This window comes from Salmo salar, chromosome ssa09, assembly GCF_905237065.1.
Source record: "Salmo salar chromosome ssa09, Ssal_v3.1, whole genome shotgun sequence".
Taxonomy (NCBI): Eukaryota; Metazoa; Chordata; class Actinopteri; order Salmoniformes; family Salmonidae; genus Salmo; species Salmo salar.
The window spans coordinates 136646015-136790193 of NC_059450.1; the positions used below are offsets into that span (position 1 = coordinate 136646015).

Sequence of the window (144179 nt, forward strand, 5' to 3'; positions counted from 1 at the left end):
CATTCCAGACTCTACTGGAAATAGCTCTACTGCCATAGAACAATTAGACAAGCTAAGCATTAATGGAAGGAAAAGCTGGACAAGGCAGATTACCTTTTGCATGGCTGACTTCCCTGTTTGGGCCTTGAGGAGCAACATTTTTCCATGGCCTCATCTATGGCCTAGTAATCCTTTTTGCTGTACCACTTATCATTGCTCGTGTTAAGAAACTATGTAGCAAAGCGGTTGACACTGTCCTCATTATGCCATTACTTATCATTGAAGATGAGGCATCAGAGCCTTACCCCCCAGACTTGTTTCCCATGCCTGATTACATGTCTGATGAAGATGATGCTAATCAAGAGCATCGGGATGACAACGTCGAGCTGATGGTGCACCAGGTCTGTAGGACATGCCTACAGTGAGGCTTTTGTAAGTGGTGCTCTAAGGAGCTTCATGCGGGTTATTTTCACCATGCTGAGCCTTACCAGTGTGGACAGTGTCAATGTGATAATTGTCCTCTTCATACAGACGAAGAGTGTACTCCTTGTAACTGTTTAAATAATTTGTAACTGTTTAAATGATTTGCAACTGTTTACATTATTCCCTTAAGAATGTTTTGCACTATGAGAAGGTTGAAAGCTCAGTGGCTCTATGGAAGCCATTTACAAAGATAATGTACAGGTGTAAGAAAGCCCTCTCCTACAATGCTTTATATTTTGCTTGGTTGAAGTTTTGCTTAGATTACATCATAATTGTCTTACATTATGAATTATTACTTACATGTTTACTCGTAATTTTGTATTAGGTTGAGATTAGTCTCAAAGGGGAGGAATATGGTGGAATATGGTGGAAAATTACAAACTCTTTTATGTACATGCACATGAGCCTTAAACCTGTACATTTACACTGCCTGTTTGAAGGTCTTGTAAAAAGAAGCTGGCATTTTACCACTCTGCCTATGTTCATTCAACTTAGTCACACGGCCAAAGACAAAGGGCCATCTGAGAGTGACCAGTTTTTGGTCCATCCTGTTATTTTCGTATCTTTCAAGGGCACTGCTGTGTGGAGATATGAAGAGAACAGAGGATGGCTTGCAGTAGGGATGACCATGGATGTTCTCTTGACAAATGTGTGAATGGATCATTTTCCTGTCATGCTAAGCATTCAAAATGTAACGAGTACTTTTGGGCCTCAGGGAAAATGTATGGAGAAACAAATACATTATTGTCTTTAGGAATGTAGTGAAGTAAAAGTTGTCAAAAATATAAATAGTAAAGTAAAGTACAGATACCCCAAAAAACTAAAGTACAGATAAACCAAAGAAATGCTCTACTGTAAGACAGAGTAAGACTGGGGTTACTTCAGGATGTCATGCTGTGTTTTTGATGAGGTAAACCTATTTGTATTATCTCTGTTGACACAGAATATGAACAAAGTCCCACCACCATACAGTGTCATTACAGCAGGGCTAAGAGGAGGTTAAAAAAGTGGGTCATCCATCAACACATGGGCTAAAGCGGAACAAAGAAGGCACTTCATGTGTGATTATTAATAGGCCAGCTCCTTGGATTTGATCTACCCCTGGGTTTAACAATATCACATTTCCTACTCACATGACATTAGAGACAGAAGAGGACGCGAGATCTCATTCGCTCCTTTTTTATCTGGTTCATATACAGTCAATGAACTAAGCAGACCAGACTCAGCTGCTAATGCATTGGAGCCACCCCTTAAGCAGACTGGATCAGTGACAAAAAAAAAATCAATGGTAAATGGCCTGAGTGGGACATCTTCATTTATCCACAATCTTTGGAAATGCTTCTCTGTCTCTCTTGCTGAGATACTCTAAAAACACACCACTTGGATACAGCTACCAATGGAAGTTACTTTTTCGTAACAGGTTAGGAGAATTAGGTTAAGGTTAGGAAAAGAGTTATGGTTAGCGAAAACTCACTTCCAGTTGTAGCTGAATCGAAGTGGCATGTTTTTAGGGAGCCCCTCTATGCTGGCATTAGAGGTATAACTTCCTCCTCTCAGGGAACTGGCCAATCAAAATCCTCATCAAGCCAGATCCAAAGGCAAAGGGATTCTGTGGATAACAGGGCTATTGATAAGGGTGCTGCTGAGGTCTTTAAAATATTTTTGACAAAAAATGACACTAGTTCAATGCAATACAAATGGCGCTAGGATATACTGTATGTCTGCAGATAGCTACTGTACATTAGCAACCACTCTTAGACATCCAGGTTACAGTATGACAATTTTCTGTGAATTCCACGATGTGTTAATCTTTTTGTCAGATGAAGACATGTTGTCATAAAAAGTGTAATGAAAATCTTTACATTTACTGGGAAGCATTGATTTTTCTCAGCTAGTGAATTCATAATGCATGGAGCCCATGGCCAGCTGTGTGTGTGTGTGTGTGTGTGTGTGTGTGTGTGTGTGTGTGTGTGTGTGTGTGTGTGTGTGTGTGTGTGTGTGTGTGTGTGTGTGTGTGTGTGTGTGTGTGTGTGTGTGTGTGTGTGTGTGTGTGTGTAATGAACACTATAATGAACACTATCTTATAATCCATTATGAAGTGGCCTGGGGATGTTGAACATGTCTCCAGAAGGTTCAGTAAGTAAACCACTGCTGCATTAAAACACCTCAGGAGAGTTGAGCCTTTGGCTCACTGCTATGTGTTCTCATGGGCTACCTTGATACAGTACCTCTGAGAGTGTCATGACCCCTCATATACCTGAACCTTTTATATTTCCCTGGAGAGATGTGTGGATATCAGTCTAAAACCACAGATAAAGTAACAACCATAGTGCACAGCAGATTGAGTCACAAACAGGTAAATAAATAGTAAAGAAAAGTTAAAATCCTTGCGACTCTCTTATGATTCTCATTTATGTTATTATTCTGATTAGTTGTATTTGGATTGCAAATGTTTTTTTGTTGTTGTAATTTAACACCGTTCAGGTTGATCCTGTCAGGCTGACCTGAAGGAGGTAGTTGTGATTGACAGCCCTCCAACCTCCCCGCCTCCAAATTCCTGCTCTCCAGAAGATAGACAAATGGCCCAAACATCTGGAACTGGTTTACTAATGGGGCCATCTGCAGAGGGCCAAACTCTCAGAAAATCAAGTTTGCTCTTCTCTCTCTTTATCACTCTCTCTCACACACAACCTCTTTTGCTGCTTGGTTGGCTAAAATATATCTAAAAGAGTATTAACTGAAGCAAAATCACTAAGGAAATATACTGTTTAGTTGATCCTAGCAAGCCATACTTTTCCTGAGCAGGATGTTGTAATATAGATGTAATCTGGAGGAAACCTTTTGTGGAGTCAGACTTTTCTTGGTACATGGGTCTCTTAGAATTTCAAAGAACTGTGCTTTGGCAACCACTGCAAGGGCTGAAGGGACACCTGAATGCTCTCTGTGTCTCTGAGGAGGAGCACACAATGGAACACTCTCAGAGCACAGAGATCTGTGGAGTTACAGCCAGCCGTCATTACACATTCAGGCCGCTCTCCTCCTTCTTCTTCTCCCCTTCTCTTTCCCTCTCATCGGCTTCAGACATCAGTCCACAGTTGCATGGCTCCCTGCCTGGAACTAGTGTATCTGACCGCTTGTGTTTATTAAGGACCTCTCGAGTGTGTGTTTGTGTGCGTTTACAGGCAGAGTTCAAAGTAAATAAAGGAAGGAAGTTAGGCAGCATGTGAAAGTAAATAAAGTGATGCACTAGGCACTGAGGAAGACATAAGTGCTATTGTTACAGGACACATCCTTTGAGTCAGTACAGCAAACAAAATGAAATCACATAAATCCAGCTCTATGAAATACAGGGAATTCTGTGAAATTGTGAAACCCTGTTGGAGTGACGACAGTGGGCTTTAAGTGTGGTGTGTGTTGAAACCCAGACAATGTACACTACCATTCAAAAGTTTGGGGTCGCTTAGCAATGTCCTTGTTTTTGAAAGAAAAGCACATTTTTTGTCTATTAAAATAACATGAAATTGATCAGAAATACAGTGTAGACATTGTTAATGTTGTAAATGACTATTGTAGCTGGAAATGGCAGATTCTTACATTTTTTTAATATATAGATTTTTTTACCTCCTTTTTTTCTCCCCAATTTCGTGGTATCCAATTGGTAGTAGTTACAGTCTTGTCTCATCGCTGCAACTCCCACACGGACTCGGGAGAGGCGAAGGTCGAGAGCCATGCGTCCTCCGAAACACAACCCAACCTAGCCGCACTGCTTCTTGACACAATGCACATTCAACCCGGAAGCCAGCCGCACCAATGTGTTGGAGGAAACACCGTACACCTGGCGACCTGGTCAGCGTGCACTGCGCCCGGCCCGTCACAGGAGTCACTAGTGTGCGATGAGACAAGGATATCCCTGCCGGCCAAACCCTCCCTAACCCGGACGACGCTGGGCCAATTGTGCGTCACCCCATGGACATCCCAGTCGCGGAGAATGGCTGATTTTTTATGGAATATCTACATGGGCATACAGAGGCCCATTATCAGCAACCATCACTCCTGTGTTCCAATGGCATGTTGTGTTAGCTAATCCAAGTTTATGATTTTAAGGCTAATTGCTCATTAGAAAGCACTTTTGCAATTATGTTAGCACAGTTGAAAACCTGTTCTGATTAATGAAGCAATAAAACTGGCCTTCTTTAGACTAGTTGAATATCTGGAGCATCAGCATTTGTGGGTTCGATTACAGTCTCAAAATGGCCAGAAACAAAGCACTTTCTTCTGAAACTCGTCAGTCTATTCTTGCTCTGACAAATGCAGGCTATTCCATGCAAGAAATTGCCAAGAAACTGAAGATCTCGTACAACGCTGTGTACTACTGCCTTCACAGAACAGCGCAAACTGGCTCTAACCAGAATAGAAAGAGTGAGAGGCCCCGGTGCACAACTGAGCAGGAGGACAAGTACATTAGAGTGTCTAGTTTGAGAAACAGACGCCTCACAAGTCATCAACTGGCAGCTTCATTAAATAGTAGAGGTCGACCGATTATGATTTTTCAATGCCAATGCCGATTATTGGAGGACCAAAAAAGGCCGATACCGATTAATCTGACGATTTAAAAAAAATAAGTATTTATTTGTAATAATGACAATTACAACAATACTGAATGAACACTTACTTTAACTTAATATAATACATCAATAAAATCAATTTAGCCTCAAATAAATAATGAAACATGTTCAATTTGGTTTAAATAATGCAAAACAAAGTGTTGCAAAAGAAAGTAAAAGTGCAATATGTGCCATGTAAGAAGGCTAACGTTTAAGTGCCTTGCTCAGAACATGGGAACATATGAAAGCTGGTGATTCCTTTTAAAATGAGTCTTCAATATTCCCAGGTAAGAAGTTTTAGGTTGTAGTTATTATAGGAATTATAGGACTATTTCTCTCTATACGATTTGTATTTCATATACCTTTGACTATTGGATGTTCTTATAGGCACTTTAGTATTGCCAGTGTAACAGTATAGCTTCCGTCCCTCTCCTCGCTCCTACCTGGGCTCAAACCAGGAACACATCGACAACAGCCACCCTCGAAGCAGCGTTACCCATGCAGAGCAAGGGGAATAACTACTCCAAGTCTCAGAGCGAGTGACGTTTGAAACGCTATTAGCGTGCACCCGCTAACTAGCAAGCCATTTCACATCGGTTACACCAGCCTAATCTTGGGAGTTGATAGGTTTGAAGGGGTGGGTATAATTTAAGGAACGTTCCAACAGGAATCTGTTCCAAAAATCAGATTCCTGTGGCTCAGTTGGTAGAGCATGGTGTTTGCAACGCCAGGGTTGTGGGTTCGATTCCCACGGGGGGCAAGTACAAAAAAAAGAAAAAGAAAAGCATGATATGTATGCATTTGCTACTGTAAGTCGCTCTGGATAAAAGCGTCTGCTAAATGACTTAAATGTAAAGTAGAAGGTTGCCAACCAACAATGCATACAAACCTAGGTAACTAGCTGCCGAATAGGCATCAACTCACCATGTAGATTATTCTTAATGTTTGTCCATAGGCAACCAGAGTGAGGACAGACATTTTTCGGAATAAACGTGATGAGTGAAAAATGCAATGAAATAGACCACTCCCTACTCGGTATATTTTTCTGCCGCTATACAACTTTGTATGCGTTGTTTTTTGGCAACCTTGTTATTTACGAAGTTTTTGGAATAGATTCCTGTTGGAACGTTCCACAAATTATACCCACCCGGCTTGAAGTCATAAACAGCTTGAAGCACAGCGAAGTGCTGCAGGCAAAACGCACGAAAGTGCTGTCTGAATGAATGCTTACGAGCCTGCTGGTGCCTACCACCGCTCAGTCAGACTGCTCTATCAAATCATAGACTTAATTATAACATAATAACACACAGAAATACGAGCCTTAGGTCATTAATATGGTCGAATCCGGAAACTATAATCTCGAAAACAAACGTTTTTTCTTTCAGTGAAATACGGAACCATTCTGTATTTTATCTAACGGGTGGCATCCCTAAGTCTAAATATTCCTGTTACATTGCACAACCTTCAATGTTAAGTCATAATTACGTAAAATTCTGGCAAATTAGTTCGCAACGAGCCAGGCGGCACAAACTGTTGCATATACCCTGACTGCGTGCAATGAACGCAAGATAAGTGACACAATTTCATGTTAGCAGGCAATATTAACTAAATATGCAGGTTTAAAAATATATACTTGTGTATTGGTTTTCAAGAAAGGCATTGATGTTTATGGTTAGGTACATTGGTGCAACGACAGTGCTTTTTTCGCAAATGCGCTTGTTAAATCAACACCCGTTTGTCGAAGTAGGCTCTGATTCAATGAGAAATTAACAGGCACCACATCTATTATATGCAACACAGGACACGTTAGATAAACTAGTAATATCATCAACCATGTGTAGTTGACTAGTGATTATGTTATATTGATCGTTTTTTATAAGATAAGTTTAATGCTAGCTAGCAACTTACCTTGGCTTCTTGCTGCCCTCGCGTAACAGGTAGTCAGCCTGCCATGCAGGCTCCTCGTGGAGTGCAATGTAAGGCAGGTGGTTAGAGCGTTGGACTAGTAACCGGAAGGTTGCAAAAACAAATCCCCGAATCCCCCCTGAACAAGGCATTTAACCCCTGTTCCTAGGCCGTCATTGAAAATAAGAATAGGTTCTTAATCTGACTTGCCTAGTTACAAAGAGGTGTAAAAAAAATAATAATAATAATTTTTAAAAAAAACTTTAAAAAAAAGGTATAACATATTTTTTTTTAATAAACAATTTTCTTTAAAAATAAATAAATAATTTTTTTTTAAATTGGCAAATCGGTGGCCAAAAATACCAATTACCGATTGTTATGAAAACTTGAAATCGGTCGACCTCTATTAAATAGTACCCGCAAAACACCAGTCTCAACGTCAACAGTGAAGAGGCGACTCCGGGATGCTGGCCTTCTAGGCAGAGTTCCTCTGTCCAATGTCTGTGTTCTGTTGCCCATCTTAATCTTCTATTTTTATTGGCCATTCTGAGATATGGCTTTTTCTTTGCAACTCTGCCTAGAAGGCCAGCATCCCGGAGTCGCCTCTTCACTGTTGACGTTGAGACTGGTGTTTTGCGGGTACTAACTGGCGGCTTCATTACACAGACATTACAAAACTATTTGGACAGCTGTCAGTGTGAGAATAATCCATTTATTTTACATTTATAAAGTTATAACTGAGTGTACAAAACATTAAGAACACCTGCTCTTTCCACGACAGACTGACCAGGTGAATCCAGGTGAAAGCTATGATCCCTTATTGATGTCACTTGTTAAATCTACTTCAATCAGTGTAGATGAAGGGGAGGACACAGGTTAAAGAAGGATCTTAAAGCCTTGAGACATTAATTGTGTACATGTGCCATTTAGAGGGTGAATGGGCAAGACAAAATATTTAAGTGCCTGTGAACGGTGTATGGTAGTACGTGCCAGGCGCACCCGCTTGTGTCAAGAACTGGAACGCTGCTGAGTTTTTCACCCTCAACAGTTTCCTGTGTGTATCAAGAATTTTCAACCACCCAAAGGACATCCAGCCAACTTTACACAACTGTAGGAAGCACTGGAGTCATCATGAGCCAGAATCCCTGTGGAACGTTTGACACCTTGTAGAGTTCATGCCCCGACAAACTGAGGCTGTTCTGAGGCAAGGAGGGGGGGGGGGGGGTCAGGGGTGCAACTCAATATTAGGAAGATGTTCTTAATGTTTTGTACACTATCGATAAAGAAATATACAATCTTTACGCAGATGTTTAACATCCAAACCAGCTCATGTGAAGTTATGAGGCTGATTGTCTCTTTCGGTCCATATTATACCACAGGGATAGCAACCAAGGCAGGTGTTCAAACATGTAGTTGTTGTTGCACAGAATATCTGAAGGATTTTGGCCAATGTAGATCCAAAGTTGATGCTGTAGAATAGCTGCGACATTTACAATATTTCAAAGTAGGGTGAATAATACAATGTATCAAATGACATGTGGTATAGTGTTTCAGTTAAAACACACTTCTCTGTCAGAAGAGATATGAAAATACAGGACAAAACATGTCTGTCTAATACAAGTACAAGGAGACAGTTTTATGTTTTGAAATGAATGGTCATGGTCATGAGAAACGGATTCAATAATGGAGCAGCGAAAAAACACCTGGGTGACATTCATAAATGTGTTTATACATTGATTTGTTCAGACCACATTTCAACCTCAGTTGTGTAACTGCTCTTTGAAACAGAACAGGCAATGTTGGCTTCTAGGTCTTAGACCATGTAAACATGACTGAACAAGATAGCAGGAGAATGCGTCCACTTAATAAAACTAGACATCAGAGGAGGCTGGTGGAAGGAACTATAGGAGGATGTGCGCATAGCAACAGCTGGAATGGAATAAATGGAACATAGTCAAATGTGGTTTCCAATCTTCACCCGGCACAGCCAGAAGAGGACTGGCCACCCCTCAGAGCCTGGTTCCTCTCTAGGTTTCTTCCTAGGTTCCTGTCTTTCTAGGGAGTTTTTCCTAGCCACTGTGCTTCTACATCGCTTCCTGTTTGGGGTTTTAGGCTGGGTTTCTGTATAGCACTTTGTGACATCTGCTGATGTAAAAAGGGCTTTATAAATACTTCCTATGATAGCTATATACTCTACATAGGATGTTTACATTTCGTTCTGAAATAAGGGTGGTCCTTGCATAGTAATGTGTATACTTCAATGATCTGATAATTGTTATGGAATATAACAATATTTTTCCTAATGGCTGAGGTCTGTTTCTATTTCCAGATCCTAAAAAACGAAATGGTTTTAATATAATATCCATCAATGCTATTGCTAGCTTGCTACTGTAGTTGAAAGACATGCTTTATGCATAGCAAGCATGACGTGATAGTACAGTGGATTAATATAAATACCTCAGGCCTTTGGAATAAAAGCAAAATACACATTTTTTAATTTAAATTTAAACAAAAACTGTTCAAATAGTAATTATCATGATTGGCAGCAATAACAAAAAGTCTTCTTTGCATATAGTGATATAAGGCACAGTTTTAGCACTAATGTGTTAGCTAGATGTCCATACTGAAGGCAACGATCCGAACACAATCACGAGATGACCCCTTCAACGTCACAGGTTAGCACCTCGTCATGTTTCTGTTCCTGTCCAAGCTGCCTGTGAAACTGGCCCTGCTTTTGAGCCCTCCAACAATGGATATTCTGGCCCAGGGTAATACTCTTGATGCTTGGCAAGTGACTTAGCATGTTATTTGGCAATGACGTTACTCCAGAGTTGGACAGATTGAGCTCCTGTAGAGACACAAGTCCACTGAACACAGCTGGGCTCAGTGTTTTTAACTTGGCGTTGTTGGACAGGTCCAAGACCTGAAGGTTCTGTAGGCCTCTGAAACAGTTGGGCTGGATGTTAAAGAGCTCAGGAAGCCCACTGAGGGACAGGTAAACAAGGTCCTTGAGGTCCTCAAAAGCACCCTCCTCAATGTGGGAGATACTGTTCCCATCCAGGCTTAGGTCCCTCAGCAGGATGCCTTTTAGCTTGGGCACGGCCCTCAGCTGGTTGGCTGCTAGAGTCAGGCTCTGGACATGTAGCAAGGGGCTCCTAGAAGAACTCCAGGAGACCACTGTCAGCCGGTTGTGGGACAGATCCACGCTGATTGCCTCTCCGTGATCTTTAGTGATGAACATGTCCAGATCAAACTCCCGGAAGTGGTTGTGGCTGAGGTCCACCTCGACCAGGGGGAGGCCAGAGAAGCAGCCCTCTTCCAGGCCCTCCAACGAGTTGTGGCTGAGGTCCAGAGACTCCAGGTAGCGCAGCCTGGACAGGGCCTTGGGGCTGACCATGGAGATGAGGTTGTTGCTGAGGTCCAGGCTGACCAAGGTGGTATAGCCAGGCCCAGAGAGCATGGTGTCGGTCAGCAGGGACATGGAGTTGGAGGACAGGTCCAGGTGGGCAGTGTCCAGGGGGATGGAGATGGGGTTGATGCTAGGGCCCACTCCCCTGCAGTCCACCCTGGTCAAGCTGAAGCTGTCGAACAGGCCGAAGCTCTCCACCTCACAGTGGCAACCCGGGTGGCAGTTCTTCACGGCTCCAGCCTGGCCATGGACAGCCAGGAGCATCCACAGGCTAACATACAGGAGAAACGCCATCATGCTCTGAGGGGACACAAAAACAAAACAAAGATGTTACGTCAAATGTATTCAGATACTTTTAATGTATGTGGACACCTCTTCAAATTAGTGGATTCGGCTATTTCAGCCACACCCGTTGCTGACAGGTGTATAAAATCGAGAACACAGCCATGCAATCTCCATAGACAAACATTGGCAGTAGAATGGCCTTACTGGAGAGCTCAGTGACTTTCAACGTGGCACCGTCATAGGATGCCACCCTTCCAGCAAGTCATTTTGTCAAATTTCTGCCCTGCTAGAGCTTCCCCTGGTCAACTGTAAGTTCTGTTTTTGTGAAGTGGAAATGTCTAGGAGCAACAACGGCTCAGCCACGAAGTGGTAGGCGACAGAATGGGACCACTGAGTGCTGAAGCTTGTAAAAATAGTCTGTCCTCAGTTGCAACACTCAATACCGAGTTCCAAACTGCCTAGGGAAGCAACGTCAGCACAATAAATGTTAATCGGGAGCTTCATGAAAAGGGTTTCCATGGCCGAGCAGCCGCACACAAGCCTAAGATCACCATGCGCAATGCCAAGCGTCAGCTCGAGTGGTGTAAAGCGCTCCGCCTTTGGACTCTGGAGCAGTGGAAACTGGAGCAGTGTTTTCTGGAGTAATGAATCCCGCTTCACCATCTGGGAATCCAATGGACGAATCTGGGTTTGGCGGCTGCCAGGAGAACACTACTTGCCCCAATGCTTAGTGCCAACTGTAAAGTTTGGTGGAAGAGGAATATTGGTCTGGGTCTGTTTTACATGGTTCGGGCTAGGCCCCTTAGTTCGAGTGAAGTGAAATCTTAACGCCACAGCATACAATGACATTATAGACAATTCTGTGCTTCCAACTTTGTGGCAACAGTTTGGGGAAGACCCTTTCCTGTTTCAGCATGACAATACCCCCATGCAAAAAGCGAGGTCCATACAGAAATGGTTTGTCGAGATCGGTGTGGAAGAACTTGAGTGGCCTGCACAGAGCCCTGACCTCAACCCCATCGAACACATTTGGGATGAATTGGAATGCAGACTGTGAGCCAGACCTAATTGCCCAACATCAGTGCCTCAACCTCACTAATGCTCTTGTGGCTGCAAGTCCCTGCAGAAATGTTCCCACATCTAGTGGAAAGCCTTCCCAGAAGAGTGGAGGTTGTCATAGCAATAAACAGGGGACCAACTACATATTAATGTCCATGATTTTGGAATGAGATGTTTGATGAGCAGGTGTCCACATACTTTTGGTCATGTAGTACATCTAAGAAAAGGTAAACGGAGAGATACATGGAATACTAATAATCTAATCTCTTCCCTTTTTTCTAATATAAAAAGGTACAGCTAATTGGATATAATTTTCAGTGACCCGAAATAAACACACAGTATATGGGCCATTAACAACACTCTGCATCATCTGGTGAACAGAGCAACACCCTGATAAGTTAAGAGGAGATCGGGGCTCCATAGACACTACAGGCAGTAAATAATCTGCGAGTCACATTGATATGCAATCCATTACGGAGATATAAATACATACAGCTAGCGTTAAACACATAATGCATAAACATAATCTCCACATAACATTAAAAACAAAATAAATATGACAAATGTGTTAACGGCCATAATTTACTTTTTTTATTTTTATAATTTTTATTTAGCAGACGCGTGTTAGTAGTTCATGTTTTCAAACTGTATTCCTTCCCTCAAACCACTTATCTGAACAACATTACATTGAAGATTACACTCGGAACAGACAGTAAATGTAGTTTTAGAATTCAAATAAAGAGTTTTTCCTTTCAAAATGCCACCGTAGCCATATTTGTTACTCTTGTTTATGGATACACTTCAAGCTTTCCTTGCAACACACACCAACAGCCCTAATTTCTCTTTTCTTTGGGCTCCCAATGGATTTGACCTCATTTTCTTTATCAAAATGTATCACAAATGTTTTCTTAGTTTACAACACAAACTATTCATGGTTGTGATGATGCAAGCGGAGACATCATCACTGAAGGTCCTTATAATATCTGTGTCTAATCTGTCTAATGTGTCTTTAGGAAAGTCCTCATCGGTCTCCTCCAAGCCGACAGTTATGTATAAAGATGTCTAATACACCAGTAGCTACTCATTAGAAAGTTCACATTCACATATTAAGTATTGTGTGGCAAAAGGCACGCATTGATGACTACCGTATCACAAATAACAATGGAATGCCATTGGCAAAACAGTTAAATGATTCCTTCAGAAACCTTGAAAACATTTAAATAAGTTGAATAACCAAGCAATAAGTAAAAATGAAAATGCACTTCATACCACTATTTTCTGTTGTTGTTGATAGTTTCTTGTTCACTGCACAGCTCTAGATATCTAACTGAGAAGGCTAGTGGTTCGCAGGACTTTAGTTCCTGAACCCACCTAACCTGCGTCCTTTGTGCAGGAAAAATGATCTGCTTCTAAACCTCTTTGTGCATTTGGCAGCAACACTGCCATAATGAGTAGAGCACAGAGTACCCACACGCAACACATGGAAATTGGACAAAGGTTAAAGGGGCAATCAGCAGTTGCTACATTCATTTAATTTGTACTTGGAAATGAATGATATGTACCCATTGAGTATTTAAAGAATATAACTTATAAATGCCTCATGAGTTTAGTTAAACTGTCATACCCCATCAGAACACAAAATATAAGCTTGTTTTACACCAATGTTTGTAAACAAAGTAAATGAAAACAAACACTGTATTGCCTAAAAACATGGTTAAAACTATAATTTTGATATCATGGATGGTCTGTCCTTGCATCTATAGCTGTCTTTTGAGAGTAGTAACATTTCTCTAACCCCATCCCAACAGCTTTTTACCAAAACAGTGGTGGGGAGGGCTTTAGTGTTGTTTCAATTGCTGATTGCTGCTTTAACAGTTGTAGTTGTATAACAACTGGATAAGTGTTCAGGAGGTGTATAGCCAAGCATGACCCAGCAGAAACGCCATTGAAGGATTGATCATTAATTTGTGCAGTGGGCCAAAGTTAGGTAAAGTCCGTGGAAGGTTATCACATCAAGTTTTCCTGTAGTCAAATGACCAAATTGACCTCTAATGGCCTCATGGGTGGAATGTTATTAATATCTTTCATAATTTCGTAATTAATTTAAAACAAATTAAACAGCAGAAAATCAGGTGTTTCTATGTCAAGGGGTTTTGTTATATTTCAGTCTTCAGTGATGTATATAAAGTGTAATATTGGGATGCAAACTCAAAATGTAATACATACTTTATCTAGCATGGTACAGGTGTCTTTTTTTAACAACTTGACCATGTGTGTGAGGTGTATACTTTCGTTTCAAAGTAGATTTGTTTAAGACTACCAAGAAACACTCTGCGTGGCCCTGATTTAGTCCACTGAATTAAAAGGTTTGAAAAGTTCCAAAGGCTACAGAATGGCCTGCAAAGGCTACAGAATGTTCTTATGTAACAGGGGATGTTGGATAATCAAAAAGGACATCTGGAATACTTGAGATTCAACATGAAGGCTGATTATGTGTTAAGCTTCCCAGAAACTCTGATATACTCAACTGGAGCTTTTCATTTTGTGTGGTGGTTGAGACTGTTTATTTTATTAATCTGAAGGTTAAAAAAATGCCCAGTAATACTGGTTCTGATGTTTAAAATCAGGCAAATGTATACCGAATTTGAGTAATGTCGCAAAATGTTGGTTAAAAAAAATAATTCTGCAAAGATCTATCAGATTTGCACATAAATAAGTCAGTTTCCCTGTATCCAGTGTGAAATACTGCCCCCTATCCCAAACAGATTAAAAACCAAAAACCGATGTCAAAGCTACTGTGCATACCTATATAACGAAGGTACATGACGCAATGACGCCATGTAAAATGTTGCACTACACATGTAACACAGCATTCCTAACCTAGCCCACACAATGTCTGCTGTGTGGATCGAGCAGTCAACAAGTCGAGCAGTCATTTGAAAGAGTAAGAACATTTCAGCGAGACAACTCAAAGGCGAAATCCATTAACCTGTTTGGGATAGGGGGCAGTATTTTCACGGCTGGATAAAAAAACGTACCCGATTTAATCTGGTTACTACTCCTGCCCAGAAACTAGAATATGCATATAATTAGTACATTTGGACAGAAAACACTCTAGTTTCTAAAACTCTTTGAATGGTGTCTGTGAGTATAACAGAACTCATATGGCAGGCCAAAACCTGAGAAGATTCCATACAGGAAGTGCCCTGTCTGACAATTTGTTCTCCTTCTGTGGCATCTCTATCAAAAATACAGCATCTCTGCTGTAACGTGACATTTTCTAAGGCTTCCATTGGCTCTCAGAAGGCGCCAGAAAGTGGAATGACGTCTCTGGGCGAAAAACAGCAGGAGTTTTTGTGAGTGGTCAGGCAGGGAACAATGACACTGGAGATGAGTGTGCACGAGACGACTCCATGTTTTTCTTTCAGTCTTTGAACGAATACAACGTCGCCCGGTTGGAATATTATCGCTATTTTACGAGAAAAATAGCATAAAAATTGATTTTAAACAGCGTTTGACATGCTTCGAAGTACGGTAATGGAATATTTTGAATTTTTTGTCACGAAATGCACTCGCGCGTCACCCTTCGGATAGTGACCTCAACGCAACGAACAAAACGGAGCTATTTCAATATAACTATGGATTATTTCGAACCAAAACAACATTTGTTGTTGAAGTAGAAGTCCTGGGAGTGCATTCTGATGAAGAACAGCAAAGGTAATCCAATTTTTCTTATAGTAATTTTAAGTTTAGTGAGCACCAAACTTGGTGGGTGTCAAATTAGCTAGCCTGTGATGGCCGAGCTATCTACTCAGAATATTGCAAAATGTGCTTTCGCCGAAAAGCTATTTTAAAATCTGACACCGCGATTCCATAAAGGAGTTCTGTATCTATAATTCTTAAAATAATTGTTATGTTTTTTGTGAACGTTTATCGTGAGTAATTTAGTAAATTCACCGGAAGTTTGCAGTGGGTATGCTAGTTCTGAACATCACATGCTAATGTAAAAAGCTGGTTTTTGATATAAATATGAACTTGATTGAACAAAACATGCATGTATTGTATAACATAATGTCCTAGGAGTGTCATCTGATGAAGATCATCAAAGGTTAGTGCCTCATTTAGCTGTGGTTTTGGTTTTTGTGACATATATGCTTGCTTGGAAAATGGCTGTGTGATTACTTTTGGCAGGGTACTCTCCTGACATAATCTAATGTTTTGCTTTCGCTGTAAAGCCTTTTTGAAATCGGACAATGTGGTTAGATTAACGAGAGTCTTGTCTTTAAAATGGTGTAAAATAATCATATGTTTGAGAAATTGAAGTTATAGCATTTTTAAGGCATTTATATTGCGCGCCACGCAATATAACGTCTGTCCCTAACAAAGCCAAAATAATTGAATTCCTTGCCCTTGACAAACAACCGTTCTCTGTCGTGGGTGATGTTGGCTTCGCCGACTGGACGAGAACAGGTACACATTAACAAGTGCGCTATTTTTCAGATGTTGCCCAGATGTTGCCCTTACAGAGTAATAGCGTCACTGCTATTAGCTTCACGACATATATACTATGGAACGCCGTTTGGGTCTTTGCGTGTCAAAAAAGATACAGTAGCACTGTCAAAGCTGTAAAAAAAAATCTGCAAACAAACACTGGCCACGAACGATGTGTTAACAATACCGAGTTGGTAATAAAGCATAATTTGTTCGACTGCAACTTCTGGGGTAACTAGCTTTAGCTTGGTACCTAGCTAGCACTAATACAACCAGCCTGAAAACAATGACCAGTAGAAACTGCAGTCGTTTTCATTATTATTAGCAATGATTTAGGAACATTTGTGAGTTAGTATTAGCTAGGTTGCCACTTCTTGTTCGCCTATTGAAATTGAACTTCAGTTAATGAAAATAAATAGCTAGTATTGGGTTTTTTCCAGAACATATGTGGCAATTATTTATTATTTGCAGCGCTGTCATTCAACAGCCGATGATGCGCTGTAAGCCATTGATTTGTCACTCCCACTCGCCAAATGGTCTCATTCTCGCAACAAGTTCTGACTGAGCTCAATCATCATGAAAAGCCAATACACCGATAAGATTCTCTCTTTCATACAAACTTTGAGAATTAACGAGGAGCTCCGTCAATGTGTTTTGTGCGGGAAAGTGTTTAGTAATGAATCAATCAAAACGAACAAATTCATATAACGACACACCCTGACCAAACATCCACAGCATGATGGTATACCCAGGGAATTCTTTCAGAACAGGACAGAATGCTTCAGGAAACAGTGCTTCGACAGTGGAAAAGTAAGTCAGCTAGCAAGGCATTGTTGTCATTTTATAAAAGGCGATGAAAAGCAGAAATAAGGGAGTACCATCTCATAGTAGTATACAGTTGAAGTCGGAAGTTTTAAAACTTGTTTTTCAACCACTCCACAAATTTCTTGTTAACAAAGTATAGTTTTGGCAAGTCGGTTCAGCCATCTACTTTGTGCATGACACGTAATTTTTCCCAAAATTGTATACAGACAATTTATTTCACTTATAAATCACTATCACAATTGCAGAAGTTTACATACACTAAGTTGACTGTGCCTTTAAACAGCTTGGAAAATTCCAGAAAATTATGTCATGGCTTTAGAAGCTTCTGACATGCTAATTGACATAATTTGAGTCAACTGGAGGTGTACCTGTGGATGTATTTCAAGGCCTACCTTCAAACTCAGTGCCTCTTTGCTTGACATCATAGGAAAATCAAAAGAAATCAGCCAAGACCTCAGAAAAACTATTGTAGACCTCCACAAGCCTGGTTTGTCCTTGGGAGCAATTTCTAAATGCCTGAAGGTACCATGTTCATCTATACAAACAATAGTACGCAAGTATAAACACCATGGGACCTCGCAGCCATCATACTGCTCAGAAAGGAGACGCGTTCTGTCTCCTAGAGATGAATGTACTTTGGTGCAAATCAATCCCAGAACAACAGCAAAGGACCTTGTGAAGATGCTGGAGGAAACAGGTACAAAAGTATCTATATCCACAGTAAAACGAGTCCTATATCGACATAACCTGAAAGGCTGCTCAGCAAGGAAGATGCCACTTCTCCAAACCCGCCATAAAAAAAACAGACTACGGTTTGCAACGGCAAATGGGGACAACGATTGTACTTTTTGGAGAAATGTCCTCTGGTTTGATGAAACAAAAATAGAACTGTTTGGCCATAATGACCATCGTTATGTTTGGAGGAAAAATGGGGAGGCTTGCAAGCCGAAGAACCATCCCAACCGTGAAGCACGAGGGTGGCAGCATCATGTTGTAGGGGTGCTTTGCTGCAGGAGGGACTGGTGCACTTCACAAAATAGATGGCATCATGAGGTAGGAAAATTATGTATATATATTGAAGCAACATCTCAAGACATCAGTCAGGAAGTTAAAGCTTGGTCGCAAATGGGTCTTCCAAATGGACAATGACCCTGTTCTGTTCCAACCTAGACAGATATGTAAGAGTTTTTAAATGGGGGAAATAAACATGACTAGCTATTTATATGGCTATTTCATTTCATTGTTATTTGTTTTTGTCTATACTGCATTTGTTTTAGGCATAAGGGCAATGAAATGTACCAATATTTACATATAGTTCCACATGATCCTAAGCTTGGGTCCCAGGAAAACACAGAATTTCTAATTTGGGTCCCAAGCTGAAAAAGTTGAACAACCCCTGCTCTGCAGTTTCCATGCCCTAATGTGAAACCAAATAAAAATTAGTTCAAGGCAATAAGATAACGGTGGCTAAATGCCAGAAGGGAAGACGTAAGGAGGAAAAATGTATAAGAAGTATGTATCAAGACTGGAAAGGGAGTTGCTTCACGAACCAGCTCGGCTTTTGTCATATTGTAATAAAAGTCTAATTGAACTCACAGGCTTCGGTAGTTGATAAATATGATTGACTGTTTACTTCCACGACACTTGCCAGCTACTTAACCCTGTTGCCCAAAGCTAACGTTATAAGCAGCCAGCTAGCTTCATCCAGCTAGTGAGGCTCGATCGGACCGGGTTATGTGTTGTGAAGCTAGCTACACTAAGGATTAGGCACAATAGTGGAATTTGCGGTTTTCCTTCCAAATAAATGTATGTCATTGACTGTGATGCAAATGAATACAAATAGTAGAATTATGCAAAACTTTTATTTTGAAGGCTAACCGCAAAGTCCACAGTTGTGGCTAATCCTTATTATGGCTAGCTTCACATAGATGGGTCCGACCACCGTTAATCTAATAAAAATATATAAATTAGGGTTATTTTAGATGACACCTAGCTATATAGTTAGCTAGCTAACTATATAGCTAATGAAACAGATGATGTCGTTATGCTATGTTATTGGGGAAGAACATTGTTTGCATCCATGAGCTAGCTAGCTTTTTTTTTTTATGACCAGCACTGTAGGTGCGCGAGACAACTTTACCAGCATAATAGCATACGTATCGATGAATCGTTGTGACATATGAAATACGAGTTATAGTGTAATCAATGTGTAATAACTACGTAAAAAATGTATGAGCGTGTTGAATTATTATGTGACGTGCAGTCATATTCAGGTCCTGATTGGTCAACAAGCTTATTTGACACGTCAAAAAGTTTTTTTTGACACGCATCGACCCAAATGACGTTCCATAGAAATCCTGGTTGAGAATGAAACGACTGATCAAATGAACAACGAAACAGCACAGCAAGTAAGTGAAAGAAATAGGTTTTGATTATGTTTTACTGGTAATGGGGACATATGTAAATGGGAACAAAATAACTTTTTGGTCAGTGTGGTGTGTGTTTGTGTGTGTGTGTGTGTAACCTTTATTTAACTAGGCAAGTCAGCTAAGAACAAATACATATTTACAATGACGGCCCGGACGACGCTAGGCCAATTGTGCGCCACCCTATGGGACTCCCAATCACGGCCGGATGTGATACAACCTGGATTCGAACCAGGGACTGTAGTGACCCCTCTTGCACTGAGATGCAGTGCCTTAAACCGCTGTGTCCATGTGTGTGTGTTAACTATTTAACTGTACTAGAATGCTTAAAAGGTCACAAAAATTGTAAATATCGGTATCGTTTTTTGGGGGGCAAGGAAAATATTGGATATCGGTATCGGCAAAGAATGGCATATCAGTGCATCACTACTGACTTCACACAAATCCAAGATAAGATATATATATATATATATATATATCTTTCATGAGGTTGTGTTTTCACAACACTGGATGAACTTTTACTACCCATGTTTTCCTTTTAATTAAAACTATTATTTTAACAGGAAATCATCCTCCTCCATCCTCCCCAGACACCGACTACACCCTGAGTGAATAGCTTTATTAGAAAACTGATGAGGGGGCAGACTAAAGCCATGCAGTGGGAATCTGTGGCTAAAACTAAGTGCTCATTTAGTTTAGAAGTCTAGTCTACTACATTGGTGCAGCTAGTGTCTTTCCCTCTCTCTTCATTGTCCATGTATGTTATCCATGAATACATCTGCTGCTCTTTTACTGGGGGCCGTGAACATTTCCACACCAGGTGTTTCTCATATCCTTTCACCAATAAATTACAGCAAATGACTGTTAGCCCAGACTTCAAATCAGCTCAACATTTACCACTATAATTACATGACAACTACGGCTGTTCGCGCCTCAACTCTCCTTATGTGAAATTATAGGCCAAACACATCTCACTTTTAGGATCTTATATTTCAACAATCTTATATCCTCGTAATACACCATATACAGTGCATTTGGAAAGTATTCAGACCCCTTACCTTCTTCCACATTTTGTTATGTTACAGCCTTATTCTATAGTTGATTAAATCTATTTTTTTCTCTCCTCATCAATCTACACACAATGCCCCATAATGACAAAGCAAAACTATATATATATATTTTTTTAAATATCACATTTACATAAGTTTTCAGACCCTTTACTCAGTACTTTGTTGAAGCACCTTTTGCAGCGATTACAGCCTGGAGTCTTCTTGTGTATGACGCTACAAGCTTGGCACACCTGTATTTGAGGAGTTTCTCCGATTCTTCTCTCCAGATCCTCTCAAGCTCTGTCAGTGTCACGCCAGCTCCCACTCTTCCCTGCGCCAGGCTCCCCATCATTGTGTACTCCTGCCACCATCATTATGCACACTTGCCTTTCCCCCATCACGCGCATCAGCGATTAATGGACTCACCTGGAATCAATCACCTGTTTATTACCTCCCCTATATTTGTCAGTTCCCCAGCTCTGTTCTCTACTGCTGCATTGATTGTTGTTTGTCATTGTGTATCCATGTGTTGACACTGTTTCTGTCTTGCTCTTTGTCTGTTCCTAATTAAATGTCAACTCCTCATACCTGCTTCTCGTCTCCGGCGTTGGTCCTTACAGTCAGTTTCGATGGGGAGCGTCGCTGCACATCTATTTTCAGGTCTCTCCAGAGATGTTTGATCGGGTTCAAGTCTGGGCTCTGGCTGGGGCACTCAAGGACATTCAGAGACTTGTCCAGAAACCACTCCTACGTTGTCTTGGCTGTGTGCTTACCCATGCCCAAACTGGACTCGTGCGTGCATCCGTGTACGCCATTGTGCGCAAATAGATTTTGTCCCACAACACCAAACGTGATCACGACACGCAGGTTGAAATATCAAAACAAACGCTGAACCAATTATATTAATTTGGGGACAGGTCCAAAAGCATTAAACATTTATGGCAAATTAGCTAGCTAATAAACATTGAGTTGTTATTTTACCTGAAATGCACAAGGTCTTCTACTTCAATAATTAATCCACACAAAACCGGATCATACCTGGAGGAGCAGGAAGAAAGAGAGCAAGCCAGAAGCTCAGTGAGGAGCCAGACCAGCCAGACCCGACAGACCAGAAAGAGGTTAGTGGAGCAGTTGGTTAAATACCCTGAGCCCAGGTGGCTCCAATCACACCAGCTGCAATCACTAACAACCCTCCTCTGCCTGCAGGGGGAACCACCCCTGCACTGCAGAGGAGGAGCGTGACATGAGAGACAGAATAACAACAAAAAAATCCAGAAAAAAGCATGTCAAAAATGTTATAAATTGATTTGCATTTTAATGAGGGAAATAAGTATTTGACCCCCTCTCAATCAGAAAGAATTCTGGCTCCCAAGTGTCTTTTATACAGGTAACAAGCTGAGATTAGGAGCACTCCCTTTATGAGTGTGCTCCTAATCTCAGCTTGTTACTTGTAAAAAAGACACCTGTCCACAGAAGCAATCAAGCAAGCAGATTCCAAACTCTCCACCATGGCCAAGACCAAAGAGCTCTCCAAGGATGTCAGGGACAAGATTGTAGACCTACACAAGGCTGGAATGGGCTACAAGAACGTCACCAAGCAGCTTGGTGAGAAGGTGACAACAGTTGGTGCAATTATTCGCAAAATGGAAGAAACACAAAAGAACTGTCAATCTCCCTCGGCCTGGGGCTCCATGCAAGATCTCACCTCGTGGAGTTGCAATGATCATGAGAACGGTGAGGAATCAGCCCAGAACTACACGGGAGGATCTTGTCAATGATCTCAAGGCAGCTGGGACCATAGTCACCAAGAAAACAATTGGTAACACTACGCCGTGAAGGACTGAAATCCTGCAGCGCCCACAAGGTCCCCCTGTTCAAGAAAGCACATATACATGCCCGTCTGAAGTTTGCCAATGAACATCTGAATGATTCAGAGGACAACTAGTGAAAGTGTTGTGGTCAGATGAGACCAAAATGGAGCTCTTTGGCATCAACTCAACTCGCTGTTTTTTGAGGAGGAATGCTGCCTATGACCCCAAGAACACCATCCCCACCGTCAAACATGGAGGTGGAAACATTATGCTTTGGGGGTGTTTTTCTGCTAAGGGGACAGGACAACTTCACCGCATCAAAGGGACAATGGACGGGGCCATGTACCGTCAAATCTTGGGTGAGAACCTCCTTCCCTCAGCCAGGGCATTGAAAATGGGTCGTGGATGGGTATTCCAGCATGACAATGACCCAAAACACACGGCCAAGGCAACAAATGAGTGGCTCAAGAAGAAGCACATTAAGGTCCTGGAGTGGCCTAGCCAGTCTCCAGACCTTAACCTCTTGGCGTTCCCCTAGGATAGGGGGCGCTAAAGCGATTTTTGAAAAGAATTTGTGCCCATTTTAAACGGCCTCCTACTCAAACTCAGAAGCTAGGATATGCATATAATTAATACTTGTGGATAGAAAACACCCTGAAGTTTCTAAAACTGTTTGAATGGTGTCTGTGAGTATAACAGAACCCGAGACAGATGGAAACTGTAAGTGGAATTCTGAATTGCAAACTCAACTTCATCACGTTGCCTATTAATCACACCGTGAGCTATGGTTCATTGAGCACTTCCTATTGCTTCCACTAGATGTCCCCAGTCTTCACAAATTGGTTTGAGCCTTCTACCTGTTAAAATTTAATGAATGAGACGCTGTGGAACGTGGTCACACGGAGAGGGCCATCACCATTATGACGCCGGCGCCCCTGGTTACCCTCCCCTTTCGAAACGTTTTGAAACAATGCAATCGTCCCCCTCGAATCTTATTGGCTCTCTTGTTGAAAAACGCCCTGAATATTTATGTTATACAACGTTTGACATGTTTGAACGAACCTAAATGGGGAAAAAAATGCATTTTCTCGAAATGGCTGTCCTGTGGCCGACGAAGCATTTGGATCAGCCTTCAGACGCGCTAACAAGAACAAGCTCTTGGAACATAAAGGAGTCATTTTTTCGAACGAAAATACATTTGTTGTGGACCTGGGATTCCTGGAAGTGCTTTCTGATGAAGACAACCAAAGGTAAGGGATTATTGACAATAGTATACAAGACTAGATGTGATATGCGATTGTTCCAAGATAGCTAGCCTATTGCTATTGCTAGCCTATTGTTCTGAGTATCGCATCCCCTTTTATCGCAAAGTGTGATTACCCAGTAAAGTTATTTTTAAATCTGGCATTACAGGTGCTTTCAAGAGATATTCATCTATAAATCTTAGAATGACAATATTACATTTAAAAAATGTTTTCGAATAGTAATTTAGTAAATTGTAGCTCTGTTTCATCGGATGCATTTGAGGGAAAATAGTTAGTCAACGTTACGCACCGATGTAAAATGCTGTTTTTATATATAAATATGAACTTTATCGAACAAAAGAATGCATGTATTGTGTAACATGATGTCCTAGGTGTGTCATCTGATGAAGATTGTCAAAGGTTAGTGCTGCATTTAGCTGTTTTTTGTGATGCATGTGGTTGGTCGGAAAATGGCTATGTGGCTACTTTTACGATATACTCCTAACATAATCTAATGTTTTGCTTTTGCTGTAAAGCCTTTTTGAAATCGGACAACGTAGTTCGATTCAGGAGAGGTGTATCTATAAAACGATATAATTTGAAATGTTTTTTTTAATTTTTTTTATTATAACATTTTGTTAAGCTAATGGCGATATGATTTTTCGCTGGATGTCCGTCCGAGGCCGCACAGGGGTTAATCCCATAGAAAATCTGTGGAGGGAGCTGAAGGTTCGAGTTGTCAAATGTCAGCCTCGAAACCTTAATGACTTGGAGAAGATCTGCAAAGAGGAGTGGGACAAAATCCCTCCTGAGATGTGCAAACCTGGTGGCCAACTACAAGAAACGTTTGACCTCTGATTGCCAACAAGGGTTTTGCCACCAAGTACGAATTCATGTTTTGCAAAGGGGTCAAATACTTTTTTCCCCTCACTGTAGATACTTTTGTACCTGTTTCCTCCAGCATCTTCACAAGGTCCTTTGCTGTTATTCTGGGATTGATTTGTACTTTTCACACCATAGTACGTTAATCTCTAGGAGACAGAACGCGTCTCCTTCCTGAGCGGTATGACGGCTGTGAGGTCCCATGGTGTTTATGCTTGCGTACTATTGTTTGTACAGATGAAAGTGGTACCTTCAGGCGTTTGGAAATTGCTCCCAAGGATGAACCAGACTTGTGGAGGTCTACAATTAGTTTTCTGAGGTCTTGGCTGATTTCTTTTGATTTTCCCATGATGTCAAGCACAGAGGCAGTGAGTTTGAAGGTAGGCCTTGAAATACATCCACAGGTACACCTCCAATTGACTCAAATTATGGCAATTACCCTATCAGAAGCTTCTAAAGCCATGACATCATTTTCTGGAATTTTCCAAGCTGTTTAAAGGCACAGTCAACTTAGTGGATGTAAACTTCTGACCCACTGGAATTGTGATAGTGAATTACAAGTGAAATAATCTGTCTGAAAACAATTGTTGTAAAAATTACTTCTGTCAAGCACAAAGTAGATGTCCTAACCGACTTACCAAAGCTATAGTTTGTTAACAAGAAATGTGTGGAGTGGTTGAAAAACGAGTTTTAATGACTCCAACCTAAGTGTATGTAAACCTCCGACTTCAACTGTATGTGTACATTTATTTTGCAAAGCTCTCGCACTCAACGTGTCCGGTATGGGCAGTGTGTTAAACAGGGTTGTTGTCCAATTGGAAGGTGAACCTTCGCCCCAGATTGAGGTCCTTAGCGCTCTGGAGCAGTTTTTCATCAAGGATCTCTTATTACTTTCCTCCATTCAGCTTTCTCTCGATCCTGACCAGTCTCCTAGTCCCTGCCGCTCAAAAACATCCCTAGAGCATGATGCTGCCACCATCATGCTTCACCGTAGGGGATGTTATTGGCCAGATGATGAGCGGTGCCTGGTTTCCTCCAGACGTGACGCTTGGCATTCAGGCCAAAGCGTTCAATCTTGGTTTCATCAGACCAGAAAATCTTGTTTCGCATGGTCTGAGAGTCCTTTAGTTGGCTTTTGACAAACTCCAACCAGGCTGTCATGTGCCTTTCACTGAGGAGTGACTTCCGTCTGGCCACTCTACAATAAAGGCCTGATTGATGGAGTGCTTCAGAGATGGTTGTCCTTCTGGAAGGTTCTCCCATCCCCACAGAGGAACTCTGGAGCTCTGTCAGAGTGACCATCGGGTTCTTGGTCACCTCCCTGACCAAGGCCCTTTTGACCCGGTTGCTCAGTTTAGCCGGGCGGCCAGCTCTAGGAAGAGTCTTGGTGGTTCCAAACTTCTTTCACTTAAGAATGATGGAAGCCACTGTGTTCTTGGGGACTTTTAATGCAGCACACATTTTTTGGTACTCTTTCCCAGATCTGTGCCTCAAAACAATCCTCACATGCTGACCAGACCAGATAGGTCGCGTGCGCGAGCGTCGCAAAATAAATGTAGAAATCAATGTTATTCAATTATTGCACCCACACAGGTCGCGTGTGCAAGCGTCGCAAAATAAATTTAGAAATCCATGTTATTCAATTATTGCACCCACACTGCTCGCGAGTGCCAACGAGCGTCTGCGATGCCAAGGGCTAAAATATAACTCCTTTCTATTTCTGACGCAGATCGCGCTGAAAGTCCTGCCTCTCCCATCTCCTCATTGGTTTTTAGAAGCAGGTACCCACGTGCCATCTCCTTATTGGTTATACCCACGTGGGTGATTGAAAGACGAAATGTTTTGCCGGTTGTCGTGGTAAAAGTGTAGATGCCAATCACCATATAAGTTCAAAGATGAAAAAGCCTGGAAGGAGGAGAGATGACTAGAAACAATTCAGTTGGCTGTTTTATGTGTGGATTAATTGTCGGAGTAGAAGACCTTGTGCATTTCAGGTAAAATAAGAACTCAATGTTTATATCCCAAGACAAATTAGCTAGCAACAGCAAGCTAGCTAAATAGGACAAATTAGCTAGCAAGTGCAAGCTAACTAGCTAAATTGCCATGCATGTTTAATGCTTTTCGACCTGTCCCCAAATTAATGTCATTGGTTCAGAGTTTGTTTTGATATTTTAACCTGCGTGTCATGATCTCGTTTGGTGTCGGGGGACAAAATAAATCTATACACGATAGCGCACGATGGTGCACGCGCACAGCCGGTTTGGGTTCCGTGTCAGAGCTCTACAGACAATTCCTTTGACCTCATGGCTTGGTTTTTGCTCTGACATGCACTGTCAACTTTGGGACCTTATATAGACAGGTGTGTGCCTTTCCAAACCATGTCCAGTCGATTGAATTTACCACAGGTGGACTCCAATCAAGTTGTAGAAACATCTCAAGGGTGACCAATGGAAACAGGATGCACCTGAGCTCAATTTCGAGTCTCATAGCAAAGGGTCTGAATACTTATGTACTGTACATAAGCTATTTCTACTTTTTATCATATGGCAGAAATGTCTAAAAACCTGTTTCGCTTTGTCATTAGGGGTATTGTGTGTAGATTGATGAGGGAAAAAAATAATTGAATCCATTTTAGAACAAGGCTGTAACGTAACAAAATGTGGAAAAAGTGAAGGGGTCTGAATACTTTCCGAATGCACGGTACATTTCATCTGACTTTCCTTATTCTTTAACTCTCAACATGTGAGTAATAAAAAGTTATGCTGTGTGGGAACTGGGAAGGATGTTTTACTGCATTTTCAGCTATTGTTCAGTTTAATTTGATGTCCCGGCATCTGAGGATGTGTTGAGCCTCATTAGTATAGGCCTACGTAGGCCTTTGCAATGTAACGCATACCTGATCTCTGCTGCTCATACAGCAGGTCTATCAGAGTTCAGAAGCATCCTCCATGTGGTGGAGAGTACACTCTTAGAAAAAAGGGTTCCAAAAGGGTTATTCGGCTGTCCCCATAGGAGAACCCTTTTTGGTTCCAGGTAGAACCCTTTTTGATTTTAGGTAGAACCCTCTATGGAAAGAGTTCGACCTGGAAATAAAAAGGGTTCTAAATTGAACCATTGAAAGGGTTCTCTTATGGGGCCAGCTCTTAGGTTTTAGATAGCATATTTTCTTTCTAAGAGTGTATTTTACCAGCTTAATCCCAAAGTCAAAGCCTACAAACAATGTAATTAGGAGATAGATGGTGCGGGCACGCTAATCCATTTAAGACAAATTAATGCATGACATTAAGAAGAGCCACGTTTAATGTGAACTTGAAGTAGTGCAGAAAACAGTATAGGCTAGGCTCATCAGGACAACAACAAGTAAGTCCTCATTTGCCATGATTAATATGGTTGAACTATTGCACTGATAGCACTGTCTATCTGTCTGTGATGTCAGTGTATGGTTAGAGTTTACATAGCGTGTTAAAACTTCAAAAGTGGTCTTAAGATGAGTTCCACACCATCTGTTTTGAATATCTAGCTACCTGACTCAATCCCAAATTAATGGAAACGATGGGCACTAATGTCATCATTTCAGACACTTAATTTCATAGTTCAGATGGTGTCTATCTTTCACATTCATTTGGAATTAAGGAATACAAGCATGGTGCATGGGTGCGTCCCCCGTGGATGGTAGTTGTGATTTAGCTTTACCCATATTCTATACACATGGCATGACATTATCTCAACATTAGATTTTAGAGTGACGTTTCTCGTGTTTGCCATAATAATCGTAAAGACATGGCAATGTCTTCCTTGCATTCTTTAGATAAAGTCTGACTCAAAGCCCTATGCATGCATATCCACATAGGCTGCCTACATGACACTTTCAAGAAAAAAATTATTTAGTACTTAAGCGCAATATGAAATGGAGGAGTAATACGAGTAATACAAGTAATACAAGGCTAGCAAATTAACTTCGTTTTCCGCTGGAAATCACATTTCCTGTAGCCGTGGCAAACCGAGCCTTACCTTGCAGCCTACCGACTTTTCTGAGACTATCAAACTCATCCGTGAGAAATGAATCAAATCTCATATCTACCAGACGACTACCAAGTCCCGCCACCTTCCTCTGTCAATCATCACTCGATTTGTCACTTTCTCTGAAGCACATCACCCAACCAAGTTTACGCATTTGGCCTGTGAATAAGTAATGGTTTTCTGGGGTTTAAAATATAAAGTAACTATATGATTATAATTGTAATTAAATAATATGATCTGACCTCCGTCGTTCCGAGACTTGAAAACCTTGAAATCCAAAGAAAACTAAAATACCGTTGACAATAAGGGTTATTCTAACTTGCTCACACATTTTCAGACATACCTTGACCATCAAATAGGAATTTAGATAGTTGGCTCGCCTGGACAATCCAGTTTACTTCACAGCGCCAAGGAATCCTGCATGAGACTCAACTTCCGCTCCCATTTTTATTAGTCCCATATCATTGTGTGGTTCAGGCAAACTAGAGAGATGTCTTGCGGTTTTATATTAACTGTCAGTGCTGCGACTAGCTATTCTGATTGGAGGTCGAGACGAGACTCCCCCCAACTTCTTCGCAGAGCACTGAAGTCCGGATAGGTTTCCTTCAGCGCCCCTGTCTTTTTCTAATCACTTTTGATGTTGGTCACGAACGGTGCGCGCTCTAGTGGCGAGACTGGTGCAAGAACCGTCATGAAATTATTCCATTGTTACAGATATACAGAATGTTATGCAATAGAGCCTCACAGTGGAAGTGTCATAATACCCATAGAACCTAGCGTCAAACACGGAAATGGTTCCAATCGTTCACTCACCATTCATTTTTCACATTGGGCATTAAAATAAAGGCTGTGTTTCGTGTAGGCGTTGATAACCATGTAAATCTCTCTCGGACAAGGTGACATATCAATATATTTGGCTCCATTTACTCTGATTCGAAAATGCTAATTCGTATCAAAGTAGACATAATGCAAACTATAAATCCCTGCAAGCTCCTGCACATCATCTCTAGCTGGCACCTTTGCTAACAGGTATTATGTCAATTTTAAATGTGCACAAGACTTCACAGAATTGTCCATTTAAAGAAATGTAGACATTTCTTAATTACTACATTAAGCTAACATTAGATAGTTAATCCAGAGAGACTTATCTTTATCTTGATTCAGCAGTCTCGTCCAGATCATCATGGCATTTGTAATTCTTTGTGATAGCCACATTAGCAGCTAATTAGCGTTTCATTTTTGGTGGGGGAAATACAGGCATATATTTTGATAAGTCACCTTCTTCTAGAGAGATTTACAGTTATCAAAACTTCACGCCAGGGTAAGACTACATGAAACAGCCCTTATTTGAAGTGCTTCTAAAATCCCATATAGGAAAAATGAACGGCGGAAAAACGATTGGAATCATTTCCCTGTTTGACTGCTAGTTTTTATGGGTATTATGACTCATACTGTGGTACTCTATAGGACATCTGTTTTTACTCAACATGATTGGGTTCTACTTTAGGAAACATAGCCCTTTTGGCTAAAGGAAATTTAGAATATTTTTGCGCTTGCACACCTTAGGGAAAATGTGGCTGTTAATGAAATGTGAAACCCCAAATAGCCTACTGTATCTATTATCTATCTAGAAACACTAGAATGCCTAAGGGTATGCCTAACAGAATTTAACAATGTTACGTAGCCTAACTCAAGATTGCATTTAGGAAATCTAAGTATAAAAAGGCAACAAATTTAGTTTGGTTAATGGGAAATGTCCCCAATAATGCAGACTAATGGATTCCATGCTTTTAGTTCTTTACATCTACTGCAGCCTCAATATGGTGATGAAGGCCATTCATAGCAACTAACAAATGGTTGATGTAGACATAAACAGCAACAGGGGCACTGGGTGTTAACAAAGCTTTAAGAGGAAGAAAAGGCCATTGCTGCACAATATTGGGCGTGACGCTGTTCATCTGTGGGTTCTGGGCTACATTAATTGTTTTCACAGTATAATGACAGAGAGTGGGCCACAACACACACACACACACACACACACACACACACACACACACACACACACACACACACACACACACACACACACACACACACACACACACACACACACACACACACACACACACAAATGAAGAGGCAGGTATGAAAAACACTGAAGTGGAGAGAGAAAACAATACAATGACTTTTCAACTGTGGGCTTCCCTCTCCTTTTTTTCACAGAAGTGGTCCTCTTGTCAGAATAATTTTGGAACCTGGCCGCACCTCTCCTCTAACTGGACTTGTTCAGGTCTGTAAAAAGAAAACAGCTGAAGTCGAGATTAAAAGGTTGCCACAAACAGTTTGTGTACTAGATCAATTTGTATGCAGAATTTGTTTCAAGGATAAATAATTTGCTGACTGTGTCCTCAGAAAACATAGGCAGTAACAGTCCTAAAATATCCCTTCCTCCCCATCTGTCACCTTCTATTTGGCAGTAAATGACTGGAAGAGTTAGAATAGTTCCATAGAGAACCGTATGATTTTGGAATCCTGTTAATTTATTAGGTGATATTCAGAGAATGAGCCCCTTGTGTAGCTAATTATGTTATCAGAATCTGTATGGATGGGGATGCTTGTTACAGATGATAAAAAGTTACTCCAGCTGAGGGATGGGGCTGGAGAAATGTAACCACCACCAGAACTATGGACTGGTGGGCAATGTAATTGACATGATGGTTTGAAACATACTTTGAAGCTGTATATTGATGTTGTGCAAAAAAAAAAAAAGGATTCTGGCTCAATCTATTGAATGTTTGAGTCAAAATTACTGCTAATTGGCTCAAATGGGGTCCCTCGAAGACCCACAAATGTTATATTAGTATTTTCCATGAAGTAAGACAGACCATGCATGTAGTTCCAACTTTTCTTTTTAATTAACAAAGGCTGAATTTGTAGAGTTCCATAAAGAAAGATGCCCTTTAACACATATCAAGTAAAACATTAACATTTCTCATTGAAAAAGAGGTGTGTGGAAATTCAGTTGCATTTTCGTGGTCGGTTCGGGGGGGATTGACCATCACAAGAGTTGGTATGCATTCAGCTTCAGGTGCAAATGACAGGGAGGGTAAATACATTCACTCTACGGGATATAACATGTGCTTAGTACCAATGGTTTGTCTCTAAAACAGTCCATCGTTAGTACTCCATTCTTCATAAACTACTGCTAGAGAGGGTGTGTGGCCTAAAACCCCAGCGCTATAAATAGATGCATGTATTAGGTCAATTCAGACAGACTATTGTTTTTAATTTATTCCTCCCTCAACTCAGTGCGCAGAAAAGGCTTTTTGTGGTGCAGTGCTCACCAGCAGGGGAGAGGACACAAGAAGAACAAAACCAAAATAAATCACAGAAACTTGGATATGTCTATAAAAAAAGAACAGTACATCATAAAAAAAACCTAGTGGCCACCAGTTGCAAGTTTATGCATTACACAGTATTCACACTTGTACAATAGGAAATCAAAGGAGTCTGCCCACTTTTCAAACAGGCTTATGAGGCAGCTATTCTTCTGTAATGGACTTTCTATGATCACTGGCCTTTTGCATACCTGACGTGTGCAGACTCACTAACACTATTGTATTGCGAGCACAGCAGATGTTTGGGGAGAGAACAGACTTGAATGGTTGCTAGGCACTGCCTTTCTTTACTTCCAATACACCGTAGATTTGATCTCTCCACATAGAATTTCCATATCCAGTATAGTATATGAACAGTCCTAGTACAAAGAGGAAGTTGTGTGAAGATGTTCTGAGCAGCTGCCGTGTGGTTGGCACCTTCCTCTGTGCCAGGGACCTCTAATGGAGGTAGGTTGACTGAACCCGTGGCAGGCGTGGTTAAAAGGACATATCAAATCTCTATGTACATAAAAATGTTTGTGCTCTTTGAGAGGCAGGGCATCCAATGGCGTTGTCTCGCTCACTGACCCCCTCACTCTCTCACTGTGCTCTCACACACACTTAGGAAAACAAAATAACAAAATCCCATGCACAACATACACATTTTTTACACTCTTGCAAACATCAATTTACAAGGAAATTAGCTACAGTTATTCATGTATGAACATAAAAAAGCTTGTTTCTGTATTATTTAGCGAAAATGAAACTTAAGGTAATTACTCAAGTAATTTGACTGTTTTGTCTTGATTCACCCTGGAGAGGGGGGTGCCCCCTTGGTTAACTGATCAGGAGCCCCTCCTCCCCAAATGCCTATGCTGGTCACCGCTAAAAGTTCCACAGGCAAAGAAAACGTCAATTTTAGTCTGATTCTCTGTCACCCACAGGCTTCTTCTTACCATAGTATTCTAAAAGCCCACCAGTGGTGTGGAGATGTGTAGAGACTGGATGTTTCATATGACCCCTCACCCCATTTCCATGGCAACACTTATTCAGAGAGCATGCGAGCAGGTTGCCCAGCAATGAGGGAGAGCTGTGGCAGGGCGAGTGGTGTTGCAGGCTGAGGAGGGTGTGAGAGACCCCCCCCCCATCCCTTTAACCCACTTGAGCTACAGCTCGCAGCCTTCACACTTCTCTTACCTAAATTGTCATGGCAAAGTGTCCCCCCCACATTTCACAATAAAGTGCTTCAGCTAACAAATGAACAAAAAGATCTAATTACAAATCTACAGATTCCTTTGCTCTTCAGGATTCCTTCCATGTGTGTAACAACAGTGTGTGTGTGTATTCTTGTACTGTAAAGTGTGTGTTTGGGCGTTTAAGTGTGTGTGTATTTGTTTCAGTGTTGGCCAGACTGCCTGCCTTTAAGTTGACTAATCTCATATACTCCTTCCTTCCACTTCAATACTAAAGACGATGTCAGGCGGGGATCACATCATCCTTCTTCTTCTATCCCAAACCAATAAATAATCACAACAGCATTAATAACACAGAGTAAAAACCTTTACATTATTATAATAACAACTGTGAATTGCATTAAAACGTTTTCTTTTTCATCGGTGTATAAGTCTCTGGGTTGTCATTGTCCTCATGTCAATCTCTTTCTTCTGGTACAAAATAATTTTAAAAATCCTGCAAGTCAGAAACAAAAAGCTGGGTAGTTTGTTTGATCTGGTGGTGTGTGTCCTCGTCCCACTCTCTTCCAGGAGTCGGTTGACAGACAGCATGCGAGAAGATGCCTGCGTCTTGTTCATGTCCTGTGAATGTCTCAGTTGCAGGATCATTGGATCATCTTTGGTAGTGAATGTGTGCATCATCTCTTCTGCACTTCAGCGGTCAGTCTGCGATGCCAAAGAAGGTTTAATACTATATGTCGTGTTGCTGTTTGCTTAAACTCAGAAAAAGATAAAGAATCTGAAAGTTACTTGAACTGCTACGTGAGTGAACATTGGGGTTCTGTGCTTGTTCTCAAGTTTCTATGGTTAGGGTAGAGAGTGGTCCCTCTGGGCAGAGAAGGAAGGCAGGGAGGTCACAGCTGCCCCTGATGTGTGTGTGTGTGATCTGCTACTCGTACAGTGTGACAGTGCAGTAGCAGAGGGCAGAGATTCTCCGGTCCACACTGGCCTTGTCTGTTGAGGAGACACAAACACAATCAGAACACAGTCACTGGAGCGGATGTTCCATGTCACAATGCCTTGGCTGCCATGCCACACACTCTGTCAAAGCATCATAATGCACTCTAAACCTACTCTGATTGAAGCCTCATCTGAATGCAGCTCAGAGATAGAGTAAGTGGTTGAAGCAAGCCTGTGAGTGCCGGTTACCATTATGATAAGAGGTCAAAGGGATTGTTCTCAAGAGACTCTAGTTAACACACTTGACTGTCCATACTAATATCCATGTCCACTACACCAGAGTCTCTGATACACTACAATGTGATAAGCTAGTCTGGTCTCTGACAGAGCCTGTTGGGGGAGTCTAGCCTGGTTGTCAGATGGATTTGTGCCTTTGGCCATACATGACATATCAATGGCGTGGCAGAAACAGACTGGTATCCAATCTATAGTTGAGGACGGTGGGTGGATACTTACACTTGGCCACATTTTCAATGTCTGCAGGGTCCTGGAGGATCTTGGAGAGGCCATCTAGCAGCATGGCAGCCTTGTTGTAGCGGTAGGCTATGTCCTCCGTCTGCTGAAACATCTCATCCAGAGCTGCAGACTGCACTGTTTCCACAGCGTGGTTGTAGATGAGTTTCTCTGCGGTCACACTGTTGATCTCGTCTACAAAGCGCTGCTTGTCGGAGAAGAAGTGGTTCAGCTTGTCTGTGAGCCGACGACACAGGGAGATGCAGCTCTTGTAACGCTCGTTCAGACTCTTCACCACTGAGCAAGGGGAGGGAGGGGGAGAGAAAGCTAGTTATGCTCAAAATAAACTAAAATAATGATATCTAAGTATTATACATGCATCTGGATACTAATGATATTTTAAGTTAGTGTGCCGTTTTTAAAAAATGTATTTTTTTCCATAAATACTATAGTGTAATGGTACTGTTACCGGTCTGGGGACTACTGTCTTACCCTGCTTGACTGCACTGGAGGGGTTGAGCTTGGCTGATTTAATCTGGGCCTTGGCCAGGTGGAGGGAGGAGGCTAGGAGCTGGGCAGCCTTCATGTACAGCACCAGCTGCTCCACCTGCCTGTAGAGGGCAGTACAGCACACATTACTAACCTATACATCTTACTTCTTTTCATGGCTTTTCTTTCTAAAAAAATAAAATCATCCTTTTCTTTCACAACATTTATTTAAATTGTGATGAAACAACGTTTTTTGTGCATCACTGACGAAATGCAACAGGTTTGGGTCCGAACTAAAACCAAAATACATTCAGTTAAACTGACCCTCCCCGCATATTTGGTCTCTCCCTTACCCCCACTCCTTGCTGAGCTGGCTGATCTGGTCCACTACCACACTCTCCTGAGGGGGGTAGAGGGAGGCAGCCGATATACCCAAGTCTGCCCCTCCTGCTCGCACCGCTGCGATATCCAGGACACAGTCAGTGAAGGACAGCATCATCCGTAGGTGCATCAGAGTGTCTGTGTGCTCTCGCTGTAGTCACAAACACGTGATACAGGTCAGATATCACATAAAAACGTGTGCAAATAGAAATGACACACACACACACAGAAGGTCCCCTCTCTCACCTCCATGAGTGTCTCCTCAGGTAGCTCTGGGGCCTCGAAGGTGATGAATCCATCCAGGCTGGGGGGAGAGGTACCGTAAGGGACATAGCGTAGGCTGCTGGGACCTGCCTCTGCCCCCCCTTGGGGAGGGGTCCCAATTGCCATGCCTGGAGGAGAGCCCACATAAACTCGCCCACTGGTGGAGCACAGGGAGCCTGCCGAACTGTTGGAGCCCACTGAGATCGAGAGGGATATAACTTTATTGTTCATGTGAGTCATTTTGTAGACCTATCACTTTGGCATAATTTGATTGCTCTTTTCATTGGTTGAATTTGAATTCTAGAGAATTTCAGATTTTAAGATACAATTTTTATTTTATTTTCCAGAACAATGTTCAGTCCACTGAGACAGACTATTATTGATAGTACCCACTAAGATGGACAGCACAAGGAGAGGGAGAGAGATTGCCCACTAAATTGCAGTTATGTACCTCAGGGGACTGGCACTGGAACCACTACCCCTGAGTGAGCGCTTCACTCCAGGTAGGCAACATTGAGTGTCATAGTAATTAGCGTTAGCTAGGAGGGTGTAGCTTTGGGAAGTGGGGTTTAGCAAATGGTTAGCCTAGCAGGTTAGCCGCTGACGCAGTGAGCGGTCTCACCTGAGGTGGTGCGCGGCCGGGTGCCCAGGTGGCTGCAGGTAGGGGGGGTGCTGCTGTTGGGGGGCGAGCCCACGGTGAAGAGAACGGTCCGGGGACTCGCCGCCCCGCCCTGAAGCTGAGCCAGCCCAAACGGTCCTGCCGGGGCTAGGGAGGGAGGGGGCGGTCATTCACACTAAGCCAATCAAGCTCTCACAGGAAGTGCCTGTCAGAGCAGCCAATCCAAGCAGTTCATGCAGGGCGAGAAGCCATGAAGCAGAAAGACTGGTGAGTCTTTGTATTAGTCTTGTTCTTTGGGACAATGACAAGTGTCATCTACTAAACCATTGTTGTCCAGGTCAGTTTACTAGCTAGGTTATTTCTTACTAAACTCTCTAATTTCACAACCCATTTTCTGTCTCCAGCTGTTTTCTAATTAAAGGTACAAACATCTGTTCCATTAATTATACCGGTGAGGACAAACTAGAACAGTGTGTGTGTGTGTCAGTGTGTGTTTATTTACCTGTATCCATGGGCCGCTCTGTGTTGAGGCTGTCCGTGCTTCCCTGGTAGGGCTGTCCCCCTAGAGTGATTCTGATTGGCTGTTCAGACAGACGGCCAGTACTGACAGACCTGGGAAGAGAAATACATGCAGAACACATTGAGATGAGGAAGAGATACACTATATATACAAAAGTGTGTGGACACCGCTTCAAATTAGTGTATTCGGCTATTTCAGCCACACCCGTTGCTGAAAGGTTTATAAAATCGAGCACACGGCCATGCAATCTCCATAGCCAAACATTGGCCGTAGAATGGCCTTACTGAAGAGCTCAGTGACTTCGATGTGGCACCGTCATAGGATGCCACCTTTCCAACAAGTCAGTTTGTCAAATTTCTGCCCTGCTAGCGCTCCCCCGGTCAACTGTAAGTGCTGTTATTGTGAAGTGGAAATGTCTGGGAGCAACAAGGCTCAGCTGCGAAGTGGTAGGCCACACAAGCTCACAGAATGGGACCGCCGAGTGCTGAAGCTCGTAAAAATTGTCTATCCTTGGTTGCAAAACTCACTACAGAGTTCCAAACTGCCTCTGAAAGCAATGTCAGCATAATAACCGTTTGTCGGGATCTTCATGAAATGGGTTTCCATGGCCAAGCAGCTGCACACAAGCCTAAGACCACCATGCACAATGCCAAGAGTTGGCTGTAGTGGTGTAAAGCTTGCTGTCATTGGCCTCTGGAGCAGTGGAAACGCGTTCTCTGGAGTGATGAATCACGCTTCACCATCTGGCAGTCGGACGGACTAATAATGGTCTGGGGCTGTTTTTCATGGTTCGGGCTAGTCACCTTAGTTCCAGTGAAGGGAAATCTTAATGCTACAGCATACAATGACATTCTAGACAATTATGTGCTTCCAACTTTGTGGCAACAGTTTGGGGAAGGCCCTTTCCTGTTTCAGCATGACAATGGCCTCGTGTACAAAGCGAGGTCCATACAGAAATGGTTTGTCAAGATCGGTGTGGAAGAACTTGACTGGCCTGCACAGAGCCCTAACCTCAACCCCATCGAACACCTTTGGGATGAATTGGAATGCCGACTGCGAGCCAGGCCTAATTGCCCAATATCAGTGCCCGACCTCACTAATGCTTGTGGCTGAATGGAAGCAAGTCCCCACAGCAATATTCCAACTAGAGGTCGACCGATAAATTGGTCGATTAACCGATGTCAAGTTTTTCATAACAATCGGTAATCAGCATTTTTGGACGCCGATTAAACTGTGTGGCAGGCTGACCACCTGTTACGCGAGTGCAGCAAGGAGCCAAGGTAAGTTGCTAGCTAGCGTTAAACTTATCTTATAAAAAACAATCAATCTTCACATAATCACTAGTTAACTACACATGGTTGATGATATTACTAGGTTAACTAGCTTGTCCTGCGTTGCATATAATCAATGCGGTGCCTGTTAATTTATCATCGAATCACAGCCTACTTCGCCAAATGGGGGATGATTTAACAAAAAAGCGCATTCGCGAAAAAAACACAATCGTTGCACGAATGTACCTAACCATAAACATCAATGCCTTTCTTAAAATCAATACACAGAAGTATATTTTTTTAAGCCTGCATATTTAGTTAAAAGAAATTCATGTTAGCAGGCAATATTAACTAGGGAAATTGTGTCACTTCGCTTGCGTTCATTGCACGCAGAGTCAGGGTTTATGTAACAGTTTGGGCCGCCTGGCTCGTTGCGAACTAATTTGCCAGAGTTTTACATAATTATGACATAACATTGAAGGTTGTGCAATGTAACAGAAATATTTAGACTAAGCGTTGCCACCCGTTCGATAAAACACGGAACGGTTCCGTATTTCACTGAAAGAATAAACGTTTTGTTTTCGAAATGATAGTTTCCGGATTTGACCATATTAATGACCAAAGGCTCGTATTTCTGTGTTTATTATATTATAATTAAATCTATGATTTGATATTTGATAGAGCAGTCTGACTGAGTGGTGGTAGGCGGCAGCATCGTAAGCATTCATTCAAACGTTACTGTGTTTGCCAGCAGCTCTTAGCAATGCTTGATTCACACGCTGTTTATGATTTCAAACCTATCAACTCCTGAGATTAGGCTGGCAATACTAAAGTGCCTATTAGAACATCCAATAGTCAAAGGTATATGAAATACAAATGGTATAGAGAGAAATAGTTGCCGCGTCATAATTCCTATAATAACTACAACCTAAAACTTCTTAACTGGAAATATTGAAAAACTGGGAATATTGAACCACCAGCTTCATATGTTCTCATGTTCTGAGCAAGAAACTTAAACGTTAGCTTTTTTACATGGTGCATGTTGCACTTTTACTTTCTTCTCCAACACTGTTTTTGCATTATTTAAACCAAATTGAGCATGTTTTATTATTTATTTGAGACTAAATAGATTTTATGTATGTATTATTGTATTATTATTGTATTAAGTATTTTATTTTCATTGTTCATTCAGTATTGTCATCATTACAACGCCAATACCGATTATTGGAGGACCAAAATAAGCCGATACCGATTAATCTGCCGATTTATAAATCGGCATCGGCTTATTTTGGTCCTCCAATAATCGGTATCAGCGTTGAAAAATCATAATCGGTCAACCTTTAATTCCAACATGTAGTGTAAAGCCTTCTCAGAAGAGGGTAGGCTGTTATAGCAGCAAAGGGGGCAGCAACTCCATATTAACGCCCATGATTTTGGAATGAGATATTCAACAAGCAGGTGTCCACATACATTTGGTCATGTAGTGTATATTACCCACACAGAAAGAGAAAGACCATAGTGCTCACATTACCTGCCAAAGTTGGTCCTACTGGCCTCAGGGGCAGACTGGCGCCCACTGGGATAGGGGGTGCAGTGGTGGGCACAGATGTCCCGTGCGTCCGCCAGGGTCTTAGTGGGTGTGGGACTGTCTGCCAGGGCCATCAGGTTACAGGACGCCTGCGTCTTAGGGATCTTGAATGGAGCCGAGATGGGCTGAACAGGGACAGAGGTCAACAGTTATTGGGAATACTCACTCCAAGGTTGTGGCAAGTAGGACCGTAGCAAAACAGATTTGGGCTTATGATTAAAATATGCCAAAATGGTTATCAACTTAACCGACCTTGGTGGGGGAGCCAATGATGGTGGGCAGCGGTGACTTTGTCAGCCAATCAGAGGAGCGGGGAGAGGTGCCCAGGTGTTTGGTGGGGGAGGTGCCTAGATTGCCAGGGCGACCCAGATGAGGGGAGTGGCTGGGGGGGTAGTTGGAGGTGGAGGGCTGGATGGGGTCTGACAGCTGCTTGTGGAGTTTCTGTCTGGTTTGGTAGACCTCGGTAAGGGTGGGGGCACTCTGAAGGCGAGCCCCCAGTAACTGGGACGACGGCACTGGAGAACCTAAAGGAGACACACAGTCATTCATACAAGTCATTTATCACTTAATGTAAAAATTTAAGTTTCATCAGTTACATTAGTGTTAGTATAGTGTCAGTGGAGTTGGCCCATACTGATCTAGAGAAGATGTACAATTCACCACTAGATGGCTCTACAGTTTTGAAATTTGTATTTTTCCACTGTAAACCAAGTCAAAAATAGCAGCAGTGAAGGGCCAACTAGGTTAATGTTTTTATGAGCCTCTTGATCATTCAGAGTATTGCTGCTGAGAAGTTCAAAAAGACCCCGGAAACTGGTTTCTTCTTTAGCAGGTCATCAAGTCTATTGGTTTCTTCTTTAGCAGGTCATCAGGTCTGGGTTGTTTCTTCTTTAGCAGGTCATCAGGTCTGGGTTGGTTTCTTCTTTAGCAGGTCATCAGGTCTGGGTTGGTTTCTTCTTTAGCAGGTCATCAGGTCTGGGTTGTTTCTTCTTTAGCAGGTCATCAGGTCTGGGTTGTTTCTTCTTTAGCAGGTCATCAGGTCTGGGTTGGTTTCTTCTTTAGCAGGTCATCAGGTCTGGGTTGTTTCTTCTTTAGCAGGTCATCAGGTCTGGGTTGTTTCTTCTTTAGCAGGTCATCAGGTCTGGGTTGGTTTCTTCTTTAGCAGGTCATCAGGTCTGGGTTGGTTTCTTCTTTAGCAGGTCATCAAGTCTATTGGTTTCTTCTTTAGCAGGTCATCAGGTCTGGGTTGTTTCTTCTTTAGCAGGTCATCAGGTCTGGGTTGGTTTCTTCTTTAGCAGGTCATCAGGTCTGGGTTGTTTCTTCTTTAGCAGGTCATCAGGTCTGGGTTGTTTCTTCTTTAGCAGGTCATCAGGTCTGGGTTGTTTCTTCTTTAGCAGGTCATCAGGTCTGGGTTGTTTCTTCTTTAGCAGGTCATCAGGTCTGGGTTGTTTCTTCTTTAGCAGGTCATCAGGTCTGGGTTGTTTCTTCTTTAGCAGGTCATCAGGTCTGGGTTGTTTCTTCTTTAGCAGGTCATCAGGTCTGGGTTGGTTTCTTCTTTAGCAGGTCATCAGGTCTGGGTTGTTTCTTCTTTAGCAGGTCATCAGGTCTGGGTTGGTTTCTTCTTTAGCAGGTCATCAGGTCTGGGTTGTTTCTTCTTTAGCAGGTCATCAGGTCTGGGTTGTTTCTTCTTTAGCAGGTCATCAGGTCTGGGTTGTTTCTTCTTTAGCAGGTCATCAGGTCTGGGTTGGTTTCTTCTTTAGCAGGTCATCAGGTCTGGGTTGTTTCTTCTTTAGCAGGTCATCAGGTCTGGGTTGGTTTCTTCTTTAGCAGGTCATCAGGTCTGGGTTGTTTCTTCTTTAGCAGGTCATCAGGTCTGGGTTGGTTTCTTCTTTAGCAGGTCATCAGGTCTGGGTTGTTTCTTCTTTAGCAGGTCATCAGGTCTGGGTTGGTTTCTTCTTTAGCAGGTCATCAGGTCTGGGTTGGTTTCTTCTTTAGCAGGTCATCAGGTCTGGGTTGGTTTCTTCTTTAGCAGGTCATCAGGTCTGGGTTGTTTCTTCTTTAGCAGGTCATCAGGTCTGGGTTGGTTTCTTCTTTAGCAGGTCATCAGGTCTGGGTTGGTTTCTTCTTTAGCAGGTCATCAGGTCTGGGTTGTTTCTTCTTTAGCAGGTCATCAGGTCTGGGTTGGTTTCTTCTTTAGCAGGTCATCAGGTCTGGGTTGTTTTCTTCTTTAGCAGGTCATCAGGTCTGGGTTGTTTCTTCTTTAGCAGGTCATCAGGTCTGGGTTGTTTCTTCTTTAGCAGGTCATCAGGTCTGGGTTGTTTTCTTCTTTAGCAGGTCATCAGGTCTGGGTTGTTTCTTCTTTAGCAGGTCATCAGGTCTGGGTTGGTTTCTTCTTTAGCAGGTCATCAGGTCTGGGTTGTTTCTTCTTTAGCAGGTCATCAGGTCTGGGTTGTTTCTTCTTTAGCAGGTCATCAGGTCTGGGTTGGTTTCTTCTTTAGCAGGTCATCAGGTCTGGGTTGTTTCTTCTTTAGCAGGTCATCAAGTCTGGGTTGTTTCTTCTTTAGCAGGTCATCAGGTCTGGGTTGGTTTCTTCTTTAGCAGGTCATCAGGTCTGGGTTGTTTCTTCTTTAGCAGGTCATCAGGTCTGGGTTGTTTCTTCTTTAGCAGGTCATCAGGTCTGGGTTGTTTCTTCTTTAGCAGGTCATCAGGTCTGGGTTGTTTCTTCTTTAGCAGGTCATCAGGTCTGGGTTGGTTTCTTCTTTAGCAGGTCATCAGGTCTGGGTTGTTTCTTCTTTAGCAGGTCATCAGGTCTGGGTTGTTTCTTCTTTAGCAGGTCATCAGGTCTGGGTTGTTTCTTCTTTAGCAGGTCATCAGGTCTGGGTTGGTTTCTTCTTTAGCAGGTCATCAGGTCTGGGTTGTTTCTTCTTTAGCAGGTCATCAGGTCTGGGTTGTTTCTTCTTTAGCAGGTCATCAGGTCTGGGTTGTTTCTTCTTTAGCAGGTCATCAGGTCTGTGTTGTTTCTTCTTTAGCAGGTCATCAGGTCTGGGTTGGTTTCTTCTTTAGCAGGTCATCAGGTCTGGGTTGTTTCTTCTTTAGCAGGTCATCAGGTCTGGGTTGGTTTCTTCTTTAGCAGGTCATCAGGTCTGGGTTGGTTTCTTCTTTAGCAGGTCATCAGGTCTGGGTTGGTTTCTTCTTTAGCAGGTCATCAGGTCTGGGTTGTTTCTTCTTTAGCAGGTCATCAGGTCTGGGTTGTTTCTTCTTTAGCAGGTCATCAGGTCTGGGTTGTTTCTTCTTTAGCAGGTCATCAGGTCTGGGTTGGTTTCTTCTTTAGCAGGTCATCAGGTCTGGGTTGTTTCTTCTTTAGCAGGTCATCAGGTCTGGGTTGGTTTCTTCTTTAGCAGGTCATCAGGTCTGGGTTGTTTCTTCTTTAGCAGGTCATCAGGTCTGGGTTGGTTTCTTCTTTAGCAGGTCATCAGGTCTGGGTTGTTTCTTCTTTAGCAGGTCATCAGGTCTGGGTTGGTTTCTTCTTTAGCAGGTCATCAGGTCTGGGTTGTTTCTTCTTTAGCAGGTCATCAGGTCTGGGTTGTTAATCTCCAGGTTTTCCAAAGGAGACAAAGTACTAACTGTATCGGCACTGTTTTGCTCAAGGCAAGTCCTTCCTATGACACTGTGGTTGCCATGGATACTGGCACTGTGACACACTTCTGACATCTGCATGGACGGGTGGTTGAAAGGCTCCAACTCCCATACACACAACCTCCCTCCCAGAGTGTTAATGGAATACTTGTTATTTCAAATAAAACCTGACTCATGGCTTTGTCAATCATAAACATCCACCTCAGGGGAGGGGAGAGAGGGAAGAACATGTAAACACTTCTGTAGCTGCCTTTAGTCTGTAGCTCTTTAAAAGTCATCCTAGGCTGGGTTTCCCAAGAGCACTAAGATCATACGTTGTCCATTTAGCTTCAATGGAATGAAGATCTTAGTGCTATGATGTTTTTGGGAAACCCAGCCTTGTTCTATTGGTCTGTCTGTCTACTGAACTCACCTCCTGAGGAGCTGCGGCTGCGGGACTCATGGCCCTTAGTGTGTCCACAGCAACAGTGACCCAGCTGCTCTGGGATTGTGCCCACTTGAAGAGAACCACACACAGACATATTAATGCAGTGTTGCATTAGATGTCAACAGAAGGTTTCAATGTAAAATGATTATGATGCCAGGCATGTTGAATGATATGAGATGGGGACATGTTGGGGCATGTTCTTACCCAGAGGTGAGGGGGAGTATGGGCGGGAGCTGCCTACGGAGAGACGTCTGCCTGTCATCTGAGGGCTGCAGTCTGCAGAGCTGGCGGACCCAGAGCCAACCTTAGGGAAACCCATGGGACTGGTGTTGGACCGCCTCACTGTACCAGACCTGCATAGACCACAAGCACACACAATGGAGGTTTAGATATCACAAATATACAATACATGCATACAAAAATGTTATACACATTCATTGTTAGTCCACCAGAACCAACACCACCTACAGTTCATGAACCCCCTTTTTAGTTACAGCGATGCTCTAGTTTCCAACCACTATCCTTCATGTTATCATCAAATAACACTTGAATAACCTTTCTAAAACATCTGAAAACATGAACTTTTGGCAATGAGCTTAGCTAGATTCTATTCCCTCAGCTCAGTGTCTAACAGTTGCCTTTTTTCACTTGGCTCTAATTTCAACTTCCGGAGTTATTCAGCGACCGTCAGTTTGCTGCCAAGACCACCCTGTCACGCTGCAAGCACTTCCAACATGGCTGTTAGCCTACCCTCGTGAAAAAACAAGCATGTCGGAACATTGGTTTAGCAACTGTTGTGCTGACAGCGAGTACTCTTCCACTCTCTCTCTTTTTGCCTCACTTCCTCTCTTGAGCTTTCTGGAGTTTAAAAAAAAATATGTATGACAGAGAAAGAGTAGGCAGCAGGCGGGCACATATGGAAGCCAGTCTTCCCCTGAGATGTCTGCACAGTGTCTGTCTGCTAGCCTGCTGTGCTAGCTCTCTGCATTCATCTCTTCTTGAACATAAAGAACCGGCGCTAAACGCTAACTCGTTAACTAGTCAGACACGGTCAACGACAGGGTAGTCGGTCTATGACAGAGAGCTTAATCCTCCTTGGAGGACACAGAGTAAGACCCAGGGCCAAAGGAAAAGGGTCAGCAGTCGGGGGAGGCTGGCTACTCAGTACCCACTGTCCAGGCTTTGGGGCCCTGTGGTGAGGGTAGGTAGGGGGCGGAGGGTTCACTGTGGAGCTAGGCTACTCCAGTACCGCATTCCCATTGTGGATTTACCCCAGTGTTTTACCCAAAAGACTCAGACTTTTCTGTTTCCTTCTATGCGGGCCAGCACCCATGTCTCATTGGGCTCCGGTGGACTTGCTCTAACTTGTAGCCAAGGCAAGGCCCTGGGTACTTCTCAGCTTGAATTTACATAACAATGGCTAACTTTGAACATTAACACCTTCTTGCAAAGCAACAGACTTGATGCAGATGTTGTTGATTCTGCTTGCCACAAGTCTTTAGTGTCACAGTCCTGATGGAAACACAATAATAGCAGAGCCTACATTAACAAAAAACGCTGGCTGCTTGGAAAAGCACCACAGGAACACTATACTAATCCCTGTGGCAATGTTCTTATCTCATCTCACAACAGTCAATAGAAGCACAACAATAAAACGAATTTGCCTCTAAAGGAGATTCAAAACCTCCTCCTATTCCCTCCCTTTCTATGTCTTGAAACACTCCCCCCATCACACCACAATATAACAAGCAATATCCACTGACTAAACTGATGAAACTTAGTGAAACTTTACCTGATGCAATAACTGACAATTGAAGGTGAATTTTCCTGTTCCCACCCAAAGGTTAGTCATAAGAAATCCAACAACATGAAAGACTAGTCTCTGATCAGCCAGGTGTGACTGTATGCACACACAAGACAAAAAATTTCTTAACCATGACAGTTGTACTTCGAGAACCACCCAGGACACGGGCACCTCAAAACGCTATACAGCTGCACCATTGAGAGCATCTTGACTGGCTGCATCACCGCTTGGTATGGCAAATACTAGGTATTCGACTGCAAGGCTCTACAGAGTGTAGTGCGTATGGACCAGTACATCACTGAGGCCCAGCTCCTTGCCATCCAGGACCTCTATACCAGGCTGTGTCAAAGGAAGGCCCTAAAGCCACCCAAGCCATTGACTGTTCTCTCTGCTACTGGACGCCCTACTGCTGGACTCCCTACTACTGGACGCCCTACTGCTACTGGATGCCCTTTTCCTCAGACAGTGTCTCTTACCTGGGGGAGCTGTAAAGCGTGGTGGTGGGGCTGTTGGAGAGGTTCTGCTTGATGCGCTGGTAGTTCCGCACCTGGGTGGGCACAGGGATGGGGGTGGTCTCTGCCCGAGGGGACACCATGGGGGTCTGTCCGGTGGTCTGCGGCTGCCTGGAAGGGTGAAGTGGGAAGAGCAGGCCCGTTAGCCAGTCTGTCTGCTAGTTCTGCCAAAACTGCACCATCTGTTCAGGAATGTCAACACCCACAGAACTCTATGTTAAAAAATACTTCAGTCCTACCGAGACAACATTTGTATAAATAGAACGTGGAGAGCGCAACAGTTGGACTAAATAAAACTCTAGGCTGACTCAAAGTTTCTAACTAGGCTATGTCTCTGAGTTCTTTGTTTACTTCTACACATATGGCATTTTCAACTGAGGCTGGGTGAGGAACTAAACGTCAGTCCTGCTGTAAGGGGGCTGGCCCAACCCAGAGGGGGCAGGGCTGTTGTGTAAACCCACGCGTATCTGCCCAATCAGTCGGGAGCAGTCTGTGCCAAGAGGAGGAGTTATGGGCGGGCCTGAAGAAACTGTGGTTTGTGGGCTCAGCCAATAGCACGTGCTGAGCCCTCCTCCTTTCTATCAGACACAGAGGGACAGGAGGGAAAAAAGCCAGGCTAATTTGCATTCCTTTGTTATTCGATTGGTACAAAATGTTCCCTGAGCAAAAGTCATACACGAGTCAACCATAGGGGGTTCACTTGGGTTTAGAATGAAAAAGGGAAAGAGAGGAAGGGGGGAGGAATATAAATGTTATAGAACAGGACAGATTCAGCCTAGCAGCATTATGTAATAAGATGATTAGCGGGGGAGGGTGTAGACCAGAGACATGGGAATAGACTGAGAGATACACGTGAGGCACGCGACCACCCGTCTATTCTGTACAGCAGCAACACACAGACAAAGACACAGAGGGGTTCCTTTGTTTGCTTTCCACTCCGAGAAGCAAATAAACACATTTTACAACAAGACACACATTGACATAGCTTTCGATTAGACACAATCGCCCTTCAAGTTCCAACGATGAGTCAGCATATAGGGAGGAGGTCAGAGACCTGGCAGTGGTGTCCAGACAACAACCTCTCCCTCACCAACAAACTTTCATGGTCCAAACACACCAAGACAGTTGTGAAGAGGGCACGACAACGCCTATTCCCCCGCAGGAGACTGAAAAGATTTGACATTGTCCCCAGATTCTCAAAAAGTTCCACAGCTGCACCATTGAGAGCATCTTGACCAGTTGCATCACTGCCTGGTATGGCAATTGTTCTGCATCCGAGCGCAAGGCACTACAGAGGGTAGTGCGTATGGCCCAGTACATCACTGGGGCCAAGCTTCCTGCCATCCGTACCTCTATACCAGGCGGTGTCAGAGGAAGGCCCAAAAAATTGTCAAAGACTCCAGTCACCCAAGTCATAGACTGTTCTCTCTGCTACCGCACAGCAAATGATACCAGAGCACCAAGTCTAGGTCTAAAAGACTTCTTAACAGCTTCTACCCCCAAGCCATAAGAATCCTGAACAATTAATCAAATGGCTACCCAGACTATTTACATTGACCCCACGCCCTTTTATTTTTTTACACTGCTTCTACTCTGTTATTATCTATGCATAGTCACTTTACCTGTGCATAGTCACTCTATCCTGTACCGCCGCACATTCACTGTGTACCGGTACCCCCTGTACATAACCTCATTATTATTATTCTATTGTGTTACTTTTTATTACTTTAGTTTATTTAGTAAATATTTTTTCTTAGAACTGCATTGTTGGTTAAGGGCTTGTAAGTACGCATTTCACTGTAAGGTTGTATTCAGTGCATGTGACAAATAACAATTGATTTCAACCAAAAGTAAAAGGGCCATAAAAGGTTAATCAAAGTGGCATTTAAAAATGGAAAACAAACCAACTATTCCTGTGGTTTATTCTCTAACCTCAGTACACTGTATTACCCCATGCAGTCATTAAGTTTAACACATTCATTTATCCCCAGAGCAGGTCGTTAAAATCTGTTGTGTTCGAACAGAAGCTAATTGGGACATTGGAGCTACACAGGGTGCTCTCCCTAACAAAAGGCAGTTTTTTAGGTCAGTGTTGCTTTACTGTTGACCTGTTTGTCTTTACTGCATCTACCCAGAGGGGAATGGAAACACAGCACTGTCTTTTCCTTCTCCTCCTCTGTGTGCACGCTCTCTCTCTAAATACTCTCCCCTTTTTCTATTTGCTTTGTGTCTGCTCGTTGCCCTCTCCTCATTCATCTAGGCAGCTGTTCTCTCTTTCTACTTACCGTCTTTCTACTCCTTTCTTTTCTCCATATTCATCCTTAGTAGTGGCTCTGTCTCTCTGCACTCCCATCTCCCTCCCTCCCTCCCCCTCTCATTCCCTGGCTCAGGAATCGATTAAGGACAGACAGAGCACAGGGGAAAAACAATTGACTGTGGGAGGTGAGCTGACTGAGGGGTGGGATCCTCCAGGAATAGAAAAGGACTCTCTGGCACTCAGACTAGCTCCTCACCTCACCTCATCCACAATAGAGAGTGGTCACAGAGGGGCAGGCTGAGTATTAACCACCTTGCAGTACAACCAGGAACCAAGGGAAAGAGAACAAAGAGGGGAGGAATGAGGGAAAGGGACAGACAGAGAGAGTTAAAGATGCAGCCCAGGATCTTAAGTACTTAAAAAGTATTAACATATTTTACGATTTGCAATTCGTAACCTTTGGAGCATCACTTTAAGAGACAGGGTAAAGAGGGGGAGAGAAAAACCATCACCCCAAAGATGAATATGGAGAGATGGTGAGAAAGGAGGAAAGCAGCTATTTGTTTGAGGAGAGCACGAGGGGAAACAAACTAAGGAATAGATGAGGGTGACTACAAAACTGTGAGAGAGAATGGAAACTGAGTGATAGAAAACAGTATTACTGGAGGCTGTTTACAAAGAGAGAAACCGAGTGATAGAAAACAGTATTACTGGAGGCTGTTTACAAAGAGAGAAACCGAGTGATAGAAAACAGTATTACTGGAGGCTGTTTACAAAGAGAGAAACCGAGTGATAGAAAACAGTATTACTGGAGGCTGTTTACAAAGAGAGAAACCGAGTGATAGAAAACAGTATTACTGGAGGCTGTTTACAAAGAGAGAAACCGAGTGATAGAAAACAGTATTACTGGAGGCTGTTTACAAAGAGAGAAACAGGGAGAGGAACATGGGGAGTGAAAATAAAAATAAAATTATAGATGACAGTGGAGAGCATTGTCTTGCTGCAGGCTATTTACAAACACAGAGTGTGGGGGTCACACGAGACAAGGAAGTGGTGTTTGTGCCTCTGCTCTCAGTGTGTGTGTGTGTGTGTGTGTGTGTGTATGTATATATATATGTGTGTGTGTGTGTGTGTGTCAGTCATTTAAGATGCCGCGACAACAACAGTCACATTTGCCCAAAGCGATTTCCTGTGTGTGTGTAAGAGATCTATTCTTATACCACAGGCCTGCCTCGTCTGGGTGGTTCAGGATATAACTGACCTATACACAGTAGCCGTTTATCTGAGACATCTACACAATTTTGACATGAACAAAATGCCTTATTTAGGCTTTGACATAGCTTCATAGAGATGGAAGACTGATATATTGCTTTCAGAGACAAATAGCATGTCGTTTATGACTAAAGAGTATAAAACACAGCTGCTGTGCACACTGACAGACACACTGAGATGTAGCGTGTTTTATGTAGCGTTCTACATAGACATGTCCATGTGGAGTAGACAGAATGACTTACTCATGCAGAGCTCATTCACAGCACACAGACACACACACAATATCTGGGGCTAAAATAGCAGCATGCACATCAGACTGGTTAATTTTTCCATCAGCTATTCAGTCGGTTTTTAACGTTGATCATTTCACCACACATATGTATTGTGTTATGTTTTGTGTCAACCATTATTAGATCTGTCCAATGTGCTATAAATCAAATTGATCTAATACCTAAAAAATAGTCGGACAGTGGAAATATCCTGAAATATCCCAGCTTAGGGACACAAACAGACTGTTTGTTAATCCTCTCTGAGTTTAGGTTACATTTCTATGATGCAAGAAGTCAACAGTGAAAAAATGATAGATTTCCATGGAGCAACACAGTCAAGCCCAGGGGAGTCAACAGAGGAACCAGGTCAGGTCATCTAGATATTGTGGTCCTGGGAGTTCTTTTGTGTTCTGGTATTCTCTAGTATGTAGAGGAAGTGCAGGGACGGGGTTTATGTTCCTTTCTGATGGTGGCCGGCCCAAATCAGACAACAACAATATGTTAAGAGCTGAAGTTGATGACGTTACACTCACCCTCCACACCACTCTGCGGACGCCCGACGCCCCACTGCTCCCATTGGCTGGTCATCTAAGGAAGAGGAGGGAGAGGGAAGTGAGCGAACCAGACAAGAATAGAAACCATGCCACATTAGTGAATTAACTGACTACCCATACCACCACTCAAAATGTGTCTATTTGGTCAACTGTCTGTGTCAAGTGTGAGCAGGTGCTCAGTGTGTGTGTTTTATAGCAGGTGCTTAGTGTAAGAGAAGTGCTGCCAGTAGGCCTAATTAGTGTAATAAGGAGTAGCAAGTGTTCAATATTTTTGTGTGTGTGTGTGTGTTCCTGCAGACTCACACGACTCTGTGGAGAGGTGTGGCACCAGGACGAAGTCATCCGTGTCGCTGGAAGAGTTCTTGCTGCTGGTGCTTCCTCCAGACTCCTTAGACAGCTGCAGGTAGTTTGGAGGGCCCAGGGGGGGCGATGACAGACAGTCCTCAGGTAACGTCTGCATGTCTGGGAGAGACTGGAGAAGGGAAGGGGTATGTGTGTGTTGTAGTGAGCAAAAGGTGTGTGTATGTTGGTGGGGGTAGGTGGTGTGTGTGTGCGTACAACCGTGTGTGTGTGTGTGTGTGTGTGTGTGTGTGTGTGTGTGTGTGTGTGTGTGTGTGTGTGTGTGTGTGTGTGTGTGTGTGTATGTGTGAATGTGAGGAGCGTAGGGCAAGAGAAAGAAAGCAAGAGGATTAATCTCAGTGAGAGAGAGGGCTTGGGCTGTACAATTCAATTAGAGCCAGACTGGGCTATCTAGACTGTCAGAATAATGCAATCACAGTGGGCAGAGAGAAAAAGTACATCCCTGGGAAACTCAGTTTGTCTGTTTTCCCACTGAGCTACTGTACAAAGTCTGGATTGTTCAGTGCTCAGTGTTGAGGTGTGGTGCTATGCCTTGAGGTACAGATAAAGTCAATTGTTGTGGAATGCAACTATGAGGTGTATAGGCAGTCAGGATTAATTTACGGCAGGGGAGTTGTAGCGAACAGAGGGCGAGCTGCCACAGGTGATGTCGGTCACAGCGCTAGGGCAGTTGGGTACTGGAACAGGACATGCTGGAGAAAAAACATACAAATACACGTTTTCACACAAGACCTAAGTGCTCTCAACATCAATGCCATGTCACAATACAGCTATGATACCACAACATGTATTTCCCTGTTATTGATGAAGGAAGTTCTCATCTATCAACTCACATTTTTTGATGGCAGATACTGGATCTAAGAAAGGATGGCTGAAAAATGCATCTGAAACAACAAGACAGAAGTGTGAATGTTAGACAAGTAATATCCAATTGATGGATAACAAACACTTTTGTTTTAAATCATTTCCTTTCTAGAAGGGAAGTGGCGTCAGAACTGACCGAAGTCCATCCTGTCCTTCTGGTTCCTCTGCAGCAGGCCTAGCAACAGGTTGCCAAGGGGAGGAGACGTCTCCCTCGGGATGCTGGGTAGTAGAGGCACAGACATAAATTCCGGTTAAAAACACAACTTTTCAGCCCAAATGGCCTCGATCAGATAGTTCTTAAAGCCTATCACCTACATGGGCAGCAGCGACTTGTTCTTCTCATAGAACATCCTCAGGTCCTGGGGACTGTTGGCCTAGAGAGAGAAGAGAGAGAGAAGAGAGAAGAGAGAGAGAGAGAGAGCGCACAGAGTGACAGGGGGTTTGTATACTACTTCTATAAATGCACACCATGGGTGACATTTTTCTTGCAGAGGCATGTGCTATTTTCCTCGCACAGTTTAATTCTGCTTTGTGAGAGGAAAAAAAGATGCCCCATATCAACTCCCTCTCTCCATCCTACCTGGAAAGGTGGCTTCCCTACGAGACACTGGTAGACAACCGTCCCAATGCTCCACATGTCTGCCTTGGCGTCATAGTTCTGAGACATGATCACTTCCGGGGCCTGGTTAGAGGACAGAGGTTAGAGGTCATGCTCTGAAAGGACCGTTCCAGTTGCAGGTTGCTGAGTAAGCAAAGCTGTTGTCACAGGAGAACAAGAGACTTAGACACAACACCCTTATACACACAACAAACACTAACCCGCATCCACTCACCATGTACATGGGGGAACCACACAGTGTGGCAGCCATCATGTTGCTCTGGAGATATCGTGCGAAGCCAAAGTCAGCTGAAAGAGAGAAGTCCATCAGTCAGTCTGTCTGCCTGTGTCTGTCTGTCTTTTTAATAACAACTACTGTCGGAGTGTCACGACTCCTATTCCCAAGCCTCTCAGACACTAGACAATTGGGCACTCAACACGAGTGACCACACCTTCTGGGAATAGCATTGTGCAAACTAAATATAGCTGTGAGGTTCAAAACAACTAACCATGACCTTAGCTAGCTATCATTGTGGTGCATCTTGATACATGATATATGACACTTGTGTGACACAATAAGACAAATCATATGATGGCTAACAGTTCATAGATAGGCCATCTCTATATTTACAGTATAAACAGTATTTATATCGTATAAACATTATGAAGTTGTGTATATACAGAAATAACACTATATACAGAATTGAAGGGATAGTTGTCTTTTTGAAGGTTTAGCTTAGTTTTAGCTGAGTGTGTGTTGTGTTTGAGGGGCTGGGTTGTTCAGTCACCTATTTTGATGCGGATGCCGTTGATGCTGGATCTCTTGCGGCTCGTGTATGACAGCAGGATGTTCTGTGGTTTCAGGTCTCGGTGGATGATGCCTTTACTATTGAGGATCCTCATTGCTGCTGCTATCTGCTGGAGGAACACCCTCAGAGTGTCTTCTCTCAGTGTCCCCTTGGCTAGGGAGAGTAGAGAGGAGGGAAAAACAACTTACCCACAATCACTCATTATACAGTATTAACCTGTCTGGGCTAGGGGGCAGTATTTTCACGGCCTGATGAAAAACGTACCCAATTTAAACAGGTTACTACTCTGGCTCAGAAACTAGAATATGCATATTATTAGTAGATTTGGATAGAAAACACTCTGAAGTTTCTAAAACTGTTTGAATGGTGTCTGTGAGTATAACAGAACTCATATGGCAGGCAAAAACCAGAGAAAAAAATCCAACCAGGAAGTGGATTGTAGTTTTTCAAGACTGGGCCTATTCAGTGACTTAGGGTTCAATTTGCACTTCGTAAGGCTTCCACTAGATGTCAACAGTCTTTAGAACGCGTTTCAGACTTTTGCAGTCAACAGAGAGCGAACAAGACCTCCTGGAGCCACAATTACGCGTGTTCACGTGAGGAGGTAGCTGTGTTCCATAACGTTTTTCAAGACATTGGAATCGTCCGGTTGGAATATTACTTAAGTTTTACGTTAAAAAGGCCCTAAAGATTGATGTTTTACAACGTTTGACATGTTTCAACGAACGTAAATATAACTTTGTCGTGAAATATTCGGCGCGCTTCCTACATTTGGAGTAGCTTACTGAACGCGCAAACAACAAGGAGCTATTTGGACATAAATTATGGACTTTATCGAACAATACAACATTTATTGTGGACCTGGGATTCCTGGAAGTGCCTTCTGATAAAGATCATCAAAGGTAAGTGAATATTTCTAATGCTATTTATGATTTTAGATGACTCCAAAATGGCGTGTATCTGTATTGCCTGGTGTATTTTTCTGAGCGCAGTACTCAGATTATTGCAAAGTGTGCTTTCCCCGTGAAGCTATTTTGAAATCTGTCACAGTGGTTGCATAAAAGAGATGTTCATCTATAATTCTTTGAATAACAGTTTAATATTTTATCAATGTTTATGATGAGTATTTTTGTAAATTGTTGTGCTGATTCACCGGCAGTATTGGAGGCAAAATATTTACTGAACGTCAATGTAAAATGCTGTTTTTGGATATAAATATGAACGTTATCGAACAAAACATACATGTATTGTGTAACATAACGTCCTAGGAGTGTAATCTGATGAAGATTGTCAAAGGTTAGTGCTTCATTTCGCTGTGTTTTGGGTTTTATTGACACATGTCCTTGCTTGGAAAATGGCTGTCTGATTATTTTTGTCTATGTACTCTCCTAACATAATCTAATGTTTTGCTTTCGCTGTAAAGCCTTTTTGAAATCGGACAATGTGGTTACATCAAGGAGACGTGTATCTTTAAAATGGTGTAAAATAGTCGTATGTTTGAGAAAGTTGAATTATGACATTTTGTTGTTTTTCAATTTGCCGCCCTGATATTTCACTGGCTGTGTCCCGCAGGTACCTAGCCCATAGAAGTTAATGTATTGGCACATAATGTATGAAGACCAGGGATGCAGTGGTAAAAGAATACTACACCCAGACTGGCTATTAGCATATTTTATCTATACAAAACTACATTTTATTAAATTTTTTATTTATTTCACCTTTATTTAACCAGGTAGGCAAGTTGAGAACAAGTTCTCATTTACAATTGCGACCTGGCCAAGATAAAGCAAAGCAGTTCGACAACATACAAAAACACAGAGTTACACATGGAGTAAAACAACATACAATCAATGATGCATACATTACCCATACTACACTGAAATCTCTATAAAGGACATTACCCATCCACTATGCACTAGCCTAGAGGCCACAGATACAACTTTTTACAACCATTTTACACACTAACGTTTCACCCACACTGATCATTAATATGCATTTCCATTTTTCTATTTCCATTTTAGTAATTTAGCAGACGCTCTTATCTAGAGCGACTTACAGTAGTGGGTGCATACATTTTCATACTTTTCCCCTGTGGGAAACGAAGCCCACAACTCCGACGTTGCAAGCGCCACGCTCAACCAACTAAGCCACATGGGACTCATACAAAACATTTGCCAGCAGTTATACGCACTCAATACCTCCATCTCCCTTAATGACTGATTGCCTCAGCTTACATTTAAGCAGGGGCGTTTTAGAAGTGGGGGGGGGGACATACAGTTGAAGTCGGAAGTTTACATACATCTTAGCCAAATACATTTAAACTCAGTTTTTCACAATTCCTGACATTTAATCCTAGTAGAAATTCCCTGTCTTAGGTCAGTTAGGATCACCACTTTATTTTAAGATTGTGAAATGTCAGAATAATAGTGGAGATTTATTTCAGCTTTTATTTCTTTCATCACATTCCCAGTGGGTCAAAAGTTTACATACACTCAATTAGTATTTGGTAGCATTGCCTTTAAATTGTTTAACTTGGGTCAAACGTTTTGGGTAGCCTTCCACAAGCTTCCCACAATAAGTTGGGTGAATTTTGGCCCATTCCTCCTGACAGAGCTGGTGTGAGTCAGGTTTGTAGGCCTCCTTGCTCGCACATGCTTTTTCAGATCTGTCAACACATTTTTCTATAGGATTGAGGTCAGGGCTTTGTGATGGCCACTACAATACCTTGACTTTGTTGTCCTTAAGCCATTTTCCACAACTTTGGAAGTATGCTTGGGGTCATTGTCCATTTGGAAGACCCATTTGTGACCAAGCTTTAACTTCCTGACTGAGATGTTGCTTCAATATATCCACATAATTTTCCAACCTCATGATGCCATCTATTTTGTGAAGTGCACCTGCCCCTCCTGCAGCAAAGCACTCCCACAACATGATGCTGCCACCCCTGTGCTTCATGGTTGGGATGGTGTTCTTCGGCTTGCAAGCCTCCCCCTTTTTCCTCCAAACATAACGATGGTCATTATGGCCAAACAGTTCTATTTTTGTTTCATCAGACCAGAGGACATTTCTCCAAAAAGTACGATCTTTGTCCCCATGTGCAGTTGCAAACCGTAGTCTGGCTTTTTTATGGCGGTTTTGGAGCAGTGGCTTCTTCCTTGCTGAGCGGCCTTTCAGGCTATATCAATATAGGACTCGTTTTACTGTGGATATAGATACTTTTGTACCTGTTTCCTCCAGCATCTTCACAAGGTCCTTTGCTGTTGTTCTGGGATTGATTTGCACTTTTCACACCAAAGTACGTTCATCTCTAGGAGACAGAACGCGTCTCCTTCCTGAGTGGTATGACGGCTGAGTGGTCCCATGGTGTTTATATTTGCGTACTATTGTTTGTATAGATGAACTTGGTACCTTCAAGCGTTTGGAAATTGCTCCCAGGATGAACCAGACTTATGGAGGTCTACAAATTCTTCTCTGAGGTCTTAGCTGGATTAATTTGATTTTCCCTTGATGTCAAGCAAAGAGGCACTGAGTTTGAAGGTAGGCCTTGAAATACATCCACAGGTACACCCCCAATTGACTCAAATGATGTCAATTAGCCTATCAGAAGCTTCTAAAGCCATGACATCATTTTCTGGAATTTTCCAAGCTGTTTAAAGGCACAGTCAACTTAGTGTATGTACACTTCTGACCCACTGGAATTGTGATACAGTGAATTATAAGTGAAATAATCTGTCTGTAAACAATTGTTGGAAAAATTACTTGCACAGAGTAGATGTCCTAACCGATTTGCCAAAACGATATTTTGTTAACAAGACATTTGTGGAGTGGTTGAAAAACGAGTTTTAATGACTCCAACCTAAGTGTACGTAAACTTCTGACTTCAACTGTGTGTATATATATATATATATATTTTTTTTTATCCAGTCAGATAGACGCTCCAAACAGCCTACCCGACCGCTAGGAGGCGTCCACATGGTCCTAAAGCACACCGTTTCCTAGTTTTGTATTGCATTCCAATGATAAAACTGGGGGGAACAAAAATGCAGAATGTGTGTGTGTGTGGGGGGGGGGGTGAAAGTTGCACCCATTCAACTGCACCCTGAATCCAAGGGAAAGCAACATGCACAAAATGCTTATTCTGCAAGTAGTCTACATCTTTTATGCAAGCACAACTGATTAGGGTAGTAATTGTTTGAACACTAGCAGCCTAAGTAATACAAGTATTAGCAGTGAATGTTAGCTAGCATACAAGGTTAGGCAGTGGAGTGTGTCTGGTCCCTGCCTGTACTGGTTGCAGTGAAACAACATTAGCTAATCCAGTGAGCTGCTAGCTAAAAGGATTCCTGGGTAAAACAAACCATTAATCGTCACAATGGATCTTATTTCAATCTAACCGTGCTTACACACATTAAATCAGGGATTTAACAACATTCTCTCTAAAGTACAACAGAGGTAACTTCTTCTAACACAGCAAAGTTGTGCAATTAGTGAAATAACATAACATGGTTGTGTGATGCTATTATACAAGGGTTTATAAGAGAGGGAGAAAGAGAAACAGCGAAGTGAGAGTGAGAGAGAGAGAACACGACAGAAAGGGTGTGTGTGACAGTGCGTGCTAGAACAGAGGTACAGACACTGTACCATGCCCTGAAGTGATGTGAAAGCGTGCACCTGTACAACATAAAAAATAAAATAAAAACAGTTCCCCTGATAACAAGTGAATCAGAACAACATGAGGACCAGAGTCCACAACACTGCTTTCCTCACTACACCAATATTTACACTAAACATGCTGCACTGGGACGTTCTGTTCCTCGGTGCCTCTTAAGACTCCCCATTTGTTATGGTGTCTATTTCATGATGACCTCTCTCCTGCTCTTTCTCTGTTCCTCAACTGTAGCTCTGCTGGGATTAACACATAACTACCTGATGTTGATATACAGTACCAGTCAAAAGTTTGGACTGACCTACTCATTTCAAGGGTTTTTCTTTATTTTTTACAATTTTCTACATTGTTTAATAATAGTGAAGACATCAAAACTATGAAATCACACATATGGAATCATGTAGTAACCAAAAAGTGTTAAACAAATGAAAGTATATTTTATATTTGAGATTCTTCAAAGTAGCCACCCTTTGCCTTGACTGCTTTGCACACTCTTGGCATTCTCTCAAGAAGCTTGACCTGGAATGCTTTTCAACAATCTTGAAGGAGTTCACACATATGCTGAGCACTTGTTGGCTGTTTTTCCTTCACTCTGTCCATCTCATCCCAAACCATTTCAATTGGGTTGGGGTTGGGTGATTGTGGAGGCCAGGTCATCTGATGCAGCACTCCATCACTCTCCTTCTTGGTCAAATAGCCCTTACAAAGTCTGGAGGTGTGTTGGGTCATTGTCCTGTTGAAAAACAAATGATAGTCCCACTAAGCCCAAACCAGATGGGATCGCTGCAGAATGCTGCCGTAGCCATGTTGGTTAAGTATGCCTTGAATTCTAAATACATCACAGACAGTCTCTCCAGCAAAGCACCATCACACCTCCTCCTTCATGCTTCATGGTGGGAACCACACATACGGAAATCATTCGTTCACCTACTCTGTGTTCCACAAAGACACGGCGGTTGGAAAGAAAAATATAAAATTTGGACTCCTCAGACCAAAAGGACAGATTTCCACCAGTCTAATATCCATTGCTCATGTTTCTTAGCCCAAGCAAGTCTTGTCTTCTTACTGATGTCCTTTAGTAGTGCTTTCTTTGCAGCAATTCTACCATGAATTGGTTTTTTCCCGGGCTCTGAGCACCTATGGACGACGTGGGAAGTGTCACGTTAGAGCAGAGATCCTTAGTAAATGATAGAGATGGAAAAGAAGTTCAAGAAATGGTCAGACAGGCCACTTCCTGTAAAGGAATCTCTCAGGTTTTGACCTGCCATTTGAGTTCTGTTATACTCACAGACACCATTCAAACAGTTTTAGAAAATTTAGGGTGTTTTCTATCCATATGTAATAAGTATATGCATATTCTAGTTACTGGGTAGGAGTGGTAACCAGATTAAATCGGGTATGTTTTTTATCCAGCCGTGTCAATACTGCCCCCTAGCCCTAACAGGTTAAAGTAATGACAGACTGTTGCCTCTGTTTGCTTATTTGAGCTGTTTTTGCCATAATATGGACTCTTTTACCAAATATGGCTATCTTCTGTATACCACCTCTACCATGTCACAACACAAATTCCACAAATTCACTTTAACAAGGCACACCTGTTAAATTAAATGGATTGCAGGTGACTTCCTCATGAAGCTGGTTGAGAGAATGCCAAGAGTAAGCAAAGCTGTCATCAAGGCAAAGGGTGTCTACTTTGAAGTCACTCAAATATAAAATATATTTGTTTACTACATGATTCCATGTGGTATTTCATAGTTGTGATGTCTACAATATAGAAAATAGTAAAAATAAAGAAAACCCTGGAATGAGTAGGTACTGTACATATGCAAACATGATCCATGACTGAGTTCATCAGGAAGTGTATAGGAGATGTTGTACCCACTGTGACTATTAAAACCAACCCTAACCTGGGACCATGGATAGATGACAGCATTCGCGCAAAACTGAAAGCGCGAACCACCGCATTTAACCATTGCAAGGTGACTTGGAATATGGTTGAATACAAACAGTGTTGTTATTCCCTCCATAAGGAAATCAAACAGGCAAAACGTCAGTACAGAGACAAAGTGGAGTCGCAATTCAACGGCTCAGACACGAGACATATGTGGCAGGGTCTACAGACAATCACGGACTACAAAGAGAAAACCAGCCACGTCGCAGACACCGACGTCTTGCTTCCGGACAAGCAAAACAACTTCTTCGCCCACTTTGAGGCTAACACAGTGCCACCAACGTCGCCTGCTACCAAGGACTGTGGGCTCTTCTTCTCTGTGGCCGATGTGAGTAAGATATTTAGATGTGTTAACCCTCGCAAGGTTGCCGGCCCAGACAGCATCCCTAGCCGCGTCTTCAGAGCATGCACAGACCAGCTGGCTGGAGTGTTTACGGACATATTCAATCTCTCCCTATCCCAGTCTGTTGTCCTCACCTGCTTCAACATGTTCACCACTGTTGCTGTACCCAAGAAAGCAAAAGTAACTGAACTAAATGACTATCGCCCCGTAGCACTCACTTCTGAGAGACAAGTCAAGGATAATATCACCTCTACCTCACCTGACACCCTAGACCCACTTCAATTTGCTTACCGCACCAATAGATCCACAGACAATGCAATCGCCATCGCACTGCACACTACCGTATCCCATCTGGACAAGAGGAATACCTATGTAAGAATGCTGTTCATTGACTATAGCTCAGCATTCAACACCATAGTACCCTCCAAGCTCATCATTAAGCTCGAGGCCGTGGGTTTGAACCTCGCCCTGTGCAACTGGGTCCTGGACTTCCTGACGGGCCGCCCCCAGGTAGTGAAGGTAGGAAACAACATCTCCACTTCGCTGATCCTCAACACGGGCCCCACAACGATGCATGCTCAGCCCCATCCTGTACTCCCTGTTCACCCACGACTGCGTGGCCACGCATGCCTCCAACTCAATCATCAAGTTTGCAGACGACACAACAGTAGTCGGCCTGACTCCCAACAATGATGAGACAGCCTACAGGGAGGAGGTGAGGGACCTGGAAGTGTGGTGCCAGGAAAATAACCTCTCACTCTACCTCAACAAAACTAAGGAGATGATCGTGGACTTCAGGAAACAGCAGAGGGAGCACCGCCCTATCCACATCAATGGGACCGCAGTGGAGAAGGTGGAAAGCTTCAAGTTCCTTGGCGTACATATCACGGACAAACTGAAATGGTCCACGCACACAGACAGTGTGGTGAAGAAGGCGCAACAGCGCCTCTTCAACCTCAGGAGGCTGAAGAAATTTGACTTGGCACCTACAACCCTCACAAAAGTCTACAGGTGCACAATAGAGAGCTTCCTGTCGGGCTGTATCATCGCCAGGTACGGCAACTGCACCGCCCGCAACCGCAGGGCTCTCCAGAGGGTGGTGCGGTCTGCCCAACACAGCACCGGGGGCAAACTACCTACCCTTCAGGACACCTACAGTACCCGATGTCACAGGAAGGCCAAAAAGATAATCAAGGACAACAACCAGCCGAGCCACTGCCTGTTCACCCTGCTATCATCCAGAAGGCGAGGTCAGTACAGGTGCATCAAAGGTGGGACCGAGAGACTGAAAAACAGCTTCTATCTCAAGGCCATCAGACTGTTAAATAGCCACCACTAGCACATTAGAGGCTGCTGCCCTATATACATCGACTTTAAATCACTGGCCACTTTAATAATTGGAACACAAATCACTTTAACAATGTTTACATATTTTGCATTACTCATCTCATATGTATATACTGTATTCTATACTATTTACTGTATCTTAGTCTATGCCGCTCTGACATTGCTCGTCCAAAAATGTATATATTCTTAATTCCATTCCTTTACTTTAGATTGTGTGTATTGTTAGATATTACTTGTTAGATATTACTGCACTGTTGGACCTAGAAACACAAACATTTCGCTACACCCACAATAACATCTGCTAAACACGTGTATATGACACTTTTTTGTTGTTGATATCAACAGGGAGGCAGGTGTGTGTGTTATGCAATTCACAGCTATGGACTGCTATATCAATAAAGTCAATGACATACCACGTAGACCTCCACAAGCAGAATCCTATTAAGACATTCAGTGCTTGGTGCTTTCTTGGGAAGCATTATGAGAGATGAGTGACCTTTGAGATGGCACATTTCTAGACTTGCGTCAGAGCTGTGCTGACCTCGGTGCTAAAGAAAGAACCCATTGTGTCATAACACTGTGGTAGCTCCTACACACAGCACTCCCATGCATTGGGAACACACACACACACACACACACACACACACACACACACACACACACACACACACACACACACACACACACACACCCTCCTCTCCAACGCTAGTTACTTTGTTTTGATGAATAATACCCAGTGTGTGTTGAGATTAGTGTGATGCTTACCTTGCAGATAGTCAGCCAGATCGCCACCGTTGCAGTACTGTGGGGAGGAACAAGACAAACAAAACCATTCTATTAGCGGGCTGTGGAAGAACAACATGGATTAACAGTATCAAGCTGTGTGTGTGTGCGAACGTGCGTGTGTTGTGTGTGACCACAAAGCCCAGATAACGATGGGTCTCATCAATTAATCTGATGAATGGCTGTGCTGTTATCAGTACTGACAGTCTCTGTTAATCCTGGCATTAGTCAACACAGAGAATGGAAAGGAGAGTAGTCCAAGAAAGACAGAGAGAGTTAGTGAGGGAGTTAGAGATAAGGTATGAGGGAGAAGGGGAAAGAAAGCGGAGGAGAAAGAGGGCAGCTAGGTGGTAGGAAAATGTATGCTAGCCTCTACCCCATGTCTGTCCACCATTTCCAGTTCTGTCAGTTGAACCACCAATTAAATCCTGTTGGTTACCAGAGCTTCCACTGATCAAAGCATTGGTTTGATCTGGCCTTAAAGAGCCTCTGCCTTATCAGTGACCGATAGGATCTGACTCCAGTTCAGTTTATTACCACACCATGTTGTTTAGCCTTTGTACAGGGAAATCAATTACAGCTCAGATCCTTATATTGACACATGGATGGAGGGAGAGATATGCTCTGTGTGCATTCCAATCAGATTACTGCAAGCAGCAGAGGCATTGAGCAGAGTTTAAATCCGACATTCTTAGGGATCCACCATAACCACATAATGCTAAGGTAATATCCATATATTTAACTCTCATGGGAGTGCCCACGTTGATTGCTCTAAGGTTATGAGCTGCCATGATTTGTTTTCTGTGTGAGGAGAATCATTTATGAGGCACACCTAACATACTGCATATTAATAATGTTCGCTCAAAAAAAAGAGATTGCTTTGTTTCATACAGAGAGTCAATGTTGCAGCTGAAACGGCAGTGTTTCCCCTAAAACAGTTTCCTTTTCAATGTGTACCTACTGGTGCCAAAATGCTGGAGTGTGAGCCCTGAGCACTGGCTGCTTAATAAGTAATAATTCATCTGATCCCTCTTCTAACCTGAGTAAGACAAGCCTTTCTTACTAGGCAAAACAAGCAGTCTGGCAAACACCAGCCAGATTAGCATCCATGCTAGCCTACTGTCGATACTATCTATGCTCATCTCTCTGGTAGGGGTATACATTGATTAAGCAGCCTGCTAGCTAGAAGACCAAAGCCAGATTTATGTATGTTTCTTTTCCTGTGCCAGGAGACCCCGCCTCCTTAGTGTCAGTGTGGCTCTTAGAACACAGCGGTATCTACAACAAGCTAGAACACCCCAGGTAGGCCAAGGTAACAGGTACCAGGGTCCCATGACACCTTGCACAGCCAGTTAGCTTAACAGCAGCAAGAATATTAGAAGGGGCAGAATAAGTATTACAGGGCTAAATATAAAGCAAATGAACAATGTTTTGCTCTTGGATAACAGAATTCCTTGAAATTGGGTTGTGGGTGTACAGGTATAATTTTAAAGGGCTGCTTGAGGTGTCATGTAGTTAGTTTCTTTCCTTCAGGTGGTTTGTGGAATGTTTTGGTCTTGAGCAATGAGAGGGAGAGAGGAGAGAGAGAAAGAAGGAGGGGGGAGGGGAGAGGCAGAGTGAGGACAGGAGCACACTGGGTTTGCAGGCTCTCATACGTGGAGAGAGAGCATGGGGGAGGGGCGGGTAATTAAGCAGAGTAAGACAGACAGCGAGAGAGGGGAGAGGTATCAACACAAAGGCAGAGACCCTGGCAGCCTACAGGCAGCTTGGTAGAAGAGGTTGCATGCTGATAGTGTGACACTCCACCTACCTCCATGACCAGGAACACAGAGTTGGGAGTTTCCTGGAAGACAGGAGAGAAACAACATGGGTTAGAGTGATCATCTCTCTCACAACACCTGTCACATCCACTACATAGAGTAACAGCTTCGTCACACAGACGGACATGTATGTATGGCGCAGACAGATATAGCCTACATATACTGTATAGATGGATCATATGTGTACAGTACAGACAATAGGATTCCTTTGCCACCCAGCATGATGAACTGAAGCCCATAGCATAACTGGATTGGATCCGTACAGTACAATCAATACCTGGCTCCAATCTAGACACATTGACACCCTCATCCTCCATCTCATACTGTGCGACCTACATGGGGTTAAGATCAAATTGGCGCCCCTCAAGAAAACGTCCCGTCCTTAGTGAACCCCTCACCTCCAAGCTGTGTCGTGTTACAGTCTACATTTTTGAGGGGAGAGGAATGGAGTTTATTACACAACAGGTCCAAGTGGAGGTTGTTGGGGTGTGCTGGGGTGTGTGTGTGTGTTCGGGATATTGGGTTCAAGGGAACTGGGCATGGTGACAGATATAGGAGCCATCTTGTCAACATGGTGATGCAGGAGCAAAGAAGATGCTGGACAGGAGCCAAAGTAACCCAAGCAGGCCTCCAGGTTAAGCAAGCTCACATGTATTTGGGGGGTGTTTGGGTGCGTGTTTGCGCATGCGTGTGGTGTCAGGTTGATGGTACTGCAGCATACGGCAGATCAAGCATCTTGGCGTGTGCATCAAGTTCTCATCAACAACACAATTGTCGTCACACATTTTCCAATCCCTTCAGTGCCATTCTAAGTAGGCTATCTATGATTAGATTCAGAAATGTTTCTTGTGACATGACCAGGCAAAAACCATTTCCAAATTTGAAGGAAACGCCTGCCACATGAAAGGCTTCTTTCCTTTCTAAGGAGCGTATGAGTTCAAATACATTTTATAGCATTATTTTCTGTATACCGTACTAACAAATCAATGCATCTCAAAATCTATTCCTTGACTACCAACTGCCATACTAGTCAGTTACTGGACTGCATTACTCTCTGGTTCTAATGGTCTCTCAGCCAAGGTTGCCAGATAGAGAGCAACCACAACACCCACCCATTAATTCCACTTCAGCTCCTTTCTATCTGCTGACCTGTCAGCCTGCACCAGGCTTATTGGCTGGGCCCCCTCCTCCCTGGCCAATCCCATTGGCTCGTTGCTGTGGATACTAGGATAATGGGATTCTGGCCGGTGTGTGTGTGTTTGTGGTGGCTGGTCTTGGCCTGGGGAAGATTACATAACGAGCTGTTTTCAGCCCCTGCTCTATGCTGGTTGATGGGGACTGGGAGAGGAAGAATAGGAGGAGAGGAAAGAAGGGTGTTGGCCAGACTGGACACTGTCCTGGAGGGTAATTGATACGTGAGAGGTACAAATACAGGACAGCCTCACCCCCTTTAACCTCCAGCCCTCAGTAGGTTGACAATGTACATTGAACTGTCTATGCCACCATAAAATCAATCCTACTATAGAGTCCAAAACCTCTTCCATGGTCCAAATCTAGACTAAGTGGCATTCAGTATTTTCTAAGGCGGTGGTTGGTTACAGCTGTTATTATCAACACATTTACCACAAGAGAGGAGACACCAAATGAGTCAGAATGTACTGTGACACAAAACACTATCTGTTAAAGAATTGATGGCCCTTGGACAGACACACAAGACCAACTGCTAACAGGGTTATTCTACATAACCCTCCTTCCTCAAAGGAATACACCACAAGTAAAAACAGAAGCATAAACAATTCTGCTTCCTGCTATCCAACATCAGCAGCCCCTCACGCAAGCAGACATATTCCACTTATAAAAGCATTTCACAATCCTTCTAAAGACACAGTCACGAGGCGATCCAGTCAGAGTTATGCCACAAACAAGCTTTGAGCGATGCTCTTCCAGAAAACACTAGAAGGAACAGTACTACATCAGCTCGAAGAAATTTGGTATTGAGGGAAACTCAAAACATCCCCAAACCATTTTCCACCGCTTCAGCCCTCCACCTCACAGAAATGTTCAGAATGCCAACACAACTCTAGAGCCAGGCCAAAACAACAACGTATTCTTAGTGTGTCTGTCCTGTTTGTTGCGTCACACGGTAGACTAAGTCCTGGGCTACATAAGAACGAAGGGGCAAGGTAACAGCGGGAGAAGAGAGGGGGCCGGCTGGGCTCAGTTTAAAATTGTTGAGGACATTAGAGAATAGGGTTCTAAATGTGGACTGGAAATCCACTCGGCACACATCTGTTACGCAAATTCAGAGTAATCCTTAGCATTCTGAGAACCAAGAATCTAGCCTAGTCTAATATTACTGCACGCTATATACATAGCTGTGTTACACACTATGAGACACACTGTGGTGATTAATTAAGCAATAAGGCAAAAGGGGGTGTGGTATATGGCCAATATACCACAGCTCAGGGCTGTTCTTACGCACGACGCAACGTAGAGTGCCTGGACACAGCCCTTAGCCGTGGTATATTGGCCATATATCACAACCCCCAAGGTGCCTTATTGCTATTATAAACTGGTTACCAACGTAATTAGAGCAGTAAAAAGTTGCGTTTTGTCATACGCGTGGTTCAGCCAATCAGCATTCAGGGCTCAAACCACCCAGTTTATAATATGATGTATGTTATGATGATTACAGGGTGCTGAGAGAACGTTGTTCTGTTAATGTGTTTCAGAGGCAGGGTGAACCGTTTGAGCAGCAGGGGACATATTGTGTTGTTAGTGGTGGCACGGGACCCGTTGGTGTTTTCATCACACGTGTGCGCAATACACACACACAGACACACACACACACACACACACACACACACACACACACACACACACACACACACACACACAGTGGTGATCTACTCGCAGTTGCAGGGCATAGGCTGTCCCTATGGGAGAACCTAATGTCCTGCAAAGGCATCACATCGGAGACAACCTGGCACTGTCCCTCTATGAGCTCATCGTTTAGGTCACGATTGTCCAGAAATTAGGCCAACTAAGAAGAGGTATTCCTCTCCTTAGACCAAGACAAGACAGACCTATACAATAAAGAATGTTAGGAAAATATTGACTCAGGCTGTTGTCAGAAAAGCATAATGAAATTAGATGCCTCTAGCATAACACTTTCTCCTTGCTTGGTACATATGGAAAGTTAAAATCCTATAACCAAATATACTTGAGTGTGTGTGTGCTTGTCAAATAACACAAAGCTAAATCATTTTCCCTCTCTCGGGGCAAACAAAGCGCACACAAACTACCCCCAGCTGTTCTAAGACCTACAGTATTCTACTTTACCATCCCGTCAGCTGTTCTAAGACCTACAGTATTCTACTTTTACCATCCCGTCAGCTGTTCTGAGACCTACAGTATTCTACTTTACCATCCCGTCAGCTGTTCTAAGACCTACAGTATTCTACTTTACCATCCCGTCAGCTGTTCTAAGACCTACAGTATTCTACTTTACCATCCCGTCAGCTGTTCTGAGACCTACAGTATTCTACTTTACCATCCCGTCAGCTGTTCTAAGACCTACAGTATTCTACTTTACCATCCCGTCAGCTGTTCTAAGACCTACAGTATTCTACTTTACCATCCCGTCAGCTGTTCTAAGACCTACAGTATTCTACTTTACCATCCCGTCAGCTGTTCTGAGACCTACAGTATTCTACTTAACCATCCCGTCATCTGTTCTGAGACCTACAGTATTCTACTTTACCATCCCGTCAGCTGTTCTAAGACCTACAGTATTCTACTTTACCATCCCGTCAGCTGTTCTAAGACCTACAGTATTCTACTTTACCATCCCGTCAGCTGTTCTAAGACCTACAGTATTCTACTTTACCATCCCGTCAGCTGTTCTAAGACCTACAGTATTCTACTTTACCATCCCGTCAGCTGTTCTAAGACCTACAGTATTCTACTTTACCATCCCGTCAGCTGTTCTGAGACCTACAGTATTCTACTTTACCATCCCGTCAGCTGTTCTAAGACCTACAGTATTCTACTTTACCATCCCGTCAGCTGTTCTGAGACCTACAGTATTCTACTTTACCATCCCGTCAGCTGTTCTAAGACTTACAGTATTCTACTTTACCATCCCGTCAGCTGTTCTAAGACCTACAGTATTCTACTTTACCATCCCGTCAGCTGTTCTGAGACCTACAGTATTCTACTTTACCATCCCGTCAGCTGTTCTAAGACCTACAGTATTCTACTTTACCATCCCGTCAGCTGTTCTAAGACCTACAGTATTCTACTTTACCATCCCGTCAGCTGTTCTGAGACCTACAGTATTCTACTTTACCATCCCGTCAGCTGTTCTGAGACCTACAGTATTCTACTTTACCATCCCGTCAGCTGTTCTAAGACCTACAGTATTCTACTTTACCATCCCGTCAGCTGTTCTAAGACCTACAGTATTCTACTTTACCATCCCGTCAGCTGTTCTGAGACCTACAGTATTCTACTTTACCATCCCGTCAGCTGTTCTGAGACCTACAGTATTCTACTTTACCATCCCGTCAGCTGTTCTGAGACCTACAGTATTCTACTTTACCATCCCGTCAGCTGTTCTGAGACCTACAGTATTCTACTTTACCATCCCGTCAGCTGTTCTAAGACCTACAGTATTCTACTTTACCATCCCGTCAGCTGTTCTAAGACCTACAGTATTCTACTTTACCATCCCGTCAGCTGTTCTAAGACCTACAGTATTCTACTTTACCATCCCGTCAGCTGTTCTAAGACCTACAGTATTCTACTTTACCATCCCGTCAGCTGTTCTAAGACCTACAGTATTCTACTTTACCATCCCGTCAGCTGTTCTAAGACCTACAGTATTCTACTTTACCATCCCGTCAGCTGTTCTGAGACCTACAGTATTCTACTTTACCATCCCGTCAGCTGTTCTGAGACCTACAGTATTCTACTTTACCATCCCGTCAGCTGTTCTAAGACCTACAGTATTCTACTTTACCATCCCGTCAGCTGTTCTAAGACCTACAGTATTCTACTTTACCATCCCGTCAGCTGTTCTAAGACCTACAGTATTCTACTTTACCATCCCGTCAGCTGTTCTAAGACCTACAGTATTCTACTTTACCATCCCGTCAGCTGTTCTAAGACCTACAGTATTCTACTTTACCATCCCGTCAGCTGTTCTAAGACCTACAGTATTCTACTTTACCATCCCGTCAGCTGTTCTGAGACCTACAGTATTCTACTTTACCATCCCGTCAGCTGTTCTAAGACCTACAGCATTATACTTTACCATCCCGTCAGCTTTTTTCCACCTTTTCTTTATATATGAAAAGGTATTGCCGGTATCAAAACCTAAAATTTACGCCAAACGACCTAGTCGCTGTAAATGAGAATGTATTCTCAGTCAATTTACCTGGTAAAATAAATGGTTAAATAACATAAATAAATAACAATTATTTCGATAAAGTTCTGCCTATGGCTTAGAATGAAACATATCCATAATGCTGAGGCGGCATTGGCACACATTACGCTCTTAAACTCTTGCAAGCATGGGGGCTCATCTTGATGAATCAATCTGACAGATTGAATATTGGTTAGACTACAATTAGGCTGGGGAAATGTTGAGGTGAGTGACGCTCATGATCATCTTGTCTAGTTGGGTCATTTATTACAACATTTTGCCATGTTATGTAGTTTAACAAGTGGATTATTTTGTTCTTCACTTGCAGTCGCTTAGTAGCCTAGGCCAACTCCCAACCAAAAGCCTGCAACTCCACTGGCTTGTCTGATAATCAATCAATGTGATTTTGTTTAACTGAATCTCTGTCTGTATAGGCTATTTGGATCATTGGTTTCTGTCTGGGCAAATACTGTAAGAGGAGGTGGTAAAACGAATCTATCACTGATCAGAAACATTTAGCATGCTGTAACGTAGCCTAAATCAAGAGTAAGCCTATAATTTTACTCATTCGCGTATAGGCAAATCCAAAAGCCTGCAGAGGTTGTGAAATATATACACCAGACTCACATGCTTTTGAAAATAGGACTGCTATTATTTTCTATCAGTATCATGACGAAGATAAGAACCTACACATGCTCCTTAAAACCTGTCTGGGATAGGGGGCAGTATTTTCACGGCCGGATAAAAAACGTACCCAATTTAAACTGGTCACTACTCTTGCCCAGAAACGAGAATATGCATATTATTAGTAGATTTGGATAGAAAACACCCTGAAGTTTCTAAAACTGTTTGAATGGTGTCTGTGAGTATAACAGAACTCATATGGCAGGCAAAAACCTGAGAAGATTCCAAGCAGGAAATGGCCTGTCTGCGAATTTATAGTCCTTCTGTTGCTTCTCTATCGAAACTACAGTATCTGAGCTGTTACGTGACACTTTCTAAGGCTTCCATTGGCTCTCTAAAGCCTTCAGAAACCGGATTGCGGCATCTCCTGTCTCTGGGCAGATAACAGGAGCACAGTTTGTCAGTGGACTGCCTGGTGACTAAGAGATTGGAGATGCGCGTTCACGAGATCATGCCATTTTTTCTTTGCCTCTTTGAATGAATACAGCATTGTCCGGTTGGAATATTATCGCTATTTTATGAGAAAAATAGCATAAAAATTGATTTTAAACAGCGTTTGACATGCTTCTATGTACGGTAATGGAACATTTAGAATTATTTTGTCTGGAAATGCGCTCGCGCGTTACCCTTTGGATAGTGACCTGAACGCATGAATAAAACGGGGGTATTTGGACATAACTATGGATTATTTGGAACAAAAACAACATTTGTTATGGAAGTAGCAGTCCTGGGGGTGCATTCTGACGAAGAACAGCAAAGGTAATACCATTTTTCTAATAGTAATTCTGAGTTTAGTGAGCCCCAAAGTTGGCGGGTGTTTGAATAGCTAGCCTGTGATGGCTGAGCTATGTACTCAGAATATTGCAAAATGTGCTTTCGCCGAAATGCTATTTTAAAATCTGACATAGCGATTGCATAAAGGAGTTCTGTATCTATAATTCTTAAAATAATTATGTATTTTGTCAACGTTTATGATGAGTAATTTAGTAAATTCACCGGAAGTTTTGGGTGGGAATGCTAGTTCTGAACATCACATGCTAATGTAAAAAGCTGGTTTTTGATATAAATATGAACTTGATTGAACAAAACATGCATGTATTGTATAACATAATGTCCTAGGAGTGTCATCTGATGAAGATCAAAGGTTAGTGCTGCATTTAGCTGTGTTTTGGGTTTTTGTGACATATATGCTTGCTTTGAAAATGGCTGTGTGATTATTTTTGGCTGTGTACTCTCCTAACATAATCTAATGTTTTGCTTTCGCTGTAAAGCCTTTTTGAAATCGGACAATGTGGTTGGATTAACAAGAGTCTTATCTTTCAAATGGTGTAAAATAGTCGTATGGTTGAAAAATTGAAATTATTGCATTTTTGAGGTATTTGTATTTCGCGCCGCGTTCTTCCATTGGATATTTGGCGAGGCGTTCCGCTAGCGGAACGTCTAGATGCAAGAGGTTAACAAAGTGGAAGGATTTGCTTTGAATAAAAATATAAACGCAACATGTAAAGTGTTGGTCCCATGTTTCATTAGCTGAAATAAAAGATCCCAGAAATGTTCCATATGCACAAAATGCTTATTTCTCAAGAAGCTGATTAAACAGCATGATCATTACACGGGTGCACCTAGTGCTGGGGACAATAAAAGGCCACTAAAATGTGCAGTTTTGTCACACAACACAATGCCACAGATGTCTCAAATTTTGAGGGAGCGTACATTAGCATGCTGACTGCAGGAATGTCCCCAGAGCGGTTGCCAAAGAATTGAATGTTCATTTGTCTGCCAAAAGCCGCCTCCAATGTTGTTTTAGAGAATTTGGCAATACGTCCAACAGGCCTCACAACCGCAGGACACATGTATGGCGCCATGTGGGCGAGCAATTTGCTGATGTCAACGTTGTAAACAGAGTGCCCCATGGCAGTGGTGGGGTTATGATATGGGCAGGCATAACATACGGACAACGAACACAATTTTATCGATGGCAATTTGAATGCACAGAGATACCGTTACGAGATCCTGAGACCCATTGTCGTGCCATTCATTCCCTGCCATCACCTCACGTTTCAGCATGATAATGCACGGACTATGTCGCAAGGATCTGTACACAATTCCTGGAAGCTGAAAATGTCCCAGTTCTTCAATGGCCTGCATACTCACTCATTGAGCATGTTTGGGATGCTCTGGGACGATGTGTACAACACCGTGTTTCAGTTCCCACAACAGCGTGTTTCAGTTCCCGCCAATAACCACCAACTTTGTAAAGCCATTGAAGAGGAGTGGGACAACATTCCACAGGTCATAATCAACAGCCTGATCAACTCTATGCGAAGGAGATGTGTCGCGCCGCATGAGACAAATGGTGGTCACACCAGATACTGACTGGTTTTCTGATCCACTCCCCTACTTTTTAAAATATTTTTTATAAATTATCTGGGACCAACAGATGCATATCTGTATTCCCAGTCATGTGAAATTCATAGATACATTTATTTCAAGACCTTTGAAATTGTTGCATGTTACGTTTATATTTTTTATGATGTATATTCTCAATGGATTTATTAAAATACACCCCCACCCACATCTGCACACCACTACTAACACTCATCCCCGGCATGCACACGAGAGGTATAAAAGGTGTATGCAGGCAAAAATGTGATAAAAATGGGCCTAGTTGTAAGGGAGTCAAATAAATATTGCCCACATTTTTCTTTTTTTTTACAAGCAAAATATCTTAAATCCAATGTGAAAGCAGTATGTGTGTGCGTGGGAGATTTGAGTGTTCTGGGTGTGAGTTTCTAACTCAGTGGAGGCTGCTGAGGGCAGGATGGCTCATATTAATGGCTGGAAAGGAGCAAATGGAATGGCATTAAACACATGGAAATCATGTGTTTGATGTACAGTGCATTCGGAAAGTATTCAGACCGCTTTACTTTTCACACGTTTTGTTAGTGGGTGTAGCTTTAAAAGTTGTGTCATACTGCAGCATACCTTGCGGGCTGCTGCAGCATTCTGTGGCACGTTATCTAATTGTCAGCCATTTTTTCTGTTAATGCAAGTTAGTGCTAGTTTAAACACCAGAGGACGTCTTTGAGAAGCGTTTGATAGTCTTCCATTGCTTAATTCATTTGATTAATATTATGGTGTTTCTATTCCATGAAAACCGAAAAACCCTCTGGGTAAAGTCAGACCGTTTCTTTCTCGGTGCCTACACCGGACGTTCAGGCCGAGTAGTAGGGTTGATTTGAGCGTTCTGGCCTTACAACGGCAGTCAAGCACTCAAGCTAACATTGGCTAGCATGCTAGCTACTTCCAGAAACAAATGAGACCACTCTGACCATTTTACTCGCCCTAGCAGAGTTGGTTAGGCAGTTTTCATGTTAACCAGAGTGTTGGTGACTGTAACTGTGCTGCTGGAAACAATTTAATTACGCGTTTTTGCCAACGTTTACTGACACCGACCATATTCAACGGGTGTTGAGCGCTCGTAAATTCATTATTCTGCGCTCTGGTACACTCAGATGAGAGTGCTGTGAAATCGGAGTAGATAGCCAGAGCGAATTTACGAAAGCACCCGAATGTCCATTGAGAACGAACAACGACTACCATTTACCTAAGCTAAGAATGACGTGAATAATCATGTCAATAAATGTTGGGTAGTTAGATAGCCTATAGTTAACCTGTTGGGGCTAGGGGGCAGTATTTTCACGGCTGGATAAAAAAACGTACCCGATTTAATCTGGTTACTAATCCTACCCAGTAACTAGAATATGCATATACTTATTATATATGGATAGAAAACACCCTAAAAAGTTTCTAAAACTGTTTGAATGGTGTCTGTGAGTATAACAGAACTCATTTGGCAGGCAAAACCCTGAGACATTTTCTGACAGGAAGTGGATACCTGATGTGTTGAATTACCTTTAAGCCTATGCCATTGAAACACACAGGGGTTGATTAATGTTTTGGCACTTCCTATTGCTTCCACTAGATGTCACCAGCCTTTACAAAGTGTTTTGAGTCTTTTACTGTGAGATCTGACCGAACAAGAGCCATGGAACGGTGATGGCCGATTAGACTCTGGCGCGCGAGTTCATGTTGGGTACCCTCGTTCCAATACGTTATAAAAGAGAATGCATTCGTCCAGCTTGAATATTATTCATGTTCTGGTTAAAAAAGGCCCTAATGATTTATGCTATACAACGTTTGACATGTTTGAACGAACGTAAATATATTTTTTCCCCTCGTTCATGAAGTGAAGTCCGGCGGGCTTAGATCATGTGCTAACAAGACGGAGATTTTTGGACATAAATGATGAGCTTTTTTGAACAAAACTACATTCGTTATGGACCTGTGATACCTGGAAGTGACATCTGATGAAGAGAATCAAAGGTAATGGATTATTTACATAGTATTTTCGATTTTAGATCTCCCCAACATGGCGGCTAGTCTGTATCGCAACGCGTATTTTTCTGTGCGCAGTGCTCAGATTATTACAAAGTGTGATTTCCCAGTAAGGTTATTTTTAAATCTGGCAAGTTGATCGCGTTCAAGAGATGTAAATCTATAATTCTTTAAATGACAATATAATATTTTACCAATGTTTTCTAATTTTAATTATTTAATTTGTGGTGCTGACTTGACTGCCGGTTATTGGAGGGAAACGATTTCCTCAACATCAATGCCATAGTAAAACGCTGTTTTTGGATATAAATATGAACTTGATAGAACTAAAAATGCATGCATTGTCTAACATAATGTCATAGGAGTGTCATCTGATGGAGATTGTAAAAGGTTAGTGCATCATTTTAGCTGGTTTTATGGTTTTGGTGACCCTGTCTTTGAATTGACAAAACATTACACACAGCTATTGTCAATGTACTCTCCTAACATAATCTAACTTTATGCTTTCGCCGTAAAACCTTTTTGAAATCGGACAACGTGGTTAGATTAAGGAGATGTTTATCTTTCAAAGGGTGTAAGATAGTTGTATGTTTGAAAAAATTGAATTTTGACATTTATTTGGTTTCAAATTTGCCGCTCTTGAAATGCACCTGCTGTTGATGGAGTGCACCACGGGGGGGACGCTAGCGTCCCACCTAGCCCATAGAGGTTAATATACTGTCAAGTTTGATGTATAACTACTAACGTTAGGTAGATAACTAACATACCGGTACATACTGCTGTAATAAGCTATGTTGTTCGTAAGGACAGCGTAGCTAACAAATTGTCAGCCAACATAACGTGTAAGGTAACTTATTTGAAAAAGTAATTACTTTATTACATTGAGTAGCAAGCTACCGCGAGGACGCGCTCTATTGACTTTGCGACTTGAGCATGCTTTTGGTGCACAGTCGATAGCGCGCTGGACTTCGGGCAAGAAGGTTGAGGGTTTGAAACCTGCTCCCTGCTTGTTTCATTTGAAGTCGTGCACAATTATCAGTTTATATTGCTCATGCATTGTTAGTTAGACACACAGTAGTGCATTGGGACCCAAAAGCATAAATCAGTGCTCTAACTCCCACTTGGTCCTTAAGGTCAAATCTGGTCTGTGATAGGACGGGGGTTTTTCACACCTAGCTCGGCTATTAGACTATTCTCTAGTAAAGGTTGAATAGTCTTTGTTCAGCTATTAGCTCCCCTCCCCAACTTGCAACAAATGGATGTCTTTTTGTTGAGAGCAAAACTTTATTTAATTTCGCTATCAATCACACTCCATTTTGGCAATTTTTGGAGTGTCCGTTTGGCTACAACCAATACTATTCAGCCTTTCTTTCCGACACAAAGGAAGTCATAGCGGACACCTACGAAGGACGGTGTGATGATGGAATCTCAGGTAAGCAGCACTGGATGTTCTTCCGTCCAACTTCCACATAGCTAGTAGTTAGCTCCTACGATTCAGTGTCGGTTCATAACGTTCTACTGTATTACATATATACCGTAGAATGATAAATCATGCAATTATTCTTCTCAAGCTAACCAAACACATTTAGCTACGAATGCCTGTTCTCACCATTTTCAGTTGAATTCATCTAACTTTCTTTCATGTCAACTCATAAGCAGGCCATGTCCTATTTGTTTCATAGTCAATATATAATCATACCTCATGACAGTGTAACGGTTAGCTTATTTAAATTTTTACAGAAGGATGAAAGAACACAATATGTCTGTCAGGGACTGCTATTCTGATATGTCAGATGAAGTGTTAGACCAGAAAGTCAGGGCCATTAAGGCAAGGATGACCCATGCAGGCTTTAGAATGGTCAAAGGAAGTCTCCAAGCAATGGGCCATCGTGTACAATGGTGAAGTAAGTCGCTCTGGATAAGAGCGTCTGCTAAATGACTAAAATGTAAATGTAAAGAGTTAGGGAGTCTTTGCAGCGTGTAGATGGTGCAGGTATCATTGCCAGAATTATCAAGCTTGGTTGCATTGTTCGGCAAAAATACTCTGTCCCTGCTCCCCAGTCTCTCATCCACACTGATACAAATCATAAATTGACAAAGGTACTAAGATGTATAATGTATCCATCAAATCTAAGAAGTAATTTTAACTTTTTATTATTACTTATTTGTAGAATAATTTTCAATGATGTATGAAATTGGAGTTGTTCTTCATCAACTGGTGATACATAAATAATGAAACAGGTTAATAGGTTAAACATTTCACTTTTAATTCCAATGCTTTTTTTCAAGAGACAACATTGTCATCTTTGGCGGTATAGATGGATTTATTTGATGGATTTATTTCAGGTACAGTTGAAGTCGGAAGTTTACATACACCATAGCCAAATACATTTAAACTCCGTTTTTCACAATTCCTGACATTTAATCCTAGTAAAAATTCCATCTTAGGTCAGTTAGGATAACCACTTTATTTTAAGAATGTGAAATGTCAGAATAATAGTAGAGAGAATGATTTTTTATTTCTTTCATCACATTCCCAGTGGGTCAGAAGTTTACATACACTCAATTAGTACTTGGTAGCATTGCCTTTAAATTGTTTAACTTGGGTCAAACGTTTCGGGTAGCCTTCCACAAGCTTCCAACAATAAGTTGGGTGAATTTTGGCTTATTCCTCCTGACAGAGCTGGTGTAATTGAGTCAGGTTTGTAGGCCTCCTTGCTCACACACGCTTCTTCAGGTCTGCTCACAAATTTTCTATAGGATTGAGGTCAGGGCTTTGTGATGGCCACTCCAATACCTTGACTTGGTTGCCCTTAAGCCATTTTGCCACAACTTTGGAAGTACGCTTGGGGTCACTGTCCATTTGGAAGACCCATTTGCGACCAAGCTTCAACTTCCTGACTGATGTCTTGAGATGTTGCTACAATATATCCACATAATTTTCTATCCTCATGATGCCATCTATTTTGTGAAGTGCACCAGTCCCTCCTGCAGCAAAGCACCCCCACAACATGATGCTGCCACGCCCGTGCTTCACGGTTGGGATGGTGTTCTTTGGCTTGCAAGCCTCCCCCTATTTCCTCCAAACATAACGATGGTCATTATGGCCAAACAGTTCTATTTTTGTTTCATCAGACCAGAGGACATTTCTCCAAAAAGTACGATCTTTGTCCCCATGTGCAGTTGCAAACTGTAGTCTGGCATTTTTATGGCAGTTTCGGAGCAGTGGCTTCTTCTTTGCTGAGCGGCCTTTCAGGTTATGTCGATATAGGACTCGTTTACCTGTGGATATAGATACTTTTGTACCCGTTTCCTCCAGCATCTTCACAAGGTTCTTTGCTGTTGTTCTGGGACTGATTTGCATTTTTCGCACCACAGTACGTTCATCTCTAAGAGACAGAGCGCATCTCCTTCCTGAGCGGTATGATGGCTGCGTGGTCCCATGGTGTTTATACTTGCGTACTATTGTTTGTACAGATGAACGTGGTACCTCCAGGCATTTGGAAATTGCTCCCAAGGATGAACCAGACTTGTGGAGGTATACCATTTTTTATCTGAGGTCTTGGCTGATTTCTTTTGATTTTTCTATGATGTCAAGCAAAGAGGCACTGAGTTTGAAGGTAGGCCTTGAAATACATCCACAGGTACACCTCCAATTGACTCAAACGATGTCAATTTGCCTATCAGAACTTCCAAAGCAATGACATTTTCTGGAACTTTCCAAGCTGTTTAAAGGCACAGTCAATTTTGTGCATGTAAATTCTGACCCACTGGAATTGTGATACAGTGAATTATAAGTGAAGTAATCTGTCTATAAACAATTGCTGGAAAAATTACTTGTGTCATGCACAAAGTAATGTCCTAACCGACTTGCCAAAACTATTCTTTGTTAACAAGAAATTTGTGGAGTTGTTGAAAAATGAGTTTTAATGACTCCAACATAAGTGTATGTAAACTTCAACTGTAAGTATATTATTTGTATGCATATTGCATATTTCCCATTACCTAATGAACAACCACAATACCATTCTGGTGTTAAGCTGACTGTGCTGTATTGACGTATCCTGAAAATAACATTGCTGCTTTAGATTGAACATTCATTTCTCAGTTATTGTTTTAATATCTACAAAAAATAAGCTATTTTCTTTACTTTCAGAGTGCGAGCTGATCAAGGGGTCGAAAAAGTAGATATTGCCAGATGTATCTTCACTGTCCGAGGAACTGGCCGTAGAAGCCTTATTGTTGGCAAAAGTGTCCATAACCAGAGGTAAGTAAACTGTTCTGTGTTCTTTTTCCTCTCTGCCTTTCTTGTTGTACATGGAACCTGCCTCACATGCATTAATAAAAAAACGCTTAAGATGTCAGCTGCTAATTTTCAGATTTACACCAAACACTCAGCCATTTTGACTGGACTATCAAGCCCGTTGCTGCCAAATTTATATCGTCACTAATACAGATTTGTTTCTTTTGAGCATTCCACATTCAGCAGGTGGAGGACCTGCTTTATCAGGAGGATAATCTGGAAACACTGACAATGAGGTCATTGTTCCTGACATCCCATGCCCCCGTCTACTGAGAATCTTGCTGTGCTGCAACGTCAAGTGAACCCTACCAACGACTCATCTTTTGGTCAGGACATGCATGCTCTTCGATTAGTTATGAGTCTCCAGCCTATTTAGGTGCAGTCCTCCCACACTATATAGGATATTGTTTTAGCCCCAGTGCCACTCTTGATAACTGCAAACATTTTTATTTTTTGGAGGAGGGTGAAAGGATAGCAGGCCCAGCTGTCAAAGTGAGAGGGGAGGCTATTCTGGATAGAGAAGGTACTTGTGTGTAGTCTATTTCTTGTGAGCTTTTCTGTCCTCAGAGACAGAGAGCTGTGAAAGCCTGTCTGCAGATTAAGAGGTCCCAATGAAGAGCAGCAGTTCTCAGTCCTGGTCCTGAGTATTATTACTAGTATTATTAAAAGAGACGCTTTAGATTGAAATACAAATAGAGATGTAGTAGTCCCAGAGTTAATGATCCAAGGTCAGTTTTGCATTTCACCTCCTGATGATTATGATAACTGACCGTGTTAGAAAAAAAAAAAAAAAAAAGAAGCTAAATCATGCTCTCTCTCTATCCATCTGTCTCTCGTCTGCAGGTATGTTTTGATGTGAGAGAGGAAGACAATCCCGTCATGGCCGCCTCACCCGCTCTTAAAATAATCTTCGGGCCGACTGGGAGTCCAAGGATGGTTAGAAGACACCGCTAGAGACACTATGTAATTGTTATGAACTGAGAGAATATTAGGGTGGCACTAATTTATTAATCATAGGCCGTCTTCCCTGCTTTACCTCTCTCCCCACCTCATTCTTGTATTTATAATATTACAATTATAATATTTATAATGAATGTATTATGTATTTATAACACCTGGATAATGAACTTTCAATAAAGTGTTTCACATTCTCCACTGGTTGAAATTAAGTATCTCATTAAGATACTATACCTATCCTGTGTCCTCAGATTAATGCAGATGAAGGGAGATATGCATAGGTGTATTTCTGTATATATGAATTACAAATCAGCCTTTACTTAAATCATGTTTCTAGTCTTATGCATAGTTACAATGTGTAATCATTGATATTCCAGGAGTGGTAAACACTGTTGAAGTGAATCATTGTAATACATACATGCAGATACAGCATCATTCAAAGAATGGAGTTTGATACACCTGGTATTGGATATGACAGAGATTCATACCTGAACCGCACCTGTATTTGCCAAGGAAGAGTACATGATCAGTGAATATATTCAATGTACATGCTACAATGTGGGGATCTCATGCATGGTAATAACTACTGTACATGTATATAGGACTTGCATCCTTGGCACAATAAAGTTACTATATTCTACTCAATCCATAGGCTTCATTAATGCCATTCGATACAACTATGATAGCTGAGGTTCATTGATAGGTTCTGAACTAATATTCATACCAAAGGTTCTGAACTAATATTCATACCAAAAGTTTTAGAGTCCATACACCGATCGGCTACATACTACTGCCTTTGGATGCTACACATCCAAAGGCATACAGTTATTTTTATCCTCCAATACACAATAAGCAAATAAATAGTTAGCTAGCTATGTTACTTCAGCTGTATTGCATGGCAAATATAAGCACGGCAAGCTAACACAATTGCACATTCAATTTGCAGTAAATGCTAGCTAGATTATTTACATCCACTGTTTCACAAGAAGACAGCCTGGTTTGCTGGTTCTCTCAGGAGTCTCTAAAATATTAAACAACAAGAACTACAAATTCATACTCATGTCATAACACTAGCTAGCTAGCTAGCTAGTCAGCTAACTTGCTAAATAGCGATTTTCGGGAATTAACTTTAAGACAAAAAAATATGCACAAACGTTTGTCTCTACATTAACTAACATATTCCTCTCAATTGTACATTTTTTCTTGACTCATGTTACATGTTTACATGTTAGTCATTTAGCAGACGCTCTTATCCAGAGCGACTTACAGTAGAGTGCATACATTTTTATAAAATTTTTAAATACTGGCCCCCCGTGGGAAACGAACCCACAACCCTGGCGTTGCAAGCGTCATGCTCTACCAACTGAGCTACAGTGGGACTCGTCATGAAGTTATAACTACTTACATTTGCTTCCACCGTAATGTTTTCTCAGCTATCTTTGCTGAAAAAAAAGTCACCAGGGACGGGTGGCTCGCGTCAAATTCGTCATTGGCTTGGTTTTTGCTGTGACATGCACTGTCAACTGTGGGACCCAAATGCATAATGACTATTCTAACTCCCCCTTTGTATGACGATAAATGCTTGGCACACCTATTTTGCGGAGTTTATCCTATTCTTCTCTGCAGATCCTCTCAAGCTCTGTCAGGTTGGATGGGGAGCATTGCTGCACAGCTATTTTCAGTTCTCTCCAGAGACGTTCAATCGGGTTCAAGTTCAGGCTCTGGCTGGGACACTCAAGGGCATTCAGCGACTTGTTCTGAAGCCACTCCTGCGTTGTTTTGGCAGTGTGCTTAGGGTCGTTGTCCTGTTGGAAGGTGAACCGTCACCCAAGTCTGAGGTCCTGACTGCTCAGGTTTTCATCAATGACCTCTGTACATTGCTCTGTTCAGCTTTCCTTCAATCCTCATCCTTCCTTCGAAAGAGTTCAATCTTGGTTTCATCAGACCAGAGAATTTTGTTTATCATGGTCTGAGAGTCCATTAGATACCTTTTCGCAAACTCCAAGCAGGCGGTCATGTGCCTTTTACTGAGAGTGGCTTCTGTCTGGCCACTCTACCAATAAAGGCCTTATTGCTGGAGTGCTGCAGAGATGGTTGTCCTTCTGGAAAGTTCTACCATCTCTACAGAGGAACTCTGGAGCTCTGTCAGAATGACCATCGGGTTCTTGGTCACCTCCCTGACCAAGGCCCTTCTCCCCCGATAGCCGGGCGGCCAGCTCTAAGAAGAGTCTTGGTGATTCCAAACTTCTTCCATTTAAGAATGATGGAGGCCACTGTGTTCTTGGGGACCTTCAATGCTGCAGAAATATTTTGGTACCCTTCCCCAGATCTGTGCCCAGACACAATCTTGTCTCAGAGCTCTACAGACAATTCTTTCAACCTCATGGCTTGGTTTTTGCTGTGACATGCACTGTCAACAGTGGGAGCTTATATAGACAGGTGTGTGCCTTTGCAAATCATGTCCAGTCAATTAAATTTACCACACGTGGACTCCAATCAAGTTGTAGAAACATCAAGGATTATCAATGGAAACAGGATGCACCTGAGCTCAATTTCAAGTTTCATATCAAATGGTCTGACATTCCTTTTTTTCCTTCTAAAAACCCGTTTTCGCTTTGTCATTTGGCATATTGTGTTTAGATTGATGAGGAACATTTTTTATTTAATCCATTTTAGAATAAGACTAACGTGACAAAATGTGGAAAAGGTCAAGGAGTCTGAATGCTTTCCGAATGCACTGTATTTGATACCATTCCACGTACTCTGCTCCAGTCATTACCACAAGCCCCTTCTCCCCAATTAAGGTGCCACCTACCTGCTGTGTACTAACTGCTACAGTATGGAGATTACTCTTGGTTTGTGTTCTAACCTGTTTAATGGGGTGTAAAAAAAAGCCTGATGATTGAATGTATAGATGGGCAGGCAGTTCGTTTTCTAAGAAAACCGACAGGATTTCTGAAATCTCCCATGTGCGCCAAGAACAAGTTCCACTGCCAAGAGCCCAGCCCATCTTTTATCAAGTCAGTTTCATGTCTGTTGAATCAGTGTGGGCTGTGTACCAGGCTAGTGTCATAGATGCCAATTCAAGATGGACAAATACTGTGTGTCTCGAATCCATTAAAATGCCTTATGGAATTCTGGTCTACCCCTTACACACTCACTCTCTCTCTCACACACACTCTGCAGTAAACCTTTAATGAAATAGCGGGGATGTACTGAGCTATGCTGTACAGTACAGTGCGGGCTGTGTCAGCCTGCATAGAGCGAGACAGAGAGAGAGAGGGCAAGAGAGAGAGAGAGAGAGAGAGAGAGAGAGAGAGAGAGAGAGAGAAACACTCCACCCTGTGATTACTATTCTCTGCATCACACTGCTGCATCCCTCTCCCGCTTAACGCTAAACAGCTCCATAAAGAAGTGCAGGGACAGACATAGCCTAGCGCCTAGCTAATGTAGCGCAGGCCTGTTATTATGATATACGCCTAATGAGCAGCACAGCTCAGGATCTGATTAAGCCCTGTAACCTTCCCGTCATCCAGCCCTACTCCCAACTGGCTTTATAAACAAGACTCCTTTATGAAAACATTCAAATTAATTACAGTTACAGTACATTCAGAAGTAGTCAAACCATGACTTTTTCCACATTGTTACGTTACAGCCTTATTCTAAAATTGATTAAATTGTTCCCCCCCATCAATCAACACACAATAGCCCATAATGACAAAGCAAAAACAAGTTATTAGAAAGATTTGCAAACAAAAACAATCAAATGAAATATCACAGTTACATAAGTATTCAGACCCTTTACTCAGTACTTTGTTAAAGCATCTTAGGCAGCGATTACAGCCTCAAGTCTGCTTGGGTATGACGCTACAAGCTTGGCACACCTGTATTTGGAGAGTTTCTCCCATTCTTCTCTGCAGATCTTTTGGGGAGCGTCTCTGCACAGCTATTTTCAGGTCTCTCCAGGGATGTTTGATCGGGTTCAAGTCCGGACTCTGGCTGGGCCACTCAAGGACATTCATAGACTTGTCCTGAAGCCACTCCTGCGTTGTCTTGGTTACATTTACATTTCAGTCATTTAGCAGACGCTCTTATCCAGAGCGACTTACAGTAGTGAATACATACATTTCATTTAATTTCATGCATTTTTTTTTTTGTACTGGCCCCCCGTGGGAATCGAACCCACAACCCTGGCGTTGCACACACAGTTGGTAGAGCTTAGGGTCGTTGTCCTGTTGGATGGTGAACCTTCACCCCAGTCAGAGTTCCTGAGCTCTCTGGAGCATGTTTTCATCAAGAATCTCTCTGTACTTTGCTCCGTTCATCTTTCCCTTGATCCTGACTAGTCTCCCAGTCCCTGACGCTGAAAAACATGCACACAGCATGATTCTGACACCACCATGCTTCACAGTAGGGATGGTGCCAGGTTTCCTCCAGACGTGACGCTTGGCATTCAGGCCAAAGAGTTCAATCTTGCTTTCGTCAGACCAGAGAATCTTGTTTCTCATGGTCTGAGAGTTCTTTAGGTCCCTTTTGGCAAACTCCAACCAGGCTGTCATGTGCCTTTTACTGAGGAGTGACTTCCGTCTGGCCACTCTACCATAAAGGCCTAATTGGTGGAGTGCTGTAGAGATGGTAGTCCTTCTGGAAGATTCTACCATCTCCACAGAGGAGCAATGTTACAGTGACCATCGGGTTCATGGTCACCTCTCTGACCATGGCCTGACATAATCCTGTCACGGAGCTCTACAGACAATTCCTTCGACCTCATGGTTTGGTTTTTGCTCTGACATGCACTGTCAACTGTGGGACCTTATATAGACAGGAGTGTGCCTTTCCAAATCATGTCCAATCAATTGAATTTACATCAGGTGGACTCCAATCAAGTTGTAGAAACATAAAGGATGATCAATGGAAACAGGATGCACCTGAGCTCAATTTCGAGTCTCATATCAAAGGGTCTGTTTTTTATCTTTAATAAATTAGCAAACATTTAAGGGGTATTGCGTGTAGATTGATGAGGGAAAATTAATTTAATCCATTTTAGAATAAGGCTGTAATACAACAAAAAAGTCAATACTTTCCGAATACACTTGAGTCTTTGGTTTGGTTTCCACAGAGACTTGAAATACGTGCAGCAGGAGGTAGAAACAGTCAGAAATCTCTCACACACACACACACACACGCTCCCAAAGAATATTTGTGACACTACTAAGTGCTTGGTTAGAGACCACATTCACAGACCAGGAATAGCCACAGTGTGATCGTATGAGAGCATGATTGATATAATAGTTGTGAGTGTGTGTGCCTATGTGTGTGTACTTACTAGTGATTGATGTGTGTGTGCGTTGAGCCATGACAGATTAACTAGTTTGAGTGTGCATTCTGTGTGTGCATGACACCGTACCCAAACCGTCCACGCGCATGCGCCATCGTGTGCAAATCGAGTTTGTCCCCCCCACACCAAACGCGATCACGACACGCAGGTTGAAATATCAAAGCAAACTCTGAACCAATTATATTAATTTGGGGACAGGTCCAAACGCATTAAACATGTATGGCAATTTAGCTAGCTAGCTTGCGGTTGCTAGCTAAGTTGTCCTATTTAGCTAGCTAGCTTGCTGTTGCTAGCTAATTTGTCCTGGGATATGAACATTGATTTGTTATTGTACCTGAAATGCACAAGGTCCTCTACTTCGACAATTAATCCACACATAAAGCGGTCAACTGAATCATTTCTAGCCATCTCTCCTCCTTCCAGGCTTTTTCTTCTTTGGACTTTATATGGCGATTGGCAACTAACTTTCATAATAAGGTGTATTACCACAACCGACCTCAGTTCATCTTTCAATCACCCACGTGGGTATAACCAATGAGGAGATGGCACGTGGGTATATGCTTCTAAAAAGCCAATGAGGAGATGGGAGAAGCAGGACTTGCATCGCATTCTGTGTCACAAATAGGACTGACTTCTATTTTAGCACTTGGCAACGCAGACGCTCGTTGGCGCACGCGAGCAGTGTGGGTGCAATAATTGAATAACATGTACACTACCGTTCAAAAGTTTGGGGTCACTTGGAAATGTCCTTGTTTTTGAAAGAAAAGCACATCTCGTACAACGCTGTGTATTACTCCCTTCACAGACAGCGCAAACTGGCTCTAACAAGAATAGAAAGAGCAGTGGGAGGCGTCAACAGTGAAGAGGCGACTCCGGGATGCTGGCCTTCTAGGCAGAGTTGCAAAGAAATAGCCATATCTCAGACTGGCCAATAAAAAGAAAAGATTAAGATGGGAAAAACACAGACAGTGGACAGAGGACCTTATTCTTTGCAACTCTGTCTAGAAGGCCAGCATCCCGGAGTCGCCTCTTCACTGTTGACGTTGAGACTGGTGTTTTGCGGGTACTATTTAATGAAGCTGCCAGTTGAGGACGCGTGAGGCATCCGTTTCTCAAACTAGACACTCTAATGTACTTGTCCTCTTGCTCAGGTGTGCACCGGGGCCTCCCACTCCTCTTTCTATTCTGGTTAGAGCCAGTTTGAGCTGTTCTGTGAAGGGAGTAGTACACAGTGTTGTACGAGAACTTCAGTTTCTTGGCAATTTCTCACATGGAATAGCCTTAATTTCTCAGAACAACAATAGACTGACGAGTTTCAGAACAAAGTTCTTTGTTTCTGGACATTTTGAGCCTGTAATCGAACCCACAAATGCTGATGCTCCAGATACTCAACCAGTCTAAATGGCAGTTTTATTGCTTCTTTTATCAGCATAACAGTTTTCAGCTGTGCTAACATAATTGCAAAAGGGTTTTCTAATGATCAATTAGCCTTTTAAAATGATAAACTTGGATTAGCTAACACAACGTGCCACTGGAACACTGGAGTGATGGTTGCTGATAATGGGCCTCTGTACGCCTATGTAGATATTCCATAAAAAAATCTGCCGTTTCCAGCTACAATAGTCATTTACAACATTAACAATGTCTTCAATAAAATAACATCAAATTGATCAGAAATGCAGTGGACAATTATTTTTTGCTTTTCTTTCAAAAACATTTCCAAGTGACCCCAAACTTTTGAACGGTAGTGTATGTTTTAATTTATTTTGCAACGCTTGCGCACGCGACGCGGGTGGTGGGGTCAGCATGTGAGTGGAAGTCTCTCTGTATAGCCCTCTGAGTGTGTACTGTATACTACACATGAATGACTGATATCACAACGTCTGTGATGTGTGTTTATAGGCTAGGCTTTATGTTTTGCCTGCATTGAGATCTAAAGGAGCCCTCACAGTGCAGCGGGCCTTTCAAAGGTCAATGAGCCCCAGCAGCGTTCTCTAACGAGGCACCACCTCACACTCCTATAAACACCCAGCGACAGTGCTCATACCCTCAGCTAATGACCGTCGACTGTAAACAGACCACACTTTCTTAACCTGTTAGGGCTAGGGGGCAGCATTTGCACGTCTGGATAATTTTTTCGATAGAGTTCATATTTATATCCAAAAACCCCATTTTACATTGGCGCGTGATGTTCAGAAAATGTATTGCCTCCAAAACTCCCGGTGAATGAGCACATCAATTTACAAAAATACTCATCATAAACGTTGATAAAATTTACAACAGTTATTGAAAGAATTATAGATACACTTCTCCTTAACCTGTTAGGGCTAGGGGGCAGCATTTGCACGTCTGGATAAAAAAAAATGTACCCGATTTAATCTGGTTACTAATCCTACCCAGTAACTAGAATATGCATATACTTATTATATATGGATAGAAAACACTCTAAAGTTTCTAAAACTGTTTGAATGGTGTCTGTGAGTATAACAGAACTCATTTGGCAGGCAAAACCCTGAGACATTTTCTGACAGGAAGTGGATACCTGATGTGTTGTATTACCTTTAAACCTATCCCATTGAAAAACACAGGGGCTGAGGAATATTTTGGCACTTCCTATTGCTTCCACTAGATGTCACCAGCCTTTACAAAGTGTTTTGAGTCTTCTGGAGGGAGATCTGACCGAACAAGAGCCATGGAACGATGATGTCCCATTAGACACCTGGCGCGCGAGTTCATGTTGGGTACCCTCGTTCCAATACGTTATAAAAGAGTATGCATTCGGTCCACCTTGAATATTATTCATGTTCTGGTTAAAAAGGCCCTAATGATTTATGCTATACAACGTTTGACATGTTTGAACGAACGTAAATATATTTTTTCCCCTCGTTCATGACGAGAAGTCCGGCTGGCTTAGATCATGTGCTAACAAGACGGAGATTTTGGACATAAATGATGAGCTTTTTTGAACAAAACTACATTCGTTATGGACCTGTGATACCTGGAAGTGACATCTGATGAAGAGAATCAAAGGTAATGGATTATTTACATAGTATTTTCGATTTTAGATCTCCCCAACATGACGTCTAGTCTGTATCGCAACGCGTATTTTTCTGGGCGCAGTGCTCAGATTATTGCAAAGTGTGATTTCCCAGTAAGGTTATTTTTAAATCTGGCAAGTTGATTGCGTTCAAGAGATGTAAATCTATAATTCTTTAAATGACAATATAATATTTTACCAATGTTTTCTAATTTTAATTATTTAATTTGTGACGCTGACTTGACTGCCGGTTATTGGAGGGAAACGATTTCCTCAACATCAATGCCATAGTAAAACGCTGTTTTTGGATATAAATATGAACTTGATAGAACTAAAAATGCATGCATTGTCTAACATAATGTCCTAGGAGTGTCATCTGATGGAGATTGTAAAAGGTTAGTGCATCATTTTAGCTGGTTTTATGGTTTTGGTGACCCTGTCTTTGAATTGACAAAACATTACACACAACTCTTGTAAATGTACTGTCCTAACATACTCTAAATTTATGCTTTCGCCGTAAAACCTTTTTGAAATCGTAAAACGTGGTTAGATTAAGGAGATGTTTATCTTTCAAAGGGTGTAAAATAGTTGTATGTTTGAAAAATTTGAATTTTGACATTTATTTGGATTCAAATTTGCCGCTCTTGAAATGCACCTGCTGTTGATGGAGTGCACCACGGGTGGCACGCTAGCGTCCCACCTAGCCCATAGAGGTTAATTGGCCTTTTAGCGGTGTGGCATCGATAACCACCAGACGCCCTCCACCTCAACTGAGATTGAAGAGTATGACCAAGGATAAGCTAATATCTAAGCCTATATCTGAATCCAGATGCTAGGGCAGGGGTCTGCGAGCGACAAAGAGAGAGCGAGCGAGCGACAGAGAGAGAGCGAGAACGAGCGAGCGACAGAGAGATAGCGAGAACGAGCGAGCGACAGAGAGCGAGAACGAGCGAGCGACAGAGAACGAGCGAGCGACAGAGAGCGAGCGTGCGCCGCAGAGATGTTGCTCAACAAACAAATGAATTGGTAAAGCAACCCAAATCCGGTCGAGTACTGCCCGTGCGCAATCGCTCAGAGCGTCGCAGATGAATTTCAGCGAATGTTAAGTAAAAGAGATAGCTGGCATCAGACGGGCCTGCCTGCTCACCGCACCGCATTCGTTTGCTCACAGCACCAATATCTGCCTGCTCCAACAAGCATCATTCGTTCTGCTCACCAAGATCAAGAGTTCCTGCCTGTTCAAAGATGCATTATTCCGTTATCAAGACAATCTGTTCACCAAACAAGACATTCGCTCTGTTACGCATCAAGTATATTGTTTGCCCACAAGACGTTATTTTCCGGTTGTCACACACGATACATCATTAACACAAATCTTACTAATATGAAATAAGAAGAGAGAGAGAGAGAGAGAGAGAGGGACAGAGAGAGAGCGAGAGGGACAGAGAGAGAGCGAGAGGGACAGAGAGAGCGAGAGGGACAGAGAGAGCGCGAGAGGGACAGAGAGAGCGCGAGAGGGACAGAGAGAGCGCGAGAGGGACAGAGAGAGCGCGAGAGGGACAGAGAGAGAGCGAGAGGGACAGAGAGAGAGCGAGAGGGACAGAGAGAGAGCGAGAGGGACAGAGAGAGAGCGAGAGGGACAGAGAGAGCGCGAGAGGGACAGAGAGAGCGCGAGAGAGACAGAGAGCGCGAGAGAGACAGAGAGCGCGAGAGAGACAGAGAGCGCGAGAGAGACAGACAGAGAGACAACTAAATAAACAAAGACCGTGGGAAGAAACAAAGAAGAGAAATGAGAGTGCAATAGAAAGAGAGAGAGTGAAAAGAAAGCCTAGAAAGAGAGGATGCTTGGAGGCCTAACACCCATCTCTAACACTGCAACACTATCTTCGTCTCCCTCTAAACGCCGAAGCAGCAGTCTCTTCTCTCTTTCCTTTCAGACGGCATCTCTAAGCCCCAATGCCTGTGTGCCAAAGGCGACAGCTGCAGAGGCGAGAGATGGCCCAGGGAGAGTACAGCCCTGCCAATGGGAGGAGAGGGAGACTGACTCTAAGACACGCTACACACAAAGCCCAAACCAGTGTCTTCAGTGTGTGTTCTGTGGCAATCCTATTCACTTCCAGGTAGAAATTGCCCCTCCCCCTAATCACATATCTAGTAAAGATACCCTGACCCCAAATCCAAATCTTAATCATAAGGGGTATGAAAAGATAAATCGGCAGCACCAAGTGCCTGTATTAGTGGATTTAACCTACTTCCACTCATCCAGTCTGCTCAGCATTGACAAGGAACTTATCAAACACATTTTACATCACACACTACATTAGCATAACGGAAATGTCTGACTCTATAAGTGGTGATTACATCAGGGGCGCGGCCGGAGAGATGAAGGGAGGAGGGCCGGAAGCGTAGAGCAGCAGGGTCCCGGTGGGAGGCTTACATAAACACAGGAAGTGCCTCACCGTGTGGGCAGCACTGCTTGATCATCGCTTCAATAGCTCTCTCTAATACCACTCTTTCAATCTCTCCCAATTGGGTGGAGCACTACCGGAAATACTTTTTATAGCTAGAGAACGCAGAGAGACTCATAGCGCTACCTGCTAACCATGGAGTGAACAATGAAGCCCACACAGAGAGAGCCCATGAACTGAGGAGGGCTGAGCTGGTGTTTCAAAGGCTGTTTCCTGTTCTTTTATAGACAGCTCTCAGTGATTTCCATGCTGACCCAAAGCTACAGGTCTACTAGTCACCATGAAGTAAGGTCACGATGAGCTCGACTAACACCTGACCTTTGGTGGCGGCCATTTTGTCCCCCACCTTGGACGACCCTGCCCGTTACATCACTGAGGACAGTCGGTGCTGAGTTCTGATTGGCGACCAGGGAGATGGGCCATACAATGCATGCTGCTGGTATAACCATGGCCAGTCATGTGGTGTCATGTGACTGAGAAGCTCCCAGGCTCCACCAGTCAGTCAGTGGTCACAGCCTTGGCCCACCAGTCAGTGATCTGTCAGAGTTCAAACTTCTTGGTGACAGGGGGCAGTATTCGGAAATTCAGATGAATAACGTGCCAAAATTAAACTGCCTGCTACTCGGGCCCAGAAGGTAGGATATGCATATTATTAGTATATTTGGATAGAAAACACTCTGAAGTTTCTAAAACTGTTTGAATGATGTCTGTGAGTATAACAGAACTCATATGGCAGGCAAAAACCTGAGAAAAATCCAACCAGGAAGTGGTTTGTAGTTTTTCAAGTGATTGCCTTTCCAAACTACTGTGTCTGTGGGGTCATTTTGCACTTCCTAAGGCTTCCACTAGATGTCAACAGTCTTTAGAACCTTGTTTCATGCTTCTACTGTTACTGGGGAGAGAATAAGAGCTGTCTCAAGCATGAGACCAACGAGTTGTTTACTGGGCGGGCGGGCACGCAGGCACGCCATTCCTTCTTTTTTCTCTGTAATGAATACGCTATTGTCCAGTTGGAATATTATCGAAGATTTATGTTTAAAAGACCCTAAGGATTGATTGTAAACATCGTTTGACATGTTTCAACAAACGGTAATGGAACTATTTGACTTTTCGTCTCGGGTTTTGCGCTCGCGCATTATGCCTTTGGATTAGTGATCTGAACGTGCGAACGGAGGTATTTGGACATAAATATGGAGTTTATCGAACAAAACGAACATTTCTTGTGGAAGTGGGAGTCCTGGGAGTGCATTTCAACGAAGATCAGCAAAGGTAAGTGAAGATTTATAATACTATTTCTGAGTTTTGTTGACTCCAGAACTTGGCGGGTAACTGTATAGCTTGCTTTGATGGCTGAGCTCTGCACTCAGAATATTGAACAATGTGCTTTCGCCGTAAAGCTATTTTGAAATCTGACACAGCGGTTGCATTAACCTCTATGGGCTAGGTGGGACGCTAGCGTGCCACCCGTGGTGCACTCCAACAGCAGGTGCATTTCAAGAGCGGCAAATTTGAATCCAAATAAATGTCAAAATTCAAATTTTTCAAACATACAACTATTTTACACCCTTTGAAAGATAAACATCTCCTTAATCTAACCACGTTTTACGATTTCAAAAAGGTTTTACGGCGAAAGCATAAATTTAGAGTATGTTAGGACAGTACATTTACAAGAGCTGTGTGTAATGTTTTGTCAATTCAAAGACAGGGTCACCAAAACCATAAAACCAGCTAAAATGATGCACTAACCTTTTACAATCTCCATCAGATGACACTCCTAGGACATTATGTTAGACAATGCATGCATTTTTAGTTCTATCAAGTTCATATTTATATCCAAAAACAGCGTTTTACTATGGCATTGATGTTGAGGAAATCGTTTCCTCCAATAACCGGCAGTCAAGTCAGCGTCACAAATTAAATAATTAAAATTAGAAAACATTGGTAAAATATTATATTGTCATTTAAAGAATTATAGATTTACATCTCTTGAACGCAATCAACTTGCCAGATTTAAAAATAACCTTACTGGGAAATCACACTTTGCAATAATCTGAGCACTGCGCCCAGAAAAATACGCGTTGCGATACAGACTAGACGTCATGTTGGGGAGATCTAAAATCGAAAATACTATGTAAATAATCCATTACCTTTGATTCTCTTCATCAGATGTCACTTCCAGGTATCACAGGTCCATAACGAATGTAGTTTTGTTCAAAAAAGCTCATCATTTATGTCCAAAAATCTCCGTCTTGTTAGCACATGATCTAAGCCAGCCGGACTTCTCGTCATGAACGAGGGGAAAAAATATATTTACGTTCGTTCAAACATGTCAAACGTTGTATAGCATAAATCATTAGGGCCTTTTTAACCAGAACATGAATAATATTCAAGGTGGACGAATGCATACTCTTTTATAACGTATTGGAACGAGGGTACCCAACATGAACTCGCGCGCCAGGTGTCTAATGGGACATCATCGTTCCATGGCTCTTGTTCGGTCAGATCTCCCTCCAGAAGACTCAAAACACTTTGTAAAGGCTGGTGACATCTAGTGGAAGCAATAGGAAGTGCCAAAATATTCCTCAGCCCCTGTGTTTTTCAATGGGATAGGTTTAAAGTCAATACAACACATCAGGTATCCACTTCCTGTCAGAAAATATCTCAGGGTTTTGCCTGCCAAATGAGTTCTGTTATACTCACAGACACCATTCAAACAGTTTTAGAAACTTTAGAGTGTTTTCTATCCATATATAATAAGTATATGCATATTCTAGTTACTGGGTAGGATTAGTAACCAGATTAAATCGGGTACATTTTTTTTTATCCAGACGTGCAAATGCTGCCCCCTAGCCCTAACAGGTTAAGGAGAAGTGTATCTATAATTCTTTCAATAACTGTTGTAAATTTTATCAACGTTTATGATGAGTATTTTTGTAAATTGATGTGCTCATTCACCGGGAGTTTTGGAGGCAATACATTTTCTGAACATCACGCGCCAATGTAAAATGGGGTTTTTGGATATAAATATGAACTCTATCGAACAAAGCATACATGTATTGTGTAACATTGAGTCCTGGGAGTGTCATCTGATGAAGATCATCAAAGGTTAGTGATTCATTTTAGCTGTATTTCTGTTTTTTGTGACGCCTCTCCTTGCTTGGAAAATGGCTGTGTGGTTTTTCTTGTTTAGGCGCTGTCCTAACATAATCTAATGTTATGCTTTCGCCGTAAAGCCTTTTTGAAATCGGACAATGTGGTTGGATTAACGAGAAGTGTATCTTTAAAATGGGATATAAGTTGTATGTTTTAGAAATTTGAATTATGAGATTTTTGTTGTTTTGAATTTGCCGCCCCGCTATTTCACTTGCTGTTGGTCTAATTGAGCACTGTTGTTGAGAATGGCTAGATGAAACGAAGAGCGGTCAGTATAAAAAGCACCTGAGTGAACTAGAGGCTCAGTCAGCATGCAGCCTCCGAGTTTTAGTGACGCTAGGCTAACTCGGCTTTAGTAGTGACGCTAGGCTAACTCGGCTTTAGTAGTGACGCTAGGCTAACTCGGCTTTAGTAGTGACGCTAGGCTAACTCGGCTTTAGTAGTGACGCTAGGCTAACTCGGCTTTAGTAGTGACGCTAGGCTAACTCGGCTTTAGTAGTGACGCTAGGCTAACTCTGCTTTAGTGACGCTAGGCTAACACAGTAGACACACTCGGTCTACCTGCAATCAACTGAGCTCTACCTTACTTCAATGGAAAACAAGATAAGGACTTACCTGGACATCATAAAGCGCCACAATGTTCTCATGTTGAAGTTCCTGGAAAAAGTAATGAAGAAAACAAGTACATTAGCGATGCATTAGCTACTGTACATTTTACGTGACAACTGGCTTCTATTTAGATTTATAAGTCAAGGCCTTTCAGTCAAACATGATGACTAATGTAAGATCGATGTCAACTCATTCTTTAAATACGTTTCCAAGATAAGTGAGAAGGAATTAGGTTAAGCATACTACTCACCTTGAGGATTTTGATTTCCTTGCCAAGCAGGATCTGGGACTTGGAGAGGTTCTTCTTGGTAATGCTCTTGACGGCCACCTCCCAATCAGTCTTCTGCAGTCGTAGGAAGGAGTGAAATAAAGGAACAACTAGTTAAAATCCCTTTAAACCTGTTCAGTTCCTCCATCACTTACACTAATGCCAAGGGAAGCTTGTGTGTGTGTGTGTGTGTGTGTGTGTGTGTGTGTGTGTGTGTGTGTGTGTGTGTGTATAAAGCTCAGGCCAACTGGCCTTTAATTGCTTTGCATGCAGTGTATCATCGTTTGTGAGAGAGATGCAGGGGAAGAGAGGACATCTTGGACAATAAACCAACACAGGTTTCTTGGGTTTCAATCAGATAGGCCTCAGACTGAATGAAGAAACAGTCAAATGAATACTAGAACACCGTTATCATGCGCTTGATGGTTTTTGCAACTGCACTTGAAAAAAAACTTCACATTTTCCAGATTGACCGACCTTAATGTCTTAATGGACTGTCGTTTCTCTTTGCTTATTTGAGCTGTTCTTGCCAATAATATGGATTTGGTATTTGACCAAATAGGGCTATCTTGTTTGGTCTCCCGAGTGGCGCAAAGGTCTAAGGCACTGCATCACGGCCGGTGATTGCGAGTCACACAGGGCGGTGCACAATTGGCCCAGCATTGTCCGAGTTAGGGTTTGGCCGGGGTAGGCCGTCATTGTAAATAAGAATTTGTTTGTAAATAAAAGCAAAATATTCTTATGGTGACAATAACATTTGTTGGCACCTTCAATTGTTGCACACTCATAAAAAGTATATGTCAACACTCAACAGTTCAGGCAAATTTGACGAGCTACTAAACTTGGAACCAATCAGAACTCCTGTACATACCCCTCGTGATGAAGGTAGCCAATGGCCTTCTAGAGGCGAAAGAAACGCACACCTATTTAGGCGAGGTGCTGGCTAACGGAGTGGAACACTTAAAAAAATAGAGAGCCGCACACTCTAAGGGTGTTCAGATGGCCTTCGCCTATCTACGATAACAGTCTCTTGTGAAAACGAGAGCTGCTGTCTGATGAAGAGGAACAGATATAGCAAGCTAGCTCCCAGACTGAAATAAAATAAATCCTTTGAGTGCACTTGAAATATGCAGCATGCAAGAGGAATTGTTTTGATCATATGAAGAGGTAACTCCATTCACCCTTTAGTCAATTTATTGCCAATGTCACAGACTAGCCTAGCCAGCTACTGTAAATGTCAATTTCAATTTCATTAGCCAGCTCTGTCAGTGAATTCAATTGTTGAATCATGTTTTGGCATGATTATGTGTCACTTTTCAAAGAATTAGCAGCAGGATTAAGAAACATTAAATCAAATGCTTTGCATAGAAACCCAAATAAAAGCATGCAGAGAAATAGGTGTGTTTATGTGTGTCATGTAAAAAAAAAAAACAGCTGCATATGCATATTAGCCAATAAATATGGCATAACCTAAACATACAGTAGTAAAAAGTTGACACACCAATTCATTCAAGGGTTTTTCTTTATTTGTACTATTTTCTACATTGTAGAATAATAGTGAAGACATCAAAACTATGAAACAACACATATGGAATCATGTAATAACCCCCCAAAAATTGTTAAACAAATCAAAATATGTTTTATATTTCAGATTCTTCAAAGTTGCTCTTGGCATTCTCTCTACCAGCTTCATGAGGTAGTGTGCCTTGTTAAAAGTACATTTAATGCGTTTGAGCCAATCAGTTGTGTTGTGACAAGGTAGGTGTGGTATACAGAAGATAAATGGATTTGGAGTGGGTCTAGGGTCTCCGGGAGGATGCTGTTGATGTGAGCCATGACCAGCCTTTCAAAGTACTTCATGGCTACCGACGTGAGTGCCACGGGGCGGTAATCATTTAGGCAGGTTACCTTCGCTTCCTTGGGAACGGGGATTATGGTGGTCTGCTTGAAACATGTAGGTATTACAGACTTGGTCAGGGAGACGTTGAAAACGTCAGTGAAGACACTTGCCAGTCGGTTCGCGCATGCTCCGAGTACACGTACTGCTAATCTATCTGGCCCAGCAGCTTTGTGAATGTTGACCTGTTCAAAGGTTTTTTTCCCACATCGGCTACCGAGAGTATTATCACACAGTCATCCAGAATATCTGGTGCTCTCGTGCATGCTTCAGTGATGCTTGCCTCGAAGCGAGCATAAAAGGCATTTAGCTCGTCTGGTAGGCTCATCACTGGGCAGCACGCGTCTGGGTTTCCCTTTGTAGTCCGTAATAGTTTTCAAGCCCTGCCACATCCGACGAGCGTCAGAGACGGTGTAGTCGGATTCAATCTTAATCCTGTCTTGACGCTTTGCTTGTTTGATGGTTGGTCTGAGGGCATAGCGGGATTTCTTAGAAGCTCCATGTTAGTCTCCCGCTCCTTGAAAGTGGCAGCTCTAGCCTTTAGCTCGATGTGGACGTTGCCTGTAATCCAAGGCCTCTGGTTGGGATATGTACGTACAGTCACTGTGGGGACGACGTCGTCGATGCACTTATTGATGAAGCCGATGACTGAGGTGGTGTACTCCTCAATGCCATTGGATGAATCCCGGAACACATCCCAGTCAGTGATAGCAAAACAGTCCTGTAGTGTAGTGTCATCTGACCACTTCCGTATTGAGCGAGTCACTGGTACGTCTTGCTTTAGTTTTTGCTTGTAAGCAGGAATCAGGAGGATAGAATTATGGTCAGATTCGCCAAATGGAGGGCGGGGGAGAGCTTTGTATGCATCTCTGCGTGTGGAGTAAAGGTGGTCTCTGATTTTTTTTTCTCTCTGGTTGCACATGACATGCTGGTAAAAAAAAAATCTGTTTTACCAAATTAAGTTTGCCTGCATTGAAGTCCCCGGCCAATAAGAGAGCCCCTTCTGGGTGTGCATTTTCTTCTTTGCTTATGGCCTTATAGAGTTGGTTGAGAGCGGCCTTAGTGCCAGCTTCGTTCTATGGTGGTAAACAGACAGCTACGAATAATATAGATGAGATCTCTTAGTAGATAGTGTGGTCTACAGCTTATCATAAGGTACTCTACCTTAGGCGAGCAATACCTTGAGACTTATTTAATATTCGACATCGTGCACCAGCTGTTATTGACAAAGACACACAACCCCACCCCTCGTCTTACCATTCTGCCGGTGCATGGAAAATCCCGCTAGCTCTATATTGGCCGTATCGTCGTTCAACCATGTCTCTGTGAAACATAAGTTAGTTTTTAATGTCCCGTTGGTAGGATAATCTTAATCGTCGGTCATCAATTTTATTATCCAAAGATTGCACGTTAGCAAGAAGAACGGATGGCAGTTGGAGTTTACTCGCTCGCCAACGGATCTTCAGAAGCATGCCTGATCCGCGGTCCCTTTTCCTGCATCATTTCTTCACGCAAAAGGCGAGGATCTGGGCCTGTTCCACTGAAAGCAGGATATCATTCTCGTCGGACTCGTTAAAAGAAAAAAGTTTCTTCCAGTCCGCGGTGAGTAATCACTGTTCTGATGTCCAGAAGTTCTTTCGGTCTTAAGAGACTGTAGCAGCCACAATACATACACAATAAGTTAAAAAAACGAAATGGCACAATTTGTTGGGAGAATATAAAACAATCAGCCATGTTCTTCGGCTCCATCTTATAATAAACAAAAGAGAAAGACAGTCCATCATTACTTTAAAAGTCATGAAGGTCAGTCAATACGGAACATTTCAAGAACTTTTAAAGTTTCTTCAAGTGCAGTCGCAAAAACCATCAAGCGATATGATGAAACTGGCTCTCATGAGGAACGCCACAGGAAAGGAAGACCCAGAGTTACCTCTGCTGCAGAGAATAAGTTGCAGTTAACTGCACCTAAGATTGCAGCCCAAATAAATGCTTCAGAGTTCAAGTAACAGACACATTTCAACATCAACTGTTCAGAGGAGACCGCGTGAAATCAGGCCTTTCTGGTCTAATTGCTGCAAAGAAACCACTATTAAAATAACACAAGTAAGAAGAAGAGACTTGCTTGGCCAAGAAACATGAGCAATGGACATTAGACCGGTGGAAATCTGTCCTTTGGTCTGATGAGTCCAAATTTTAGATGTTTGGTTCCAACCGCCATGTCTTTGTGAGATGCTGAGCAGGTGAACAAATGCTCTCCGCATGTGTTGTTCCAACCGTGAAGTATGGAGGAGGAGGTGTTATGGTGTGGGGGTGCTTTGCAGGTGACACTGTCAATGATTTATTTAGAATTTGATGGCACACTTAACCAGCATGGCTACCACAGCATTCTGCAGCGATACGCCATCCCATCTGGATTGCGCTTAGTGAGACTATCATTTGTTTTTCAATAGGACAATAACCCAAAACACACCTCCAGGCTGTGCAAGGGCTATTTGACCAAGAATAGTGATGGATTGCTGCACCAGATGACCTGGCCTCCACAATCACCCGACCTCAACCCAATTGAGATGGTTTGGGATGAGTTGGACCACAGAGTGAAGAAAAAGCACCAAACAATTGCTCAGCATATGTGGGAACTCTTTCAACTGCTGGAAAAGCATTCCAGGTGACTACCCCATGAAGCTGGTTGAGAGAATGCCAAGAGTGGGCAAAGCTGTCGTCAAGGCAAATGGTGGCTACTTTGAAGAATCAAATATGTTTGTTTAACACCTTTTTGGTTACTAAATGATTCCATGTGTGTGTTAATTCATAGTGTTGATGTCTTCACCATTATTCTACAATGTTGAAAATAGCAAAAATAAAGAGAAACCATTGAATGAGTAGGTATGTCCAAACTTTTGACTGGTACTGTATTACTTCCCTTGCAATACAACTTTCACTCAAAATAGTTGTACAATGTGGTCAGCAATACAATAAAGTTTGGTGGGCATGCATAATGTTGATGCATTGGAATAGAAGGTATGGAGAATGTTAAAGAGCCTGTAGGATTATTTTTTAAAAGCAGTTGGGAAATGAATATTTGAGTTTCAAATACAACATGTTCAGTGAATGTGAGTATATTTAAGTGGTTTAAATGATTCACTTCCGTACTAACCTAAAAGTGCCAAAATCGTATTCTACCAAAAATGACTGAGTGCGAGACATGTTTTCCATAATGTACATTTCACGCATGCGAACAAAGAACATCACAAAGTGTTTCACAGGTTATTGAGCACAGAGACAAAAATCAGGTGTTTCAGGCAGTATTTGCGTAACCTACCAATCAATGTACAGTGCATTCTGAAAGTATTCAGACCCATTGACCTTTTCCACATTTTGTTGTTACAGCCTTATTCCAAAATTGATTAAATAGTTTTGTCTCAATCTACACACAATACCACATAATGACAAAGCAAAAACAGATTTGAAATTTTAGCAAATTTATAAATGAAAAACCCCTGGAAATATTACATTTACATAAGTATTCAGACCCTTTACTCAGTACTTTGTTGAAGCACCTTTGGCAGTGATTACAGCCTTGAGTGTTCTTGGTTATGACACTACAAGCTTGGCACAACTGTATTTGGGGAATTTCTCCCACTTTTCTCTGCAGATCCTCTCAAGCTCTGTCAGGTTGGATGGGGAGCTTCACTGCACAGCTATTTTCAGGTCTCTTCAGAAATGTTCGATCGGGTTCAAGTACGGGCTCTGGCTGGACCACTCAAGGACATTTAGAGACTTGTCCCGAAGCCACTCCAGCATTCTCTTGGCTGTGTGCTTAGGGTCATTGTCCTGTTGGAAGGTGAACCTTTTTCCCAGTCTAAGGTCCTGAGCGCTCTGGAGCAGGTTTTCATCAAGGAACTCTGTACTTTGCTCTGTTCATCTTTCTCTCTATCCTAACTAGTCTCCCAGTCCCTGCAGCTGAAAAACATCCCCATAGCATGATGATGCCACCATCATGCTTCGCCGTAGAGATTAGAGGTCGACCGATTAATTGGAATGGCCGATTAATTAGGGCCAATTAACATTTTCATAACAATCGGTAATCGGTATTTTTGGCCACCGATTTGCCGATTATTATTTATTTTTTCTAATATTTTTTTTAACTAGGCACGTCAGTTAAGAACACATTCTTATTTTCAATGATGGCCTAGGAACGGTGGGTTAACTGCCTTGTTCAGGGGCAGAATGACAGATTTTTACCTTGTCAGCTTGGGGATTCAATCTTGCAACCTTACGGTTAACTAGTCCAACGCTCTAACCACCTGCTTTACATTGCACCCCACGAGGAGCCTGCCTGTTACGCGAATGCAGTAAGAAGCCAAGGTAAGTTGCTAGCTAGCATTAAACTTATCTTGTAAAAAATTATCAATCAATCATAAATCACTAGTTAACCTAGTAATATCATCGACCATGTGTAGTTATCTAGCCTGTCCTGCGTTGCATATAATCGATGCGGTGCGCATTCGCGAAAAAGGACTGTCGTTGCTCCAACGTGTACCTAACCCTAAACATCAATGTCTTTCTTAAAATCAATACACAAGTATATTTTTAAACCTGCATATTTAGTTAACATTGCCTGCTAACATGAATTTATTTTAACTAGGGAAAATGTGTCACCTCTGCAACAGAGTCAGGGTATATGCAGCAGTTTGGGCCGCCTGGCTCGTTGCAAACTAATTTGACCGATTGTTACGTAATTATGACATAACATTGAAGGTTGTGCAATGTAACAGGAATATTTAGACTTAGGGATGCCACCCGTTAGATAAAATACGGAACGGTTCTGTATTTCACTGAAAAAATAAACGTTTTGTTTTCGAGATGATAGTTTCCGGATTCGACCATATTAATGACCTAAGGCTCGTATTTCTGTGTGTTTATTATATTATAATTAAGTCTATGATTTGATATTTGATAGAGCAGTGTGACTGAGCGGTGGTAGGCACCAGCAGGCTCGTAAGCATTCATTCAAACAGCACTTTTGTGTGTTTTGCCAGCAGCCCTTCGCAATTCTTCAAGCATTGCGCTGTTTATGACTTCAAGCCTATCAACTCCCAAGATTAGGCTGGTGTAACCGATGTGAAATGGCTAGCTAGTTAGCCAGGTGCGCGCTAATAGCGTTTCAAACGTCACTCGCTCTGAGACTTGGAGTAGTTGTTCCCCTTGCTCTACATGGGTAACGCTGCTTCGAGGGTGGCTGTTGTCGATGTGTTCCTGGTTTGAGCCCAGGTAGGGCTCGAGGAGAGGGACAGAAGCTATACTGTTACACTGGCAATACTAAAGTGCCTATAAGAACATCCAATAGTTAAAGGTATATGAAATACAAATCGTATAGAGAAATAGTCCTATAATTCCTATAATAACTACAACCTAAAACTTCTTACCTGGGAATATTGAAGACTCATGTTAAAAGGTACCACCAGCTTTCATATGTTCTCATGTTTTGAGCAAGGAACTTAAACGTTAGCTTTTTTACATGGCACATATTGCACTTTTACTTTCTCCAACACTTTTGCATTATTTAAACCAAATTGAACATGTTTCATTATTTATTTGAGGCTAAATTGATAGTATTTATGTATAAGTGTTCATTCAGTATTGTTGTAATTGTCATTATTACAAATAAGTAAATAAAATTGGCCGATTAATCGGTATCAGCTTTTTTGGGTCCTCCAATAGTCGGTATCGGCGTTGAAAAATCATAATCGGTCGACCTCTAGTAGGGATGGTGCCAGGTTTCCTCCAGATGTGACGCTTGGCATTTAGGCCAAAGATTTCAATCTTGGTTTCATCAGACCAGACAATACTGTTTACCATGTTCTGAGAGTCCTTTGGGTTTCTTTTGGAAAACTACAAGCGGGTTGTCATGTGCCTTTTACCAAGGACTGGCTTCCTTCTGGCCACTCTACCATTAAGGCCTGATTGCTGGAGTGCTGCAGATATGGTTGTTCTTCTGGAATGTTCTCCCATCTCCACAGAGAAACTCTGTAGCTCTGTCAGAGAGTGACCATCAGGTTCTTGGTCACCTCCCTGACCAAAGCCCTTCTTTCCCGATTGCTCAGTTTGGCCGGGCGGCCAGCTCTGTGTTCACTGTCTTCTTGGGGACCTTCAATGCTGCAGAATTTTTAGGTACCCTTCCCCAGATCGGTGCCTCGACACAATCCTGTCACGGAGCTCTATGGACAATTCCTTCCACCTTACGGCTTGGTTTTTTTCTCTGACATGCACTGCCAACTTTGGGACCATATATAGACAGATGTGTGCTTTTCCAAATCATGTCCAATCAATTGAATTGACCACACATGGACTCCAAGTTGTAAAAACATCAAGGATGAATAATGGAAACAGGATGCCCCTGAACTATGAATAAACAAGGTATTACTCATAAGGTATCTGTTTTTATTTTTTGTAAATGAGCAAAAAACTGTTTTGCTTTGTCATTATGGGGTATTGTGTGGAGATTGATAAAATAAAAATGTGCTGCATTGACCATGCAGACTGAACGCAAGTATCTCATGGTTGAGGAACAACAAATGCACTCCTTGAGTGACAGGGGGCGGGGTTAGGTCTGTGTGGAAAGCGGCATGGAGAGAGCAGAAAGAGAAGACTCAATTAGCTAACTATAAGAATGGATGTTACACACGGCCTATCCCATTTAACAAAATATTCAAATATCACATAGAAGTAAAAACCCAAACAGCTCCATGCATCAATCAGTATATCGTAAAATACAGGTATACCGCCCAGCCCTAGATCCCACCCTGGTCACCAATGTAGCGAGAGAAATGTACATTTTAGTAATTTAGCAGACGCTCTTATCCAGAGTGTAAGACAAAACTTGACTGTGTAAGACAAAATCCAGAATAGAAAAGACAACAGGCAAATGCAGACAAGGCCCCACTGTCTAAATCAGGGATGGGCAACTGGCAGCCCATGGGCCGCATGAAGGCCCTCGGATCAATATCCAGTTTCAATTTAGGAACTAATTCAGAGTCTTAACTTACTGTTGCGAGTTAGAATACACAAGGTGCAATTTTGAAATTTGGTTGTGCATTAGCAGTTTTTCTCTTGTTATGTAAGACACTGGCAGTCAGTCATTTAGCCCATATCAGCTAAACTATTTTAGAAGTTAGCTGTCTGCAAAACTATCTAAACTTGTTACTAGCTGGGGGGACCCCATTGATTTTGTTAGGTCAGTCTCTCTCCACCCTATGGCAAAATGTGTAGAATTGCACAAAATTAACTAAAATGTTAATAAAAAATAAACAAGTCTCTCCATTGTTAAGAGGGGAGACAGTAAAATGCTTTGCTGACAATGTGGGGGGGAATGGATGTGGATACACAGACTCACGAGCAACTGTGGCAATAGGGTAGCATGGTGACATCATCCCTGGAAGCATCACACAGTGAGATAGATGTGGAGCAGGCTCAGACATAAGTAACATTCTCTCCTCTCTGACCGTCCTTCAGCTGCGCCTTGATCGACAGGCCTGGATCAACAGAACAGTTTGGTCCACATCCCCATCATGGACAGTCACCACAGTCCTGTCAGTCAGTCGGTCAGTCAAGATGCTTTGTTATCACTGGTGTGTGACCAATCAAGCTAATAGTACGAATGTATTATCACTAGACTATCAACTCATTGCATTGATCATATAAAAATAAAAAAAATAAAAAGTCAGGATTGCATTGATGTGTAGACTATTATCATGGCTCATATCATCACTGAAGATGGAGAAAGAAGACCTCTTGAGGAGGAAAAACAAGAAGACATGCTCCATTCTCTCCACCTTGTCTAGGCTGGCTGGCTACGTCAGCGAGATATTCACTGCTGTTTGAGTCATCCGTTTCATGAATGAACGGCTGGCATCTCAATGCACCCCAGTGCCAGACCATATCGCAAGATTGCGCAACATCGCATGATCGAGGCTTATGAAACAATAACATGCATGATCAAACATGTAAATAACATTGTTATATTTGAATAAGGTGAAGCCTGTAAATGGATATAATTGTATTTCATTGCAATACTTGCATCACTATCATAACAAATATTTAAACATCTAGTTAGTTGAAGGAAAACTAAACAAAATTATGCCAAATGACAGTTAATTTACTGCAGTGCAATGCCATTGACCCAGATTTATATAAACGTCACCACTCTCACATAACCTCAGAGAAAAATAGAGGAGAGGGAAGGTAGGCAAGGAGGAGGGAGGAGGCAAGCAATGCAATGGGAAAGATGGAGATGCAGACCTTTAATGTTCCAGATATTTACCTTTCTGTGCCTTCCTTTGAACACCACAGCAAAAGCACCATGTCCCACCAGGTCCTTTCTGCTGTATTCAAAGTCTCCAACAGTCTCCATTGTCAACGTAACTGTCCAATTTAGGTCAGGTGTCAAAAGGTTCTTTCTTCAGTAATGCACTTTGAAGGATATTCTCTTTTGATAGTGGAACCTTGATTTAGCTGTCAAGCAAACTAGTGCTTGTGGCGTTAACACAATACAAGTCAGTTTTACAAGGACAAGCATGCATTCCAGTCCACCTTTGATATTGCCTAAGAAACAGCCAGGTTATGATGCAACTGATCACGTTTAAAATGGAATGCGAAACTGGAGCTAGTGTCAAATTCTTCCCTGTCAGTAGCCAATTACAACAGATTATGTAAGGCTTTACCTTGAACTATTTCCACAATCAGACACTGCAGTCAGCTTTACGCATGGCTGGCCGCAATCCCAAGGTACACAATGTCAGTCCCTACTGTCAGCTGTCATTTTCTGACCCAGATTGCTAGCGTTGCAAACTGGCTAGTTAGCTAGTTATATATACATTTAGAAGGCAAACAAATTAGCTCAAAAACTGCTTTGCCAGACATTCTACATGATGTCAAGTGTTCTGGATAAATAGATTGCAAGCTTCAAACACCCACAAACACTTCAACTATATAACCAGAGTGACATGTTATGACGACAAGCGTCATGTTGTCCATGCATTGTAGCTGGCAAGCAACCATGCTGACAACATTTTATACAGTTAACTAGCTAGCTACCTTTGACGTTAGCTTCATGCTAACTAAACAGAATATCAATTGAATTGACGGACATCAATTTGTGATTATCAGATTATCGCAAGAAAATACAAAATACAGGCCTAACGTTATATATTTGCCTGAAAAACTATGAAATGCAACACCAATGAGTTTGAATAGAATTTGTGTAAGTCACAGCCAGCTAACGTTAGCTGTCATAATAGTCCTCTTGTGGCGAGATGTTCAAAACAGGTGACGTCTCTCCTCTTCGAAAACATTGATGTTCGTGCGATTCTCTTCAATGTAATCCAAATTGCATCTATTCAAATTCCTTGATTTTCATCATTGGTCATCACATCTCAGTCACAGCGCGAAAATCATTGGGTCAGCAAGAAAATGGCAACCGATTCAAGTTAACCTTTACAGTACGACAAGTAAAACCATTGAACGTATGTCCCTTATTACGCTTCACCTGAAAAATAGTTTTGGTTTCGTCTTGTCCCTTCCCATCACATTGACCAGGTACAGCGTTGTCTGCTGACAAGCTACCAATGTCAATACAGAGCAAATTGCGAAAAGAGTACTGTGAAACATATTTTACACCATATCCCTCCGCGGACTACGTCAATGCGCAATATACCCTCCGCCACGAATGATAGTTCCATGGTGTCATAGGTCATCTCGGTTAGCCCAGAACTAAAATCTCGCTTTGTAGCATTGATTTAATTTGAATAACAACATATTACATCCTTAATTGTAAATACATGGATCGTATTAATGAAATTAAATATGTAATTACTTAGTTAACTCGCTCCAAAATAACTTCACAGTCACACATAAACTATGTGTATAAAAGTTTCCCCTACTCCTACTGAATTAATAGTTAATTTCTTCATTCTCTATGGTACATTTTACTTACACAAAATCCAATATCAGTCACCAAATGCAACATTTTTTAAAACTTGAAATCGAATATTTAATAAAATATCTAGAATTAGTCAATGACAAAAAACAATATGTATTCTTACAACTCTACCTTAGGTTTATACAATTGTAACTCCTGAACTTTGAATTTGATTGGAGGTGCTTTCACTTTAATGAAACTGTTGTCACTGGCAAATTCATGTGTAGTGATTTTTATTCATAATTTTTGTTTTATTTCATAAGAATACAATATATTTGTAGTTATGTCCTATCTTTATTTGTAATTGTATTGTAATTTCAATAATACAAAGAAAAAAAATAACTAAAGTGTTGCGTAATTGGTCAGATGCTTGATCCACGAGAGATTATCATTTAGGCTACTCATCTTTTGCTGTTCATTTAACTGGTATGGATCTACCAGAAGCAAGGTATGTTTCATTAAAAAAAAGAAACCATACAATTGTTTGGCTGACACCCATAAGATAAATGCCGAGTTCATGTGCTTGTTGGAACTAGGAAACTCGAAAATGTCCGATTTACTGATTCGTTGACTGACTAGGTAAAAAATATGCCGATGTGCCCTTGAGCAAGGCACTTAACCCTAATTGCTCCTGCAAGTCACTCTAGATAAGAGCGTCTGCTAAATGACAAACGTACTGTATCATTAACAAATTTAGCCTATCGACTGTCATCACGTGTACAGTAATTTGATATCCTTATCTCACTATGTCTTGAGATGATATTTCAAAGCCAAGGTACCCCAAGGATGTATATGTACCCCATGCCATGGTCAGCCTCTTCTAGTGTTCTAGAGGCAGTGATAGGCTACCAGAGATTTGCATTATCATTCGAGCATCTGTTTGTAGCTCCAGACTGGTCCTTCATGCCTTTGCTTTGTATATGTTGCCCCCTTTTGGATTTATTCAGGTATGACATATCGCTTGAACACGTTTGAAAATTAAAAACTGTTGACTCCCTTGTCACTTAGTGTTCTGGATCCTTTATTAATTAATTTGTGCATGAACTAAGTAGGCCGATAGTTTATTAGTGTGACTTGCTGTTCTTCATGGAGATTAATTTGCATTAAATTTTATTGAGTGTATTATGCTAATTAGGTCCTCTGGGAGTCCAAACGTGACAGCTATGTTGGGTGCTTTTTGAGCATCTACAGGTCCTCAAAAGGTTCTACAGCTGCACCATCAAGAGCATTCTGACCGCTTGGTATTGCACCTGCTCAGCATCTGACCGCAAAGGTCCTACAGAGGGTAGTGTGTACGGCCCAGTACATCACTGGGGCCAAGCTTCCTGCCATCCGGGACCTCTATACCAGGCCGTGTCAGAGGAATGTCCTAAAAATTGTTAAAGACTTCAGCCACCCAAGTCTTAGACTGTTCTCTCTGCTACCGCATGGTAGTCCTCAGCAACTCTGGGACCAAAAGGATCCTTAACAGCTTCTACCCCCAAGCCATAAGACTGTTGAACAGTTAATCCAATTGCTACCCAGACTATTTGCATTGTCCCCCTAATTTTATTATGATTTAGAATTATTTTCTGTACTGACTCTCTTGCACAGGCTCGATGTACCCTCACCGGACTCACCTAACCACACACACATGCATATTGACAACACACACAAACACTCAAATTCCTTCACACATGCTGCTGCTATTCGCTGTTTATTATCTATGCACAGTCACTTTACCCCTACCTTCATGTACATATTCTCTCAATTACACTACATGATCAAAAGTATGTGGACACGTGCTCGTCGAACATCTCATTCTAAATTCATTGGCATTAATATGGAGTTGGTCCCCCCCTTTTTGTTGTTGCTATAACAGCCTCCTCTCTTCTGGGAAGGATTTCCACTCGATGTTGGAACATTGCTGCAGTGACTTGCTTCCATTCAGCCACAAGAGCATTAGTGAGGTCAGGCACTGATGTTGGGTGATTAAGCCTGGCTCGCAGTCATTGTTCCAATTCATCCCAAAGGTGTTTGATGGGGTTGAGGTCAGGGCTCTGTGCAAGCCAGTCAAGTTCTTTCACACCAATCTTGACAAACCATTTCTGTATGGACTTCGATTTGTGCATGGGGCACTGTCATGCTGAAACTGGAATGAGCCTTCCCCAAACCGTTACCAGAAAGTTGGAAGCATAGAATCATCTAGAATGTCATTGTATGCTGTAGCGTTAAGGTTTCCCATTCACTGGAACTAACGGGCCTAGCCTGAACCATGAAAAACAGCCCCAGCCTCCTCCACCAAACTTTACAGTTGGCACTATGCATTCGGGCAGGTAGCGTTCTCCTAGCATCCGCCAAGCCCAGACTAGTCTGTCAGACTGGCAGATGGTGAAGCGTGATCCATCACTCCAAAGACCGCGCTTCCACTGTGAGCTTGTGTAGCCTACACGTGGTAGTAATAACCTTCAATCTGGATAACAACACAAAACAAATCATAAGACTAGAGAAATTTATCGCCAAATACAAACATAACGGAGAGTAAGACGGGGGAACCTATTTCAAAATGAAAACGTGACTCTTCTACAGACGATTTAATATTTTCACCCCCGGGAATGGTAAAGGTTGAAACCAATCTGTTAAAATCAGTAAATGACAAACTGGGTATACTTGAACTAGTCAGTAAGGATATAAAAGAGTTGAAGGCAAGCCTCAAGAGTGACGATGAGTGACGAAAAAGCTGCGACATTGGAGAAAGACACAAACAAGCTAAAAGGGACAGTCAATAAGATTGAAACCGAAGTTAATGAACTTAAAAAGGAGAACATCATTCTGACAGAAGCCTTACTTGACATACAGACTAGATCCATGAGAGAGAATCTGGTACTTACAAGAATCTAAGAGAAATAAGGAGAAGTTCCTGAATCTGTAGTTAGTGAGTTCGTCCTTACAGAGCTTCAGATCACAGGTGAAGCTATCGACAACAGTGATGCCAACTTAGCAATTTTGTTGCTAGATTTAGCAACTTTTCAGAGTACCCTGGCAACTTTACTTTCAAACAGCACCTAGCAACAAATTTAGCTACTTTTAAAAATGTATTTGGAACTTTTAGCAACTTTTGAAAAGTGACCCAAACACTAAAATGCACGCATTTTCCCTCTAAATGATACAAAAAATATTTTCTCTGTCACACACTCAGTCACAACACATGTGCCTGGCTGCAAAAGTGCATTGTGAGTGACGTCAGCAGCAGGCGCTCAGCTCGTGCACAGGCAGCAGCAGGCCAGCAGCAATTTCAGCAAATTGCAAATCATTGTTGGCTGACTGCAACAGCAGTAGTAAAAAAAGAACCGTTGTGTCCACATTTCTCGGGCTGGTTGAATTGGAGGGGGACGATGCCAGATCAATAGCAAAGGCGGTAGTTGAGTTTCTTGAGAAGTGTAACTTTAAAAAAGAGAATCTTCAGGGTATTGGCACTGATAATGCGTCTGTGATGACTGGGGTGCACAACGGGATGCACATGATTTTAAAGGAAGAATGTGCATTGCCCAATTTGGTACTCATCCGCTGTGTGTGCCAGTCTTTACAATTGGCTGTCTGTGCAGCATCCAAAGAAACCATCCCTAGGAGTGTTGAGTACTTGATCAGGGAAACCTACAACTGGTTTTCAATTTCCCCAAAATGGCGCAAGGCGTACAAAGCAGTGTATGCCACCATTAATTGTGGCCAGAAACCCCTGCAGATCACCAAAGTGTGTGCCACACGTTGGCTATCGATTGAGCCTGCGGTAACTCGTATATTGAGCCAGTGGGAAGAACTGGAACTCCACTTTGAGTTGACCAAGGCCAGTGAGCGTTGCTACATGGCGGATGTGCCACGTATGTACATGCACGAGACCAACTATGTCTACCTGACATTCTTGAAATCAATCCTGTCCGACGTACAAGTTGCAGTGAAGTCATTTGAGGGAGAGCAAACAGATCCTGTCAAGCTTTTGGACAATCTGGTACACCTCTTAACATCAATTTGCAGCAGAGAAGTCAACCCTATGGCAAAAATTGATGTTCTGAAGGATGCCATTGATGGACATCTCAGTCCATCACCATATCTTCGGTAGCTTTTCGCGGGCACGGTGTACCAACTCAGTCGTGCGCCACCAGAGGACAAAAAGGTAATTCGGAGACAGTGCATCAACTACATTGTTGCTTTAAGCAAGGAGCTGCAAGCAAGGCTCCCAGACAACCTTGAAGCCTTGCGAAACATGGCCTTGTTCAGTGTTAAGGAAACGCTAAAGCACAATAAAGGCACCACTGAAATTATTAAAGTAACTGAGCTACTGGGATACTAGACCCAAACAATTGATAAAATTGTTTCCTAATGGAGAAACATCCATCTGTTTAGGTGGGACTCAACTGAAAATACAGTTGAGTTTTGGAGTGAAGTCAATAACTACACGGACTCTTCCAGGTCAAATCCATTTGAAGAACTGTGCAATGCTGCACTCGCTGCACTCTCCTTACCACACTCAAATGCGGAGGTTGATCGGCTGTTCAGCCAAATGAGTGTGGTCAAGTCAGACTTAAGAAATAGAATGTCACTGCACACTCTCAACTCCATACTCCTGTTGTGGTATGGACTGAAGCTGGCTGGTGATACCTGTTACCAGCATAAACTACCAAGTAAAGTTCTGCAGCAGTTTGGCACCACAGCAGCATACAGCTTTAAGGCCACTCCATCCTCTTCTGCTGGTTCCAGCTCCGTGATAATGTAGTTGGACAGTGAAGATAAAGAGGATTTCCTTGCCAATCTATGATTCATCATATTTACAGTGTGTATGCAAGGAGTGGACTTTCTGGAACTGGCGGAGACACACAGCTGATGGTGGCAGTGTGTACTGCAGTGTGTGCGAAAACAGTGGCAATATCTGGAGGAAACCATTGAGCAGCTAGCCAGCCAAGCAGCACAACAACCTGGAGAGAGCTGGAGAGAGATGCCTAGCGCATACATCATTATTTGAGTTAAGTTGCTTGTTCAATAAGATAGCATATATACCTTGTTAATAGCCTGTACCTGTAATTGTTGATCAGTTAGGTAGCATGTAAACTAACTACCAAAACACTGCTTAAAACTATAATTGTTCAGAATGTGTAGGTTTACTAGTTAAAAAGAAAATAAATAAAATGTAATTGTTCAATAATGTGTAATTGTTAATTCAATGTGTTGTGTTTAAAAATAAAAATGTGATCATATAAAAATGTGTTGTGTTTATACACTGCTCAAAAAAATAAAGGGAACACTGAAACAACACAATGTAACTCCAAGTCAATCACACTTCTGTGAAATCAAACTGTCCACTTAAGAAGCAACACTGATTGACAATAAATATCACATGCTGTTGTGCAGATGGAATAGACAACAGGTGGAAATTATAGGCAATTAGCAAGACACCCCCAATCAAGGAGTGGTTTGGCAGGTGTGGACCACAGACCACTTCTCAGTTCCTATGCTTCCTGGCTGATGTTTTGGTCACTTTTGAATGCTGGCGGTGCTTTCACTCTAGTGGTAGCATGAGTCGTAGTCTACAACCCTCACAAGTGGCTCAGGTAGTGCAGCTCATCCAGGATGACACATCAATGCGAGCTGTGACAAGAAGGTTTGCTGTGTCTGTCAGCATAGTGTCCAGAGCATGGAGGCGCTACCAGGAGACAGGCCAGTAAATCAGGAGACATGGAGGAGGCCGTAGGAGGGCAACAACCCAGCAGCAGGACCGCTACCTCCGCCTTTGTGCAAGGAGGAGCAGGAGAAGCACTGCCAGAGCCCTGCAAAATGACCTCCAGCAGGCCACAAATGTGCATGTGTCTGCTCAAACGGTCAGAAACAGACTCCATGAGGGTGGTATGAGGGCCCGACGTCCACAGGTGGGGGTTGTGCTTACAGCCCAACACCGTGCAGGACGTTTAGCATTTGCCAGAGAACACCAAGATTGGCAAATTCGCCACTGGCGCCCTGTGCTCTTCACAGATGAAAGCAAGTTCACACTGAGCACGTGACAGACGTGACAGAGTCTGGAGACGCCGTGGAGAACGTTCTGCTGCCTGCAACATCCTCCAGCATGACCGGTTTGGCGGTGGGTCAGTCATGGTGTGGGGTGACATTTCTTTGGGGGGCCGCACAGCCCTCCATGTGCTCGCCAGAGGTAGCCTGACTGCCATTAGGTACCGAGATGAGATCCTCAGACCCCTTGTGAGACCATATGCTGGTGCGGTTGGCCCTGGGTTCCTCCTAATGCAAGACAATGCTAGACCTCATGTGGCTGGAGTGTGTCAGCAGTTCCTGCAAGAGGAAGGCATTGATGCTATGGACTGGCCCGCCCGTTCCCCAGACCTGAATCCAATTGAGCACATCTGAGACAACATGTCTCGTTCCATCCACCAACGCCACGTTGCACCACAGACTGTCCAGGAGTTGGCGGATGCTTTCGTCCAGGTCTGGGAGGAGATCCTCAGGAGACCATCCGCCACCTCATCAGGAGCATGCCCAGGCGTTGTAGGGAGATCATACAGGCACGTGGTGGCCACACACACTACTGAGCCTCATTTGGACTTGTTTTAAGGACATTACATCAAAGTTGGATCAGCCTGTAGTGTGGTTTTCCACTTTAATTTTGAGTGTTACTCCAAATCCAGACCTCCATGGGTTGATAAATTGGATTTCAATTGATTATTTTTGTGTGATTTTGTTGTCAGCACATTCAACTATGTAAAGAAAAAAAGTATTTAATAAGATTTTACAAATAAAAATATATGACAATATACAAACAAATCTAAACTAACAAATGTCAAATCATATTTTTCGCCGAGATGGCCAGTCAATTTGAGTAACGTAATTGTGTATTCTACGTAATGACGCAGTTTTACGTTATTACGTAAGGACGTCATCAGGCAATGACATCACAACGTCATTTAGCAACTTTTAGCAACAAATCGACCTGCCTCTAGCAACTTCCCCTGAAAATTAGTTGGCAACACTGATCGACAAAATCCAACTCGAACTTTGGACAGAGGTATGAACGCCCAATCGTTGCCAAATTTGCTTTCTTTGAAGATAAAATCATGTTTAAAAGACTTGCTGGACGGAAATAGGCATGAATGACCAGTTCCCGAAGGGAATTGCAGAACGGTGTAAAGTTCTGTATCCAATTTTCAAGGAAAATAGATTGAAAGGGAAACGCGTAGCTCTCGTGGTCGATAAAATGTAAATTGATAACCAGTTGTTCAGAGACACAAAGACTACTCCATGGCTATTTAAAAAAATTACAAAGTTCTCATAGAGGAGGAAAATAATGAAACACACGATTCTAGCCCAGTTATGGATTGTAATAATACAACAAAAAAATAGAGGTTTTCTATCTATCTTCAAATATAACTAATTGGAACACAAAAGCACTAATTCAACATGGTGGAGATAAAAACACAGCAAATAGAAGGCACGGTATGGATGCCTGGTGTGGTGTGTGTTTTTTGGTGTTTCGGAAAGTGGTGTTGAGTGAGAAAGGAAATGGTTGCATATCCTAGAACCAACGTATTTCTGTTAGCAGGGGTTGTGAGAGAGCTTTCAATGTTGTGCAGATGAGGGATATACATTTTATAATGAATTATGCATCTTATTTATTTATTTAATGTCCTATCATGGTGGAACAGTGTTTTAAAAATAAATTATACATCTAATATTTTTATTGTCCTATCATGGGGAACAACATTTTTCAAATAAATTCTACATCTAATTTATTTAGTTATGGTCCTATATTAATGGAACGGTCCACAACCCTATACCCTAGACACCCACCTGAATGACCCAGATACTAAGGAGAAGTCCCTATCTGTGCTATGGGCCTGCTGTAAGCGGCCTGTGTGCAGCCAAAATGTGGTCAGAGACTTAGAGCAGCACTGCCCCCTCAAGATTCTGAGCCTGCATGGCAGGGTTGGTCCTGCAAAGCCAAAGCCCCCTGATGGGAGAGCATAATATACAAGGAAATTCTCAAAGCTGTTAATGAGAACCTTGACGACCTTGTACCTAGTCGGTGGGGATTCCGGTGGGGTGCCCCCACCCAGGCAGTGGCAGTGCTGGCAACACTAGCTGCAGTTACCCATGGGGAGGGGGTCACATTCAGAGAGGGGGCATATTATTGTGGCCCTGGTGGCACAAAATCAAAGAAAGAAATTATCTCACTCAAATACATTTTTATCGAAAAATTGACTACCATGGAAAGGAAAATACCTGTCTATTTGTGCAAAAATCACCCTGATTAACTCTTTAGTCATATCATAGTTGATATATTTGCTTATGGTTTTTCCTACACCTAGTGACATGCTTTTTAAATTATATGAACAAAAAAATATTCAGTTTTATTTGGAATGGCAAGCCAGACAAAATTAAAAGGGCCTATTTATATAACGGATATGAATTCGGAGGGCAGAAATGATTAAATGTTAAAGCATTAGACCTCTCACTAAAGGCATCAGTCATTCAAAAGTTATTCTTAAATCTGAAATAGTTCTCTAGTAAATTAATAAGAATGTCTCACCCCATGTTCAAGAATGGCCTTTATCTCTTTATTCAGATTGCAACTGCTCACTTTTGGTTAATTGAAAACAAAATAGTCTCCAAAATATAGTTATTTTATAAACAAGCCTTAGAAAGTTGGTTGCAATTTCAGTTTAATCCACCTGAAAAGACAGAACAAATAATACAACAAATATTGTGGTTAAACTCATACTGTCACGTCCTGACCAGCAGATGGAGCTGTTGTAGTAGTTTTGGGGTCAGGACGTGGCAGTCTTGTGTGTGTGATTGTTCTGTGTTGGTCTTGTGACTCCTGATCAGGAACAGCTGGGGATCGTTGTTCCTGATTGGGAGTCATATATGTAGGAGTATGTTTGTCACTTGGTTTGGTGGGTAGTTGTTTTTGCACTGCGTTGGTGAGCCTGCAAAACTGTTGTGGGTATCATTTATTGTTTTGTCAAGTGGATGCTTTACTCTTTTTTGTTAATTAAAATATGAGTATCCACAACTCCGCTGCATTTTGGTCTTCCCTGCAACACAACGAAGGATTTTGTGACACATACATACTAATTGATAAAAAAAACGTATTTTTCCATTAAATCTATAATTTTTGTAAATGATATCATAAATAGGACTGGTGGATTTGTCACACATGCAGCTAACAGACATATGGGAATGTCTGCCCTACCCAGAATTACAACCGACTAATTGCAGCATTACCACAAATGGAAGAGGCAAGTGTCAGGATTCACCTAGGGGTCATGATTGGGACTGTAAAAATGTTTGATGTATTAGAATAATTGATTATGCTTATGTTTTATTAATAAAAGGGGAGGGGTTATAAGACCCCCCTCCTATTTATAGGGTCCTAGACTACAGATGAACAATATATATATTCATTATATAGTTTTAGAATTGTTCCACAGTAGTTTGCTCTTTCTCTGTCTCTCTCTCTCTCTCTCTTATAAAGAAGACCCCTCTTAGAAATGTGTGACTGAGACAGAACTTTGCAGAGGAGTGTGGGAGATAACAGACTAGTCAGACATTCCACAATAAATCAACTTTGGGGAGGGGACATTTATTGCTTAACTTTTAGATAACACTGAAACTCTATGTTTGTATAGCTATGGATGCAGGGTTTTGGTCTCAGGAGTAGAAAGGTAATGACATCACTAAGGCGGGACTTTGGTTTATTAAAACAACTTGAGACCTTTTGTTTGATGCAGAACTTACTCGGAAACATGCGTGCTATGTTCCTGATTGTCAACTTCTGTCTGCAATTGCATTGATAAAGGTTTTTGAATGATTTAATTAAAGATATTGTCATAACGCTAATTTCACCAATGAACCAATGATTGACAAGGACGAAGTAGGAACGAACCCTAACACAAGTAGAAGGGGGAAAAAGTAAGAAACTTGTCTGTCGGCCCTGCATTAAAGACCATAAATTGTTCAAGAAAATTGTGTTAAATAAAAACATATACCAAATTCATTTAAGGACCAAAAATGGAGAGTTGTGCCATATAAATTGCAAAATAGTTGGGTAGAGTTTTTCGAGCAAAAATTGTTATCTTTAATTTACAATCTGTAGAAGTTCTGAGAATAGAATGGTTCAGTACTTTTGTGAAGCATCACAGCACAGTTGAAAAATAAACTCAGCAAAAAAAGAAACGTCCCTTTTTCAGGACCCTGTCTTTCAAAGATAATTCGTAAATATCCAAATAACTTCACAGATCTTCATTGTAAAGGGTTTAAACACTGTTTTCCATGCTTGTTCAATGAGCAATAAACAATTAATGAACATGCACCTGTGGAACGGTCGTTAAGACACTAACACTAACAGATGGTAGGCAATTAAGGTCACAGTTATGAAAACTTAGGACACTAAAGAGGCCTTTCTACTGACTCTGAAAAACACCAAAAGAAATATGCCCAGGGTCCCTGCTCATCTGCGTGAACGTGCCTTAGGCATGCTGCAAGGAGACATGAGGACTGCAGATGTGGCCAGGGCAATAAATTGCAATATCCGTAATGTGAGACGCCTTAGACAGCGCTACAGGGAGACAGGACGGACAGCTGATCGTCCTCGCAGTGGCAGTCTACATGTAACAACACCTGCACAGGATCAATACATCCGAACATCACACCTGCGGGTCAGGTACAGGATGGCAACAACAACTGCCCGAGTTACACCAGGAATGCACAATCCCCCCATCAGTGCTCGGACTGTCTGCAATAGGCTGAGAGAGGCTGGACTGAGGGCTTGTAGGCCTGTTGTAAGGCAGGTCCTCACCAGACATCACCGGCAACAACGTCGCCTATGGGCACAAACCCACCGTCGCTGGCCCAGACAGGACTGGCAAAAAGTGCTCTTCACTGACGAGTCACATTTTTGTCTCACCAGGGGTGATGGTTGTATTCGGATTCACATTTAAGGTTGAAGGAATGAGCGTTACACTGAGGCCTGTTCTCTGGAGCGTGATCGATTTCGAGGTGGAGGGTCTGTCATGGTCTGGGGCAGTATGTCACAGCATCATCGGACTGAGCTTGTTGTCATTACAGGCAATCTCAACCGCTGTGCATTACAGGGAAGACATCCTCCTCCCTCACGTGGTACCCTTCCTGCAGGCACATCCTGACATGACCCTCCAACATGACAATGCCACCAGCCATACTGCTCGTTTTGTGTGTGATTTCCTGCAAGACAAGAATGTCAGTGTTCTGCCATGGCCAGCGAAGACCCCGGAACTCAATCCCATTGAGCACGTCTGGGACCTGTTGGATCGGAGGGTGAGGGCTAGGGCCATTCCCCCCAGAAATGTCCGGGAACTTGCAGGTGCCTTGGTGGAAGAGTGGGGTAACATCTCACAGCAAGAACTGGCAAATCTGATGCAGTCCATGAGGAGGAGATGCACTGCAGTACTTAATGCAGCTGGTGGCCACACCAGATACTGACTGTTACTTTTGATTTTGACCCCCCTTTTGTTCAGGGACACATTATTCCATTTCTGTCAGTCACATGTCTGTGTGGCTCAGTTGGTAGAGCATGGTGTTTGCAATGCCAGTGTTGTGGGTTCGATTCCCACGGGGGGACCAGTACGGAGAAAAGATGTATGGAATGTATGCATTCACTACTGTAAGTCGCTCTGGACAAGAGTGTCTGCTAAATGACTAAAATGTAAAATGTCTCAGTTGTTGAATCTTGTTATGTTCATACAAATATTTACACGTTAAGTTTTCTGAAAATAAACGCACTTGACAGTGAGAGGACATTTCTTTTTTTGCTGAGTTTATACATATATATATTTACCCCCAAAATATATGGAGGATTGGAAATGATGCAGACAATTACATTGATGGAAGCAATAATCTATCCGCAATTTTAAAGCTGCAATTTTAAAGCTGCACCCCTTAAACATTTTTGATAATTCAATAAATAAATATAAATGGGTGTGGCTGAAATAGCCAAATCAACAGATTTTAAGGGGTGTACCTTGACTATCCAGCACCCCTGCACATTGGCACGGTACAGGTACCCCTTATATATGGCTTCGTTATTGTTATTTTATTGTGTTACTATTTTTCCTTTTCTTATTTAACACATTTTCTTACTTTTTTTAAATGCTGCATTGTTGGTTAAGGGCACGTAAGTAAGCATTTCACGGTAAGGTCTACATCTGTTGTATTTGGCACATGGGACAAATAAGATTTGATTTGATTTTTTGCTACAGAAAATAGAGATGACATGGCATTCAGAAATTATTTTGGATGTAGGTTAATATATAACTACTATTCTCAGTTACAGCTCAACATGCATTGTATTTATAGGTGAGAACCATCATCTTGAGGTTTGGAAAATGTAAATACCTTTATATTGAACAAAAATAATACCACAATTTCAATGTTTTTACTGAGTTACCTATAAGGAAATCAGTCAATAGAAATAAATTCATTAGGCCATAAACTATGGGTTTCACATGACTGGGCAGGGGCGCAGCCATCGATGGGCCTGGGAGGGCATAGAATTTGTTTTTCCCCACAAAGGGTCTTTATTACAGACAGAAATACTCCTCAGTTTCATCAGCTGTCCGGGTGGCTGGTCTGAGATGATCCCGCAGGTAAAGAAGCTGGATGTGGAGGTCCTAGGCTGGCGTGATTACATGTAGTCTGCGGTTGTGAGGCCGGTTGGACGTACTGCCAAATTCTCTAAAACACGTTGGAGGCGGGTTAAGTAGAGAAATTAACATTAAATTATCTGGCAAAAGCTCTGGTGGACATTCCTGCAGTTAGCATGCCAATTACACGCTCCTTCAAAACTTGAGACATCTGGCATTGTTGTGTTCATATTTTTGTTCAGTATATACAGTACCAGTAAAATTCATTCAAAGGTTTTTTGTTTTTTTTTACAATATTTTACATTGTAGAATAATGGTGATGACATCAAAACTGTGAAATAATACATATGGAATCATGTAGTAACCAAAAAAGTGTTAAACGAATCCAAACATATTTTATATTTGAGATTCTTCAAGTAGCCACCCTTTGCCATGATGACAGCTTTGCACACTCTTGGCATTTTCTCAACCAACTTCATGAGGTAGTCACCTGGAATGCATTTTAATTAACAGGTGTGACTTGTTAAAAGTGAATTTGTAATATTTATTTCGTTCTTAATGCATTTGAGCCAATCAGTTGTGGTGTGACAAGGTTGGGGTGGTAAACAGAAGATAGCCCTATTTGCAGTGGCGGAACTAGAGTTTTTTCATGGGGTGGCCAAGGCTACTTCAGGGGGTCCATAGACCATGACAGAAAAGTATTGTGTAACCCTAACTTGATATCTAAAGAGCATGAATGAATCCTACGATTTCTGATTAAAGGTAGAAGTGATAATTCACTTAACCTGGAGTTCTTCAAAGTGGCAGATAGTGTGGCACAAAAGGGTTAATTCACTAGAATTCTTTATCATATTAAAAATAGTCAGTGTCTCCACCTCGGAACTGCAGCTCAATTTCTTTCTTTCTTTCTTTTCTTTTCTTTTCTTTTCTTTCTCTCTCTCACATACTGGAGAGACTTGGGTCACTCTGTTTTCATGAATGTATAATCTGGGTCTATACAGTTGAAGTCGGAAGTTTACATACACTTAGGTTGGAGTCATTAAAACTCGTTCATCAACCACTTCACAAATTTCTTGTTAACAAACTATAGTTTTGGCAAATCGCTTAGGACATCTACTGTGTGCATGGCACAAGTCATTTTTTCAACAATTGTTTACAGACAGACTTTTTTACTTATTGCTTACTGTATCACAATTCAGTGGGTCAGAAGTTTACATGCACTAAGTTGACTGTGCCTTTAAAAGCTTGGAAAATTCCATAAAATTATATCATGGCTTTAGAAGCTTCTGATAGGCTAATTGACATCATTTGAGTCAATTGGAGGTGTACCTGTGGATTCATTTCAAGGCCTACCTTCAAACTTAGTGCCTCTTTGCTTGACATCATGGGAAAATCAAAAGAAATCAGCCAAGACCTCAGAAAACAATTGTAGGCCTCCACAAGTCTGGTTCATCTTTGGGAGCAATTTCCAAAAGCCTGAAAGTACCACGTTCATCTGTACAAACAATAGTACGCAAGTATAAACACCATGGGACCACACAGCCGTCATACCACTCAGGAATTAGATGCGTTCTGTCTCCTAGAGATGAACGTACTTGGGGCGAAAAGTGCAAATAAATCCCAGAACAACAGCAAAGGACCTTGTGAAGATGCTGGAGGAAACAGGTACAAAATAATCTATATCCACAGTAAAACGAGTCCTATATCGTCATAACCTGAAAGGCCGCTCAGCAAGGAAGAAGCCACTGCTCCAAAACCACCATAAAAAAGACAGACTACGGTTTGCAACTGCACATGGGGACAAAGATCATACTTTCAGGAGAAATGTCCTCTGGTCTGATGAAGCAAAAATAGAACTGCTTGGCCATAATGACCATCGTTATGTTTGGAGGAAAAAGGGGGAGGCTTGCAAGCCGAAGAACATCATCCCAACCGTGAAGCACAGGGGGTGGCAGCGTCATGTTGTGGGGGTGCTTTGCTGCAGGAGGGACTGGTGCACTTCACAAAATAGATGGCACCATGAGGGGAAATTATGTAAGTTAAAGCTTGGTCGCAAATGGGTCTTCCAAATGGACAATGACCCGAAGCATACTTCCAAAGTTGTGGCAAAATGGCTTAAGGACAACAAAGTCAAGGTATTGGAGTTGCCATCACAAAGCCCTGACCTCAATCCTATAGAAAATTTGTGGGCAGAACTGAAAAAGCATGTGCGAGCAAGGAGGCCTACAAACCTGACTCAGTTACACCAGCTCTGTCAGGAAGAATGGGCCAACATTTACCAAACTTATTGTGAATGAAATAAAAGCTGAAGTAAATCACTCTCTCTACTATTATTCTGGCATTTCACATTCTTAAAATAAAGTGGTGATCCTAACTGACCAAAACAGGGAATTTTTACTAGGATTAAATGTCAGTTATTGTTTAAAACTGAATGTAAATGTATTTGGCTAAGGTGTATGTAATCTTCAACTGTAAGTGTTGAACATCCAAAATATTTTCAGAAAATAAAGCTCAAGCACCAAGGAGATAAGATAGTTAATTTACAAAAATGTAAATTTCCCCCAAAAAACACATTGCAATTTGCCATACCAGGTAACAAGCAGAAAAGACTTGAAAAATGTAAATAATTTTGGTGCCCATCAATATTACAAACTTACAGTATCATATATATTATGTTAACTAATAGCAAAGAAAAGTTTTGGAATTGGCCTAATCAAGACCAAATTACATCTGTGTGACATGATACCCTTTGGATTTATCATTGTAGAATGTCAGTGTATTAGTGTTACGATTGTCTGAAGAACTGGACCAAGGTGCAGCGTGGTAGGTGTACATATTACTTTTAATAAAAATGACACCAGAAAAAACAACAAAATACATAAACGAACGTGAAGCTATATGCAGTGCAGAAAGCAACTACACACAAACAAGATCCCACAATCACAGGTGGGAAAAAGGGCTCCCTAAGTATGATCCCCAATCAGAGACAACGATAAACAGCTGCCTCTGATTGGGAACCATACTAGGCCAACAAAGAAATAGAAACATAGATATACCCACCCAAGTCACACCCTGACCTAACAAAATAGAGAATAAAAAAGGCTCTCTAAGTTCAGGGCGTGATAACTAGCTAGTACACAGTGCAGGTTTTAATCATGACCAGAGGGACCGTCTACGCACCAAATTATCCTAAGTAGAATTAAAACAGCATAATTCTGCTTTTCTGGTGAGAACTGGCAAAATGTTTCACAAACTCATCGTTGTTGAGGGAGTGTGCCCTCCTTGACACAACACTGAGAATTGCGACGTGAGTAAACCTGTCATCAACCATTGTTCTCCTAAGGTGGGTTTTAATCAGTTTTAAAGCTGAGAAGCATCTCTCGCAGGAAGCACTGCTGACTGGTGTAACAACAGAAATATTGCAAAGTCAAAATATCTCATGGAAGACCTCTTTATAAGGTTCTAGAAACACAACAAAGTCAAGGAGAGTAGACAGTCTGTCCCTTCCACTTTTCTCTCTCCTATCAAGAAGCCGCTTGGTTTGATGAATCTCATGTTTGAGGTCCTCTGAATCTGACTCAAAGGTCTGAGCAAAGGCAAACAGAGGCTCCACATTCAAGAATGTTGTACTCTTTGGGTTGAGAGACCGGACCCCTTGCATTATCTCGCAATTCTTCTTTGAAAAACACCTCTGCAGCTCAGCTGTGAGACTGTCAAGCACCTGATAAAAGATAGCTCTTTGGAAGTTCTCACCATCACTTTGGTCACTATTATTCTGTCCAACAGTGCTCATCATCAATGAGTCATTAAATCTTAAGCTTATTTTAGGCTGTCTTTTACACACTGTTTGTACACTGATTTTGCAGTGCTCTGCAATCTCTTCAACCTCTTTCCATAGTTCTCCAAAGTAACCCTCACTTCTGTAATCCTGTAATGTGTCTGTAAGGGTATCTACTAGATCCACAGCGCTTGCTAGGTCAAGAGAGCTTGACTGGAGCATGTCAGAAAGACATTTGGCATCTCAAATCTCTTTACAGAAGGCAACCAAAGCCCAATGAAATGTAAATCTATCTGAGAAAGAACTGGCAACTTGAACTGTTGCCAGTTCAAGTGTGATATCCTGTAGCACTCTCAGAACTGCTGGAAGCCTGTCCCTCAGATTACGGCATGCCATGTATCTGCATGCCCATCTTACATCCGTAAGTCTCTGTAGTTCCCTGGGCTGCTGCTGTGGATACAGCTTTTTCTGAACTGCAAGCCATTTGAGATGAATGTATGAGCCAGAATGCTTATGACGATTCTGCAGGAGAGCAAAAACGTTAACTGCCTCAGGCACTGATTTTACAGCATCGACAAGAATCAAATTCAAACAATGTACATTACAGTGCACATAAAATGCAAATCTTGCACTGTTTTTAATCCGTGCAGACACACCAGAATGCTTTCCACTCATGACGGATGCACCATCATAGCCTTGCCCCACAAGATTATTTCCCTTAGTCCAGACCATGTTTTTCAAGGCAATCAATTATCATTTTTGTGAGACCTACTGCATCTAAGCTTTCAGCTGATTGAAAGTGTAAAAAGATTTTGTCGATTGTCCCCATTGTAATAGCACTAAAGACATTTGTTATTTTTTTTTTATCTTTGATTTCCTCTGCAATTACACTAAAAACATAACTTTCTTTTACTTCTCTTATTATTTAACTATGTACCATCTCAGTTAAGCCTTCAAGAACTTAGTTCTGGTCTTGCGTACTTAGCATTGCCACATGCATTCATGCTTTTCTCTATGAAAGGGTCATGCTTTGCTATTTCTTCTAAGATTGTCAAAAATGACCCTTGTTGTGAGAGTCATCAGTCTCTCAATGACCTTGCTGCATTTTATTTTGAGTGGCAGTTAATAGGAGCACATCTGCAATTGTATTAATGTAAGTACAGTTTTCCTCCACTTTTTCCGGTCTTCATTTATGGAATCTAACATTGAAGAGTTGCTGTCAATAGCCTTTTTATGCTGATTCCAAGCATACATAGCATTGATATGATGCTCTGCCTTCGAATTAAGCTTAAACCCATAATCTTTAAACCATGCCTTTTTCCAGTTACAAAAACCTGACTGTGATGTGAAGGCAGATTCAGGTGTATTGGGCAGAGAAAAATGCCTACAGTCGAATCTTGACTTACAGAATAGTCAAGCCTGTCACACCCTCATCTGTTTCACCTATCTTTGTGCTTGTCTCCACCCCCCCCAGGTGTCGCCCATGTTCCCCATTATTCCCTGTGTACTTATACCTGTGTTTTCTGTTTGTCTGCTGCCAGTTCGTCTTGTTTGTCAAGCTTACCAGCGTTTGTCCTGGTAGCTCCTGTCTTTTCCCAGCATCTCTTATTCTTTTTTACCCTTGCCTGTCCTGACCCTGTACCCGGCCGCTTGACCACTCTGCCTGCCACTGACCCTGAGCCTGCCTGCCGTTCTATACCTTTTCCCCATCAGGATTTCCGACCTCTGCCTAACCTGACCCTGAGCCTGCCTGCCGTCCGGTACATTAGCTCTGTTGCTGTAATAAACATTGTTACTTCGACGTGGTCTGCATCTGGGTCTTACCTTATCCTTAAGGCCATGAATTGTCCTCATACCAGGAGCTGTTGAAAGCCCTTTTCCTAGTACCCTCCTGAGATCTAGGAAACGTTTTCAAACACGTCTGTGCAGGACCCTCTTCTCTGGATCTTGAAATGTCTAAAATACACGTTAAATAATGTGTTATATCTCTATGGAAATGTATAATTACCAGGGATCCACAAGATTAGATACTAACAGCTGTTAACTAAAATGTGCAGTTTAAAGTACAGGCCTGGACTACAATTGGGTCCTTTTGGAACAGAAGTTTGATATCTCTCCCTTTCTTTTCATGTTAATTGACCCTATGCAAAAATAAGACAGTCTATGGTTACCACTAAGCATCCAATTAGCCACATTTTAGTCCAATTTCAATCTTAATTACAAATCCCCATTATCATAACTGTACCTTAAAATCAACTACCAGCCTAAGTTTGATCATGGCTGGCCCTTCTCTGCAGTATGTAACTTAGCTAGCTATAATTTCTTACACCTTTACGATAGCAAACAGGCTATCTGCAAATTCTGTCATACTTTTCAGGTCTATGCCCAAACAGTTCGAGCTTCTAATAAAAAAAAGACCTCTTTGGTGCAGGGCACCAGTTTGGAATCACAGAGAGACAGTAATGGTTGAGAGTTCTCACTTTGGCATTTATGGAGAGCATCAAGTCCAGTTGAGTTCACCTCTTGTAGTATTGCCTCGCTCTTACTTGTCTCAGATTGCTCTGGTGTTTTCTCTTCGACACAGCAAGTTGAATCCCGCACACCAGATACAGAAGATGAGCTACTGTCTGCTATAGGGGATTCACTCCTACTTGGTGAATGCAAGCTCAGGATTGAGACAAGCAGTTCACTGGAGTCGGTGTGCTCCGGAAGCACAATGCAGTGTCACATTTGGGGATCTCTCTTGGGCGCTTGTTGGCTGATCTAATTTAGCTTAGTTCACAATGTCCTTGACATCTTCAACAAAGTTAGCAATTATTTTTGATGCCTCAGAATCCACGTTGGTCTGTAGAAGCACAGTGGCCGCGGAATCAAGGATCCTGTCAGATGGGCCAGATGCGTTCATCAAGCTGGGAGTGGCACTAAATTAATGGGAAGGTTGAACCATATAAGAGATACCACTGCTGAACCTTTTCACGACAATTTCGCTCACTGCCTTTGAGGCTTTGGTCTTGAACTTCACACTAGACAGAGTGGCAAGATGTACATATTATGTTCAGCTCCTTTGGAACAGAAGAGTCTTCAGCATCCAGGTGCTCCACTGCAATGTCATTGCCAGATACCAACATTTTAACTTTCACAGCCACTTCTCGAAGCAGCTTAGCTGATTCCGGATATTATTTTTCCAATTCATCCACCATGTCTGCAATAACAGTCATAACCTCTACCGTTGCAAGTGGCCAAGGCAGCAACTACTCTACTATTTTCCTAAACTTTACTAAGGGTTGTTAACAGGCTGATTGGTCAGCTATTTGAGCCAGTAAAGGGGGCTTTACTATTCTTAGGTAGCGGAAGGACTTTTGCTGCCCTCCAGGCCCGAGGGCACACACTTTCTAGTAGGTTTATATTGAAGATATGGCAAATAGGAGAGGCAATATTGTCCGCTATTATCCTCAGTAATTTTCATCCAAGTTGGCAGACACCGGTCACTTGTCATTGTTGATAGACGGCAACAAAAACATTCACCTCTTCCACCCTCACTTTACGGAATTCAAAAGTACAATTCTTGTCTTTTATAATTTGGTCAGATATACTTGGATGTGTAGTGTCAGCGTTTGTTGCTGGCATGTCATGCCGAAATTTGCTAATCTTGCCAATAAAAAATAATTTAAAGTAGTTGGCAATATCAGTGGGTTTAGTGATGAATGAGTCATCTGATTCAATGAATGTGTAACGCCCTGGCCATAGAGAGGGGTTTTTGTTCTTTATTTTGGTTAGGCCAGGGTGTTACATTGGGTGGGCGTTCTATGTTCTTTTTTCTAGGTTGGTTTGTTTTGTTGATTTTGGCCGTGTGGCTTCCAATCAGGCACAGCTGTAGTTTGTTGTTGCTGATTGGGAGTCACATATAAGTAGCCTGTTTTTCCTTTGGGTTTTTGTGGGTGATTGTTTCTGTCTAGTGTATTCTGTTAGTGTGTTTTCCTGACAGAACTGTTTCTGGTCGTTTTTGTTTCGTTTTGTATTGTGTTCGTTCAGTCAATTAAAATGTCTAATGATGAACACATCCTCCGCTGCACCTTGGTCTAATTCTGACGACGGTCCTTACAGAATGATGGAGCTGAGTTTGCCTTTTTTTTCATTAACGTAATCGAAAGTGCTACAAAGCTTTTTACTACCATTCTTTGTCATTAATCTTAGTTTTATGTCATTTCTTAGTCTTTTAATTCAGTTTACTCACATGATTTGTCAATTTGCAGTATGTTTGCCAACCAGTTGTGCAGCCAGACTTATTTGTCATTCCTTTTACCTCATCCCTCTCAACCATACCATTTTTCAAGTCCTCATCAATCCTCTGGGATTTAACAGTTTTATAGTCAGTTTCTTAATGGGTGCATGCTTATTAGTAACTGAGAAGCAATTTCCTAAATATGTCACATGCAATGTCTGGTTGCTCCTCATAACACAACACGGACCTACAAATATTCTTTACATCAACAACATAGGATTCACTACAAAACTTATTGCATGACCTCTTATACACTATATTAGGCCTAGCCTTTGGAACTTTGGTTTTCCTTAATATGGCTACTATATTGTGATCACTACATCTGATGGATCTGGATACTGCTTTCAAGCACATTTCTGCAGCACTAGTAAAGATGTGATCAATACGTGTGGATGATTTCATTCCTGTGCTGTTTGTAACTACCCTGGTAGGTTGACTGTTAACCTGAACCAGATTGCAGGCACTGGTTACAGTTTGAAGCTTCTTCTTGAGTTGGCAGCTTGATGAAAGCCAGTCATTATATAAATCACCCAGAAAATATACCGCTCTGTTGATATCACATACGTTATCAAGCATTTCACACATTATCCAGATTCGGACTGTTAGCACTTGGTGGTCTATAGCAGCTTCTCACAAGAATGGGCCTTATGTGAGGCAGATAAACCTGTAGCCATGTTACTTCAACAGTATTTAACATGAGATCCTCTCTAATCTTTACAGGAATGTGGTTCTGAATATAACCTGTTAGGGCTAGGGGGCAGTATTGACACGGCTGGATAAAAAACGTACCCGATTTAATCTGGTTACTACTCCTGCCCAGTAACTAGAATATGCATATAATTGGCTTTGGATAGAAAACACCCTAAAGTTTCTCAAACTGTTTGAATGGTGTCTGTGAGTATAACAGAACTCAAATGGCAGGTCAAAACCTGAGAAGATTCTGTACAGGAAGTACCCTGTCTGACCATTTCTTGGCCTTCTTTGTCATCTCTATCCATTACAAAGGATCTCTGCTGTTACGTGACACTTCCCACGGCTCACATGGGCTCTCAGAAGGCGGCAAAAAGCTGAATCGTGGCTTTGCAGGCTCTGGTTGAAAAAAAGTAGCGCGTTTGGGTAGTGGCTGGTTACAGTACTGTGAGACTCAGGCGCGTGCCCGCGTCGACCGAATGCTTTGTTTTCTTTCCTCTGTTTACCTAAACGGAGATTCCCGGTCGGAATATTATCGCTTTTTTACGAGAAAAATGGCAGAAAAATGGATTTTAAACAGCGGTTGACATGCTTCGAAGTACGGTAATGGAATATTTAGATTTTTTTTGTCACGAATTGCGCCATGCTCGTAACCCTGATTTACCATTTTGGATAGTGTCTGGAACGCATGAACAAAACGCCGCTATTTGGATATAACGATGGATTATTTTGGACCAAACCAACATTTGTTATTGAAGTAGCAGTCCTGGGAGTGCATTCTGACGAAGACAACAAAGGTAATCAAACTTTTGTAATAGTAAATCTGACTTTGGTCAGGGCTAAACTTGGTGGGTGTCTAAATGGCTAGCCGTGATGGCTGGGCTATCTACTCAGAATATTGCAAAATGTGCTTTCACCGAAAAGCTATTTTAAAATCGGACACCTCGATTGCACAAAGGAGTTCTGTATCTATAATTCTTAAAATAATTATGTTTTTTGTGAACGTTTATCGTGAGTAATTTAGTAAATTGTTAGTAAATTCCCCGGAAGTTTGCTAGTTCTGAACGTCACATGCTAATGTAAAAAGCTGGTTTTTGATATAAATATGAACTTGATTGAACAAAACATGCATGTATTGTATAACATAATGTCCTAGGTGTGTCATCTGATGAAGATCATCAAAGGTTAGTGCTGCATTTAGCTGTCTTCTGGGTTTTTGTGACATTATATGCTAGCTGGAAAATCGGTGTCTGATTATTTCTGGCTGGGTACTCTGCTGACATAATCTAATGTTTTGCTTTCGTTGTAAAGCCTTTTTGAAATCGGACAGTGTGGTTAGATTAACGAGAGTCTTGTCTTTAAAATGCTGTAAAATAGTCATATGTTTGAGAAATTGAAGTAATAGCATTTCTAAGGTATTTGAAAATCGCGCCACGGGATTCAACTGGCTGTTGCGTAGGTGGGACGAATTCATCCCGCCTAGCCCAGAGAGGATAAACAGCAACATTTCCACCACTGGCATGTCTGTCTTTTCTGTCAATGTTATAACCTTGTATTGCTACCATCATCAAAGGTATTGTCTAAGTGAGTTTCAGAGATAGTCAGAATATGAATGTCATCTGTTACTAGCAAGATATTAATTTTATTAACTTAATTTCTCAAGCTGCATATGTTAACGTGGGCGATTTTGAGCTCTTTTCTGGGATGCTTGCTTGTTTTCATTGCTTTACTGGCAAGCTTAGCAGAAGTAGATATTCTGATGTTATTTATGTTAGTGCAGGGTGAGCTGCACACAGTGGACTTCCTACTAGGGCACACTGTCTCAGTGCTATATTAATATCAGTGCTATATTAATATTAAAACTATGGCACCCATATAAGTTCTTCAAAGAACCCCTTTTAATGGATCCCCGAAAAACCTTTTGCGGTACATTTGTGAACTATCCCCCACCCCTGTTGTTTGGGTTATGTTGAGAGTATAATTACATACAATTTAAACCCCCCATTCGTAGACATACGTAGGTTTTGAGTTGGTATCTTTAATGGATCATTTGATAAAGATGAGGTTTTAAGCGTTATTAAACTGTCTACAATGTTTGGGAAATTGTGCTCTAGAAACTGATTGGAATATGTCCACTTTTGGTTATCTTACCCTAACTATGTAACTATAAATGCGTATTGGATTATAACCGTCTGGGTAAAACAGTTAAAAAAAAACTGCCCTTAAGGTCTGAAACTGTTTTATTTTTTCCTCCCAGTATGAGAGGAGTTGCTGGATTTATTGAATAAACCGTTTTCCATAAAGTTACAGCGAATTATTAAGATGGAATCTCGACGTAATTTATAAAGTCGGACAAAGCCTAGGGTATCCATCAAACTAATTATCATTGCCTGATTTTAATATGATGAAGTAAAGTAATTAAAATTCGATGAGAAAACATAATCTACTTTTATTAAAAGGCGCAAGATCTGTTTCCTAGTCTATGAATGTTGATTTTACTCTTTGACTGCTAATCTATTGATTTGGCATATGAGAATCATCACCGGAGTAAAGCTTGGACTTTGTAATTAGGGATATTTTATGGGAATTGTCTCGGTAATACGTGCCTGATTTTACGACTACAGACAATTGTAAATGGGTTTATTTGCTGGGAGTCTTGATCATTTAAATAGCGTTGGTGGTTTAGGGGTAGAATTATCACCTGCCACGCAGGAGGCCCGGGTTCGTTTCCTAGCCTATGTACCAATTGACTAAAAATCTCTCTTTCTGATTATAATTGAACTATTGATATGTTTTGCCTGGAAAGATATGGTCGCTGGTGTTCGTTTAAGATATAAACTTAACGTTTTGATAGGTTGATTAGTTTAAATTGAAAGACTAATTAATTAGAAAATAATAGCGAGGCAATTTTGATATGATATGTTGTCTGTTGCTGGAAATGACATACAGAGAAAGAGTTGAATGAAGTATGTTATAAGTATGGCGATTTACGTGTTATTTTTAAAGTCTTGGACATTTCATAAGTGTGAAGCCGAAAGAGAAGAGGAAGTTGTAAAGTTTGGTTTTAATCTTACGATAGAGTAGTGGGTTATATTTTTGCTTACGGGTAAAACAAAAGATGAGAAGAGAATTGGTTATGTGCGCTGGGCTATGCTTGGGCTATGTTTGGCTAGAAGGAAACATTTTGTGATGTGAAAGCTGGTTATTGATTCTTGGTTTGAATGTTTAGGTAACACCAGTGAATTTGAAAAGGAAGTTTATGTATTCAAACATTATACTCTGTTTCCATTACGTGGAACAATGTCAGGTCAGTACAGTGAATTGCAGGTTGTGTTACTTTTATTTTACAGGGACAGTGCAAATTAATCACAGTTGTGCGTGTGCTTGGCCGGTGTGCGCGTTCCTGTAAGACGTAGAGTCGCAAGCTAGCGAGAGGATGTGCTCTTTGAAAGGGGGGAGTAATCCTAGATTTGAAGTATAGTTTTGTTACTTCTGTAGTAAAACAATTTCATATGTTTTGGAAATTAGCTAGGTTGCATTTGGTTATTTGAATTACCTTTTTCATTTGCTTTTAAAAGAGAGGTTGGACTCAAGTATGATGCCGTGGAACTTAAAATCAGATATCACGTGGAACTTTTCCCCTGATACATAGACATCTGTCTCAGGGGCATTACTTGTTTTCTTTGTGAGGAACATGCAGACTGGTTTTTTTTATTTTTTTTATTGAGATGCTATCATGAGTCTCTGAGCAACTTTGTCATCTGAACCATTACAGTAGTGAGTTCTTGTGTAGATTGTTGTTTGTTATTTGCATGCATTTATCACTGTATTATCTGCATACATTGGAACTTCAGACCCTGTACAGACAGAAGAAAGATCATTAATGTACGAGCTGAACATTATTGACCTTTGGGGAATGAAAACATTGTATATTATGAGTGGAAAAAAGTTTGTTTTGATTCTTACGGTGATGTGACAGCACAAACTTTTGAAAGGTTTTAGATTTGTTTAACAAAATGTATGTTTATACAAAATTTATGCAACAGGTTGAAATGATTTGACTGCTGGAAAGGGGTTATGAGTTTGTTTAATGTTTACTGTTTATTGTTTATTTTTGGTGTTGTTTTCACTTAATTAAACATTGTATTGTCTGATGTGTTTGGGTAGGATTCTTTCCTCCAGGACAGATGGAAGTCAACTAAAGTATGTATGTTAAAGGCGACATGGGAGAACACGTCTCAAACTTCATTTTATTAAATGACTGGGATTAAATATTGCTGATTCCTTACGCTGAGAAATGTACTACATTTGCGACATAATTTCTTTTTCCATTTAGTGGGGTAACAGGAACAATCCAAAGGTGAAAAAAGCTATCACATATTTGTTGGACTTTGGTTTAGTAATGATACCAGGATAATTGTAACGCATGTTTAATTAAGCATACATATACTTTGATGTAGATTAAAAAATGATTCATGATTTGAGGGAGTACAGTGGAATTATTATTATTAGGTTTTGTTTGTAGTTAACTTTTGGGTTTCTGAATCAGTGTAGTATAATGAATGCTAACGAAGTGTTTTGTGTTTGTCTTTGGGAAAATGGGGATTTCATTGTCTCTCTTTGGAATGTTTCCTGGGGCTATAATTTTGGGTGAGTGAGATTGAGGCAGTAAACTACCAAAATGGAAAAGGCCTGGAAATGTTTTCTTTGTTTTTACTTTAGGGTTTGCAAATACCCATACACAACACATTTGTTATTACTATTTGTTGGTGTTTTTAAAATAGTATGTTTGATTTGTTTTTCTATTTCCTGTGGGATTGGTGAGTTTTCCATTTTACTTTGTGCTAAGATATCTTAAAGGGGTATACACGTGAAATTTGTAGAAGTTTTTTTTCCCCCTGAGTTTTAATTAAAGATGTGGATTCTTTTAATTAAATAAATGTTCTGGGGACCTGGGATACAACAAGCAGAAAATGTTTTTTTTTCCTTTTTTTTTTCTCTAAAATAGTAAGAAACATTTCTGTGAAGGGGTGGTTTGACTTATGGCCTTTGTCAATGTTTTCCTGTGTGGTCTGATCAGCCTCATGGGAAAGCCATTTGGATAATGAATTTTAGGTAATTTGTTATACTGATTTGAAGGTCATTCGTGAAATGTATAATTATGATGGAATTTAAAGTTCTTAGACATATTTGTAATTTGGACCTAAGTGATATAGGGCATTGCCTTTCACTAAGGGTAGGCTGCTTGAAGTCTATTTTCCTATGACCATATGGGTAAATAATTTTTTCTTTGTGGTTTTCAGAGTTGTGATTTTCATTTGGTTATGTTATTTGACATTTTATTTTATCTTTTGACCAGAAGTAGTGTTTATTTTTATACATTACTCTCATGGAGAGTTATGTGTTAAAAATGGGGGAGGATACAGTCCTTTGAGGTTTTGGATTCAGTTTTTTTAAATTTGGATTGACGTTTACACACCTTGAGTGATATGTGAAGGAGTGTATTGTTGTGTTGTTTGTTCTGTTCTATTCCCGATATGTTATAGGTCTAACTTCCTGATTTTGTGGCTCTGCGATGAAGTTGAAATTGTGATGGGAAGTATTAGCCAATTTGAAAGAATAGTTTCAATAGAATGTGTTGTTATTCTCTTTGAATTTTGTTTAGACATTTGTATTAAGAATAATTGGTAAAAGTAATCATTTATCATGTAGTTAGTGAACTCAACTAAACTGTTGTTCTGATCTGTTCTTTCTGTTCAGACGGTATCTTAAAACCTCTTACATCTAGATGTTCCGCTAGCGGAACACCGCTCCAATATCCAATGATAGGGCGTGGCGCGAATTACAAAGTCCTCAAAAATCCCAAAACTTCCATTTTTCAAACATATGACTATTTTACACCATTTTAAAGACAAGACTCTCCTTTATCTAACCACATTGTCCGATTTCAAAAAGGCTTTACAACGAAAGCAAAACATTAGATTATGTCAGGAGAGTACCCAGCCACATACCCATTTTTCAAGCTAGCATATAATGTCACAAAAACCAAAACCACAGCTAAATGCAGCACTAACCTTTGATGATCTTCATCAGATGACACACCTAGGACATTATGTTATACAATACATGCATGTTTTGTTCAATCAAGTTCATATTTATATCAAAAACCAGCTTTTACATTAGCATCTGACGTTCAGAACTAGCATACCCCCCGCAAACTTCCGGCGAATTCACTAACAATTTACTAAATTACTCACGATAAACGTTCACAAAAAGCATAACAATTATTTTAAGAATTATAGATACAGAACTCCTCTATGCACTCGATATGTCCCATTTTAAAATAGCTTTTTGGTGAAAGCACATTTTGCAATATTCTAAGTACATAGCCCAGCAATCACGAGCTAGCTATTTAGACACCCACCAAGTTTAGCCTTTAGTTTAGAATATGCATATACTTATTACATATGGATAGAAAACACCCTACATTTTCTAAAACTGTTTGAATGGTGTCTGTGAGTATAACAGAACTCAAATGGCAGGTCAAAACCTGAGAGATTCCTTTACAGGAAGTGGCCTGTCTGACCATTTCTTGAACTTCTTTTCCATCTCTATCATTTACTAAGGATCTCTGCTCTAACGTGACACTTCCCACGTCGTCCATAGGCGCTCAGAGCCCGGGAAAAAACAGAATGTCGTCATTCCAGCCCCAGGCTGAAACACATTATCGCCTTTCTCAAGTGGCCGATCAAGGGACACTGGCTTATGCGCGTGACCCCGACCGCCCCGCCTTTGGGATTTTTTCCTCTGTTTGCCGAAAAGGAGATTCCCTGTCGGAATATTATCGCTTTTCTACGAGAAAAATGTCGTAAAAATTGATTTTAAACAGCGGTTGACATGCTTCGAAGTACGGTAATGGAATACTTAGAATTTTATTGTCACGAATTGCGCCATGCGCGCGACACTTCTTTACTATTTCGGATAGTGTCTGGAACGCACGAACAAAACGCCGCTATTCGGATATAACGATGGATTATTTTGGACCAAACCAACATTTGTTATTGAAGTAGCAGTCCTGGGTGTGCATTCTGACGAAGACAACAAAAGGTAATCAAACTTTTATAATAGTAAATATGATTATGGTGAGTGCTAAACTTGCCGGGTGTCTAAATAGCGAGCCCGTGATGCCTGGGCTATGTACTTAGAATATTGCAAAATGTGCTTTCACCAAAAAGCTATTTTAAAATCGGACATATCGAGTGCATAGAGGAGGTCTGTATCTATAATTCTTAAAATAATTGTTATGCTTTTTGTGAACGTTTATCGTGAGTAATTTAGTAAAATGTTAGCGAATTCCCCGGAAGTTTGCGGGGGTATGCTAGTTCTGAACGTCACATGCTAATGTAAAAAGCTGGTTTTTGATATAAATATGAACTTGATTGAACAAAACATGCATGTATTGTATAACATAATGTCCTAGGGTTGTCATCTGATGAAGATCATCAAAGGTGAGTGCTGCATTTAGCTGTCTTCTGGGTTTTGGTGACATTATATGCTGGCTTGAAAAATGGGTGTCTGATTATTTCTGGTTTGGTACTCTGCTGACATAATCTAATGTTTTGCTTTCGTTGTAAAGCCTTTTTGAAATCGGACAGTGTGGTTAGATTAACGAGAGTCTTGTCTTTAAATGGCTGTAAAATAGTCATATGTTTGAGAAATTGAAGTAATAGGATTTTTAAGGTTTTGAAAATCGCGCCACAGGCTGGCAGTGGCTGTTACGTAGGTGGGACGAATTCGTCCCGCCTAGCCTAGAGAGGTTAAGAATGTTTTCGAATTGTAATTTTGTAAATTGTAGCGCTAATAAACCGGAAGCATTTGAGGCAAAAGATTTTCTGAACGTCATGCGCCGATGTAAAATGCTGTTTTTATATATAAATATGAACTTTATCGAACAAAAAATGCATGTGTTGTGTAACATGATGTCCTAGGAGTGTCATCTGATGAAGGTTGTCAAAGGTTAGTGCTGCATTTAGCTGTGTTTTGGGTATTTGTGATGCATGCTAGTTGCTTTGAAAATGGCTGTGTGATTATTTCTAGCTGGGTACTCTGCTGACATTATCTAATGTTTTGCTTTTGCTGTAAAGCCTTTTTGAAATCAGACAACGTGGTTCGATTCAGGAGAGGTGTATCTATAAAACGGTGTAAAATAGTCATATGTTTGAGAAATTGAAGTCATAGCATTTATGAGGTTTTGCATTTAGCATGACGCGATTCCACTGGCTGTTGAAGCGTCCCACTGGCCCAGAGAGGTTAAATCGGGTACGTTTTTTATCCGGCGGTGTAAATACTGCCCCCTAGCCCTAAGAGGTTAAACCATGTGAAGGGATGGCGTGATTAATGGGGAACCAATTATTTGTCTCCACGATGTCTGTGTGCAGGTCTCTCCCCTCAGTGAGCTTGTCCAGGAGTGGGAACAAGAGGTGTTTTACTGAGGATTGGTCACTATGAGATAGCACTGACAAAGGAGATTTATGATGTATGTTGATAAGAACGCCTAAAAAGCATTCCAGAGGACATGAGCTAATAGTTCTGTTCAATACCGTACCAGGGAGGGACGGTTCTAGGGGGACCAAGATACTGGGCTATACAATGAACCCTGTTGATATAGCAGTTACTGTCTGCTGTGTTTTATGGATATCTGTCATACAAAACTTAGCCTTTGTGAACTATTACTAAGATTTGTGCTTCGTCAATGTACGTTGAAGGGGGTGTATCTTTGCTATAAAATATATCTGTAGCCATTGTGTAATCACCTTAATCAATGGTTCATTCAAGAGAGTGCACCGAGAGCGCGCTGACACCGGCCTCGAGGGCGACCCGGAAGGCGAGGCGCAGGGCAATCCGGGTGGAGGCGATGGAAAGGGATGGATCCAAGACTTCCTCCACCGGTACCCAGCACCTCTCCTCCGGGCCGTACCCCTCCCAGTCCACGAGGTACTGCAGGCCCCTCACCCGGCGTCTCGAGTCCAGAATGGCCCGTATGGTGTACGCCAGGGACCCCCGATCTCCAGAGGGGGCGGAGGACCCTCCGGCACCTCACCTTCCTGCAGGGGACCAGCTACCACCGGCCTGAGGAGAGACACATGAAACGAGGGGTTAATACGGTAATAGGAAGGGAATTATAACCTGTAACACACCTTGTTTATCCTCCTCAGGACTTTGAAGGGCCCTACACACTGCGGCCCCAGTTTCCGGCAGGGCAAGTGGAGGGGCAGGTTCCGGGTCGAGAGCCAGACCCTGTCCCCCGGTACGAACACCGGGGCCTCACTGCGGTAGCAGTCAGCGCTCCTCTTCTGCAGTCCACTGGCTTGTTTCAGAGATTCCTGGATGGCTCTCCAGGTCTCCTTGAGCGCTGCACCCACTCCTCCACTGCAGGAGCCTCGGTCTGACTCTGGTGTCATGGTGCCAGGACCGGTTGGTAACCCAAAACACACTGAATGGGTGATAGGTTAGTAGAGGAGTGACTGAGTGAGTTCTGGGCCAACTCTGCCCATGGGATATACCTAGCCCATTCCCCTGGCCGGTCCTGGCAATACGACCGCAGAAACCTGCTCACCTCCTGGTTCACCCTTTCCACTTGCCCATTACTCTCGGGGTGATAACCGGAGGTCAAGCTGACCGAGACCCCCAGACGTTCCATAAACTCCTTCCATACCCTGGACCTGAACTGGGACCCTCGATCAGAGACAATGTCCTCCGGCACCCCGTAGTGCCGGAAGACGTGGGTAAATAGGGCCTCCGCAGTCTGTAGGGCCGTAGGGAGAACGGGCAATGGGAGGAGACGGCAGGACTTAGAAAACCGATCCACAACAACCAGGACTGTAGTGTTCCCCTGAGACGGGGGGAGGTCGGTCAGGAAGTCCACTGACAGGTGAGACCATGGCCGTTGTGGAACGGGGAGGGGCTGTAACTTCCCTCTCGGAAGGTGCCTAGGAGCCTTACTCTGGGCTCATACCGAACAGGAAGAGACGTAGACCCTAACGTCCTTAGCCAAGGTGGGCCACCAGTACTTCCCCCTAAGACCCCGCACTGTCCTCGCCACACCAGGATGACCAGAAGAGGGTAGAGTGTGGGCACACCGAATAAATTGATACCGAACACCAAGCGTCGGATCGATGGGCCGGTCCTCTGTTTCATAGAGACGGGACAGCGCGTCGGCCTTCGTGTTCAGGGAGCCCGGTCTATAGGAAATAGTAAACCTGAATTGGATGAAGAACATGGCCCACCTTGCCTGACGTGGATTCAGTCTCCTAGCTGCCCGGATATACTCTGGGTTCCGATGGCCGGTCCAGATGAGAAAGGGGTGCTTAGCCCCCTCAAGCCAGTGTCTCCACACCTTCAGGGCTTTTACCACCGCTAACAACTCCCGGTCCCCAACATCATAGTTACGCTCCGCCGGACCGAGCTTCTTCGAAAAGGAAGCCCAGGGGTGGAGTTTAGGTGGCGTACAGGAGCGCTGTGATAGCACGGCACCCACCCCAGCCTCGGATGCATCCACCTCCAATATGAAAGCTAGAGAGGGGTCCGGGTGCGCCAACACGGGTGCATCGGTGAACAGCGCCTTCCTCTTGAAGGCTCTGTCCGCCTCAGTCGACCACTGCAAACGCACCGCCCCCCCCCCTTCAGCAGTGAGGTAATGGGAGCCGCTACCTGGCCAAAACCCCGGATAAACCTCCGGTAGTAATTGGCAAACCTTAACCTGTTGGGGCTAGGGGGCAGTATTTTCACGGCTGGATAAAAAAACGTACCCGATTTAATCTGGTTACTAATCCTACCCAGTAACTAGAATATGCATATACTTATTATATATGGATAGAAAACACCCTAAAGTTTCTAAAACTGTTTGAATGGTGTCTGTGAGTATAACAGAACTCAAATTCAAATCAAATTTATTTTTATATAGCCCTTCGTACATCAGCTGATATTCTCAATTTGCTGTACAGAAACCCAGCCTAAAACCCCAAACAGCAAGCAAAGCATGTGAAAGAAGCACGGTGGCTAGGAAAAACTCCCTAGGAAAAACTCCCTAGAAAGGCCAAAAACCTAGGAAGAAACCTAGAGAGGAACCAGGCTATGAGGGGTGGCCAGTCCTCTTCTGGCTGTGCAGGGTGGATATTATAACAGAACATGGTCAAAATGTTAAAATGTTAAAATGTTCATAAATGACCAGCATGGTCAAATAATAATAATCATAGTAGTTGTCGAGGGTGCAACAAGCACGTCCGGTGAACAGGTCAGGGTTCCATAGCCGCAGGCAGAACAGTTGAAACTGGAGCAGCAGCACGGCCAGGTGGACTGGGGACAGCAAGGAGTCATCATACCAGGTAGTCCTGAGGCATGGTCCTAGGGCTCAGGTCCTCCGAGAGAAAGACAGAAAGAGAGAAAGAGAGAATTAGAGAGAGCATATTTAAATACACACAGGACACCGGATAAGACAAGAGAAATACTCCAGATGTAACAGACTGACCCTAGCCCCCCGACACATAAACTACTGCAGCATAAATACTGGAGGCTGAGACAGGAGGGATCAGAAGACACTGTGGCCCCATCCGATGATACCCCCGGACAGGGCCAAATAGGCAGGATATAACCCCACCCACTTTGCCAAAGCACAGCCCCCACACCACTAGAGGGATGTCTCCAACCACCAACTTACCGTCCTAAGACAAGGCCGAGTATAGCCCACAACGATCTCCGCCATGGCACAACCCAAGGGGGGGCGCCAACCCAGACAGGAAGACCACGTCAGTGACTCAACCCACTCAAGTGACGCACCCCTCCCATGGACGGCATGGAAGAACACCAGTAGGCCAGTGACTCAGCCTCTGTAAAAGGGTTAGAGGCAGAGAATCCCAGTGGAAAGAGGGGAACCGGCAAGGCAGAGACAGCAAGGGCGGTTCGTTGCTCCAGCCTTTCCGTTCACCTTCACACTCCTGGGCCAGACTATACTTAATCATAGGACCTACTGAAGAGATAAGTCTTCAGTAAAGACTTAAAGGTTGAGACTGAGTCTGCGTCTCTCACATTGGTAGGCAGACCATTTCATAAAAATGGAGCTCTATAGGAGAAAGCCCTACCTCCAGCCGTTTGCTTAGAAATTCTAGGGACAATTAGGAGGCCTGCGTCTTGTGACCGTAGCGTACGTGTAGGTATGTACGGCAGGACCAAATCGGAAAGATAGGTAGGAGCAAGCCCATGTAATGCTTTGTAGGTTAGCAGTAAAACCTTGAAATCAGCCCTTGCCTTAACAGGAAGCCAGTGTAGGGAGGCTAACACTGGAGTAATATGATCAAATTTTTGGGTTCTAGTCAGGATTCTAGCAGCCGTATTTAGCACTAACTGAAGTTTATTTAGTGCTTTATCCGGGTAGCCGGAAAGTAGAGCATTGCAGTAGTCCAGCCTAGAAGTAACAAAAGCATGGATTAATTTTTCTGCGTCATTTTTGGACAGAAAATTTCTGATTTTTGCAATGTTACGTAGATGGAAAAAAGCTGTCCTTGAAACAGTCTTGATATGTTCTTCAAAAGAGAGATCAGGGTCCAGAGTAACGCCGAGGTCCTTCACAGTTTTATTTGAGACGACTGTACAACCATCCAGATTAATTGTCAGATTCAACAGAAGATCTCTTTGTTTCTTGGGACCTAGAACAAGCATCTCTGTTTTGTCCGAGTTTAAAAGTAGAAAGTTTGCAGCCATCCACTTCTTTATGTCTGAAACACAGGCTTCTAGCGAGGGCAATTTTGGGGCTTCACCATGTTTCATTGAAATGTACAGCTGTGTGTCGTCCGCATAGCAGTGAAATTTAACATTATGTTTTCGAATGACATCCCCAAGAGGTAAAATATATAGTGAAAACAATAGTGGTCCTAAAACGGAACCTTGAGGAACACCGAAATTTACAATTGATTTGTCAGAGGACAAACCATTCACAGAGACAAACTGATATCTTTCCGACAGATAAGATCTAAACCAGGCCAGAACTTGTCCATGTAGACCAATTTGGGTTTCCAATCTCTCCAAAAGAATGTGGTGATCGATGGTATCAAAAGCGGCACTAAGATCTAGGAGCACGAGCCTCGGTCTGACGTCATTAAAAGGTCATTTACCACCTTCACAAGTGCAGTCTCAGTGCTATGATGGGGTCTAAAACCAGACTGAAGCGTTTCGTATACATTGTTTGTCTTCAGGAAGGCAGTCAGTTGCTGTGCAACAGCTTTTTCTAAAATTTTGGAGAGGAATGGAAGATTCGATATAGGCCGATAGTTTTTTATAATTTCTGGATCAAGATTCGGCTTTTTCAAGAGAGGCTTTATTACTGCCACTTTTAGTGAGCTTGGTACACATCCGGTGGATAGAGAGCCGTTTATTATGTTCAACATAGGAGGGCCAAGCACAGGAAGCAGCTCTTTCAGTAGTTTAGTTGGAATAGGGTCCAGTATGCAGCTTGAGGGTTTGGAGGCCATGATTATTTTCATCATTGCGTCAAGAGATATAGTACTAAAACACTTTAGTATCTCCCTTGATCCTAGGTCCTGGCAGAGTTGTGCAGACTCAGGACAATGGAGCTTTGGAGGAATACCCAGATTTAAAGAGGAGTCTGTAATTTGCTTTCTAATGATCATGATCTTTTCCTCAAAGAAGTTCATAAATTTATTACTGCTGAAGTGAAAGCCATCCTCCATTTGCGAAGGCTGCTTTTTAGTTAGCTTTGCGACAGTATCAAAAAGAAATTTCGGATTGTTCTTATTTTCCTCAATTAAGTTGGAAAAATAGGATGATCGAGCAGCAGTAAGGGCTCTTCGATACTGCACGGTACTGTCTTTCCAAGCTAGTCGGAAGACTTCCAGTTTGGTGTGGCGCCATTTCCGTTCCAATTTTCTGGAAGCTTGCTTCAGAGCTCGTGTATTTTCTGTATACCAGGGAGCTAGTTTCTTATGACAGATGTTTTTAGTTTTTAGGGGTGCAACTGCATCTAGGGTATCTCGCAAGGTTAAATTGAGTTCCTCGGTTAGGTGGTTAACTGATTTTTGTCCTCTGACGTCCTTGGGTAGGCAGAGGCAGTCTGGAAGGGCATCAAGGAATCTTTGGGTTGTCTGAGAATTTATAGCACGACTTTTAATGCTCCTTGGTTGGGGTCTGAGCAGATTATTTGTTGCAATTGCAAACGTAATAAAATGGTGGTCCGATAGTCCAGGATTATGAGGAAAAACATTTAGATCCACAACATTTATTCCATGGGACAAAACTAGGTCCAGAGAACTCATTTGGCAGGCAAAACCCTGAGACATTTTCTGACAGGAAGTGGATACCTGATGTGTTGAATTACCTTTAAGCCTATGCCATTGAAACACACAGGGGTTGATTAATGTTTTGGCACTTCCTATTGCTTCCACTAGATGTCACCAGCCTTTACAAAGTGTTTTGAGTCTTTTACTGTGAGATCTGACCGAACAAGAGCCATGGAACGGTGATGGCCGATTAGACTCTGGCGCGCGAGTTCATGTTGGGTACCCTCGTTCCAATACGTTATAAAAGAGAATGCATTCGTCCACCTTGAATATTATTAATGTTCTGGTTAAAAAAGGCACTAATGATTTATGCTATACAACGTTTGACATGTTTGAACGAACGTAAATATATTTTTTCCCCTCGTTCATGACGAGAAGTCCGGCTGGCTTAGATCATGTGCTAACAACACGGATCTTTTTGGATATAAATGATGAGCTTTTTTGAACAAAACTACATTCGTTATGGACCTGGGATCCCGGCAAGTGACATCTGATGAAGAGAATCAAAGGTAATGGATTATTTACATAGTATTTTCGATTTTAGATCTCTCCAACATGGCCGTTTGTCTGTATAGCAAAGCATATTTTTCTGGGCGCAGTGCTCAGATTATTGCAAAGTGTGATTTCCCAGTAAGGTTATTTTTAAATCTGGCAAGTTGATTGCGTTCAAGAGATGTAAATCTATAATTCTTTAAATGACAATATAATATTTTACCAATGTTTTCTAATTTTAATTATTTAATTTGTGGTGCTGACTTGACTGCCGGTTATTGGAGGGAAACAATTTCCTCAACATCAATGCCATAGTAAAACGCTGTTTTTGGATATAAATATGAACTTGATAGAACTAAAAATGCATGCATTGTCTAACATAATGTCCTAGGAGTGTCATCTGATGGAGATTGTAAAAGGTTAGTGCATCATTTTAGCTGGTTTTATGGTTTTGGTGACCCTGTCTTTGAATTGACAAAACATTACACACAGCTATGACCTTGGCGTGATCCTGGACAACACCCTGTCGTTCTCCACTAACATCAAGGCGGTGACCCGATCCTGTAGGTTCATGCTCTACAACATTCGCAGAGTACGACCCTGCCTCACACAGGAAGCGGCGCAGGTCCTAATCCAGGCACTTACATTTACATTTACATTTACATTTAAGTCATTTAGCAGACGCTCTTATCCAGAGCGACTTACAAAATGGTGCATTCACCTTATGATATCCAGTGGAACAACCACTTTACAATAGTGCATCTAAATCTTTTAAGGGGGGGGGTTAGAAGGATTACTTTATCCTATCCTAGGTATTCCTTAAAGAGGTGGGGTTTCAGGTGTCTCCGGAAGGTGGTGATTGACTCCGCTGTCCTGGCGTCGTGAGGGAGCTTGTTCCACCATTGGGGTGCCAGAGAAGCGAACAGTTTTGACTGGGCTGAGTGGGAACTGTGCTTCCTCAGAGGTAGAGGGGCCAGCAGGCCAGTGGTGGATGAACGCAGTGCCCTTGTTTGGGTGTAGGGCCAAACAAGGGCACTGCGTTCATCCACCACTGGCCTGCTGGCCCCCCTACCTCTGAGGAAGCACAGTTCCCGCTCAGCCCAGTCAAAACTGTTCGCTGCTCTGGCACCCCAATGGTGGAACAAGCTCCCTCACGACGCCAGGACAGCGGAGTCAATCACCACCTTCCGGAGACACCTGAAACCCCACCTCTTTAAGGAATACCTAGGATAGGATAAAGTAATCCTTCTAACCCCCCCTTAAAAGATTTAGATACACTATTGTAAAGTGGTTGTTCCACTGGATATCATAAGGTGAATGCACCATTTTGTAAGTCGCTCTGGATAAGAGCATCTGCTAAATGACTTAAATGTAAATGTAATGTAAAGCTATTGTCAATGTACTCTCCTAACATAATCTAACTTTATGCTTTCGCCGTAAAACCTTTTTGAAATCGGACAATGTGGTTAGATTAAGGAGATGTTTATCTTTCAAAGGGTGTAAGATAGTTGTATGTTTG

General features: G+C 42.2%; 2 protein-coding genes across 4 annotated transcripts; both read right to left on the reverse strand.

Moving 5' to 3' along the window:
* Nucleotides 1-8679: 8679 nt before the first annotated feature.
* LOC106612955 (tsukushi) lies at nucleotides 8680-29088 on the reverse strand. Of its 2 annotated transcripts, none has more exons than XM_014214670.2 (2): nucleotides 28816-29088; nucleotides 8680-10680 (listed from the first exon to the last, which is right to left on the reverse strand). In XM_014214670.2, exons 1-2 carry the CDS (start codon nucleotides 28822-28824, stop codon nucleotides 9619-9621), a joined length of 1071 nt encoding a protein of 356 aa, XP_014070145.2. In that variant the 5' UTR covers nucleotides 28825-29088; the 3' UTR covers nucleotides 8680-9618. The 2 variants fall into 2 exon arrangements, with proteins under 2 accessions (XP_014070145.2, XP_014070146.2); XM_014214671.2 differs by lacking the exon at nucleotides 28816-29088 and adding an exon at nucleotides 12994-13175.
* Nucleotides 29089-31365: 2277 nt separating this feature from the next.
* LOC106612954 (serine/threonine-protein kinase ULK2) lies at nucleotides 31366-106098 on the reverse strand. Of its 2 annotated transcripts, XM_014214668.2 has the most exons (26): nucleotides 104759-106097; nucleotides 94524-94616; nucleotides 94280-94321; nucleotides 63889-63921; nucleotides 62061-62097; nucleotides 52968-53141; nucleotides 52415-52488; nucleotides 52162-52263; nucleotides 51897-51955; nucleotides 51718-51800; nucleotides 51551-51601; nucleotides 51321-51409; nucleotides 50661-50829; nucleotides 50337-50391; nucleotides 45970-46116; nucleotides 43894-44042; nucleotides 43675-43758; nucleotides 39879-40150; nucleotides 39570-39751; nucleotides 36750-36859; nucleotides 36251-36394; nucleotides 35611-35825; nucleotides 35337-35515; nucleotides 34987-35105; nucleotides 34498-34791; nucleotides 31366-34035 (listed from the first exon to the last, which is right to left on the reverse strand). In XM_014214668.2, the coding sequence occupies exons 1-26, from the start codon at nucleotides 104846-104848 to the stop codon at nucleotides 33971-33973; spliced, it is 3111 nt and encodes a 1036-aa protein (XP_014070143.2). In that variant the 5' UTR covers nucleotides 104849-106097; the 3' UTR covers nucleotides 31366-33970. The 2 variants fall into 2 exon arrangements, with proteins under 2 accessions (XP_014070143.2, XP_014070144.2); XM_014214669.2 differs by lacking the exon at nucleotides 36251-36394 and having other exon boundaries at nucleotides 104759-106098.
* Between the last annotated feature and the right edge of the window lie 38081 nt (nucleotides 106099-144179).

Excerpts from the sequence above, each read along its gene's own strand:
- LOC106612954 (XM_014214668.2), bottom strand. The coding sequence starts at position 104,848 with ATGGAGACTGTTGGAGACTTTGAATACAGCAGAAAGGACCTGGTGGGA. Across the intron at positions 94,322-94,523 it reads AGGAAATCAAAATCCTCAAG|GAACTTCAACATGAGAACAT; the intron begins GTGAGTAGTATG and ends TACTTTTTCCAG. Across the intron at positions 51,602-51,717 it reads GAAGGACAGGATGGACTTCG|ATGCATTTTTCAGCCATCCT; the intron begins GTCAGTTCTGAC and ends TTGTTGTTTCAG.